We start from the raw sequence: 144179 nt of genomic DNA, 5'->3' as shown, positions 1-144179 counted from the left end.
TTATGCATATGTAAATATACTTCGCATTCATGCATGTAATACAGGTATCGCTTTCCTAAGTCTACAAGATCGGTAGCTTTACTGGTGCACATGCAAGTCTTCTGCATACTTAGAAATTATATCAACAAGATGTATGTGCCAAGATTTTTCAGGAAGGAATCTGAATTGGGTAACAGCTGGAAGACAAGCCAGAAATTGCAATATATGCCCATAAAGTACTGCTACATGCACTGGAGCTGTATGTTGTGTTGCTTCCAGTGCCAGCAGTGGGAGCAGACAGGATGCTCTCTGGTGGCACCCTGGCAGTTCTCCTGCACACCCAAAGTTTTTAAGGAAGGTCTCCTGGGTGTCCCTCTGTACGCTGCTGGTACGATTTGCCTATAATATAATTTAACGTGTTTGGACTGCTTCTGTAGGCTTAGAAAATGTTTAAAACATACATATTTGTAAAAACTCTGGGTTGCCTGTTGTGCTGGAACCTTGTTAGGTGCCTATAATGCGTTTCCTCTAGTCAAACTGAATTCTTTCCCTGTTCATTTCTGCCAGGTTTTCCATAGTCTCAAAGGGGCAAAGTCCTCATCTATCAGTTCCAAATTACTAGGACCGTAAGGTTGAGAATATCACAGTTATCGAAAGCTCAGAAACTATAAATGGAGGGTCTATTTATAATATTTTGTTATGTGGCCTCCTGCTGTGCTGAATCCAGTGTCCCTGCCTTTCAAGCCGTAGGTCCTTTGTTCTGCGCTGATGGAAACAGTTTCATACAATTTCAGATGTCCCACCGGGACAGTTCATTGTGGTTGTTACATTAACCATTCTTTCCTCTGAACTTGCAATGTCCCTAATTCTAGATCTGTGTTTGTAGTCACAGTCCATCTGTAAATTTGTAACTTCATAATTTTCTTCGCCTTTCTTAACAGTCAAACCTTTCCTTCCTCATTTATGATATCCAGAGCAAAAATGAGGAATTAAAGATACGAGTTTAGCTGGACAGGCTCTTATGAAGTCTTTCTGTATATCAGTTAATTTATATTGTTTATAAAAAAATGGAGAAAACTTGATAAAAAAGTGAAATCATTATTAAGTACACTGTTAAAACTAGGTAATAATTTGTTGCTCTTGCTACAGGGAAGCTTGGCACATTTTTCTACCTTGTACGTTTTCCAACCTTAGTTTTCTCCATCACTAACATCCATTGCTGGAGAGCATAGCCTCTCTCTGAATAAAGCTCTACAGACATGCTGAGATTATAGACTGCATTCTGATTTCCCGTATGTTAAAGAAATACAGTATGATGCCAATTACTTCAGGGGGGAATGACTCTGGATTTATACCACTGTATCTGAGATCATAATTTGACTCCTTGTGAGTAATTGAGGTCATGTGTCTTCCTTTTTAACTTCACCACTGTAATGCCTACGCCTCATGCTGGAGGGTGAGTAGCTTGAACCATCCCAGATGACTGAGTCATGAACATTTTTTCTAGATGAATACATGAGAGTTTATATGAGAGCAAGTAATTGCTCTTCATATGTGCCTGGGATATTATTTCATTAAGCAAACTACTCCCTGTTCATGCAGAAGCCCTAAAGATCAAGCAGCTGCTATTGCCAAAATAAGTTTTCCTTGGGGTTAGAGCACAAAGTCAAAACTCTTGGGTCCTTTTTCATTAACTTCCTCAATTTGTGACTTTGGACAAACTCCCTGGGATCTCTGTGCATCAGTTATCCATCTATAAAGTGGAACGAACGCTTACTTTACGAGGGAAAGGAGATGTGGAAGTTAAGCATGTGGGACCAAATTCTGTCCTCTTACTCATACTGAAACAGTCCCTTGCTCTGTGCTCCTTAACTGTCTGGCTCCATGACATCACCGAGGAAAGCCGGACTTGGTGTAAGTTCGTCTGTTTACCCCTGGCTCTCCGGGTTGGTAAAACACTCTGAAATTCTCCAATGAAAGCTGCCCTGTAAATACAAAGTGTTCTTGTGACTCAGGTTCACTCCTTGTTTGGGTACAGATTCAACATCTCACTTCCTCGGCTTATGAGACAGGTTGTTATTACAACGGTCTTTCCTACCTCCTAACACCTACTTAAACAGAAATCATTTCTTCTGCTCTCACATTCAGGGCACAGCAATCTATTTAAACTTTCCTTTTGACATGAAGGAAATCATTAAAATCAACCTCAATCCCTCTGCCCCTGAGGGACTGCTGTCTTGTTACACCAAACCTCTACATGTAAAGCCTACAGCATGCCTTTAACTTTGCTTTTCTTAGGAAGGACTTCAGCTTTTGAGAGCGAACAGACTTCTCTGAAGCCATGAGTAGCATGGGAGAGCAAGGACATGGGGGAAAAGAGAAGTTCTCCTCCCCAAGGAGGAGTTTTAATATGCCTGAAGAAGGGAATTAAGACTTCAGATCGAGGCTTTAGCACCGTGTTATAGAAGTGACACCCTTTAGCATAAAATCACTGTATTGAGGGAAAGCAGGGCATTATCAGCTATGTTTATATAATCAAATCTGAGAACATATGATATCCATTTCATGCATCCGTAAGTGGCTACATAACCTGTAAGGCTCTAGAGGTCTGTTTTGCGAAGTTTTCTCCCTATGGTAGTAACTTTTCCTCCCTATATGTAATATTTAAGCTATAGTTATCCAGGTTAGTGATAGAAAACTGTTATTTTCAAACTCCCACAGCTGTAGAGGTGGCAGGTTGCATTAATACCGGGATGGGGTCAGACAGAATGGCACTGAGCCCAGTAGACACCCACCCAACACCCCCAGCACACACACACACTGGACACTTCTTACCTTGCCTTGCACAAGCCCGAGGGTCCAGAGCCACCAAACCCGGATGTGTTCCAGAGATCTATTAGTGCACACACTAAAGAGCATATTTATGATACCACAAATATTTAAGTGTGGTCTCTGCAAGTGGGAGGAGAAACTGCTCTCTCCAAAAGCTTTTGGCCACAGGATTTCCCTATCTTGCCAACCTCCATGCGTCCCCCTGAAGCTGTGGGTTTGGTGGGAAGGCCTCAGATAATCATCTGGCATCTTTCATAACGCTCATAAAAAGAGTTGGTGAGAACTCCTTCCATATTATCATACATATTTGAGTTTCCACAGGACAAAGCAACACTTCCAGGAAAGGAGGGAGAAAGAATGCAGTTGGTGCTAAGGCATTTGGGGAGTCATCTGCCAGGCGATGGAGTGGGGAAGGAAGGATCCTGCCAATGTGTCTCAGAAAGCTCTGGCCAGCTCCTTCCCTCTTTGCTTTCTTGTTAGGAAAATTCAACTTTACTAGCCTAATATATAGTGTGATTGTGAAACGAAGCTGATGAAAAGGATTTAAATTTGATATTCAATCTCCTGGTTTGGACTGATAAATGGCTTTCCTGCAATACGCTGCTTTACAGAATGGTCACCTTTTCCTCTAGCTTGAGTGAGAGCCAAACTGAGCCTCTGCGAAATCGAAATGATCCTTGCCCTAAAGTTTACATCTTCAGCTGAAAACAAAGAATCGGGTTCCTTCCCTCAGGCTGCGCAGATTCTCACTCTGCAAGTAATCCTACTGAAACCAATGGGACTACTCGTGGAGTTGAAAGATGTACTGGCGTGGTGTAAAGGTCACTGGCTTTGGTTCCAAATATCCATTCACCTTGTTTGTTTATTTCTGTATTAAAAAGCTTTTAACCCTACAGGCATTGCAATGTATTGGGACTGAGGTGCAATGGCTGAGCTTTGCTGCCTGCTTGGCTCTCCCAGGGTTTGTAAAGAAATCCAGGGTCTGGAAGGATGGAGCAATTTTGGCCAAAATGGCATTTTGTTTCTTCTGGTTGTGTTTTTTGTGGTTTTTTTTTTTTTTTTTTTGCTTTTCTTCCTCCCTTCAGCCAAACTCCCAGTCACACTGGCAAAGTGAGCTGTACTTCACTGGATACACTGTCTTAAAATAGAAAGTAGCTTTTCCACTAGCAGAGGAAAAAGAAGGATCCATGTGCATGGTCTTGCTCCTTCTTTTTCTGAGCAAAGTCAGCTGATTAAGTGAAGTACCTGTTCTGTATACCCTCTCTGCTGTTACATGTACTTCTTTCATTTCCCATGACATTAATACAGCTCTGCACATAATGCCATTTCCCCATGGCATTAGTATGGCTCCACATGTAAGGAAATAGGAGGCAAAGAAGAGCTGTGCAGAAGACCTCCTTGGGTTATCCTTTAGCTCTCACTGAAATGGGTTGGAAATTTCAGAGAGGAAATTTTTATGCTGGCAAAATGCCAGACTGATTAAATCAAAATGAACCTCCCAGCAGAAATCAGACGAGTTTCTCAGGTTTCCGATGAGCTCAGTGGGCTGGTAGGCTGCTGCAGAGCCTGGTGACGGGGAGAGCCCCAGCTCAGTCCTGTTAGATCCACAGCTCTGTTAGATAACTGGGTGTTAGTCACCGCTACCTTTATCTGGCTGTGGCACTGTAAGGAATTCATCAAGTTGATGTAATCCACACCAGACCTAGCTCTTGGGTTGGGTGACGAGGCTCTAAGGCCATGTTCTGCTCCTCGAGAACCTGTAATGGAGCTCAGGAACCCCAGAGCTCAGAAAACCTCTGCTTTTGAAAATACCTGAACCACCACAAACTGGTTCACAAGGGGAAGATACCCACTCCAAAAATTACATTCAAAACACTTCAAGGTGGCAAGGAGGAGCTCAAAGGCAGTAATTTTGAGTTGCCTGTAACAACTTAATTCCACCTTGTGTGTAAAATCAACTCTCCATCCCTCTAGCTGTCTGGTCCTGTTCTCCTTTCTCCTCCCAGGCTGTCATCCAGTCTTTAAATGGCTTGGGGACCCCTGCCTGCCTAAAGGGGATAAATCTTGGAAGAATCCAATTATTAATCTGTAGAAGTCTCTACTGAGTATATATGATCTCTCTTTCAATTTTCTTTCTTAAAAGTAGATTAATAGTTTTATCCCCTTGTTTTTCAGCTTGAGGCAGAAAATCTAACAGAAATTTTCAGCTTGAATGATGAAAGTTTAGTGAAGCTATACCGAAGGGGAAACAGGACCTTCTCCTGGGAAATGCTGAGCAACCTTGGCATGAGGTGGGACTCAGGCTGCGCAGGGTGGACTGGCAGAGCGTTCAGCAGAGCACTCCACCGGTCGGCCTGGTGAGTGGTGTCAGACCCTCCAGAGCACTGCATTGAGTGTGTAAATGTATACAAACTGCCCTGAGGTCTCAGGGAAGCAAGGCTGATTCCTGGCTTCATGATGTTTTCTATGTGATTGTTCCAGAATCTCCTTAACTTCCCTTTCCTTGCCATAATACCCCAGTCTCTCATCCAAATCTTGATGTCATCTTCTCAGTTCCCTCCCCAGTGCCCCATTTCATCTGTTCCTATCAGGTTGCCTCCCCTCTTGTCTGTGGGGATGCCAGCAGAGCAGAGCAAAGGTACCACAGAAAAGAATCTTTTTGTCCTCTCATCTCTGCCACCTCCTTCATTGCAAGGCTTCAGAAGCAGACCCACCTCTCACCTGATGTCTATGCAAGTGTCCAACACAGTGGGATGGATCTATAGAGAACTCATCTTTAGTGACCTGGCAGGTGCTTTGTCTCTACTGCTTTTTAAAATTTATAATACATGGGATCAGTCTTTTATCCCCAAGAAAATAAGCAGATCTGCACTGTTTCCATAGAAGAGGCAGGGAAAGAGGTGGTGATGAGCTGGCATTCAGCACCAGCCCCAGGAAAGCATGGAGCAGGGTCCCAGCACCCCCACCTGCCTCCTGGGGTCCTAGCACCCACACCTGCTTGCCTTCTGGAATCCCCCAGCTCACGAGCCCAGACTGCACGGAGGTGCTCCGGCTCCACGCTGGCCTTGAAGTGGTGTCATCACTCTAGAAGCTGCAGTTTCTTCTCCTTGATCCCGAGGTCTCTTCCCTGATGAGAGGAAGCTGTCTGGCAGTGCAAGAAAACAGTCTGCGTGTGCTCCTTTGCAATTACAGACAAGGTGACAGGCGTGCTATGCTGACTTAGGAAAATGAGCTGACAAGTTCTCATAAACAATAAGTAAAATAATATTTCATTTTCTCCAAATTAGGAGGGGTTTTTGTTTTGCTCTCATAAAAACTTGCTGGTCCTCTGGAGTGGATCAGTAGTGACATCCAGTGGCCACAAACTGAGACAGCTATAATAAATTTGGGCTGTAATAGAGTTGTCTGGATTTACCACTAGTTACATGTATCCTAAAAATGTTCTGTATGCAAAAAAATGTATAGTTTTTATAAGTACCACTGTCCAGGGAGTGAAGAAAAACACCGTATCCACCCAGATCATCTTTTCGAGGGCTAGTGTAACAACTTCTTGTCCTTGGAGCTATTGCTCTGCTCTGACCCACATAATGGAGTATGTTCCTCCCATTAGGGCTGGCCTTTGGAAGAAGCTTAATTCACTCAACAAGGTATTTTGAAGTGAGTTAAAGGTAAAGGTCTTATGGAAGAACTTGGGTTGCCTATGCAGGTTGGCAGCTTGTTTTATCAGTTTTTTCAAAGGGCTTTGTGAGTCTCAGATGGTTTCTATCGATCCGCTCAGCTTCTTAGGCTTCTTCTGTCAATGCTGTCTGAGCAAAGGGGCTATCTGCACTGCACAGAGTCATACAGATGTCGTGGTTTGTATATGATGGGGTGAGGGAACTGCTAATCATGCTTTTTTTAAGGGAAATGTGTATGAAATACAGAGTTTCCCAGCACAGACACCGATTAAAACTTGATAGCATTATTTCCAGAGATTTAGAAATGGCCACTAGATCTAGGTAGTCCAAGTCTAACTTGGCAATCCTACATCATGAGTGATTTTTTTCTACATCACGATTTTTTTCTTTTCTTACAATTTTATCATGGTGTTCCAACCCACAATGTGCTAAATACAGCAAAGCGCATACTTCAAGCGTCCAAATAGCTCCCTGACCTTGAGCAAGTTGACACAGGAGCACTGTCTTGGATTGCAGCCACCCTGCTTCACTTCTTGCTGATCCAGGGTTGCAGAGTGACTTAGCTCCTGATGGGGAATACGCACCAGGCCACCGACGAGTGAATCAGCTGGTTTGTACGATTCAGGGAACTTGGAGAAGACCTTGCTTCTCTTTCTCAGTGTGTTAGAAAAACACCGACCAGTCCAGCATGCGGTCAGAACAGCCCAGCATGAGCCAAGCACAGAATATTTCTTACCGACTAAATGGGCACTAGGGAATGCTCAGCTCTCCCTCAGAGACAATAGGCTTTTCTTTAGTAAAGTGCTGACGCTGTGACTCCATAAAGTAAATCCTCAGTAAAATACTGTTTCTCACTTGATCTCACTTGCAATTTAAGAAGTTAAATTTACACCCTCTCTGACAGCCTCGTGCCTCTCGCTCAAATCTAATCGGAAGTGACTGCTGCGGTTCAGTTCAGGGCTGGGAGAGATAATCAAGTTACTGTTGGTTGGAGAGTTACTGTGTGTCCGTTGAGGCTGGGGGTTCAAACACATATATACTTCTAGACCCTCACAAACACATGGCAAAAATGCATTACCTTAAATCTTTTTTTGGGGGGGGACATTTAAATGAACACATTTTTCCTCAAATATGTGACAGGCTGAGAGCATCTGGTTCCACTGATGCTCAGTAAGTAACTCATCACACTGCAGGAGCTCACTCATTTTTGAACCCTGGGCTTTGGTAATGCTTTTGCCTGGTTTGTGGCACTGGTGTGCTTGATTTGCGCTTGAGCCAGGGTATCATATTTAGGCGCTTGAGCAACAAATTTTGCACAGAGATCCAAACCTTTAATTCACAGCTATGGGAATAGCTCATTATCCCCTGCTCATTACTCATTGTTAGCATTTAGAATATGGATGCTTTGAGGAATGACAAAGTGTAGAGTCTAAAAACATATGTATTGAAACTAAAAAGCAGAGGTACATAAGCCAGCCTTTCAGATCCTGCTGACGCTTTATCTGAGATAGCAGCCTGATAAAACATCCTACTTGTCTGTTTAGGATGGTTGCTTAAGGACATTATGATGACTGACATTTCTAGCATGTCACTTTTTGTTTCGTGATTGTCAGGATGGCTGTCATTTCTCTCCTTCTTCCTGCATTTCTTGTCATGCTTGTTTATTTACTTGGTAATGCTTAGTCTTCTTTTGGGATTAAAAGATGCTAAGACTACAAATAGGACACAGATGGCAGCAAGCTCATATTATTAGACGGTAAAGCAACAAATACATGCAGCTATTTATACTCAGCTAGTACTTAACTAACAATCATATGGTAGGTCATTCATATTAATTTCTAGCAGAGGTGGGTATCTTCATAAAATCTGGATTCTGCTCCTTACAGACAATTTTGGGATTACTTCCCAAAAGATACTCAAAGAACTTACTAATACTGCAGCAGTAAAATTACTACCTCTCTCCTAACGTGCTGAACAGACCAGTAAGTTCATCATTATCTAGAAGTCTGATTCCTGCTAAGGACGCAGAAGAGGAAAGTAAGCAGTGCCTATCTCCATAGATGCTCTGAGCTACCACATGTGAGGTACTACCCGGGTACCTCGCTGTCATGGGATGTGAGACATCCTATGAGCCAGGAGAGAGTGAACAGATTACCAATACCAGATGTCAGGATAACATCTGAGAAAAATATCAGGCTGCAAGGGAGGAGTTAAAAATGGAAAGCTTTACATCATCGGTGCTGGTTTGGGTGACAGAGCAGGTTGGTAGAAAGGAAGGAAGAAGGGAGTAAGTGAGAATACCAGTCTCTAGCAGAGTCTTTATGAGGCAGTGTAAGTCTAGCAGGGGTTAATAGAAAGTAATAGGATTAAACTTGGCTGAATTCAGAGCAAATAGTGAGATTTGCTTTCTCAGAGGTTTGAGATTTGGAGGTTTGGCAGTTCACTAAGAAATGAAACCTTAAAAGGGGTGGTTGGAGTATTTTATTATTATTATTATTATTAATCTTTCAAATCCCTGGCAGGGATATGGTCCTTAGATGACCCACCTGCAGAAGAGGCAATATATATGGAGGGTGGCTGCTGGCTGAAAAGAAAAAAGGCTGTGGACTGTTCATATAGTGCTACACTGTCTTGGAGTGCGGCGTATTTCTGCTTGGGTGCCTTGGTCTTTCTCCATGCCTTGAGATTGCTTGCACCGTGGGGAACGATCTACGACAGCTACCTGCTGCTGGAGATACAGAGCATACAGATTTAGTCCTTACTACGTGTGGAAGAGGGAACTGGTTTGTTTGTATACCAGCAACTGTTGGCTGTGTCTCCATTTTTATTTTTTTTTTTAATTCCTGCAGCAAGAAATAAAGGTGGAATCCCTTGAGCTTCCTGGAAATTAAGTTTTGTCAGAGGAAAACAGGGTTTTATTTCTTTCCTGACAACTTCCCCCCCCAAAAGAAAAGTAAATTAATGTTATAGCGTTGCCCAAATCTATTGACAAGGCCAGCTTGTGTTGAGCATGGTTGAAACAATAAAACTCTATTGGTATCTGGCCTCATGTAGGCACTTGGAAGGCAAGTACCAGGGCAAAGTAGGGGTGACTGTTAGTAGTACAATCACCTCAGGAAGGCTGGAGCTCGCCCTTTGCCTCATTCTCCTAACCCTACCACCAAAAAAGAAAATAGTGTCTGTAGAAGGTGAAACAATACCTGACCTGTTGCCTTTTTTTCCCTACAGGATTTCTTCATACCCTGTGCTCTGTCACTTTACACACTGGAAATCCAAACAATGTATAAGGATATACCTTGAGGAGCAAATACTGCACTGACTGTAAGTCTGTGCTGCAGCTCACATAAAGGCACCAACCCAGCTTCCAGTGAAGACATATAAATACAGAGGGACTGATAAGGTACAAAACTCTAACGCTAAAAAAAATTGTGCATCTGTCCAGAAAAGTCTCAGCTATTGAGACAACCAGGAAATAGGTTACTTGCTTGGTGGTGGTGTCACCACAACAAGTGGATCCCTCAAGGGGAGCGGGGGTGACTGGATTCAAAGCTGTTTTTAAGTGGACATCTCCCAGGCTCTTCTGAATGCATACAAGTGTAACGTTTGCTGGCTACCTTTTATTTTCTCTCAGCTGTCCTCTTAGGACCTCTCTAGAAAACAGTTCATTGTAGCTTAACTCATCTACAGGTGAGGAAACTCAACTGAGTGGTGGGAAATGTACTCATGCTCTTCAAAAACTGTTAAGAAATGAGGGTTGTGCTCCCTGGTGATGGTAGCAGTTGCATCATTAGCCATAGATGAAAAAAAGGCATCTGATGCTGCATATTTTTATGCTTGAGGCCAAGTCTCCTCATGCTGATTCTAGCTCTATGGGGGCTCAATCTGGGGGCAAAAAAGGAAGAAGCTGGAAGTCCTCTTCACTGTAATGAGTGCTTGAGTTTGCCTACACAACTACAAAGCTTTCCTGTTAACATCAATAAGTAATACTGAAACCAACCATTTAGACAAGATATAATAGCATATTATTGCCTGTGAAGGAATTGCACTTAGGTTTTCCAGTATTCCTCTGTTGCTAGATTTAGTATCACGTTACAGGAAGCCTGACTGGACAAACCTTGGCAAGATCTAATGATCTGATGTTCTTCGCTGTTCTGTTTTACAGGCTGATGTGCAGATGCTGATCTGTTTTAGAGAAAGTATGGGCTGGTTTTGCATCTTTTACTATTCCAAAAGAACTAAGTTTCAGAGCCCCATGTCCTGGAAGAACTGGGATGAAGTTTTAGACTGTATTTTGTGTCCTCAAGCCAAGATTACTCCTGAATCTCCAGAAGAAGCTGTACAAAGGATCGTGTATTTTTATTGTGCTGGTTAGTCAGTGAGGCTTTTAATGCCACAGGAAACCTGAGGGATGCAGCTATGAGTCTCTATATGGTTAACTCCTGAGGCACTTAAGTAATGTCCTGGAACAATATATTCCACGCTTAGTTTGAAACAAAACAAAAAACCCCCACCACCCCAAACAGCAACAAAAAAGAAAAAAATAATGTCACAAACCCCAGTATCTGTAATATGAGAAGACAGTGCTCCTTCCATTCTTACCTACATGAAAATGTATTTTCTTTGATTATGACCATCCTCTATGTGCTTTTTCATCCACGCGGCTGTGTTAGTCTACTGTATCTCTTTAGCAATAGCCTGTTTGGATCTACGTGTCCAGCAAAATCTTGCAAGTTACTCCTTGGCATCTTTATTGCATTTACAAATAACAGGCTATGTTTTTCAAGTTCTCCACCTGCTACTTCCTCATAGTGCACAAGAACATGCGCACTGTCTGCCAGACCAGTTTCCTTAGATGAGCTAATCAGCAAACAGGTGCCAGCTAAAGCAGAATGAACCAAGGCAATCTCAGAAAAGTCAGTGGAAGTTTTCTTCTCAGACAAAAATAAGAAAAAAGAAATGCATGAGATTTATTGAGCGTGAAATCTTCAGATGCTAAGGACCAGATATTGCAAATTCTCACCATCCATCATGAATTCTGGACTAGAGAAGCACTAAGTACATCAATGGTATTGCTGAAATTATTAACAGTTGGGTCCCGTGTGTAAGCAGTGGGCTATGGAAAGGAGATGTGCTTGCATGAAGATAAGCATTCCTCAGAAAAGCTGTGAAGCCAAACTCTTAATGGCAACCAAGAATCACTTTTATATTATTTACCAAAACCCAGTGCTTCTAAATGCTTCTCTATTAGAAAAGGGTACTTTGTATTGTCGGTAAATGGGATAATAAGGAAATGTGAAAGATGAGTCACGAAGCCACAGGGAAAGAAAATGTAGTGTGAGCAACCACAGCACCCTCACTCATGCTGTGGCCCTTCGATAGAGCATAACGCAGTTTCCTGCAGCCATGGCCTCCAACAAGAGCTATATTCAGCTCCCTAGTGTGGATGGGGGTTAAGGATATTTATTCCAGCTGCCCCACATGTGCCTACATGACCTATCTAAACAGCTTGTAATTTTAGTAAGTACGTTTATCCTGATCTTACAGGTGTGACTTTAAGGCTTGAAGAGCTATGCCCCATCTTCTCATAGGATTCAGGTGACCACATACCTTCTGAAGATATGAAGCGACTCAGCTGAGGTCTGTGGTGAGAGTTAGGGCAGGAATCCTGGCATTGCTGTCTAATGAGGCTGTCCTCTCCATGTTTGGTGTCCAAATTGTTATAATACTGTCCTTGAATGTCAGGATGGGGCAGATTCAAAGCAAAACCACCCTAGAAGCCAGGCAAGTTGAGCTCACACACAGAATAACACAGGAGCAAAATGTTGAGCCAGAATGGTGAGTAGGGAGGGAAGACAGGGCTGTGCTGCTGAATTCTGACCAAAACCTATTTCTGTAGATAACACTTGTGTCAAAAAAACAGAACAACAACAAAATGAAACACAAAATGCAAACCAACCACAGACCATGATATTACTGCTAACGCTACTAAAAGTTAAAAGTGGGGGAAGTAGAAGGGAAAAGTCGATCGTGTGTGGTAGAGTAGCAATAACTTGTTTTTAAATCTTTATTGTACCTGTGACCTCCTCCTTCACCTAAATTTGAACCTGTGCTTGCTCTTAATGGCACCTATCTTGTGTCAAGTGAACAGTCTCCCCCGGTAAATGCATCTTTCCAATAAAAGATGCCAGAAAGAAAGTTACTGTGGGAAGAGTCATGCTAATGAGAGTAACTGTAGGAAGCAAAGAAGAACTTGGCCTTGTGGAAAAGCAGTGTTTTCACTGTGCTAAGAGGGTTTCACAAATAACTTGGCATATACTTTGAAAATGTCCTTGACGGTGCCCTTTTAACCAACGAGAAAGCAGGCAAGCTCATGTTACAGCATCAGATATGCTGAGCAACTGGTGCGGAGGAAGTATTAATGCCCGCAAATCTCCTGTGTAAAATCAAACACAGACAATTACCTTGGTTATGAACCACAGTGGTGTAACAGGCTTCAGCTAGCAGCCTGTCTAGCTGCTCTTTGGCACGGATCCTGAACAGACCTTGCAGTTGGTCCTAGATCTTCAGATACTTTCCTCCTCCCCCACCCGCTTGGCTAGTAGCCCTACTGATTACATTAAGCATTCACATAGCTGCTGATGGCTGCCCTTTTCCTAGAGATATGGGCAGTTCGGCCAAATTGCCATCGACAGGCTCTCTCCCATGCTTTCCCAGTAAAACAGCATAGGGTGTAAGTGAAAGGGGGCTATAGTCCTGAAGAAGAACTTCGTAGACAATTGCCATCCAGAACAGAGCTGTAATTAGCTGAAGAAATCTGTGCTCCCTTCCTAATAGAAGGGAAAGAGAGGAACCCCCAAATATACCAGCTCCCCCCCCTCCCCCAGGCAATTCTGTTGCACAAATGCATCTCTTTGCATATCTCTGTTAAAGACCTCTGGTATCCCTTGAAGGGATTTATCGTGGGACAGAGCTCACTCCTTTTACCTATCCACGGACACCCTGTTCTTGACAAGGCCTGTTGTCAAAACCCCACTCATTTTTTTCCTGCCATCCTTCTCACTATGTAATTTATTCACGTTTACCTGTGATTCTCTCCCCCTGCCTTTGACATCCTTTGTGCCTAAGCTGCTCCAGAGATTGAGCAGAGGCGTGTGTATATTAATAGAGTGGATAATGGATGAGTACACTCTCTTGCAACCTGGATCGTGCTCCCTCCAAAGTAGATAACTTCTGCATGGTACAAACAGTATTGCCAGACTATGTTGTAAGCATTTAAGCTAATGAAACAAAGATTAGCATCTCAGAAGTCTATTAACAAACTTAGGAGGATTGGTTTTTTACCCAGTATGCATATTTATATATTATTAATGAAATCCAACAGTTTTGCAGTATATGCTTCTATTACTCCTATATCACTCCTGTGTATCGCAGTGTATAAATTATTCCTATTATTGGCCCTTGCTAGTTGTCTTTTAAGAAGTTAACAATGAAAAAGAGCTTTCTGCTTCTTCCAGAAATGAAGTCCCACTACCACGCCAAGCAGGGCATTGAGCTTAGCCCACTCCCCACGTGTTTTATCCGCCTGAAATCTGCATTCCCCCTGTGAACTGCTTTGCCTTCTGTAGGGGTGAGAAACCAGGGGAAAGCAACAGGATTACCCTGAGATAACAAAGAAAAATGCTGGGTATGAGGAGGTCTGGGAACCCACACCAGCCTTAACTTGGTCTTTATGCTGGAATCAGCAGCAGATGAAGCTCTGGGGAAACAGGTCTGAAGGAGGGGTATGCAAGAAAAACCACATGCTGCTTCATTTCTCAGAAAAATATTATTGTCCTTCCTGTTCCTCCTCCAGAAGCAGCCATTTCTGATCTCTGAGATAAACCCAGCTGTTTTCTGTCGTTCTTCCTCTCTTAACCAAGCTCTGCTCCCGCAGAGACTCCTCTGCTGCAGCGCCTGCAGCAGTGTTCACAGAGGCTCGGGAAGGAGCTTCCTCCTCCTCCTCCTTTCCACTTTACCTGCTAACTCTGCCTCCCCCAGCCCCGCTCCCGAGCACGATGTGCCTCCCCAACCTCTTGTTTTCTACCCTTTTTCCATTGCTTGTGTGCTACCAGTTTGGGGGATCTTTGGCCACAACCTGCTCAGGCTTTCCTCGTTAGATCCTTTCTACTGCCGTACCCCTTCCTCCTCCTCCCAAGAGGAGAGGGAGCTCTTCCAGGTTCATTTTCCAGACCAGCTGTGTGTTGATAAATAATTAAGCAATATTTAGTGGATATTTACTGACTGCAAAGGAAAGCAACCCTGCAGTGATCTGCGGAAAGACAAGGCAGGGATCATCTTTTCAAGCATCAACAAAGGAGTTTTGTTGGATGACTAGCTCACAGCAGCATGTGCAGTGGAAACAGTTAATAGTTGTACTTAAAAAAACATGAACGTGAGACTAAGGTAGAACATTTAAAAATAACTGTTCTTAATGTTGCTACGGAGACCTTTATTATAGCCATTGTACGTGATGTGCATTGATTATATTCCATGTAGGTAACATTTCTCTCTCAGACTAGTAGAAGCTGACAATACTCCCACTTGTACGAGATGGTATGTAGGAGCATACAGGTTGTGGAACTAAACAACAGTTGAAAGGAGGTTTACTTGGTTTTTCAACTCTTAAAAATTTGTAGATGTGCAGTTTTAGTACTCCATTAAGTTTTTCTCCCTTGCAGATAGCCCTTGTTTAATAATTCTGCCTTTTCTAAAGCAGAAGTGCTTAGGATCGTTGAAATTGGGGTGATAAACGCAGCAATCCTGTAATAAAAATAAGGGCTATCATTCATATGGCTGGCAGTGCATGCATCTGGAGCTCCCTCAGTTAAATGTGAGTAGTTTCAACACATGGCATTCAAACAAAAACTGTATTGACTGCATTAAATATTTTATTTGTCTTTAAGCCTAGTTTATTAGGTCACAGCGCTGAAGGCAGAAAATGTATTGCTGGTGCTCATGTAGTTACATGGGCTGCTTTTTTTTAATGCTTTTGAGAAAACGTTGCTGATCAAAAGCGGTTAAGTCAAAATCTTGGCAAAAAACCTCCAAGTTTTCATTACCATATTCTAAGCTTTACCCATTCCAATAAAAATAACGGTATTTGGAAATGCAGCCCTCACAGAACTTCAGTTTCACTTTTTATATGACAGTTTTCATCTTCCTGGCTTTTTTTTTTAATATTGACTCAGATTAAATAACCTTGTACGGATGACAAATTTTAGCAGAAATTATTCAGGAAGCCAAGCTTCTTTAGGGCTTATTTCAGAGAAGTTTTAAATTTCATATTGAAAATATTTACTTCAGTTTTTCCATTTGTTAGACGGAGAGCTCAGTAAGTAAATTCTATAGGCTGCATTTCAGGCAGCTGTGGTTTTAGAGACACGTTTCTAAAATTATTGGAATAACTGAAAAGTTGTAGGCTGGTAGTGGGAGGAATTCCTAATTTGCTGCGATACTGAGGACAACAGACAAGTTCCTCACTTCTTTCAGCCTGCAGACTAGAATTTCACCTTCTCAATCAATCCAGTATCCTCAGGATCACTGAGTGCCCGGGAAAAAGGAATGGAAATTGAACAGAACCAGAACTGTATGAATATCCATGAGTTTTGCCTTCTGGCTTAATGAAGCTACAAGAGTACAGTTTGTCCAAAACTGGGGAAATTATTCTTCAGTTAAGAGGGATCTGAATTTTTTTCCCTGTCAGTAGTTTGGAAGTGAACACGAAGAACACTGATTTAAATCTCATTTCTGCCAGAGGTTTTTATCTATTTTTACTGATAATCCAAACATTAGAACAACCCCTCACCCCTAATATTTTTCCTAATTATTTTTCTTAACTATTTTTGATACTTTCCTTGCGTAGGCAGTTCACTTAGCCTATTCCCCTGCAGTGTCTTATGCACAAACAAGGTAGAAAGTGTGAAAAAGTTATGGCCCAGACTCAGTGTCAAAGGATAAGGCCAGATCTCTCTGTTACTTCAGAGATAATACAATTTTCCAACATGCAAAATGTTTGTAAAACTACGAGTTGCTTCTGTCCTTTCAAATGTCACTTTTTGAGTGTGAAACGTGAGGTCGTGTTTCTGGGTGAATTTAAATTTGGCTGGTGTTCACCTTGCTCTGAACAGACTCCGAAGAGAAGCAGTGCAGACAGTGTAGTATGAAACCAGACTATTAAATAAACTCTAACGGGAGAAAGAGAGGAATTGTAACGTTATGCTTTCTCAGCTGAAACGTGTTACTAATGGTATTTACAGAGATTTCAGTAATATAGCTGTTTGTCTTACATAGCTGAACAGAGTAACTTATGTTCTTACAAATATGTAGCCCAGATTGATATGCGTATGTATTACAATATGTAGTCCAGATATGTGTGCAATGCTTATTATTTGTCATTAAACATAGTCTTCAGGCCATCTCCTGAAGAAAAGCTACTTGAGTTTGTACAAAAATATGTTGTGAAGGGAATAAAACTGTATGTGTAAAGATTAGCCACAGGAGTCCACATGCATCTTTTCATTCTCTGAATACAGCATCATCAATACAGGCATGGGAAGACTGTTGTGAAAACCTGTCAGTAGGAAGATACAGAAATGAGAGTATGTAAATAAGTGTTTCCGTCTACCTTTCCCGAGCTTCATGCCAATACAAAAGATCATGCAACAAAAAGCCAATCTACTTTTCCATGCTCAAATGGCTTTGAGTTCATACACAGAATGGAGCTGAAATGGCCATCTTCCAGCTTTGCGGTAGGAACTGAGGAAACTGTTTCTTTACTTAGTGCTTGTCAGACTCATCTCTAAAATAGATATTTTTTTTCCCCAGATTTATTTACATCGAAATGCCTGGTCTAGCTTCCACTGCCTGGAACAAGTTATTTTAGTTTAAACTGTTAGGTTGGGAAGAGGGGGGACTGACCAAATGGGAGAGAAAATGGAAGGATCTCTTCAGGCATCTGTGAAAGGCTCGGCTCTGCAAACATGTTTATGTATGCTTAGATGGACAGCTTTTACGTACAGCCCCATGTGGATGCCTATAAGCACCAAGAAGCCCGAGGAGTCCCAGAGTGGCAGTACAAAGGCACGCCTGCCCACTGTATTTACACAGACCACACCTTCTCCACAGAGTAAGTAGATGAGCTGACCAGTATTTTTCTTCCTTTTTAGTGGCTTGATACCACATATGAAACTTAGAGGCAATCAGAGAGGCAAAGGTGAACAACAGAGAAATCCCAAATCTTCCTTTTCCAAGAAACCTCACTAATGAGGATCTGGGCTAAAATTTCAGAGATACTCCTTCTGGCTTGGAGAATTGGGGCAGCTTCCCTCAAATTCACCTCGAATACTGTGTTCAGTTTTGGGCCCCTCATTACAAGAAGGACGTTGAGGTGTTAAGAGCGTGTCCAGAGAAGGGCAACGAGGCTGGTGAGGGGTCTGGAGAACAAGTCTTATGAGGAGCGGCTGAGGGAACTGGGGTTGTTTAGCCTGGAGAAAAGGAGGCTGAGGGGAGACCTCATCGCTCCCTACAGCTACCTGAAAGGAGGTTGTAGCCAGGTGGGTGTCGGTCTCTTCTCCCAAGTAACTAGTGATAGGACAAGAGGAAATGGCCCCAAGTTGTGCCAGGGGAGGTTTAGATTGGATGTAAGGAAAAATTTCTTTACTGAAAGAGTGGTTAAACGTTGGAACAGGCTGCCCAGGGAAGTGGTGGAGTCCCCATCCCTGGAGGTATTTAAAAGACGAGTAGATGAGGCGCTTAGGGACATGGTTTAGGGGGCATGGTGGTGTTGGGTTGATGGTTGGACTCAATGATCTTAGAGGTCTTTTCCAACCTTAATGATTCTATGATTCTATGAAATCCCCTCCTGCCCCCTCATTTAGTTTTTCCTTCCAGCTGAGCCAGCGTCAGGATACACGGGAGCTGCGAGCAGCTACAGAAACCCAAGACCTGCCACCGCATGTCACTGATCCCAGGACTGTAGCTGGTGAAATTGGATTTCCGAGTATTTGCACAAGTAAGCACTCTCCTGAGACCAGGACACGGATCTCAGGCTCGGATTGTTGAAGTGCCAGGCGGTTCTTTCCCACTCGCCCCGTGCAGCCCTTTCACCACCCCCTTCATGGCCATAAAGGCTAACAGAGTCTCAGCTCTGCAGCGAAATGGCTGCAGCATGTGTTCAGCTCTGACCTTACCACAGGGGTGGTAACCTCCAGAAGGGAGGAAGCTTCTCGCCATGGCCTGATTTGGCCGAGCTTGTCTGGAGGCTAACGAGACAGAGCAGATGCTCTGTGACTGGCTGCTGCCGGGACCAGAGGCAGAAACCCCAGCCCAGCTGCTGCAAAAGCCATGAAAGCAACCAACTGCCTGTGGACCAATGCAGGGAATTACACTCTTAATGAAGGGCAAGTGAGGCACAAAGGCTCACAGGGACCCTCATCTCAAAAGTTACATTCATCCCTGAAGTGTGTATTAACTCTTTAGCCATTGAACCCTTACACAAACTCAAAACTGCTTTTTAATGCAGTTTCTTGAAGCCTCTTCATCAGCCAGAGGCTGCTTTGGACTAATCCAGGAAGTGAGCCAAGTATTAAAAAAAAAGTGAGGTTGTGGAACATCTAAACCATATTGATCACAGTGTAATTATACTTGAAATGTATTAGGGGAAGTAGCTAAAACAATCTCCACTCTGAGAAAGATGATTTGGGAGCATGCAAGAGGGCTGCGGGGCGGCTGCCTGCAATTCTTATGAGGGATGGTGAATCTGCTTCAGAGTATGTAAGGAAAAGGTACTTGAGTGAACACTAAACGACAAATGTGATAATAACTATCCCAAACATAGCACTTTCTAAAGCTTAAGTGAGCTAGCATTTACATGAATACCAGAAGTCAGCAAAGCAAACGCAGTAAGAAGCAAAATACGTGTGACAAACCTCACTTGCGTCTGCGAACTAAAGAGCAGTTCCTGGACTTAAACTGTAACAGCAGGCAGGGAATAAAGGAAATCTTCAGTTTTCCTTGGATACTGGTAATATAAAAAGACTGAATTCGTTATATTTACATTTAAAATGTTGGGGTTTTTTTTTTTTTTAATCTTGTAAAAGTTACCTCAGTGTTACAGTTCCTAAGTGGAGGATCCTGTTTCATGATATAATAAAAGCCAGGGTCTGGGTGAGATAGTAACAGAATCCCTAATTAAAAGACAGGATACTTTAAACTTGAACATGAGCCTCTTGAAGTAAGTATCCAAAGCACCTTTAAATCCAAAATATTAAGCTCTTGATTAAACAAGCATAACATACTTTTGATGATAATTAAAGATGAGCTTCAGTCAAAATACGGGATTTGTATTTGGGCCAAACTAAACCTGGGATGCAAACCCTCACTTTTTGTTTTGACATGTTCTGTTCCAAACTGTTTGGGCTCTAAGCCACTATTAGTAACCAACTCAAGTGCTTTACTTGTTGCATGGAAGATTGCAAAACTGTTCATAACAAACCAGAGTATCCCTGTTGTGAGACAGATCATATTACATCGGTAAACTGAGACACAAAGTTAAAAGCCTCTTTTTTCAGAAGTGAATGTCAATTTGGGGCATCTGCATCTTTGGGCAGCCAATAGAATTTTTTTTCTGCCGCTGCACACAGTGAATTCCAAAGTAAACTGCAGTTTCTCATTAGCTCTGAAAATTGAGGTTTAGGAGTCTCAGGTAGGATCCAACCAAAAAGCATGTAAAATGCATTCCAATCCTGAAAACATGGGTCTAGCTTCCTTTTCTGAATTCATATGGTGTCATTTCTAGGATAGCAATAAAACCCCCTAAAATTCTCAATTGCCATCCTTAAAAATATCTAAAAGTTGGAGGGTCAGATTTTTCAGTAGGATAAATGGATGCATTCACCTCAATGGATCCAACAATTCCTGATCCGCTGGTGGTTCTCTATAGCACTAATACAGCCTAAATATGACTGAGTCACGCAAACTGTATTTTTTTCCTCCGCTTCTGAGTGGAGGAACTTAGCTCATGACGGTGAAATGTACTTGAGGGATTTGGAAATGAATAGTGAGCCACAAGAGAAGGACCATCCTCTGTGCAAGGAACGGGCTGAGAAGGGTCGCAACAGAGGAGCTCCTCCAGGAGAGTTGAACAGAAGTCTTCCCAGGGACCAGCTGGAGGTGGGGTGAGCCCTTTCTGCCAGCACTGGGAGGAAACTCATACTGCAACCTGCCTCTTCAAAAGGCAGAATTAAAAAAAAAAGGAGTTTAGATTATTTCAAAGGAAATCTAACCTGCTTCAAAGCCTCAGTGTTTTTAATGAGGTTTACTCCAATAAAATGTAGGCTCATCTGACAAGAAGATGACATGGTGCTTGGCAGAGTTCAGAACTAGAACTGGAAGCAGTCCTGATCACTGCATTTCTTTTTTTTTTTAACCTATCTTCAGAATTGGACCAGATCAGCTGCTCTCTATGCAGTGTATCCTGTCCGAAATTGTAGTTGCCTGAAGACACCCCCCAGCAGTCTGTCACCAGTGTAACTTCCAGCAATCTTCATATTTAATAGCCTTCAATGGATTTTTTTTTTCCTCATGAATTTACCTAATGACTTTCTAAATCCTGTTTCATGCAGCACCATGAGAATGATAATCTAGTTTTGGACTCTAAGACATGTAATACAAAAACAATACGAGGCCCAGGAAAGAATTAAATCATTTTGCTAACAGATATTACAAAAGCAGGCAACGACTCCAGTCCAGTGAGGAAGAATGTTACTAAATGCACTCATTACAAAACAAGCCAGCACTTCCCGCTTTGAAAAAGAATCTATTTAGACCAGTTTGCAGTTTTGGAAAAAAAACCCCACCTGCAATCGCTTTTCTAAGCTTGTGATATGGGTGTTTCTTTCCTCAGCACCATGACGTGTCATAAAATTGCTTCTAAACCCAAAGATCCTTGGATCAGTCCTGAATGAGATCAATCAAGACAAATGTTCCCAGCGTGTCACTACTCTGCTTATAACAGGAGAATCGGCTCAAACGCATGACCTTTCTGTGAATTTATGCTACTTGTTCTCTATTAAATTACCAGGCTCTACATATTTTGCAATCTTTCTACACTAGCACTGTTGCAACCTCCTGCAAAATGTTGAAAATTGGTTTTGAAGTTTTACACTTAGAGGTTTGTCGCTGTCATGTCCTAAATTGATTTGCAAAAGAAAAGAGTATTTTCCTTGTTTAAGTATAGGTGAAATATCCCTTCCAATAAACTCTCCCCTAGCACTTTTTACAAAAATCAAATATGCACATAGGGTCAGTTGTTTATTTTTTTGCAGGTCTTGCATCCCGTTCAGTAACTTCCAGCTGTTCAAAGTGCAAATAGTTGAGTATATTCTAGAGTTTTACAAAGCTCTATGTAACCAGGGTGGAAATTGGTGAGATTGCATACACCTTTCTATTTATCCTGACTTCCAGAAAATGCCATAGTAATTTTAAATTGAAGCCAAAGTAAAATAGGCTCTTAAAGGCCATTTTTAGATGGTATTAAGATGAATCTTTTTTTCTTCTCTACTTGACAAATTTAAATAATTTTCTTTTCTCTTATTTCAATCCTATTTTATGTCATATAACACTTTTTGCACATCCTTTTTGTATTCATGTTAACACATTTGCTGCTACTTCCCTTTATTCTTTAATTCTCATTGAAAATGCTAAAACACGCCCAATTCTTGCTTCATAACATGTCTTTAAGATAACATGGCTCCTGTTGAAAACATTCCTGGGAGAGGAAAAAGCGATTACTGAGCTGAACATTTCAGAGGCTCTTAAGCTGCCATCAGGTGCACAAGATGTGCCAAATTTCCTATTCTGCTTGTTTAACAGAAGAAAATACTCAATTGAGACACTGGCAACATGACTTTTTTTTTCTCCTGCTGTTCCTCCTCACCCAAAACCAAGGCTGCTATTGCCTTTGTGAATATATTAGTCCTTATCTGAAAAGCCATTTAGTTACAAATCCAAAACCTTTCCATTCTTACTGCATATGCCTGTATTAGCCATGGTAAAGGCCCGTAACAGAGCAGTTCAAATGTTATTAATGACCTCTCTGGCATTTCTGTAGAAATGCTCTGTTAAACACCCAGGCATTTCAACTTTCAGTCACAAGACCTATAAAAAATTCCTACTCTCAATCTCTAGTTTCAAACCACACCTCTGCATCATCAAAAGCTTTTCAATCCTCCCACCCCACACACTTTATGAAGGGGTTGGGGGGAAGAGGGCTTTTATCTTCCTGGCATTTAAATCGCATATTTTCTTCTCCTCGTTTGTATTTTAACGTAGTTCTGGAGGTTGGCAAAAAAACCAACCAACAATGTGAGCCTGAGGGGTTTTTTTTATGCTATTAAAATATAACATTATCTAAGAACCTTTTAGCTAGATATTTAACTAAAAATGAAAACAGGTGTAAAAACCAAGCTTTATCATTTAAGTAACTTTTGTCTTGTGTCTGTCTTTCAGAAATTATAAAATTTCTATTTCAAGATTGAAAGAAAATGCTATCCCTGACACAGGGAAGTACCTGGAAAAACAATGTGCAGCTGTCATAGGACATTCTCCAGCAGTAAGTACAGCTTTGATCTGGCCTTTAAATGAGTTTGCTGGATTAGAATAACAGGTTTTTTGGAAATATGTTTATATTTTCCAGTAAAAATACGGTTATTTGACATGACACTTCTGTAAACCAATTTTGAATATAATGGGTCTTCTGGGTTAGTCTCTCAAAACGTTAAAAATGACTCTCTCTGAAGAGTCTCCACACGTTCTTCCCATTCACTGTAGCCCTGCCTCATGTCATGTTTCCTCCTTCTACCCTTGTTCATCGCTTTTAAAGTGATTTTTATAAATGTCCATTCTTCCTGGTCCTCAGTTTGATTGGCTGCCACTTGCCCTGCATCTTGCATGGATTACACCTGTTGTCTCCCCTGAAAGGGTTACGTGCACTCTGGGAGTGCAGTCTGTCCTACAAAGAAACCGCTGTCCTTGACTGTCATCGTAGTTCAGTCCTACATGCTGACAAGAGCGATCTCATGTACGTCACAGACTGAAATATCACAATGTTGTGCGAAGTTCTCAGCTTTCTTTTCTTCATATTCCTTTCCTCCATAGAATCATGGAATGGTTTGGATTGGAAGGGACCTTAAAGATCATCTAGTTCCAACCCCCCTGCCAGGGGCAAGGACACCTTCCACTAGACCAGGTTGCTCAAAGCCCCATCCAACCTGGCCTTGAACACTTCCAGGGATGGGGCATCCACAACATCTGGACAATCTGTTCCAGTGCCTCACCACCCTCATAGTGAAGAATTTCTTCCTTATAGCTATAGCTAAAACTCTTTCAGTTTAAAGCCATTACCCCTTGTCCTATCACTGCACACCCTTGTAAAAAGTCCCTCTCCAGCTTTCTTGCAGGCCCCCTGCAGGTACTGGAAGGCTGCTAGAAGGTCTCCCCGGAGCCTTCTCTCCTCCAGGCTGAACAACGTCAACTCTCTCAGCCTGTCTTCATAGCAGAGGTGCTCCAGCCCTCTGATCATCTTTGTGGCCCTTCTCTGGACTCGCTCCAACAGGTCCATGTCCTTCTCATGTTGGGGGCCCCAGAGCTGAACGCAGTACTCCAGGTGGGGTCTCACGAGAGCGGAGTAGAGGGGGAGAATCACCTCCCTCGACCTGCTGGTCACGCTTCTTTGGATGCAGCCCAGGATACGGTTGGCTTTCTGGGCTGCAAGCGCACATGGCCGGGTCATGTTAAGCTTCCCATCAGCCAACACCCCCAAGTCCTTCTCCTCAGGGCTGCTCTCAACCCATTCTCCGCCCAGCCTGTGTTTGTGCTTGGGATTGCCCCAACCCATGTGCAGGACCTTGCACTTGGCCTTGTTGAACTTCATGAGGTTCGCAGGGGCCCACCTCTCAAGTCTGTCAAGGTCCCTCTGGATGGCATCCCTTCCCCCCAGCGTGTCAGCCGCACCACACAGCTTGGTGTTGGTGGCAAACCTGCTGAGGGTGCGCTCAATCCCACTGTCCATGTCGCCAACAAAGATGCTAAACAGCGCCAGTCTCAGTACCGACCCCTGAGGAACACCACTCATCACTGGTCTCCACTTGGGACATCGAGCTGTTGACCGCAACTCTTTGAGTGTGAACATCCAGCCAATTCCTTATCCACCAAGTGGTCCATCCATCAAATCCATGTCTCTCCAATTTAGAGACAAAGATGTTGTGCAAGACAGCATCAAATGCTTTGCACAAGTCCAGGTAGGTGACATCAGTTGCTCTTCCCTTATCCACCAACACTGTAATCCTGTCGTAGAAGGCCACCAGATTTGTCAGGCGCGATTTGCCCTTAGTGAAGCCATGTTGGCTGTCACCAATCACCTCCTTATTTTCCATGTGCCTTAGCATATTTTCCAGGAGGATCTGCTCCATGATCTTCCCAGGCACAGAGGTGAGGCTGACTGGCCTGTAGTTCCCCAGGTCTTCCTTTTTTCCCCAACAATAGGGGTTGTTTCCCCTTTTCCAGTCAGTGGGAACTTCACTGGACTGCCACGACTTCTCAAATACGACGGAGAGTGGCTTAGCAACTTCATCCGCCAGTTCCCTCAGGACCTGCAGATGGATCTCATCGGGTCCCATGGACTTGTGCACCTTCAGGTTCCTTAGATGGTCTCGAACCTCATCTTCTCCTACAGTGGGCTTCTCCGTATCTTTGGTTGTTTGGGTTTTTTTAATATAATTTATTCAATGAGAGCTTTTAAGCATTAGTAAATAGCTGAAGAGTATGGAAACAGATTTGTATCTTATCACAAATAACAGCAGAGCATGATAAAATATCAGCTATGTAGTATTCTCAAAATTTGCTAAAAGCATCTCTCGTCAGCAGGAAATAGAGAAGAGGTTCTAGGAAGTCAGAGAACTGTCATGAAAAGAGATTTTGTCTCTTTGCCCCTCTCTAGGGCAATTTTACTAAAAAATCACCATCCACCTGCCAATTTTTGAAGACACTAAATGTCCTTTCTCTCTCATCACTCCTCGTACGTTCCTTGGGCAACGAAGTGCCCAACGAAACCGGTCACCTTCCTGCAGGTGGGACGTTTTCTCTCTCCGTCCCCCCGCTCAGCGGTGATGCCTTCACTGCTGCGGGCGACGGCATCCCAGACACCCCCCTCGACTGACACTTAACGGCACTCAGGTCAACTCCCCACCCCAGCCTTATCCTGGCGAAGTAACGAAATAAACCGAGCCGCCGTCACGGCCCTGCTCGTTCACAGGCGGCGGCGGGGCAGGGTCGGCCGCACAGAGCCCCCCTCCCGAGCGACCGTGCCGAGGGACGGGCTTTGGAGGGAGCTCCGGAGGCTCGCACGCTTTGTGCGTGTGTCTCTGCTCTCCCGCGTGCCCCAGCAGCGGGCCGCTGAGGAGGCCCGCCCTCATCCCCCTCAGCCCGCCGGACTGCCCACAGCAGGGGCGGAAACGCTCCCCCCGCGCGCATGCGCCCGCCGCGCTGTGACGCCACACCGCGCGGCGCCGCGACGTACCCAGCGAAGCCTTCCCGTCTCCGCCAATGGGGCCGCGCGGAGGGGAGGGCCGCGCTGCCGTTGGCTGGCTCCGCCCCCGCCCCGCCCCGCCCCCTGCCCGCCGCCGCGGAGAGGGCGGTGGGGGGACCCGGATGAGGCAGCCTCGGGCGGCCGCGGCCGTTAAACGCCGGCCTGCGGGCGCGGCCCCCGCCATGGCGGCGGCGCGGTGAGGGCAGCGCGCTCGGGGCGCGGCGCGGGGCGCGGCGAGGATGCTGCTGGTCTATGTGATCCTGCTCTCGGCGCTGGCCGGCTGCTTCCTCACGCTCTTGCTCCAGCTGCTGCTGCTCTACAGGAAGAAGCCGGAGCTCCCCGGGGCGGCCGTAGCCTCCGACGGCCTCGTCTACGCCCGCGTCGCGGCCGACCACAGCCTCAGGGACTACCTCCAGGGCTCGGAGCCGGCCGGCAGCCAGGCGTCTCCGGAGCTGGCCCCCGGCCCGGCCCCGGCCTCAGCGCCGGCCGCCGCCACGGCTCCTGCCGCCGCCCCAGGCCCGGAGCCTAGCGCCAAGCAGCCGCCGCAGCAGCAGCCAGAGCCCCCTCCGGCCCCCTCCTCCCGCGAGGAGACGTGCCACTTCCTCAATGCTATCTTCCTCTTCCTCTTCAGGGAGCTCAGGGACACGGCCCTGGTCAGGAACTGGGTCACCAAGAAGATCAAGGTGGAGTTCGAGGAGCTGCTCCAGGCCAAGATGACGGGGAAGGTGCTGGAGGGGCTCAGCCTCAGGGACGTCTCTCTCGGCAACGTCCTGCCTGTCTTCAAAGCTGTCAAGCTCATTCGGCCGGTGGTCTGCAATGAAGAGGGCTGCCCCGAGGAGCTGGGCTTTGAGGTAGACCTGGAGTACAACGGTGGCTTCCACTTGGCCATCGATGCTGACCTGGTCTTTGGAAAGTCGGCCTACCTCTTTGTCAAGATCTCCCGGGTGATGGGGAAGCTGAAGCTGGTCTTCACGCGCCTGCCCTTCACGCACTGGTCCTTCTCTTTTATGGATGATCCTGTGATACTGTTTGAAGTGAAGTCTCAGTTTGAAGGGAGGCCTATGCCTCAGCTCACTTCCATCATTGTGAACCAGTTCAAGAAAGTTATTAAGCGCAAGCACACCTTACCCAATTATAAAATCAGGTATGAAGTCCTGCGTCCTCAACGTTACTTTGGGTGGCGTGCGTTAACTTAGTAGATTAAAATGAGATTTCTGTTGGCCCTTCTACAGTAGGGGTACTTGTACATTGCTTGTCTCATATCAAAAGCTTTCCATGAAGGTAAGCATGGTTTTCCATTTATAATAGGTGAAGAAGCCATCGCACAGTGAGATTGTGACATGCCCCAAACTATATGTAACTAAATGGCAGAATTAGTAGGTGTCAAAAATTTTGGGAGCCTGTCAGGTGTCCAACAACAGGACTGTGATACTCCTCTTTGGAGAAGGTAGAAGGATGGCTCTGTGGAACAATGTGTGGTTTTGGGGTGTCCTTCTCCCAAGCCTCTGCCACTGGTGAGCCACCTGGGCAAGACTTGTGGCTTATGCTTACCTATAGAGGCAAGGTGGTTGTTACTTAATGTGAGAAAGGATAAAGTTCACTCTAGGGAATATTTTTGAGATCCCATGGTAGTTGGTGTCCTCTTCCTTTTCAATTTGCTGAATTTCTTCAATAACTTTGGGGAAATCTAAAAGTTAAGAGAAGTATTGCCACTGTTGTGGTCAGTAAAACTTTGGGGGAACTCTTGGGGTTTTTTTGTCTCTTATTGTAAGATAGTATGTTTTCTTTTTATAAATGCACACGCTGCAGCACAGATTGCGCTATATATTGAATATAATGAAATGTTCAGTGATATTTCTGTAGCAGAAGTGGCAAGTGGCATCTTTACTTTGATTCCACCCTCATTTCTGATTAAAAGATAGTGAATATCTTACCACTGTTCAGGTACCATGTTCCCTTTCTGTCATGTGTCTTACAATTCTTGGGATACCATGTTTCATTTCTCTTTTGTTTATTCTTTGTAGTTTGTATTATGTGTTAAGTAAGGATTTTTGTTTTGTTTACCACATTCTTCTGCAATAAGCCTTTTCTCTGAAATTCCTCGGAGATGAGTAACTGAAAATGCCTATTTGAATTTTGAAGTGTAATTAGCTTTGCAGTGATGTAATTTTTAAAGCCTTTTCAGCTGGTTCTTCTGCAATTGAATTTATAAGAGTTCTCATGAAAATGGATGTGTAAAATATCCAAGATTTAGAAAGTCCTAAAAGGGCAGTAAGTAGTTTATTCAAGCAATGTGGTGGCCCTTTCAAATTTTGAGGTACTAAATTGCTCTCCAGAAGGCCCTGGGCAGCAGTGAAGCTGTTAAGGGCAAGTTCAAGTTTGCTTCCATTCTTTTACTGTGTTGGAAAGAGACTGCAGCCCGTTAACTGTGGAGAAGAGCCCAAAGGGGAGGCTGGGATAGCACAGTTGTGCAGAGTGAGCACTCTTGGCATAGCTAAAAAGAGCAAGTAGAGCAAATGATCTTTACGCTCTCTAGACAAGTTTTTAGAGGGCCTGTGGAACCAGTGATGATGTGCTCCTCCCCTTCAGCAGAGGAAGACAGACATTCTTCATTTTTTCCTCTGGGAGATGCACCTGGGCAGTAGGGCACTCTTATCATTTAGTTAGAGGTAATGAATTTTCCACATATTTCTCACACTTTATGCACCAGAAAGAATGGATGAGGCATGTGTGAGCCACTGACATGTTGACGGGACTGGCGGGGAAAATAAGGAAAGAAGCAGAGCGCAGACAGAATGAGTAGAAGTGTGAGGAACTGACACTGAGAACAGTATAGGAAGCATAAATTATTAGAGAACTAAGAAGAATGAACTGTTATTTTTAAAACGCTCTCTTTAAGTTATAAGGAATTGGGAATTTATGAATGCTTGAGAGGGAAATACAGTATCTTAGCTGTTTTTCACACTAGATAGTAGGCTGGTAGCACAGGGTGGCAAATGTTTGGTGAAACAGTGTCCAACCCTGTGTACGGTGCTTTTTACCTTTAAATTTTATGCCATGTTCTGAACATGTCATTCTGACCCACTGTGTTGTGAAGGGGGAAGGGAGGACACTAAGCTTAATGTGAATTAATGAAATTATCTTAAGGAAGGAAGATTGGGTTGTTGGTGTCCTAACTGTCTAGAACTCTGCCTTTAAAGCTTCAAGTGGGAACACAGACCCCTGCATGGGAACCTTTAGCTGTCCACAGTTGCCCAAGGTTTTGTGGCACACAGGCTGCAAACATGTATTCTCCACCAGCACATCTCAGATGAGTTTATGTATGTAAAACCCTAGACAGCAAAACTTGGTAACAGCCAAGTAGTAATGATACACTCTTATGTGGTGGTATAGTTGAGAACTGAGGCATTTTGGTTTAAGTGGTATGGAGAACTGATTTGGAAAATCAAGCCCCCTGCTGATAAGATATGAGATTTGGTAATTTTAATAAAAATTTTAAGAGTACGTTGGCTTGGGATTATGGTATGTTAATATATTCCTTAGCAAAGAATGTATAGGAAGAAGTCAGGAGAGTTTCACAACTGCTTAATAACCTGTTACCTTACTTAAAGCTTAACAATTTATCATCTACAGGGAATGTGCTTATCCTCTCTCCATTTTTTTTTCTTATGGCCTATATGCCTTTTGTTTAAGTACATAGTCAATGTTTGCTTCCATATGTAGTTCAAAACCTTTTTGATGTCTCCCTACGCTTGCTCAAGTAACTTTATAAATAAATCTTTGAATAGCAGTAATTACAACCTTGTAAACAAAAGCACTTGGAGTGCGGGAAGTTCTCTCCTCAGCTGGTTAAAGGGGTGCTTTGTTACCCTGCTAGCTTCCAGATTGAAGTCCACAAAGGAGTTTTATCTTGTTTCAAGATGCTAAGTAGCATTAAAAATTAAAATATGCCATTTTCTTTGCCTTTTTATTGGGTGGCTTCTAGAGGTTCGTAGTTGGTAGTGAATGGCCTAAGAAGAGAACTTTTGCCAGTAGTTGATTTTGAACGTCCTATAACTAAGTTTGTGTAAAGCGCATCCCCCCCTGTTATCTAATTGTAAAATACTGTATTAAAATGTGTTGTGTCTTCACGTGTGTATTGTCTGTTGCTGCAGCCAAATTACTACACACATACTTTTGTATTCTTTCCAGTTACGTACAAAATTTTATGCAGCAAAGCAGTGATTAGTAAGATCATGTTCTTTTGTATCATCCATTGCTAGGAGTGACTTTGTGCGATGTGCATAACTGTAGCTTGGAAGTAGAAGGCAGCATCTTGCATTCCTGATGCGCTCTTAAATGTCTGAGGGGAGGCAACATAGTCTAGTAAGTGCATTTTAAAGTTTGCCTAGCGCTTTATGTACAATTTTCTCCATAAAAGCAATTGTCTACTAATTGTAAAAGGAGGGATGCACTTTATCTAAACAAATAAGTAGTAATTTGTGTTTTTATTCTGATAGTGTGTAATCACTTTTCTTTGGTGCTTTAGGAAATGTGTTTGTGTCTGGCAAAACACCCTATTTTGAAGCTGCTCTGCCATTGAATGGCAATTGCTATCTCATGTAGTAGAATTTGGTTAAATCTCTGGAAGCAAGGCTGCTGGTAAAATTCAGTGGTAGGCTTTTTTTTTCTTTTCTTTTTTTAGTCATCATTGATAAAGGATTTGTGCAATTCAATTGGTAGTAGCAAGAATTGCTGCTGTTTTATAGCTAACTTTAATCTTAATGTATTTGTTGCTGCTTTGTAATAGAAATGCAAACAGGTTTTCTGAAAGCATTGTGGTCTGTCAGAAGTTTCTTGTTCAGATGTGGGGAAGATCTAAAATGACAGTTTTTTTTTTTTCTTCTCCAATATACATGAGTTCTGGTGCACTCTTGAGAAACTAGATAATTGTGAGTCAAGATTTTTTTTATAACTAGCCCTAACATCAGTGAGGTAATGATGAGTTGTAGGTATCATTCATTTGGCTCTACATAATCTGTAACTCTATTTTGACTTGAATTAACTGTTTAAATTATACTTTTTTTAGTTCTAAGACAAGCTGACCAGTGGGTGGAGCTTGAGAATGAGCGTGGAAAGCCTTGACTTCCCCGTTGGTGGTTTGTGATGACAACTATTCGTGTCCTGCAGGGCAGCCACTGACCCACCAGCTGTCTCGCTGTCCTGAAATCTCTGATGCTGGCACTCTCAGGAACCATATTTAGTTGGTCTTGCCCATCAGCATAGCTTGACTTGGCGCTGGATTTTTCATGTAGGTTTCTTTTACTAGAGCAGGATGGTAGATTCCAATTAGCAGCACAAAGTGGAATTCATCTAGCAGCCTGAATCCAACCTTTGGTTTTTCATTGTATACACTAAAACAGCTCTGTAAAAGTAGTACCATAGACATTGTTCATGTTGGTTTTAACTTTCTGTATCATGTCCTTTTAATAGTAGGATAAAGCGGTTAACACTAAGCTGTAGTTACTAGCATTGCCATAGCGTGTTTAGTATTTAGAGATACGTAGTAAGGACTATTTCAGGTGTCTGTCTCCTTGCTTACTTGTTGCAGGTATCACAGGTCCACTTCTGTTAGTTCTCTAATGAGCTGTACCTTGCTCATTAACCTATTATTAAGCTGCTTATTGGTGGCAACCTTGATATTCCCCCCCCCATCATGTCACATATATAGGTACACTAATTATGCTGTATTTTCTAGCCTATTCTTAACAATCAGCTGTACTTTTGTTGTTTTGAACAGGTTCTGATCTTGCTTTGCGTATGTTTTGGAGAGCTTTGGTTTTGGGGCTCTTTCTAGGCAACAAAAATAAACTTCGCCATAATGAAGATACAAAGCCCTTTGTGTGTATGTAAAGGATGAGGAGGAAGTACTTGCAGTCTAGTCTCCCACCAGAATTTAATTTCCTGGTATTTCTTAATCAATGATGTAAAAAAAATCTGACAGCTGCTGGTTTTTTTTCTAAATTTAAGGTCTTGCAAGTTCATCCATTTAGATTCAAAGCAGATTAGGTATTGCCTAATCAGTGAGGCAGTTCTGTATATTATAAGAACACTTGGTTTCTCAGTTTGTTACATTAAAAAAAAGTTAATGTTTTGTATTGATACTAGCCTGTTTGAGAAACTATACTTTGCTTTATTTTAATGCATGCTACCACAGAGTGGAATAACTTTTTCTTTAGAAGTAATCTTGTAAAGGATTACTTCTAACATTTCTGTATCAGGTATTTAGATGATCTTCTGAGGTGCCTTCCAACATGAATTATCCTTGGAACTAATAATTTGCATTATAGTTAGTTATGTTAAATAGTTTTATTTTTATAGCCCCAGCTTCCAGCTGGGGCTGTATTGAATTTCACTGGGAAGAACCATTAGACAAGCCTATTTTAATTTACCATTATAGAATGCAATTTGAGAGTTTTACAGCAGTTTATTTTTGACAAAACTTAAGCTGAGATTTAATGTAAGTAGCTATTGATTTGAAGTGTGTTCTATAATAGAAATGACTTCATAATATGGTAATAGAGGTATTGGAAAAAGTATAAAATTTTAAAAAGTATATATTATTCATATGATGAGGTTATACTCAGAAATACCAGAAATAATCGTAGAGATTGGGATTGTGAGCATGTCTAACTTCAGAAATCAGCAGCCAGTAGCGATACCTGTTTTCTCCACAGCTTCTGGAAATGGAGATTCTTTTCCTGAGCGGATTTCTACTGTAGTTGTGATATGAACCTCTCTTACTAGTTAAATCTGTAAGGCACCCCTGTTGCAAGTTCTCATTCCTGTTGCTGTTGAAAGGAAAGAGGAGGCTGTTTTTTTCTCTTTTTAATGCCATGCCTATTCTAGGTGCAAAAATCTTCTTGTATACAGGATTTGAGTCCTTTTCTGCTCTGCAAAAATTGATGTTAAAGCAGCACTGTGATACTTGCGGGCTTTCAGACTGTTCCAGAGAGGTAATGCTCTGAATGATGCCAGCACAAAGACCTGTTCCGCTAATGGCAAAGCGGCAATAATTGGAATCAGTAGATCTGTCTGTAGACAGTAGTTCCATGTTTGGAAGATTATCTTTGCAGGGCATGGACAAGTAGTTTTTCTTATTCATATGGGAGTTAGATAAATGGATCTGTAGGCAACCTGACATACAGCAAACAAAACCAAAACCTGGAACTTTAAATATTTTCATTTCTTTGAGGGTGCTACGTGTATAGAAGGAAGCTTTTTGTAGTGCAGAGCTTTTTACCGTCTTTATTTTGGGAGTGATCTATCTCAGACATACATTGTTTCTGGAGGGTCACAAAATACATGTTTCTTCAGATTAAATGAAAGTATGTGGTACAAAGTATGTATGTAAATCTCCTTATGTAGATACCAAGTTCAAAATCTATTGGTTCTAGGGGTTTTGAAACCTTTTAGTCTTCTTCCCCAGCTCGAGCACTTCACAGGCTTTCACACTGGAAAGATCTAATTCTGAAAGAATGCCAATTTGAAACTTGTTCATTATAAAGTCAGATTTAATGAATGACCAGCCACATATTGGACATTTCCCAGTATACAGGTGGCATTCTTTACAGGTTAAGAGTGAGCCTGTTCCTCTGACTACTCAACAAATGTTGCATTTTCTTTTCTTACCTGCAAGGGTGAGGAACTAATACAGCACTGACTTGAGCAGGATTAGTGAAGAAACTGGGAGAGCAGAGGTATAGTAGGGGACAAAAAAAAATCTCAGTTGGAGGGAGAGATGCATGAAGACATAAAAGAACAAGTTTTGGTGATTACTGTTTGCATTTGCTGCAGATAGCATTGAGGTTAATTGGTCTGACAGGCAAATAAAACCTCCTTCAACTTCTCTTACTTGAAACAGTATATAAAAGATTCTTTGTGCAATAACAATGAAAAGAAAATTACCTCATTTAACACCTTTTCTGTTTTGTATTTAAAAATTACTTGATCTTAGTCCTGCAGCGAACTTCTTTCATGTGGATAGTGAATGAAGGCTCTGAAAAATCTGGTAAGATTTATTTGGTACTTCATGGCATTTTGCATGTGCCAGCATTGAGACTTTGCATTTCTGTTCATCTGAACTCTGATCTTGAACATTTAAGCTGATCTTGCTGCTCAGTGAGAACAAATACTTTTCTTATTCAGTTGTCATGATTTGTATAGCTTTTAATTATTCTAAATAAAATATGAAATAAGCAGTAGTACTTTTTTGAAAGGTAACTTATTTCAAAGTATAGGGCATATAGGAGTTAATCAGATTACCGAACTGTAGGCATCTAACAAATGTCCGAGCTTCGCTCTGAGCCCGTCTGTTGGAGCAGCTAGGTGTGCTCAAGCACTAGAGTTGGGCTATTCTGAATCACCTTCTGCAGGCTGTATTACTATTTTTAGTTTCTGTGGATAGATAGTGTGATGAATGTTCCCTACGTGTCACACAAAACAGAACACTGGATTTTCCTTAAAGGAGATTACTTCAAGGAACAGAGGCACAGAATTTACCTGCAAAAATGGGTAGCTAATACAGCTCATTTGATGTCAAAATGTGAGAGTCTCTTGTAGAACCTATTTTATATATATTAAGCATGTGAAATAGTTAATCTTTTTATTAGCAAATGATACTTGATCAGAAGGCTCTTAAATAAGCAGCCTGGGTAAGGACAGTAGGTTTTAGTAATCAGTGTGGTGCTCCAGTGACGGTGAAGCTTAGTCTCAGGCTGCCAATTTCACTATTGGAGCTAGTCCTTTCATGTTACTGGGTTTCTATGGGAAACTGCTTATTCTGCATTCCTGCAGAGATTGCCTGAAGTCACCCGATATGCTCCTGTGTTTACAGTTCATGTTCACACTTGTTTGATTTAAAACTATTTCAACATTTGGTTATTCTTGTTATTATTGTTCTTCAGAGAATACTAAAAGACTTAAATTTAAAACTTCTAGGATTAATAAGCTTTATTGTCTAAAATGAGTACGGAGAGAATGTTACATACCTATGTGGTTTGTTAATTTAATAGATAATTTGTGCCACCCCAGCCTGCTAAAATCCATTAATTGCGGAACTACAAAAACCTTTGCCTGATGATCTCAAACTGTGCTTTTGTCCAGAAGAAAGCAATGATCCAATATTATAAATGTTAGCTGGGAACAATTAGCTTTTCGAGCAGGTTCCATTCTGTGTGATACATGAATATCAATATTTTATATAATTAAGAAAAAATGCTCTACTGAAAGTGTTTGTTTTGATGTTCGAGGGTTGAACAGGGCTTGTTCATAACAGTGGATAAATTCTCATTTTGGAAATGAGCGTGGATGCCAGTTTGTGTGAAGGGGATTTGGGAGTCATTATTTTATAAACGTTTGTCAGGTTAATTGTGACGTACTAAGCTGAACACAATTTATGAATAATTTCTTTGAGTTTCTGCTGAGGTCACTGATTTTTCTGGTTAAACTAAAGAATTTACTGCTGGAATGGTGTTCATCTCGGTTGAGAGACACGAGTAAGATCCACATAAGTTTTGGAAGCTTTTCCTATTGTTATTTCCCTTCACTGTTTAACAAATTGAGGTTGTTTCACAAGCCAATCGAATCTAGGCTAGAATTCAGACCGTCAAGATGTTCAATGATCCCAGCCAGCATATCTAGTAAATTAGTGAAAAAAATCTGCAATGAAGACTTCAGTTGACAGTTACATTTGTGTTGCGAAGAACGTTTCTACAGTACAGTTAAAGTGCCCAACCAACAGTGAAATGGTTGTGTATGCGGTGTCGTGGATGCGGGTGCTCCTAAATTGCTCTACCCAGCAAGTTGGGTATATGCTGTGTTGCGCTACTAAACCCAGACTTCTGCATCACATCTGCCCAAAGCCATTTGGGTGCATCTGCTTCCCTAAGCACTCTTCCTTCTGCAAGGACTCTTACTCTTGTGGAGCCCTGCCAGGGTAATAAGCCCTCTCAGGATTTGGGAGTGCATCTGTTTACTGCAGGACCCAGCTGGAGCCTGGCAGCATTTTAGAACTGTCTGTGGCCGTATATAGCTATGAAAACTGCCAAGGAGATGTTAGGTGTAGCAGAGAAGAAAGAGAGGAAAAACTTTATTTTTTGTGAGATGAGAGAAAGGCAGAAATTGTTTTCAACTCTGGGTTGGGCTCTGGAGAGCTGCTTTGTTATTTTTTTCCCACTAGCTGTTGTAATTCATTTTAGCCTTAAAACTACATGGGAACAACATACCTTTATAAATTCTTCATTACCCTGTTCAGCTTGCAGCTATGCTAAGTTCTGCAGAACAGTCTGTGAGGAGCACTGCACCCAGCCCTCTCCATTAAAGCTGTTTTGTGCAATGGAAAATACAGGGATTCTACTACAGCAATACAGTTTTCACATTTTTGAAGACTTGGTAGATGTCATAAAAATCTGTCTGCAATACAGAGTGTATTACAGAGATCAGCTGATGATAGAGTTAATCAGACTGTTACACATACTCAAAGACAGTAATTAATTGCCAGATATGACTAGCGTAAAATTAAATTAGAATAATCATTTGGGAATACTTTTTTTTAGCAACTTTGTGTTGCTTTAACTGTAAAACTTACAGGGACAATTTGAGATGTAAATTTACAAAATTATTTCTTAATTTCTGTCCAATATTTTAATATTATGTGTGGATGTTTAATGGAAATCATAACACTTATACTTTGTTCCTGACTTTCTTAACTTAGTCTTAATGCTCAGCTTCAGTATATTTTCTTGTATCCGTTTTAATGGCAACATAGTTCTGAAAAACACCCATTCAGAAGGAAATGTGTACAAATATTACGGTCTGCTTTTGTAATGGCATTACGTACAAGACTGTGGTGTTTGCCAGTGTCACTGAGATGAAGATACTAATAATTACAATAGCTAATACCACATATGTAAAATGCTTTAAATGATGCTAAAACCTTTGAAAAATATCCTGTCAAATATACTTTTTATATAGTATTTTAAATGTAAGCCATTGTGTAGTAAGAACTAAAATGGACTTTACATGAATGTCAGTTGTGTAGTAAATGACTTAAACCATTATTCCTGTTTGCCTGAGCTAAAATAGGAAGAGTAGAAATTGAAGATCATAGTCTTGCAGTGACGTGGCAGAAGGCTTCATGGTGGTGTTTGAATCACTGCTGTGAATGATCTAGCTTGGTGAATAATTCCTAAGTAATTAAACAGTGGAAATGATGCAGTGTAATTCTGAAAACTTCAACAGTTTGTATTTTTTTTTTTAAGATTAACTCTGCATACTTGCTAACAAAATTTAATGCAATATGGTGGAATGAACAAAACAAATTCTAATGTTGCCAAGCAAAGACCCCAGTGGATTACAAGGGGAGGTGGGGTGGGAACAGCAATGTTAGTCAGTGGTATTGTTTTAAAACAATACTATAAAAACTCAGATTTTTTCTTTTTTTCTTGTTCCTCTGAAAGAAGGGCAAATTAGAGAAAATATCCAAATTCATTATGGGGATGGTGGGAGAAGATTATGGTAATTTGAGCAGCTGCTTCTCTCAAATGTAATCACAAGTCCCAACTGTAACTTGCCATCAGTGATGCAGGATTTGCAAAGTGCAGGAATCCTTCCTGTTAATTAATCTTGCAAGCCCCTCCTGTATTTGATTGTCAACAGTGGTGCCACAGGTCATGTCCAGACTGAGCTTCTGCATTATTCGATCCTGTTTGTTTACAGTATGGGCCCATTAATAAAATGCTGTGACTCACAAATGGTGACACCTTTGCTTGGGGGACAGTTGGCAAGTATGTGCCATCGTGTGTCCCCTGGTCCCCATCAGGGCCCTCCCCACCATTGCAGTCTGAATAGCTGAGCTGTCTGTAAAACAGATCCTTAATTACTGCTGTTTACAATTTTAAGGTGAACTGTCAGTCATCTCAGCTTTGAAAATGGTATTACTAATCCTGAGCTAGACTATCTCCACCACTTTGGAAGACTTCACGGGTGTGAATTGGACCATCTTCTGTCTTGTCAGAAGTGACTAGATAAACGTAGATTGAGGAGAAGCTTCTGTAGTTCAAGAATTTTTAAACCTAACTGGAGGAGTGAGGATAAACCTTGGAAAGCTATCATGTCTAGAGTTCAGAACAGATCAAATATTTTTTCACTTTTGGTTTACAGCGGTCAGACTGTTTTCAGCAGTGAGACAGTCATTTTCTGTCTAAGCGGTCTAAGACGATGTCATTAGTTTTCATATGGACATAGGCTAGCGTTAAGAGCAGAGGATTAAAACTCTTGAGCTCAATGAGTCATGTACAGAGCTTAGACTTCTATTAGAACATCAACATTGTTTTCTTTTGACCAGGATTGCAGAGAGATGATGTTTGTAGAGAGACTTGAGACCTAAGTATGGGAGAATATATTGCTGAAGTTAGAAAAAGCTAGCATTTTGCTAGCATCATTTACTGGAACCAATCTCTAATCCAGCTGGCTAAAGGTAGAGTTTTGGGGTGGGTTGGGTTTATTTGTTTGGTTTCTTGGTGGTTTGGTTTTTTCCTGCTGCTGTTCTACTCAGATACCTAAAAGTTGGTTGCTGAACCACACCTGCCTCTCTTCCAGCTCTATGTAAACAAGAGCATATTCTGCATCTTCTGTCCCATTTGGAGCAGAGCCACAATGATTCAGGCTTTCTGGTTAGACAGGGAAATTTTGTCTTAGTCCTGTCTGAGACTGAAATATAGCAGGATTTTTATCTCTCTCTTAATTTGAACCAACAGTTGGCTTCAGCTAGGTCACATACAATTTAAAAAAAAAAAAAACCAACCACATGAAAACTCAGAGATCAAACAGGCATTGACTGCATTGAGTTAACAAAGCTATTTCAGTATTTATGGAATTTAGAATTTGGAAAACTAGTATTCTTGAAATGCAAAAAAGTCCGTGCATGGTCAAATTGATCTTGTTTGTGCTGATAAGAAAGTAGTTTTGATAAGCCTGATTCAAGATTTCTTTTTTACCCATGGCTATTTCAGTGCAGACAGCAATGGCAAATCTTTAAGTCTCTGCCATATTTACAATGGCTTCTGTCATATAAGCAGGAAAAAAAAATCTGCTGTCTTTTTGGAAGGAGCTACTTGACTATTTACACTTGTGCTTTTATTTGTTCTTGTAGAATGGATCTTAAAGTTTTAAGTGTTTGTCTTGAGTGTCTGATTCGAGATTATACCTCAGAGGTACTGATATCACTGTAAGAAAGATGACTGTAGTTTAAGAATCTGGAAATGTATGAAACATCTTTGAAGAAAAAAAACAATTCATAAAATCCTTGCCTTTTTTTTGAGGTTTTGATCTAAAAAGTGACTGTTCATATATTGAGAATTTTTGTGTATGAGCTTCCCACATGGCTGTTTCAGAATATCCTGTAACACAGTGGGTGGAGTGCTAGAACCGATGTGCAGTTTTCCATAAAATTTCCTAGAAAATAAACCTACTCTCTTATTGCAATGTTTTTCAGGTTGTTTGTAAGCCAGATTTTCATGGGTGTGGGTTTTTCTATAGATTTCTATACTGAATAAGAGCATAGTTTGAATTACTAAAGTCCCCTGAATATGAATACTGACACACTTCTGCAGCTTTGTTCCTTGTGAAATCAGTGGAAGCTGGAGAATTGCTTTTGCAAAATCTGCAGTGGTGGTACTTTTTTGAAGGTTTTTTTTTAACTACTACTACTACTAATTTTTTTTCAAAATAAGGATGAGTTCCATTTTTATATCTTCAATGTGAAGAATGATATAAGCTGTTTGCTTATAATACCTAACCCTAACAAGCTTAAATGTAAGCTGATAAGTGCTTTTGAAATCTTATTAATGTGATCATGCCTTTCTAGGAGTGGGTTGTAATATTTTAGAATTTTTGTAGAAGTAAACATCTTAAATTACACACAATGTAAGAATACAGGATTTTTTAATAACTTCAAATACCTGTTGTCAATCATTTTTTGAAATGTATATACTTTACAAGCGCATGACTTCTATTTCTGTGGATCAGATAAAAAAGGCAATCTAAAAATGATTGAGTTCTGTTCTGTAGTTAGTCAAAGCTTTTGAGTACTCCCAAAACTGAAAATAAATTCAGCAGTTTCAAAAATATTTTAGATACTAGAATCTTCAAATACAGTAGCATTTACAAAAGTAAATTGATGCTTTACTAAACACAGTTTGACTTTAGATTTTGATTTAATTTTATGTAGAGTGGTAAACAAAATTCTAAGACTTGTAATGTATACAAAGTAGCCTTATGCTAAAGATACTTGTGTTTTTAGCTGGTGGCCTCTTCTGAGATTTAAGGTCTCTTTTTGCCTTGTTTATTAAGATTTAAATATTCAGTTAATGTAACTCGATTAAAAAAATTCATAAACCTGATGATGTTTAATCTTATTTTATGGCAGTAGAGTAGAGCTGGAATTCATATAAGTGATTAATGTGGTCTTAAACAGATAACCAGTAATTTTTAGACCACTGTTTTAGATATCAAACTTCCTTTATAAAACCACAGAATAATTTAAAACTTTTCCCAGAACTTATTCTAGAAAAGTATTCTCATTTCTTAGCTAAAGCTCTGCAAAATCCTAGCTGCCTCCTGCATTTACAAATGAAGCTGTAAGTCTTTCTGCTTCTCCAATTAGGAAATGGAGTACTGAGAGCTTCTGAAGTTTGTTCCTGTGTGTTTAGGTCTTAACAATTATATTTATTTTTTTTACTGTGATTCTGGATATTCTTAACAAATGCAATGAACAGAAACACATAAGTGCTTGGTTATCTTTGGTCAGATAAATTAATATTTTTTTTTTTTCCCAGTTCTTAATAGATTTCCTCATGCAAGTAAAATTATTGTAGTTAAGTAGGTACTGGTGGGAGCAGTTAATTTAGGTAATAGGTTAATTAAACTAAGGTATAAAAGACTCCTGTCCTCTTCTCTGCTAAAAGCTGACTTAAGGACCACAAAACAATCATCACAGAATAATGAATACAAATTAATGCAAATATAGGTCAGGCATTTCTAAAAGTAAACCACTGAGTTACAGTCTTGTTCCAGATAGGTGAATTGCGTTGTCCATCCCCCCCCCCCAACTGACAACTGGAAGGAAGAATAGTGTTATTCAGGGGCTGAAAACACCAACAATGAGGGGAACAAACTTGATTTTTTTTTCAGATGCAATTTTGATCTAGACTTTGAGTGAGGTGGTGATGAGATCAGAGCAGATGAGGCACTGAAGTGACTCTGAAATATGACATGAATGAAGTGTAGAAGTTTTTCATATGTAGGAGACATACTGACTGCGTGCAGTGTCTGGAAACGCTTTTGCTGTGCTTTGTATGTGGCAGAGCTCAGCATTGTGGTACTTTAAGTATAACTAATTCTGTATATTAATTGAGTAACTTTATCTTAATTATCTTTCAGTGTAATCATCTGACCTAATTCCTCATGTGAAATGACTTTTTTTTTCTGTTTGTGTCTTGTGCTACTTGTTGAGAAACACTTTTGCTACTCGACAGCTTTTTTAAAATACTGTTTTTATAGGCTTTTTCCACTTGCTAAAATTTCACATGAAGTTGATTGATGGATATTCCTCTTCATAGTCATATTATTAAGTTAAAATGCTTGGTTTTAACTAACGCTTTCTTAATAGTGTGCTATTTGAATTTTAGACTTCTGGAAAAATAAGATGATAAATTTGTGGAGGGAGACTGATAATTTAAAAACAAATTAAAAAGGCACTATAAGCATCTAATATAAGGCACTTATAAAGACTTTTTTTTTTTAGTAGCATCCCATATCCAAGCAGGGTTTTGGGGCAGGGGCATAAGGCGTTGCTTTTTTTTTAATAGTATAGCTACAATGTGCCTATTTTCTTCCTCTGGAGAAGATGAAGAGTTTACAAAGACTTAACAAATATGGTTTAAAGACAGTAAAATCCCCTGCAAAATCTACCTTACTTCTGATAGTTGTTTAGTATCACTTCACAGGTTTGGAATTGAAAAGGAGGCTTTCGGATGTATGGATTGCATTGGTGTAATCCTGTGTTGTAGGTCAAGGATTTGTGACATGAGCATGAATTTTGCCTTTTGACCTTGCTGAATAAGGAGATAGCAGCATTAGACCCCACTTGAAAGCGGTCTAATATAGATGCAATGAAAATCTGCCTTGGAGACCCTGGTAACAGCTCAGCAGTGTTTACAAAGGTACTATATTTCTTGTAAGTACCTTTTGGTAACACTTTCTCAACTGTTGTACTATCAGGAGCAACTCCTAGATTTCCCCACACCATTGTCATCGCTTAAAATCTTTTTCTTGGGCTGCAGCTGTGAATGGGCCAACTGCAGACCATTTGTTATGGGCTTGTTCTCCACTGATGGAGGTCCACCAATTATATGTAACTAACTTTTCTGGCTACTGGTTAAAATTAAGAAAGGGAGCTGAGAATGCTGGATGAGTGTTTAAAGATCTAGACAGCCGAATAGCAACCACTTTTTTTTGCTTGTTCAAAGTTTGCAGAGTGAGAGCCTTGAATTCACAAGAGCAACCTACCAGAACTGACCAGATCCTGGGATGGCTGCTGTGATGAGGGCAGAGACCAGCTGAGATTAACTGTGGCATTTAGTTTGCTGTCAGGTTTCTTTATAGACTTTTTGAATAGAGGCTTACTGGTAGGCTACATAATCTTTTTTCTTTCTTAGTCAGTATGATGAATTTCTCTAAGGCGTTTATTGGTGGACTTCTGCTCTTTAAAGATGGACTAAATATTAGAGGGTAGCAAAATACACTCTTAAAGCTACTATAGAAATTACAGCAAGGTTATTTACACAAGGTATTCAATAAAATAAGTTCTATATTATAATAAACCCAGGATGATAGGAAACTTATCTCTCTTTTACATAGGAAAGCTTGGTATAGGAAGATACTGAATCACCAAAGGTACTGTAGTCTGCAGGGCTTTGGAATAGAGTTCGTATCTCTTGTCTTGTTCACTGAATTGTGTTATTGGCACTATTAGCTAAAAGCCTACTGTTGGTACTTTTAATACAATGAAATACAGCTTTGCTTTCATATTAAAAGTGTGTTTTGTTGTCCCTACTGTAAATGTTTTATGAAACAAACTTTACAATTCATTTTGTGTAGTGCTGTGACTGTTTTCAAGCAGGAGAGTTAGAAAGATGGTAACAGACGTGGGGAATCTGGCTTCTCTGCAGAGGGGAGAACACCCATTGTTCTGCTGCGCTCTTGCTAGACTGAACAGAGAAGCAGCAGTGATGGCACTCCTCAGAGTGCCCTTCGTTACTGGCGATTGTGTTTTTAAAAGGTAGGGTAGCTCAGACTTTTCCTACCATGGGGAAAAAGGTGGGAGAACCTGTGAAGTGTGACGTGGTTACGTGCATGGATTGCGGGTTGCCCATGTATGGTTTTACAACACAAGGGAATGGAATCTTGCCGTGTTACAGACTGTCACTGTCTGGGTCTGTATTCATTCACCAGTTCCCAGTAGGAAAGTCTTTCCAAATAAATTTGGGTTACCTTCTACTTAAATAGTCTGTCAACAGTTCACTTAACTAATATATAATTGAAATCTACTTGAAATAGTAATTTGTCCGATGTTTAATTTTGGAAATGTACAAACTCTCAGTATATTACCTTAAATAGAAAAGTGCTATGTTATAAAATTGGAAGGCTTCAGAGCAGCACTTAAACATTAAAAATGCATTTAATGTGGGATATTTAGCTATTTGTATGTTGCTAATGCCAATGGAAATAGGTACCATGTTAGGGCTTTCTGCTAAGGATTTTGCAGATAGTTTCAGTGGTAAGAATGTGAACATAAGTGCTTGTTGTAAATTAAAAATGCTGTTGAGACTGCTTTTTAATCCCGTATTTGTAGAAGACTTAACTAGTGCTGCACAAAGTCCAGCATACAGTGTTAAGTGTTTTGCATATTATTGTATATAACTGCATTGGCATTTTAGAATTTTTTCCTTTTTAATTAATTGTTGTCTTAATTAAAAGTATTTTGAAAATGGAAATCAAAATTACAGTAAACATTATGTCTTAATCCATCAAAAAAATGGCTTGTTCTGAAGATTATTTCATCATTCCGTGCTGCAGCAAAAGATTGCAGTGTGTGCTGTACTTAACACTTCGTTCTGAAGTTACTTGAGAGATGACATTTTTGGTTTGAATATGTAGGTAGATATGTCTGCATCCTTACTGGAATATTTTAGTCTGTTATTTTGCTCTTTTGTTCTGTTCTTGCTTATTTTTGGTATTGAAAAATAGATTTGTCCAGGTTTATGTTTTTGTTAAATAGCCTGCAGGCTGGTTTATGGTGTGTATATGTAAGGGAAAGACCTTATCAATACCAACACTTTTAAGCCTGGCATTTGCAGAAATTCAGAGAAGTGATGGTAACCTATTGGATCCTCTTTCTTTCTTTCTCTGTTCCTCCCTCCCAGAAATCTTGTTTCAGTAGCTCACTGAGGCTCCTGGTGGTGGTCATTCATTTGAGGTTCCCATGGAAAACTATTTTTTTAGTAGATTTTGGGAGAAGGTATATGGGCAATTGCTGGTACTAATTGAAAAGTTGTTTATTTGTGCTGGGGGAAGAAGAACCCCTACATGTATTTATTCACTCAAAACTTGGCATTATTTCCCAGTGTGGTTGCCTAACTCTTCCTTTTTTGCCTGACAAAATCTGAGCTAAATCTGTATTTTGAGGGGGTAAAAATCATTTCTAAAAGGAACAGGGTACCCTTGCTTGTGCTTAAAGTGAGAAATGTGTGGGGTGGTGTGTGCTGTGGTGGCTTGGGGTGGGTCTGAGCAGGGAGGTGGCCGGGCCCTGAAGTGGCAGTTAGTCTTTGGAGTTTGTAGAGTGAAAATAGTGGGGTTGTCTTGGTGGTATTTTCCCTGCTCTTGTGATGCTTACTATTCCTTTAATACTTCCAGAAATATAAAGGAAGATTATGAGTAAAATATCAAACCAGATAGTATACACACAAGGAATATTTTGGGTTGGTTGTTTATGGTATACTTGTAAGCCTAAACCATGGCCAGTGTGATTTAATTGCTTCATATTTTTCATACATAGACTTAAATACTTTATTCGGTTTGTTTATTTTTTTTTAAATTGATTATTTTGACTTGACCGATTTCAAAACAGTTTTCTTCCTGAAGGAGTTAATGAGGGAGAAACTTAGAACAAAATTAAAGTTAGAAGTTGAATTGAATTTCAGGAAAATAGCTGGAGTGTTGAGTTCTATTTATTCACAGGGAGAACAAAAGAAGTGTCTTTCTCAAGGCTCGCAGAGAAAGGCGAGCACTGCTCGAAACGCAGGGTCTCGAATCAGAGCTCCAGGCTCCCTCCTGAAGAGTGTGCCGACAGTTAAAGCGCGCTTAATTATTTATTTGAATTTCTGAAACTCTTCAGTTCAGATCCATGTGACTGTTTCCTGAACATATTGTGATCTCTGAATGTGACAAGCAGATGCCTCCGATGGTTGAGCAAACAGTACTTATGAAAGACTTCTTTCTCATGAAATGGCAGATACATCCTGCAGGCAGTGGTGCTCCTGTCCTGTTATTTTTAAGTCTTCTCAACAGAAATAATCACTGGGAGGCCGTGTCAGTGAGAGGGGATGGAAAGCAAGGCATGGGGCAGTCCTAGGAAATGGGAGCAATAAATAAAAACAGAAAGAAGGAATACCCTGCAAGTGCTTTTTCAAATACTTTATATAAATGCTAGTGCAGATTCCATTATATCTTTGTATTTGCAAGGTTGTGGCCCTTGCTGTTAGGATTGTATATGTGTGTCTGCCATGTGATGGGGCTGCAGCTGTGCAGCCTTTCTCCCTCCTTCCTTCCCTCAGATAGTGGCTGTGTCCGACACTGAAGCACTATGACTTAAAAATGAAATCAGTATTTATAACTTGTCATATTCTAATCAAACAGAGAGACTTCTGTGGTGAGATAATGCATGTAAAACACTTAGTATCTTGAACATGAACTGCTTTTCCTGTGAATCGCATGCTGTGATGAGGGAAATAAAACTCAAGGGCAAATGTTTAGAATACATGTATCTTTATTTTAATTCAAGAAGACTGGCTGAAAAGAGCAACTGAATGTTTTTCACAAAAGGAGAGAAGTATCAATCTGTGTAACTAAAGTGTACTGTTTATTAGGGTGCACCAGTCCTCTAAGTACAGCAGTGTCATAAAAACTTAAGCTTTAGGGTCTTGGTATATTTTCACCTTTCAATGCTGTAATGTTTTGTGCAGGTGAACTTAAAACTTAAAATAAAGACCTGGTAAGATATTTATTGCAAAAGGACTCGTGTTAAATTATGTTTGTAAAAAATCATGTTTGTAATCATAAGATATTCTGTCATTTGATCAGCTTCCCATTTTCACAAAATTATCTGCACTAGTAAATATAACTCAAATAATCTATTCCAGTGAAGCAATCTTTGTTTATATGTTCTCCAGTCTTCTGCATTCAAACAGCTTTAGTAGCTTCTACTTGTTCCTTTTGACCAATGAATATGTAGGAATGGTAGTATTTCTCTTTAGAAGTATTAAAGATTTGTTGTAATCCTGTTACTTTTTTTTTATTTCTGTATGTTAGTATTGTTTATGTCGTTTGAATTAAGATAAGTCTCTTCGATATTTTTCAGGTTCAAGCCATTTTTCCCGTTTCAAGTATTGCCACCTGATGAATATGAAGATAGAGACCTCTGTATACAGGATTTTCTGTTGACAGAAGGTCGATTAAAAGTCACGTTAATTGAATGTACAAGGTATGTTTTGTGGTCTTTTGCTCACTCTTGACTAAGCAAGTACATGTGTTTCTTAAATTTGTAGTAATTATAGCTGTAGGTCTGTTCTAATTCAAGAAGTAGCCGCTTTGGTGTGGTGATTGAGCTCTAATCAAGAAATACTTTCATTTGTTCATTTTTACTTTAAAAAAAAAAAGTTGCAGTAAGTTTCTGAGGCACTTTTATGTTGTGTGTGGGCGCATGCATTTGCCTTTCATTTGAATTTTGCCTGGTTACAAGCTAATCTGTGCCTCCTGGGTTTTGTTTTTGTTTTGTTTTTGTTTGGCACACCAAGTTATGAATCTCTTTCCAGGACAGTATAAATGTTGTAATTATCCTATTGTATTATGTTGTAAGCAAAGGGAAATAATTGTTTCACTCAGTCTTACTTAGATTAATCCAAATAACTTTTATAAGGCATTATTTGTTGTCTTTGTCTTGAACAAAATAATTGAAAGAAATAAAATCTACTTCCTTCGTTCATTGGAGAGAACATCATTCTCTTTAAAGCTGGAGAAAAGGTGTGTGGACTCTTGGTTTGTTTAGGTTTTTTTGGTCAGACCTCTTAGTTCTTGGTTTATGTTAGATCTTATCTTAGTGGTGCTTAGACTTTGATCTAGTTATGTGCTGTTCTGTCTTTATGAACTGGTTTGAAACTGCAAACTCCGGTTTGCAGCAAGATTTTTTTTATTTTTCTTAACCTGTTCTTTTCATTGCTTGTATTACCATATGAGCTCCTTTTTGCACTTTTCTGTAGCCTTGTACAACTGAACTGTATTTGCTGTACTAATGTGGTTTATCAGTGCTGTGGATTTCCAGAAAATACTCTTCTGCTTCTAAGGATCGCGTGGGACACAGCAGTGATTATTTTTTGTAATAAAATGGCTGCTTACCTGTCTCCCTAGCTTTGTGATATGTTTTCTGTGAGTGATCCAAGAATGCTAAATGACTCTGCGCACTCCTTGGCTGCTAGGAGCATTTCCTCTTTACCCATACTGAGTAAGGGAACTCATGATTTCTCTTTATAAGCAGTCTCCAATTTCGGTTCAGTAGTGTGTTCATTTTTATTAACAGAGGGCCCAAAATAACTAAAGTTGTGTGCAGTTAGGGTTTTTTTTGTTTGGAAAGTAATTTTTTAAATACTATCTTTCCTCATCTGAAACACTGTGTAACATCACCAACATATCACTAGCTTTGTGTTTCTTTCCATGTGTTTCTTTCTGTTACCTTTTTAGAAGCCAGATTGCTCAGTTTGACATCATCATCTGACCTCTCAGTATTTTCAGCTGTCACAGATGCTTATCAGATGGCTGGGAGAGGATGTAGTTGCTGGTTTGTCAGGTCTTTTAAGCTTCAGGTCTGACTTAATCCGACTGGTTTATGCTGCTTGGAATTTCTAGACACACACTCGAAAATGATGTTTGAACAGACCCCTCTCAATCTAGATGCCTGACTCTTGGTCCCATAGTAATTCCTCAGATCTTCCAGGTGTCCCATCCTTTTTTGAACTGAACAACTACAACTGCTGTCCAGAGAGTCCCCCTGTGAGTAAATATTCTTGCTTATTTTGCACCTGAAGATATTGATGAGGTAGAAGCTGAAAGACACATAGAGGATTTTGGTAGTAAAAGAAGAAATATGCAATATTTATGAAAGTAACAATGACAAAATTTCCCTTTTTCATCATCACTGTATGTGAGCTGGTGTGAAGGTTGCCTGGGACCATTCTCAATGGTTCTTTTGCAGTGCAGCACTGCATGCTGAAATACAGAGCTTTTTCACTCTTGTCTGCCATTGGGACCTGAAAATTTTTCTTGGCAATCATTCTCGTTCCAGAAATGAAAGATCACTTTAATTTCTGTGTGTTTTTCAGTTTTGCTCAGTGCCCCAGAAGGTTTTTATATTCTCTCTTGGTACAGTACCTATTCTTTGACTTCCCTACAGAATTGACGTTGCAGACCGCTGATGATGTACTCCATCTAGTCTAGTAACAGAGTTCTACTACTTCTCCTGCTTAAGTCTGAAATACAGTGGTGAAACTATAGTGATAAAACATTTAGCAAACTTTTTGTATAAATATCTAGTTTAATTTCATTATATTCTTCACACGACCAAATACCTGCACTTTTTGCACTTGTTTCTTTTCTAATTGCAGGCTTGATCTTATTAATTTCCTTGCTGTCATGCTATTGAAAAAAAAATCAATTTTGCTCATTTTTAAAATTAAATTAATGAAAGGATGGGAACTTTGGTGTAAATAATAAGGAATGCTTTGCAAATTTTTGTCTGACCTGTTGAAAATGTAAGTTTTCTTGTACAAGTGCAATGCCCTCACAGAATTCAATCATTGCAAAAATGCTGTTATCTGTCATTACCTTAGATTTTTAAGGAAAAGGGAAAAACAAAGCAACATGCTGTTAAATCTTGCTATATTATTTTCTTTTTAAAAGATACACTGTGAAGAAAGTCTTAAAGCCTATAAAATCTGATTATATTAGGTGAGAATACTCTTCCAAAACTATGCCATCAAGTGGGCTTTCTAAATTAGCATTTGTTTCAATAGGTAACCTTTGTGGACAAGGAAATTTTCCTAAGATAGTTATTTAGTAAAATACCACACAGTGTACCCGAGACTGACTTGTCAAATTTGGAGTTTTAGGGGTTCTTTTCATTTTGTCTTCAAGTGGACTTCAGTAGGCAGCAGTGGTGCCTTTAAGTATGTGAATATTGAATCTGCTTTTGACATTCCTAAAGTTTGGGAAATATTCTGCTTGTTTCAGCTCCTAAAATACTTGCAAAGAGAGAGACCACAGTTGAAATTAAAAAATAAGGAAAGGATTGTAAAGGAAATAAATTCAGCTTGCCTTTACGTACCTGGTAATAAGTAACATGTTACTAAAGGTTGGGGTGTACTTTGCCTGCACATACCAGATTCTTGTTAGACTTGCAGATCAGTTCTTTAGCATCATCCTACAAAAAGCAGGAAACTTTATAGCCTTGTTATTCATCCTCTTTTCCGGAAGACTATAAAGACTTGCTGAAGTGCTTGGCTTGGCTCGGCTTAAGAGTTGAGATGACCACAGCCTCCATGCACTTCGGTTGTTCTGTATCAGAGGACAAACACTTCATGTCTTGGAGTCCTTGTAGCTCTCAGACTGGAAAGCAGGACAGCTACAAAAAACTGTTTTCATATCCATAGCTACTCTGTTGAATCACTGTCTTCTACCTCATGCTTGCTTGCTGCAGGGAACCATCCAATTTATAACTGGGGAAGGACTAGAAATTCACTTTCTGTATGCGTATTTTAATTACTCAGGTGGTGATTTAATCACATTTCTTTATTGATTGTTTATAGCTGGGGTTATAAACTTTGTTTCAGGATGTCTTTCATACATCCGTTCATACTGATTTACAAACTTTCCATCTGTAGGATATAGATACCTCCTTAATGTCCGGTTGTTTTGGGTGTGTTGTGACACAATCTTAATGTCAGTCTTTATCTGCAGCCGTGTTACAGAATACAGTACCTCTGTTTGCATGCTAATGGAGGTATTATTCAAACAAAAAATTCCTTAGTGTAGTAGCAGTTAAAATTTCCCCTTTGTCTTTCTGAAACTGGAAATTGAACTCCAAACTCCAGCATGAAGAGCTCTTCAAAATTTAAGCGTGTAGTTTTGCTGTCTTGTGATTATGTTTCTTCAAGTTGAGTGTTGGTAACCTAATGTAAGGTGAAACCTCGTTATGGCTCATTGTTTTCCTTGTGACTTTTATGTTACGGTTCTGGCTCAAAATTATGTTTTATTCCTGTTTTGAGCTACCTCCTGTCCTTGTTCTTCTATCTTAGTTGCCACCAGTACAAGACAGCTAAATATATCAGCTCTGCTGATGTTTTAGAGGGCCAGTAAATACCCCTGGAAAATTCCTGGAGAGTGTGTCTAGGTGAGCAGAAGATGAAATGTATGCAACCAATGATCAGCTGTGGAAAAGCTTTAATGAAGTGTCTGATATCAATGAGACATGGAGGAAAACCTGTGTTACTCAAAAAGCAACTACTGAAAGCAGAACAGAAAAGCCACAGAGGGTTGCTGGGGATGGCTTAAAAATAAGCAAAGGCGGCATGAGTTCGTCAGTTCAAGTAACCTTGAACAAACTTAGTCTTGTCCAGACAGAGTACCTAATCAGTTGGTTCTGAGGTTGGATTTCTGCTTACAGTAATCAAATCAATAGTGTCTAGACACATGAGTGCTGAAGGTCAAGTTGGAAGTGAGGTTGACATGTGCTGTTTGCAGTGTTTCACTAGAGCATGCAAACTTTCCATCTGAAGATGGGGTTACAGGATATAGCCACTAACTCTGAACCAAAAACAACTGACACTTAAAAAAGCAGGTGTGCTGGGTACCAACCCAAATGTTATCTTCCCCTGTCATCTCCCCCATGCATTCATGTACTTGGCTAAAAACCAGTTAAACAAATTCTTCATAGAGACACATAGAAAAGAAATATTTATCTACCTCTCCTTGCTGCAATGCAAGCTAGAGAGCTGTCATAGCCAGAGAGGTGTTTTCCCTTGGGATTGGCTTAATGTTACCAATTCTAATTGTTGGTGAAAGTTGCTTTCAATAGCTTTACTTAATTTTCAAAGTATGTTTACTACATATCTCCACATCTGGAAGGCTAGGCACTTTTTGATCATAAATATTTAACCTAGAAACATTATTTAACAATATCAAGATAAACAGAGAAAATTGATGTGTTTTTCTGACAGCTTTTGTCTATATCATCTAAAGAGTTGTGTAACACATCAAATCACAAGTAAGATACTTTGGATGAAAGCTTAGAAACTGTCCTTGTCAAATGTATATAGAAAGTTGGGGGGGGGTGGGTGGGTTTAAAATCTAATAGCTCTTTTGAAAGAGTAAGATTTGTTTGCATTTTTTATTCCAAAATATTTATCTGCTTCCAGCTACTGTGAGATAAGCTGTGTACAACTTTATTGCTGTTCTATAGCCTAAAGGTTACTGTGGGTTTTTTTTTCTTTTATAGTACTGATATCTACCTAAAAAGCTTTATGGCCTTCTGGAATAGGGTATCATGCATGAAGAACTACTCTTTCATTTGTTATGAATGTTACAAAAAATTACTGATACGAGAGGATCCCAGTTTAGTGAAATAGAAACATAAGCAGTAGTAAACTGTGACTTTAATCTACAGTAACGCTGTAGAAGAGCTGCAGTATATTGTGAAGTTTAGGACTAGAATGGAAGACTCCTGTGGCTATTGTTGCTTTTTAAAAAAACAAAGTTATTCTTTTATGGAAAAATACTAGTCTGGTGATTGAACACTTTATTTAAGAAAAGAAAAAGAGAAACACAATAGCAAAAAAAAAACCCACAAAACCCAATCAAAAAACCCCTAGCTAAAAATTTTAACTTATATTTGATATTTATGGAGCTCTTCCACTAGAGGGTGGCAGTGTCTTTCCTTTGGTGTAAGGCTGTGCCTGTGGAATCTTTTCTGTGTGGACTTCTCTGTGTGTACACATTGATAACAATAATAGAGTGTATAAATGAAGAATGGTGAGTTTAATATGATATCTGGGATATATGTAATAGTATTACAATTCTTACTATAGGCTTTTCTATTTCAGGTTACTTATGTTTGGATCCTATGAAAGAGAAACAAATGTTCATTGCACAATGGAGCTGAGCAGTAATGTTTGGGAAGAAAAATCAAGAAGTTCTATTAAAACGGTAAAAAAGGGTATAACCGTTGCATATTGCAGTATGTCTTAGCTCTTAATACATTGTCTAGAAAGAGTGTATCTTTGGACAATCAAATGGGTGATATAGCAGAAAAAAAAAACACAACCAAAACATAACAGACCTGTTATATTTACTTTTTAATCCAAAGTATTTCACTGTCAAACTGACATGTATGGATAACATCATGTTCAGTTACCACAACTGTGCTTGAAAATGTACCTGGTTTGAATATATTGTCAACTGTCTGTCTGCATTAAAACAAATAGTGTAAAATATGCATTCTTATAGTCCTGTTATGTTTGGTTGGGGCAATGTTTAGAAAACAGTGAGTAAGATTCACCTGTCTTTCACTGGCCAGTAGTGTATTCTCTTCTGATGTGAGTGTTGAAGACGTGTGTGATCAGAGGGAGCTCGTGACTGACTTCCTTTTCCCCTGCATTTTGTGAAAATGTAGGCAATTGCCATAGCTCTCTAACTTTTTTAGAGCATATGAATCCTGCCCTGTCTGCTAAAGAAAAACACTTCTACAAGTGTCTGCAAATACAGAAAGTAGTATTGGTGGTATTGTAAGTTAATATTTTACTGATTATCATACTTGATAACATAAGTTTAGCAGCATACAGCCTACAAATTGCTTTTCTTTTTTTGTGTGTGTGTAAGGATGAGGGTTACCTTTTTTTCCTCAAACAAGAGGTGCAATGTATGAAAGCCTTTCAGTTTCACATCAGAGTGATATTGTGGCAACCGTCAAGTTGAATTGAGCTTATGCTGAGCAATAAGTAATGTGCCTACTGGGGGGGAGGGGGGAACCCACCAAAAGCTAAAAGCTTTAAGAAGACTTTAACAGTTGATTTCATACAAAGAAATCACTGGAACAAAAATCAATGTCCAGCGTTTTACCCTTTGCTATCTGAGTGCAACTAGCTTAAGCCCTGTGCCTTTGTTATATCTGACTGGACTTGTGTTTGGAGACAAGCATCGTTTTTCCACTGGAGCAGCAAGAATCCAGAACTTCAGCATCTCATTCAGTTTCTGCAATAAAATTCCACTTTGCATTGTTTTTAAAACTCCTTGTGACAAATGCTATGATGCCTGTTTTCAGCTTACTGTTTATTATGTTTTGCCAAAAAGGGTGTATGGCTGAGCAACAGACAGAAAGCCTCTTTTTGTTGTCTTAGCTGCTGTATTCTTAGTCAAACGAAAAACTTGAAGGGAGGGTAGAGGTTCACCTATGCTCTCTTAGGAACCTGTAATGCTGCATGGCAATTAGCTTTCTGTGTGTGGCAGAGAAATGACAAGTGGGGAGCCTGCAGCTGGAGTGCAGACCGAGAAACTGCAGGGAACTTTCTCAGAGCGTGGTTTGGCAGCGAGACATCATAGAAACCAATAGCAGCTCAGGACTATGTTCTCCAGAGTTGTCTCTGTCTTGGCCCCCTCTCTACCTGCTCTTAACACAGTCAGTGGTGTTTATGTGATTGCGAGTTAGCCATTTCAACTCCCTGAATTGGCTTGCTGCATGATAGCTCCAGTGTCAGTGGAAAGGAGAAAGAAGGGTGGGATGGCAGCAGCTTCAGCTAGTTTAAGCTGCTGAAGGACGGCACCACCAGAGGTGATGGCATAAAGCGTTCCAGTGGTCCTGAGAGGAATTACTGAGTTTGCTTAATTCTGGAGGTTGCTAGACTTCACTGAAGCACTAGGCAGGAGGTAGATTTGAGTAATTTATTTTCAGACCTTCTTGTTTAATCTGTTTTATGCAGCAGTTTTTAATTTTAACTTTTTCTGTTTTTTTTTTTTAATATAAAGGTTTAAGCCTCTTTGCATGATCACATAAGGATAAGGTAGGAGCAATTCAGCCTTAGTAGTCTGGCCAGTTCATAGTTTTAACCCTTTCCTAATAATAATAAATATTTCAAAATTTTCAAGAAACAAGCAATACAGCCAGGGTTCAAAAAAAACCCCAAAACAAACCACCGCCAAAAAACCCGACCAATTTTGTGATCTGGACCAGATCCTGCTAATACTTACCCATGTGAATGACCCTTTTGTTGCGATAAGCTGCGTATGAAACCATGCACAGGGCTGCAGGGTTGATGCTCTACCGATGAAAGTGTCAGTAAACTGATTTACCATTATGCTTCTCTGGACAAATTAATCTGTGTTTATTTTTGGATAATTTTGAGTAGCAATGTTGGAATATATTCTTTTACACTAACAACAGAAGAGGAAAGAAAAAACACTCTGCAGACAGTGTGGCACTGGTGTGTTTGTGACAGCAGATGGCAGTAGGACTAAACTGATGGAGGGTGGAATAGCTCCTTTTTAAAAAAAAAAACAACCTACAGAAAAGTACTCAGGGTGAGGCTCTCAAGAACTCATCTTCTGTTTGAGCATCTAAAATGAAATGGCAGGTCTTTAAAACTTCTTAAGCTTTTGGAAATCTGGCCTGCAGTGTACAGAAAGGTTTTCTATGCATCTGTGTTGCAGTCCTTCATTAAGCATAGGTCAAACACACCCTGCCAGAGAGCAGAGATTCCTTGATTTGAGCTGCTGCATCTCTAGCTCTGCTGTCAATATGAAGCATTCGCTGTGTGCAACCACCTTGAACTTTAGGCCACTAGATAGGCAGCCTAATTTTAAGATCCTGCTTTTGAAAATCTTGATATGGTAGAATATGGAAACTGAAAATTAGCAACTTGCAAAACTACTTTTTGCTTCCCAACTTATATTCAACAGGTGTAGTGAAATCATGGAAGCGTCTTCCTTAGGAAAGCAGATCTTGCTGATTTCCTCTGACAAGAGTGTTGCCAAAGACCCCTAACAAAATAAGAAGTGTTGCTAACACACTTAACATTGGAGTTTAGTTATTTTTCTGAGAAATGATAACTGTGAATAGTTAAACAGGAAGCCTTAAAGAAAAGACGTTGTGATATTTTCCAAACAAAAGTTTACTTGTATCATTGATCATGGATTTTTAGCTCTAATGCAGTGGTAACCACAAGGCAGCTGATCACAATACTTGATATCTTTCTAATATGAAATCCTTTTAATGCCCATGTGTGCAATAATTATTTAAGATGAAGTTGTTAGACTTAACTTCAGAAACTATGGAGGAGAAATGATAGACCAAGTTGAAGTAAAAAGTAGATAAATTTGTGCTGGTTTAAAAGCATCTAATTTATAAGAGCCTCATACATCCTCTGATCCAGACTATGTTCTACAACGGTCCCGAGGAAATTTCTCATAACTTTCTATACTTCCTGGCATTTTCATTTGTTTTATTATGTTAGTAGTAGTGATAAAAGATTAGACAGGTTTAATACTTCATAATGAATTTTGGTGAGACTTTAATCTGATCCCATTATTTATGGAATATTAGTAAATGTCAAAATTGGTTTTGAAAAAAGATGCTGTGTTATTGAACATATCTGGAGCATTATTGAAGTGTCTGTTACAATACAAAGGTTTCTCAGTCTTCTAAGCTGTTTATCAAATCAATCTGAAACACCAATAAGACTTCAGAGAGGTGATTTGGCACATTCCCATGTGACACATGTAAACACCTAACTATCTTAAATCCAGCAGCATGTACTACTAATTAACATTAATCACTGCATTGCTATGCAAAACTTAATTATGTATGGATAGGATGTAGTAATTAGACAGCATTAGCAGCATTGGATTACTAGACAGGTGTTCTATGACTAAATAATTAGATATGTCTAAATAATTAGATATATGTTTGTAGATATTAAATGGAGGCTGTGTCATAAATGTGAATGGTTATGTCCACTGAACTGCCAGTTAGCAACAGCAGATTGATTTCTACAACCAAAAAGAATTGTTCTATTTTTCCTTGGAGCACATTTGTTTAGAGCAGGCCCCTGGCCTTGTTACACTTGGTGAGAACCTTGCTCCTGACTTTACCTGTGCCAGCACTTCATGTATAGTGTTGTGAAAGAATAATGTAATTTTTCAGCAGAAACTGAAGTTGCTCTATGAATAAAAGGAAAATATAGTCTGCCTACCTTAAAAGTGGTAGAAGAGTGGACATAGAAATGACCTTGAGGTATTAGTAACAGAGAGGTTAGCTTTGCAGCTGTAAGTACCCCTTATGTTGCCTATGCAATGCCTTGACTGCTCTGTGGATGCTCGGCTGTCCAGAGTGTGGTGAGTGCTGGCACTTTCCTCTGGTTCCAGCAGTGCAGAGAAGAACAAATCAAGGGTATAGTTGTATAGGAATGAGAATCTCGGTTCATATGAACTGCTCTACGTATCTTGGTAGTCATGTTGCCTTTCTTAGGTACTGATTCTTTTTGACGGATAAATTAATTTTCTACAATTGTAGAAACTATTGCAAATAGACTGTTATCTTCTGATACTCTTAAACCCAGGAAGCATGTACAAATTGTAAATGTTTTGTGGGTTTTTTTTATTGGTTGTATGAATGTAAAGTAATGGGGGAGAGGTGCTCAACTGCAAAACTAAATGTATCCGTACCAAGTTTTCTTCTAAGTCTGTCTTTTTTTTTTTTAATAGAAGTTCAGAAGCGCAAGAGAATCGTTATTGATCTTGAAATAATCAAGTTAGGTAATCTAAGAAAACACCTTTAAATTCTGGTTGCAACTAATACGTTTTCTGAGGTGGTACTGTAGGAGTAGCCACAGTTTTGTATTCCTAAAGGTAGTAAGTGGTGGTGTTTTTGTTGGCGGGTGGTTTTTTTTGTTTGGGGTTTTGTGTTTGGTTTTTTTTTTTTGAAACCCCTTCTGTAAATACTAACTTTAGCAATACAGAAACTGCATTTCATGTTCTGCAAAGTAAAAATTTCTATCTAAAATGCCACATCTAATAGCCCATAGGACTTTACTTTTGCAGCAGTTGTCTCAGGAGCACACAAATATCCTCTGAAGTAACCTAATAATAGAAGGAAAGAATTAGGATAAGCATCCCACCACTTTTTTAGGCATTCTGCTTGATGTTTTCTCCAGTTCATTCTGAACATTGTGGTCAGTGCTGGAATAACTGAAGGGGAGGACCAGTGACACTGTCTTTCAGTATCGCACTCTGAATTTGTGCATGCGTATGCATACACATATATGGGCCATAACCTCACCAAAAGAAGTGGAGATTATCTTGACAGATATGGCCTTTTATAGGTAAATTTAATGGTAACTTTGAAATTGCTGTAGGCAGGCTGGTTGGTACCTGTTTATAAAAACAAAGCAATACTTCTCAGCCTTTCATAAAACTAAATTTCCTTTATCAGGGATTAAGGGAAACTTAAAGGTATTCCAGTACTGTAAACATATGAATGTAAAATGAGAAATAATGTAAATCAAATCCAGCACCTTCTGAAATTAGTTGCCTGAAGATACTAAACTATAATGTCGAAATTTGAAGCAACTGTGAAATGTTAATTTGTAAATACATGGAGTTAAATGCCTCACAGTTGGCATTTCAGTGTGCTTATTTAACAGCCTGCCATTTCAGTATTTAATCCTATCAAAAGAAAGGAGGAGGATTAGAGCAAGAGAAGCTTTTTGAAAATGTCACTTTTTATGAAAATTCATGAACTTGTAAAATTTGATAATATTTGTAAATACAATAGGGAATAGTTTTGAGATTTGTGCCTTACATAATATTCTGTAATCCATCTTTCAAATAAACTTGAAGGCCATCAGGGTTTTTTCTGTCTCATCTTAAAACATTTGAGCTTTTTGACTTGGGGCTTCAGAAGGCTTTTCTGTGATTTAACGAGACCTTCTGTGAAAATGCACTGTAGTTCTTTACTGCTCAGAGACTATTGAATATGAACATTTAAAAAAAACCCAAAAAAACCCAACTAACGCTTTTTTTTTTTAGTGCATGTATATTCAGGTAGTTGTTTAGAACCAGATGTCATCACTCTAGTCACAGCCTGACCTGATACTTCTTGCCTGCTTGTAAACCGTTCAGAAGCTATCATGTATTGCATCCTTGGACATGCGTACCCTCACCTGGGACAGGTAGAAAGCAGTGCTCACCACACTTTACTGCATTTGGCAGCAGATGATACTAAATGCATCATGTGCATCCAAGTCTGTAACTTCCCTTACATGCACCTTCTTTCTCCTTTTGTCCACGCTTGAAGTCGTGATTGTTCTGAGCCTCCCCTGGAGTGCTGCAGAGGTTGACTGCTTGCAATGAATCCATCTTGCTGAGTTTCAAATTTAAAATACCAGATGAAAAGATTAACAAATAAAATGACTTGAGTAAGAATAATCTGTAATGAGCAGGGCTTAATGCTCCGTGTGTGTGCTTGCGCTTCCCCATGCCCAACTCTTACTATGAGAGCTGCCAACAGAACTCATCAAAACTCAACCCCACATTTGGGAAGAGAAGTTCTGCAGCCAGATTCTTGTCTCGTATAGTGAAATAAGTCTGTTTTGAAGCCACTTAATTCCAGTCTAAATCTCCATTAAATTTTTGTAACCAAGTTGTATTGCAGCTGCCACTGGTAATACTGTCTATTCAGTTGGGGTCTTCTGAGTTGATATTTTGCAGGGTGTTGTACTGCCTGAAAGCGTAGTACTGACCTCCTCCCGATTCATCAGAAAGAGTCATGAAAGAGGCACAAGCCTTTTAGATGGCTGTGTTGGGTGAATTCACCTTTGTAAGACCTCTCTGTATGACTGTTCTAGGACAAAAATTATATAAAACTTCCAAGCTTGATCAGGGATTAGTTCTGTTCTTTTAATGCTTTTTACAGAGCTGTTAAACAACATTCATTTTCGCTGTGTGTTTTTTTTTCCTTGGAGGATACTCATGTAATAATCAACCTGTAGTAGAGTCTGAGTTACCTTTTAGTTCCCTGTCTTCCATATCCTCCTGATAGTACCCAGTTTGAATAGCAATTGTAAGCTTTTCTTGTCATACTTTTTAACTTACAACTTCATATTTAGACTATGAAACTATTAAGTAAACACTAAATGATACCTTTTCCTTAAAAATGCGTGTAAAAGCTAAGACAGGCACACTGTTTTAGTGTGTCACTAGATGTGGTGCTGATGCCTTTTTTTTGTATTCTTGACATCTGTTCTGCTACATGTCCAAATATTGGATGCAGGAAAGAGTTTTTTAAGTAGGTTTTACAGCAGCTGTTTCTCATTTGCAAATAAATTGATTTACAGTGATAGCTGATCTTGCTAAATAAATAGATGGTTGATGCATGAAAGCTAACTTTGTTTGTATAAACAGTATGGCCTATTGTAAGAGAGATAAGTGTTTTATTGACCAGAGTAAACAAAGTAGTTTCTGGGTAATTCAGTATATTTCTGGAATGACTTTCTAAACTATTTTGTTACGTCCTATTGCAAAGTTGTATGGCCACATGAGCCAGCAGCTCAGGTTGGTGACTGCTGCACATGGCTGGACTGGAAGGGGAGGGACTTAAACAGAGATATTTACAACCACCTTTGGAAAAATAAGCTGTTGTCATTCTCATTGGTTTGTAGTTTGTTTTTTCCTCTTTGGTCTTCTAGTTTACTTTTTAAATATATTTTTTTCAGAGCACTTTTATAAAAGTTAACCTCTTATTAATGTACTAGGTTTTTTCTTTTTAGATTGAGAGATTGGGATCTGTTCCTATTAAGGACGTAAGAATTTGACTGAAACTAATTTACACATTTGTATGGATTTTAGTGATGATGTAATGTTTCCTTACCAAATCAGGACCTGACCAAGTAAACTGTCGGGCATGTCGAAAACTGTTGCCTTCTGTTGGTGAATGGTTGTGTCTCCCAAAATTACGAATTATGAGCCTGTGTTCGAATGTTTAATTACTGAACAAAAATGTGTTTTCCAGGTTGTACCAACACAAAGAGAGCCTGGGGGAGCAGGTGGAAAGAGTCTTGGGAAGGGGGCCCGTGGCTGTGAGTAAAAATACTTGTTAAGAAATAGTGAGGTGCTGGCACTTGCTCATATGCTCTCCTAAAACCAGGTAACTTCTAAAAATCAGAGAGACACATGTAGGGGTTTGACACATGATGAAGCTGTAGGGGTGTTTGTTTCCGACTGCAAGTTGCCCAGTGGTAACTTGTCTATGAGTTACTCTCACAAGTAGTTCATTATCTGGAAGTTCATCTTGCAATTAAGGAAGAGAAAATAACATTGTAGTTTCTGCAGATTGTCAAAGGATAGGCAGGTGCTTGTAGTTATTGCAGAACAGCTGATGTTTAACTTCTGACCTGTTAGTGCCTTCAGTAATCTGTTACTGCCCTTGGTTCCAAGTATAAACAACTTGTTTACAGACTCTGAAGTGCAGTAATAACTACTGAGAAGACTCCTCTTCTGAATACCACTTTACTTAGTTGCTTTGTTCACAGTTTTCAAAGTTTGAGCAGTTAAAGCTACTAAGTAGCTTTTTACTAGAAGTTTATCGAGACCCTGCAGTTAGATTTTTGCATTTAATTTTGGGTTTACTCTTTATGGGCTGTCTGACACCTTCCCATGCTCTCTTGCAGTATGTCAAATGCTGCTACTGAGTTTTATCTACCCTTGTTCTCTACGCTGTTTATTGCAGCTGTGGGCTACTAGAGAAAGGAGCAGGGAGAGTTTGTGTGCAAATGAATGTCCAGGAGGAGTTAACTTATTTTTAGCAGGATTTTGCTCAAATTGGTTATGTCGTTCACTTGTTGTTTTGTGGTGTAGTTTGTTTTTTTTAACCCAAATTGGCAGATTGAGTTTGGAGACTTGACAGAATCTTTAACTCCTGCTAAATCACTAAAAATGATGGATAAATTTGGCAGACTTCTTGAAATAAGGTAAACCTGTTACAGGTTGGCCTCCTGGAAAGTTTCTACTTTTCATTTTATAGTCTGAAAAAGGCAAACTAGTCTGGGAGTAATATCGGCTCTTTAGCAGCTTGTTTTGGTAAAATGAAAGAGTAAGAGTGAGACATAGTGGCATACGTTTGGCTGCTGAGCTATGCCATCTGAAATGGAGATGTTTTAGATGACACAAACTGTAATACATGGAGCAGATGGAGACAGTAGAGAGGTAGGAGGATTGGTACTTACTGGTATTCGTCACCAGGTGAGCAGATTCTTCAGCACTAAAAATAGGCTTTAGAGGGATGTATGAAATGAAGGGGTCCCGAACAGGCTGTTTATTACAGGTTGCTATGTAACTGAAAATGTCCTTTTGTTGGTAGGTCATCTGTCATTTCTGTAACAGAAGTTTGCTTGGCTATTGTTGTTGCTCACTTTTAATGCCCATAGATGCATCAAAGTATCCAAAACAACCGCTTGCTTTTAGTTAATGGACACTGAGAGATGATGGAAGTTTGTGGTATTCATGTTTCCATCTCTTCTTTCCCTTAATTCCCCACTCGGAATGCACGCTGTACGTCAGTGAGGAAAGGTATCCAGTTACTCTGCGAGTCTTTAGGGATCCGGAAGAGGTTCGTGAATAGCATGGGCAGCCAGGAGGAATGCACTGTGAAAGGTGTGACCTATCATAGTTTGGACAAGCTTGTATTTTGCTTATCTGCTGATTTCTGTAGGGCCTCTGTTCCTATCCATCCTGAGCTCCTGCTCAGCAAGGGCCGCTCTCACTTGCGGGCGTATGGCATAAGATAGTATTCTTTTTACACATCTGCTTTGGCCTGCAACATGTTACATACCTAGAAGTGTGATTTTACACTTATAGTTGCATAAGTGCAGCTGTTTGCATTGTTTGGTTTTTTTACTAATCAGAAGTTTGAGTCTCTTTTCTGGTTCTCTATAAGATTCAGGCTTCTTACAGATGTGTAGGGCCATCACTAGGTGCTCCTTTCTGGATTTCATCAGTTACCCTTCTGTTCTGATGAGTTTTTAGAAGAGATGGTATTCAACCCTTCTTGAGCATTAAGTGTTCCTGCATACCGGTCCATTGCAATTTAGTGAGAAGTTGATGAAAGTAGTATATTTTCTCTTAGTTCCACTTGATTTATACAGTCTCTCTGCCTGTCTATCTGTTTGAAAGTGACTTTGGTTAACTATGTAAAATATTAGTAGGTACAAATTCAACTACACTTGAAGGAGGGGTATAAGTCTCAAAGAATAAAGATTTTTCCTGAAAACAAAGAGCTAGAGATGGAAAGATACAAAAATAGCATCTCCAAGGCAAACATTGGCAGATCTCTGGTGCTAAGGTGGTGTGGGAAGCTGGTAGCTCCTCTACACAAATGTAGTTTGGTGTGAGCCATGGCTTGTCTTCTCTCATAGAGTATGTGAAGGGGCAAATGGCATAGGATTCCCTAGTTTTGCTTTTCACAAAATGGCTTGTATATAAACATTCTCATTAGTAGAGGAAATGTCAGGTACTTGAATCTGGTTCTCATTACTAATTTAGCTGGTGTAAGTATAGAAATTACATTAGCTTAAACAAAAAGCATCATCAGGCTAAATATCAGGAAGAAATTTGGAATGAAGATTTTTTTAAAGTATCCCTAATATTTAGTAATATATAGTATGAGAATAATAATTATTATTGATGATTTAACTAATGAACTCGTGGTTCTTTAATGTAGGTATTTGATGTCCTTCAATGGGAAGGAAATTAATTTTCATACACCACAAATAGTTGATAACTAGTGGTCTTAAGTTTTGTGGTGCAAGTATCAAAATACAGGCATAAAAACTGAGTGACTGCAAAGAAAGCCTTCAATTTTGTGGGAAGAATTCCTTATTCTGACTACAATGCTATGTAATGTTGCTGTTTTTATGAAGTCAAATGAGTTAAGTCATTCAAATGCTTGGACTCAAGGTAATACAGTGTTGTTACATGTGTCATGTCTTACCTTCCTAGAATGCTGTAATTATTTAACTGAACATTATCTCGAAATGACTGTTCATTTTTTCTTCCTTTCTTCCTCTTCAATCACAAGCTGAAGCAGAAATTAGATGTTTGTCTCTTAGTGTTACAAAAGACACTTATAGGTCTATCAGGGTGGAGCTCAACATCTGGAGGCAACCGTGAATGAGAGTGGTGTTTGGAGTATTTGTATGTTGTCATCATTTTCACTAGTTACTGTGGCTATTCTATGTCTGTAGGACAGCAGGAGTGAAATCTTGCTTTGGGCAAAAGTGCGTGTTAAGATGATTATTAGTGCAGGGTAAGCGATTCTTCTTGCTTTTTTCTTAAGGGTGACCAAGCATTTTAAAAATCCTTTCAGTAATGAAAAAAATGTATAAGCAAGCATTTTGTAATGCAAGTGCGGTGTGTGTTCTCCAAATGCTCTGTAATGATGGCAAATAGAAACGAGAAAGTAATATGAGTGGGCAGCACAGCAGTCGCCCTGGAAAAGCCTTGAGGATCAAAAATGGAATTGCCGATTCCCGTCATACAAATGAAATGACTAAAAGGTCATTCCGGTGTATTAAGGTTAGATGTAGCAGACTGATGTTCTGCAAAGGACACCTACATATCAGAAGTAATCAGTAGTGAGTCATTGCCAGAAAATGGAGCATTTCCCTTAATGCAGTCTGTTAAAAGGCTGCCTCCATTAAAGTTTTGGTAAGATAAATAGAATCTTTGAACTATGAATGTCTTTACAAATATTTTAACCAAAAGTCAATATCTTCAGAGCTTTACTGATGTCACCTGTTTCCATTTTTAGGTGCTTAGTTTGGAACAAGTATCATGTCTGTGCACCCTTAGATCCATTTGATGTTAATTGAAGCTATGTATTTTCCCTAGCTGATGGAAGAAAACAAAACCAAAAAACCCCCTTAGAAATCTGAGGCCAGATATGCAGAAAGGTGTGGGGTTTTTTAATTATAAAAACAGCCATAAAGTTTTTCACATCTAAACAAATATACATACATATATAAAGTGTGTATATATATTTATATAACTTGTGCATATCTATAAATACATGCACTTTATACGCACACAAATTTATATACATTTATATATAAAAAATGGAAAACATCACTTATTCTTCTTCAGTTAAATTTAAATGCAAGTCTCCTGGCTAACAAATTGACCGTGCATTTAAAAAATGTAGATACTTGTAAATACAGTAAATGACCCCTGAGAAATTGGGCTTGGCTTATCTGAAGTTCACCAGTGCTTACAGCTCTGATGATATACAAGAGTCAAGAAATACAAAAGTGATGTTTATCAGAGCAATTGCAGAAATTTGTTTCTAGGTTCCTTGGTAGTTAAATCACACATCTGTGGGAATATAGTAAGAATAGGCTGTACAGCAGCTTGTAAACTAAAAATACAATCACTTTACATAACAATGTGAACTACATGTGAAGTGAGCGTAGGATTACGATGTTCATAACTTCATAACACAAACAAACATGTGGTCCATCCCCACTGTAATCTCTCCCACTTTCAAACAAGTGATTTTAACTGATCTCAAATCAGATGCACATTTGTAATAAGTAGAGATGAAAATACACATAATCTATATGATTTCAGTGAACTAGTTAAGCCTGTAACAAGTAACTTGCTGAAGTTATAAGTTGCTGTTCAGTCACATGGTGTTTCTGTGAATGTGGAGTCAAAATGTATTTGAGCTATATAGCCTGTTCTTAAGGAACATGAAGAACACCATGTGACCAAAGGTGTTGATGGATGTTTACATATTCATGTATAATATGCTTTTACTCATAATTTTTTGATCTAAGACCTATGTATAGACTGTAGATAAAGCTGTCCTCTATGAACATGTATATATAAATAAATGAAAGACAATTTGGAAAATGGATGTGTGTATCTCAAACTATGCGGACGGGCAGGATGCTTAGGCTGCCCCTATGTTAATAAGCGGTACAGCCTTGGGGCTGAGGACATGACTTCCACGCTGTACGCATCGTGGAGGTTTTACTGGGGTCTGCTTCTGGTCTGTCCTCCTGGATTGACCATGGGTTAGCAGTAGGAGCACATTGTTGGGTGTAGCTTCCTCTGGAGGGAATGCACTGTGTGTTCCAGGAGCACTTAGTAATGCAAATCAAAGCACAGCAGGTGGAGACCATGGGAAGTTCTGCCTCAAGAGCACCCATCTGATCTGAACTGAAAAGCAAATGTAGGCGTAGGCTCTGAGCAGCTGTTAGATTGCAAATTCCATCTTTGGTGTTGGCTGGCTTGCTGCTCCTCCCTCTTTTGTCTCTCAACTGAGCTAAACCATAGAATTTATTTTGTCACTGTCTTGCATGTGGCATGGAGATCTAACTGTAAAAAGTCATCAAGCTTTTATTTTTTTCTGTTCATGGGAGGCATAGTAAAGAAGTAACTGAGGGGCTGTTGAAGCCTGGGTTAAACGTTACCTCCTGTGGGGTGGCAGGGAGGTAGGTTGCTTGTCGATGGATTTAGATTATGCAGTGAGGCTGATGCAGAAGTCCTTTTATGTAAAGGGCTAGAGATGTGGAGAGAAAGCATGTCACAGATCAGTATAGGAGAAAAAAACTTGGAGGGCTCTAGCTGCCTGTATTTTAAGTGTTTGGGAGGGGGGAACTGTGGGCACGACAGGATAGATCTGATATATATGACTTCAATCCCATAAAATAGCTCAAAATGGAAAACAAACAGGTAGCTATGATGTGCAGGTGAATATATTCTTCTGTCTAGGTAACTTGATCTCTTGTGATACCTAAAATGAGGCAGCTACATTAGCATTGGTAGTCATTTGTTATGTCTTTGAACTGTTGCTTTACTTCGGAGGGGTGAAGTCCAGTGCTGAGTATTGATGAGATGAGAATTTTGAGGGTGCTCCTGAGTCGTCTTAGTTGTGCTGTCCTGTTAAAGTACAGGGAAGTAAGGGAGAGGTGGGGGTGAGTTTGTTAACTGGTAGGGTTGGTTTTGTTGTTTCAAGACTGATATGAATGTACCTGAATTGCAGGCACGCAGTTTTGACCTGAAGAAGGCTCCCCACTTAGGTGGGGTAAGATGTGTTAGGAGTGAAACACTGCACTCTGTGCTCAACGTGGGAGCTTAGCGCGGCCATGGCGAGAGCCTTGCTAGTTACGCAGCCGTGTCAGCAAGGAAAAATAAAGCGCTTGGGGAAGGAGTTCAGTTAGCTGGAGTTTCTTTGAAAGCCTCCAGTAAGGAAAATACCCTAGGTGCTAGGAAGTGTATTACTTAACCAAACCAGTTCTCTAAGCAGCACTTAGAGGTGTAGTATCTGTTAATTATTAAAGGAGAAAGCAGGCACAGTAGTAAGGAAGAGCAAATAATGACTGTTAGCTTGGTGCAGGAGACCAGGTGCGATGGTGAATAACTGCATCAGTTCAGCTGCATAAACAGAGAGCAGAGGATGTATGAAAAGAATAATACTACTAACAAAGTCATAGGAGTAGTAAGGTCATGGGAGTGGAGTAGCTGTAAATATTTGGCTAGTGTGGAATCTTTGAAGTGCCTGATTAATGTATGTTATCTATAGGATATTGAAACTCCCAGGAAATATGTGGTTGTACTATCAGAAATATTAAACAGCTGGCTTCAGCAGAAAAATTGGCATGATTTCAAGCATTTCTTCATATATATCTACAATTCCAAATAAGATTTAAATGATATCTGGACAAGGTATCTGTTTGGTTATTAGACTAGAGTCAGAGTAATTTAGAATGGAAGGGACCTGTGGAGGTAGTCTGGTCACAACTCCCCCCAGGTGAGGGCTAGCTAAGCTGGCTCAGACTGCTTGGGGCCCTGGCAGCCAGGCAGTGCTAGTTGTTAAAAAAGTCTTTCTTCACTAAATAGTACATGCCAGACTATACTGTTAACAGGGAGGGAGGGCGGGCAGCAGAGCTATCTGAAATCATTTCAACTAGTTAAATAAAAATAACTCATAAAAAGAGTGATTTAGTCTTGAGACCAGTCTAGGACTATTTCTATAGGCATGGCTTTAGATGGAGTAAAATTTCTGTGTTGTAGGCAGTCCAGGCAGGAGGCAGTTTTAGCCTAAAAACTCTGTAACAAAATTGCATCAAGGCTATGCCTGAGCTTACAGACCTGCTGGAGAAAGTAGTAAATATGTAATATTGTTGTTTCATTTATTAAACTTCTGCAGTCTAGCTACAATGGGTATTTAGCCAAAACACGGGAACATCTATAATGGATTTTTATTCCTTGCAAACAATATTTGAGCACAGAATTCTTTTTTTTTACACAAAGTATTTTGCCAGGTTTGATAAATGTTTCTATTTACACTACAGCTCTTGAAGCTTTAGCTATTGGAAGAGAATCTGAAATCACATATATTCTAAAAATGTTTGTAATAACTAGGAACAAACTTTTGGCTGCCGTTGTGAGCAAAGACATTCAGATTCTTGCCAACTGATGTGTAGAAGTGCATTAGGAACCACAGTCTTGGTTACATATGATTGAGGTAACCAAGAATTGTAATTAATTCCTAAGCTTTAAAAATAGCTGCTAGGAGGAAGTAATTTTATGAAAGGTCATTAAAGTAATATTCTCTCATATCTAATAATTGGAATGAAAGTAAACAAGATTTACCAGAAAGTAAAGAATCTGATTCTAGCTAAGAACACACAATTTACTTTTACAGAGATTAGTTTCATTTCTGGATTTGTTTTGACAGCTGGAAGTAGAAACCTACAAAGGCATTAGAAATGTCCTGGACAGAATACACTCTTTTCTGCACATTCAAAAAATAATTTAGTGGAGCAAAGAGATCTTTTTTGATATTGCCAAGCCCCGAAGCCACTGTGTAACTCTTCAAATGCTGAAATAAATATTTTAAAGCTACAGTAGAAGAGAAGCAAGGAATGTTGCTGTGGCTGCAGGAAGAACAGTTTAGGGAAAGATGCTGTATGGGTCTTGACTGATTGTACCCTGGGCCGCCTCCTCAGCAAAGCAGTAGTAGAACAGGAGACGTGCAAGCAAATTCCTTCCTTTTACCGCTTTTCTGTCTATATCAGAAAATAAATCTTTGACATTGAAACTTGGCACTCTTTTTCTTATTTTTTTATTTTTACATTTTACTGGAGAGTAACTTTACCAACTTCTGAAAGGAATTCTTCTTCATCCTTTTGAAAACTAGATTTTTTTTTTTCTTGCTGTGTGCTTCCTGGTGGCTGGCATCTAGCAGTCCTACAGATTACTAGGTAAGTTTCAAGTGTTATGTATTGCTAAATGCGAAGTGCAGGAGTATAAATTCTATTGTCAATAGAATAGATTGATTTTTATATATTTCTTTTAAAGGTGGAATTTCTATTGAGGCAACAGCATAAACCCAAAATAGGAGAGTAATGGTTAACCTATCATTACTGAAGAGAAGATTTTGCAAATAGATCGTGAACTTGAAGTGTATAGTCATCCTTTTATCTATCTATAGGTATCATACATTTCTACGTATCATTTATTAAGGAAAGAATAGCAGTTGAGAATGCTGAATGAGCAGGCAGCTAGTAGGTATCAGTTGGCCAGAAACACTTCAAAGCAATGCCCTCTGTAAGAGAGAGAGTATAGCTGATATGCAAAACTTGAATGAGTGCGCTGCACATGCAGACATGCTTTTTTTGAGTATTTGTCTATCACTTCACTCCTTCCCCCAACATATATTTAGTTCATTCTCTGAGTATTGCTGCCATTTATCTTGAATACTTGGTATAATGTGACTGTTGGCTAGGGGTCTTATCTAGTGTAAGGATTAATTTTTAATTGTTAGTTATTGTTAGTATTGCAATTTTTTGTTATTTAACAATTTCAGAAAATCATATTTAGCCAGGCTGTGTTGAGGTAGTTATGTCAACTGAGTGAGTGTCACTTAAGTCTGGAGGCATAAGTTTGATATCCATTTCAAAGTCTCACCGTTCATTCAAAGGGTCTCATCCTCTTATTTATTTAGATATCTGTCTCCCTCTTTATATTCCTGTGAATATCTATATACCTGTTTAACGCTTTTTTTTTTTAAGAAAGCACAGTGATTTATAAAATCTGTGGATTTGAACTTCTGTTGAAAAAAAGTATTTAACCAGGCAGAGACTTAAATCAAGGAGGCGGTCCAGCTTGGCTCTAGTCCCTCTGTTAGCCTTGTGTCCTCATTAGAGCTTTGCTATTTGTGTTCCCCCAACAACATAAAGCCGCAGCAAGCCCGGGTGAAAAGCTCTGGCTTTCTGTAGGAGTGAATTGGCTCTCAGCCCCCACGCCACAGCGGGGACACCCGCCCCAGCAGGGCAGCCTGGCTGTCGAGAGGGTCCTGCTGCCACGGGAGTGCCAAGGGTGCTGCTGTGGGACCACCCCTGTCCCTCTCCACTCACCTTTGGGCAGGGGTGGATCTGTCCACTTGTTCCCATCAGGGCTGTGTTTATCCCTGTGAACCACAGCAGTCAGCTGCCATGGAGAAGGGTCCTCACAAAACCCCATATATTCTCCATGGAAGCAAGCACGTTCACTCTCTAGGTAATCAAACCATAGCTCTTTCAATAATTACAAGCAACATATTACTTGATTTTTGTCATCGTATACAAGTTATGATCCTTGCATGCTGTTTTTTTAACCTTGGACTGCTTTGTATGCAAAATACTGTTTCCAGTTCAACTCAGAAATGTGTCCTTGTATGAAAATGGCAAAAAAATCAATGGTGCTTCTGCTGAAAATATCTAAATTACAGTTCATTTTGGTATTTATATGACTTAGCAGTGTAGAATTACCTCAGGTTTAATTATCTTGCAATGCGCTTGTTCAAATGGTATTAAAGTATGTAAGTCAAAGGCTATTTTTGTGAACTTCAAGAGTTCATCAAGGGCAAGCTGTGCATGATGAACACACATGTTTATTCAATATGATTTTCTTCTGGCATTGCAGGCTAACAGACTCCTAAGTAAAAAAAATAAAGCAGTGCACTGATAGTTTTGCTTTTTTAGCTCCCCAAATTGTCTTTTTTTTGTCATGCAAAATAGACAATTCTTCATACCTGTCTCTAAATATATTGTAATACACGCATGGCGGTCTCTACCTAAGTGTAACATTGTACACAAATAGGTAGTTGAAAATCTGAGTTTAAGCTATGGGTTTCTTGGTAGTTGATGTAAATTAATAAAGTTTTAATAATCAGAGGTCATGGGAACAGGAAGATTAGGAGTGTTTTGCCATAGTACCACACCCATGGATTTGTAGACTGCAGTTCTCCAATCCAGATCTAATTTTTTTCTATCTCCACCCTCTTTTCCCTCCCCATGTCTACATATGCAGTGTTTTTGCTCCCTCCCCCTGCCAACTCCGACTGAATATAATTTCTCAGGTACTTTTTTCTTAGGCTTTTTAGTGTGTTGAAGAGGTTATAAAAACAAACAATTTTGAGTTAACACATCTCTTGTTCTCATGACCTATGGTTGGAGTTAAGTGACTGTATAACAAATTTGGGAGCAGGTTAATGACTAAGTTTGTAACTTTGTATCCTGAAGCTTTGCTATAAGATATTTCATCTTTTTTACCTTTTTTTTTTTACTGTAAGGTATTTCATCATTCATGACACTGCATGTTTGGTTTTTCCATAGAGCTCTAATCTCTTAAACCTGTAGGTTTTCAAATCAAATCTTTTTAAAAGTATCAATTTAAAAGAGAAACCTCAGACTTTGAATACTTAGTATTGAATGTGCCATTTATGAACAGTGACTTTTTTGGGCTGCTCCACCAACAGCCTTACAGTGATGGTCAAGAAAGTATAGTACTATGGCCTGCTACCAGGTATTCAAATTATATCACACAGAATGTTTTAACCAACTTCTTGGATGCAATTTTTAAATTTTTTTTGTTTGATAAAGCTCGTTCAAATCACTAAGTAAACTGAATTATTCATACTTAAGTCAAGAAATCAAAGAAACAACTCATGGTTTCAGAACTGATACAGATTCTGTCCCTGTAATATGTAGAAAGATATTTACCACCTTACAAATATTTACCACTTTTAAGTAAACAAGTAAGATCTACTTAAGGACAACTTCTGTCATGCATGTGTATTTGACAGTCTTCTCCCCCCGCCCCTTGCTCAGTATGATTTATTTTTTCAAATACACTTTTTTTTCGCAGGCATTCTATGGTATTGACTAATTCCTCGTTCATTTTTAAATTGAGTGAGTTGTAAATTCTTTGGGGAAGGTAATTGGTCGCAGTCCCAAGTAAGCCCTGTTTCTGGTGGCAGAGGAGGGAAGGGGGAAAGGGAAATAGAAATATGTTGCACTATGAAATCTGCTGGGTATTTTTCTTATATATTTCACCAGCTATCAATAAGATCTGTTGCTAATTTAAAAATAGAGCATAAAACCAACATATATGAAGTTATAGTGAGTGCTAAAGCAAAAGAAGTTGTTTTTAAGCTTGACATAATTTCCTATTCATTCTTTCACTTACCTTATGATAGGGAAATGAGGAATTGGTATATATTACTTCCCTGAGCTAGAAGATACTTTAAAAAAACCCAAACAAACCAACAGAAAAACAACACCCACTCCCCCCATCCCCCCCCCCCCCAAAAAAAAACCCCAACCCCACAACAGTCAAAAAGAATGAACTTTTACTTCCATTATGGGTAGTGTCCTGCTCCTCTTGTAAATTTTTTTTTATTGACTCCTAATAAGCTGTTTCTAGAAGAGTATTTCTCTTTTAGCACTTTTGCATGCTTCAGTATTAGTGATTTGGAGTCTAAAATTGGTTTCTGGAGAACTCCTATGTTCTGCTACCTCCAGAAATAGTGGGGGGAGGTAAATTATGGGAGAGATTTCTGCCAGAATCGTGACTAAGCCTTGTGGTAATGTACAATCCCAGCCTCAAATGTTTAACAGAAATATTTGTGGTATAGCTAAGTGGTTTTTGTTTTGTTTTTTGGACTTCCATTGTAATAAAGCTTTTTCATAGCCTAGAAATGGAGGATATTCAGCTCTTTAAGTAGTGTTATACCAATTGTGTTTTATTGTCACTCAATATCCAATTACAGGATTATTATTAATTATAGGACAAAAATCCTACATTTTTGTTAGTCAACTACATGATCACATTGATTATATGGAGAGAAAGCTGCAACATGAAGGTCCCTTCCAAGCCAAACCCTTCTATGATTCTATGAAAGATTAAGACCTTCGGTCTTCACGAAACATTTGTAGAAGTTAGGCTGCAAAGTTGGATAGTGTGTTGATTCCAATTTACAGCTAATGTCCAGTTTCTAAATCATTCTTTGGATATATTGGGAAGTGATCTTTATGCATGTTGGGGGGGGGGGGGGGGAGGGGAATCTAGAGTATTTTTCAAGTGCAAAGCAAATGTATCTAGGTATTGATTTCTTTTGCAAAGTGAATTGCCAGTATTTGACTTTGTTGGTGTGAAGATCTTTTTCAGTTTAATAGTTGTGGCAATTTTTATAAGTGATGACCAGTAACAGTATGAAAATCTGGCTTCTAGGTGTGCTGTTGTCTTGGAGCTACTAATTAGATGTGACATTGAGCTGCTGTTTTGCTGCCTGGCAGTGACTTGTGCCCTATAACCATAAATAAATTGATTTGATGTGATGTGTTCAACAAAATAACCAGAAATAGATGTATGGTCGTGGAAATCTGTACTGGTTATATAGTTGTGTGTTTATACTGCAGTGTTTTGTCCAAACTTAATTGAAAACAACTCAGTGTGGTTTGGCTGCCTTTCTATGTAGAGAAAGATTATTATATACAAAACCTTGGCCTTCTTACAGCAATTATTCAGAATAAGCTAGATATAAATCCTCATCTCTTCTGGCCTTGGTAACGTAGAATTTCAGAAGAAAAGTGATCTTCTGGTTTTACCAGACAAAGGGTGGGGTTAGGGGGTTGTATGGAACAGGAACTTTGCTTTGATACAGACAGATCTTCTATTTAATCTCTGAAGAGCTGTTATGATGACGAATCATTTTACTACATCTGCTTTAGTTCCTTTGGGTTTAACTAGTTCTGTGGGAATGTAGGAGTCTGGAAGATGATCAGGTCATGCAGGATATTATTCAGGCTTGTGCTTTTCTTTAATAGCCATCCAGCCATTAATATTGATGAGAAATGTTAACAGTTGTCAAGAAGTTGGTATGTTTATGCAGTACAAAAATCACAAACTGTGTTCACTTAAATCCTGTGATATTTCAAATTGTATAATTACGTTGGTTCTAGGTACATTTGAGGTCCCTGTTGCTTTGACTATGTTATTGCTAAGGGTGTAATTTGTGTTACCTGAAATTATAATGTTTTGTTTGTTAGAGTATGCTTTTTTAGCATATTTTTTGAACACTATTGTGTAAGTAATTGTTTAGATATGTCAATCTTTAATAAGAAATGACACTACTTGATTCCTCAACTCTGGTACAAAACTTAATCTGATAATCCTGTTAGAGTTGAGGGTAGTGTGAGGGGTCAGCCAGGCTGCAGGGCTGGGGGAGAGCCGGGAAGACCAGTGCTGCGCCTGCTGCTTTGGCCTCTCCTGGGACTGCTGTTACTCCCTGGCCCTGCCACTGCCTCTGGCAGCACCAAGCTCATCCTCAGAGCCGTGATTCTGCTCTCAAATCCCAGTGTTTTGCTGAAGATTCCCAGGCAAGAAGTATTTATGAAGCTCCTGCTCATTTCAGAAGATGCACTGTACTCCAGATGTAACTCTGCAATTAGCATTGCTGTTGCTCTAAAGAAAACACTTCTGCTCCAGAATAAAATCAACCTATAAATAATGCACTTACTCTTTCCATCAACTTTTTTCCTTAAAAAATGTAACTTTTAAGCCCTTTAAAATGTGACTTTTAAGCCCATTAGTGAGATCTAAGGGTTATGATTTGTATGCATTAGAAAGTAGTGTTGTGTATTTTATTTCCATGGAAACTGGCATCTGTGATGCATGTTACTGTAACTACAGTGGATAATAACTTTTCATATTTTTAGTTTTGATGGCGATATCCATGTCAGTAATCAGGTGGTTAATGCTGCTGGGTGCGATAGTCAGAATTGTCAAGCAGTTTCTCTGTGTGGAGAAGATGACTCTTCACCATGAATATTATTTCCATTATAAAGAACTTCTACCTGATAGTCTAATATTTTGAATTTATTACATGAAGATTAACAGTAACTGTTTCATCACTATTAATTAGGTACTTCCAAGATAAATATAAGTAATTGCTAGCTGGTTTAGAGGGTTTGCCTTTAATGGATACACTTGAATGTTTTTCATTTTTTTTTGCTTCCATCTCAGATGAACAAAACCCTGAGTTGACCTTTCTCTCGTATGCACATATGCACAGTGCATAAACTTTTATGTTCTCATTAATCTCCTTTATCTGTAATTTGCATTGCAGACCTTATTTCAGTATTTGCTATTAGAATACCTGAGATTTTTACTGAATACTTACATGATGACTGAGTCATGCTTAAGCAATATTGGAGGAAACCTTTTTTTCTATCAGACATAAATGGTGATACAAGATTTGGGGGGAAAAAAATCTTTTCCATTTTTTCAGGGCCAAAGGAAATCACCACAGTTGGGTTTAATAAAGACTAAAAGGATGTCAGTGAGTAAGAGCACTTAAAGAAGAGCCACAGTGGTGTTTGTACTAAACAGCTCTCCAAAGAAGAGCTCCATGTAAAACTGAAGGTCTGCATTTTACCCGCTTCTGACTCTTTGAAGCTAAATGCAGGTTTTCTGCTGCCTTGTTTGTCTTTAACTCCTCCATTCAACTCCTGTAATTGCTGTTTAGTAAGAATGCCTCAGCAATTCATGATAATTGCTGAACAGTTTACTTTTTGCATGTCACATAACCTGTTTCACCGTACAATTGGAAGGTACACTTTTTAGTAGTAGCTTAGTCAAAGAGTACCTGCAATGTGTCAGAAGAACTGATGAAAATAAGATGTAGTTCCTTATTTTGTTCAGTAACTAGGCTGTTCTGGATTTTGCTGATGTCAAATGTTGTTAGTGCTCATCAGGCAGACATGCAGATGTTTAACTACTACCATGAATTGTCACATTTATTTCAGACAAATAGCGTATGATGGTGGAGTTAAACATGTGCGTAACGTTTGCAGTATTGTGGCCTTAATTATTACTTTAAATATGATCTTGGTCCAATATGTAACTCACTTCAGAATGAAATTACCATCACATTTTGTAACTTGTATTTTTTGTTTTTTATAACATATCATGTAGAACAGAAAATAATGAGACCCACTAGCTTGCTATATAAGATGACTAGTAAAAAAATCTCAAGAAATTTATCCAAAATATGCTTCTTCCTAAAAGTAAAACCAACCAAACATGAAAACTGCAACCTTCATCTGAGATAGTTGTCTCCCCATGCACAGACCACAATTCACATAGACGGAAAAATTAACAGCAAAAGGTCTAACATCCCACTTCTGTTTTTTTCACTGTTTTATTGTCATTAAAAATCTGTTGTTCCTAATATTTAACAAAAAGCAAAGCTGCTGACTATTCCAGACCTTGCTAAAGAAGCAGAGGTAGTGAGTCCATTGCTTATAAGCCTGATTTCTCTTTCTGTGACACACTTGCTGTACAGACTTTTTCATTAATAATGCGATCTGATTGTTTAAATAGGAAGTGTGTGCTGCACTTAATTTTTTAATTTTTTTTATTTTATTAATTGGGGTGGCTGAAATGTGACGTACCCATTAATGGGAAATTCTGCCCCTTAAAAACTGTTTCCAGTATAGCTTGGAGAAAATTCTGTTATGCTTAAAGATACTTGAAACAGACAAGAAGAGATTAAAAACAGTGGAGAACAGTAAAAATCTTAGACACTCTCAAAGCAAGTGAAGGTAGGTCCACACTGCAGTACAGCACTATAGTATTGATATACCTGAAATAACTTGGCAGTACCAACTTATCTGTACTAAGATTTAGTGCTGTCTCAACATCAGACTCAGAGTGGGCTAATTCATCTTGTGCCAGCTACTTTGACATCAGAATACAGACTAACAGGTTTAAAGTCAGCGTGTACATTTCTATGTTTTAGTTGCAGGAGAGCATAAGAACTGATAACTTACTGGCCATTTCCAGATGCCAGTAAATGTCTTTTGAAGGCAAAGGTGTTTCGTGTGTGTGGGTTGTTGGTTGGTTGGTTTTGGTTTTTATTGCTCTTAGCGAAGGGGAGAAGAAATGGAAAAGTGGTGTGTCGGTCATGTGCATCATCTGCTGAGTGGGAGAACAGTAACTACAATTTAAAAAAAAAAAAGTCTCTTTCTGGAGCTGAGTTTTTCACAACGTAAAGGTCTTTAAAAGGTCCAGTGCTATTAGGACTCCAGTGTTTCTTTCTTAACTTCTCTCTGAATGCTTTATTTTCTAGCATTTGAACTTAAACTGTACCTTTTGAAATGACAATGTAATTCCTCTGCTTTAATCAGTGGTTGGAGCTCTCTGAGAAGTCTGTGGCAGTCACACTAAACTTGCAGAGATACTTGTGATGGTGGATGAACACCTGAGTCAGTCCATTGCATTAGAAGTGGGTAACATAAAAATTCCTTTCAAGGAAACATGAAGAGTCCACAAGCTAATGATTTTAGTATCCATTCAGTGACACTCAAAAAGGCACGAAGGTGTAACCAGTCCCATAAAGCTATGTATGGTATGAATGATCAGTAGTGCCATCGGTACCTGATTTGTCAGTTAGTAATTGGTGTTTCAGTTGGTTATGTATACTCCAATCTGCAAGCATTTTCAGCTGATATGATATAGAATGCAAATGTATATCTATTAAAAATGCAGTAATTGCAAAACTGACAATATTGAATAAAACTAAACAAGCTGAAGAACATATTTTCTGATATTGCAGGTATTTGTACTGGAAAAATTGTGTGAACAGTCAGTCTCACGATGATTTTGAGTGTTGGCCGATTCCTTTGTTTTACTGATGAAGACTGTTTTCAAGACAGAATGCATTGTTCAGAGTTTTTTGGTGTGAAAGGTGATCACCGTAAAAGGTTGACTTTTTTTAGTGGACAACAGATTAGGCAAGTGAACAGCTGCCACGTACTCACATAGCTGTCCAAAAAACACCTCTTTAGAGTCATGGGTTTTCAGAGCAGAGTAAGAGCTGCAGTGGAGGAAAGCAGAACACAAAGCAAAGCAAAAAGCAAGTAATTAAAATTGTCTAAAATGTGAAGGATCAGCCTGCTCCAGAAACCCACTGTAAACACTACAGTGAACATTGGGTAGAGGCAAGGGATGGTTTAACTATCAAACTAAGTGGTGTAGGATGGATTAAGAAAATGTGGTTAGGCACCTAAATAAATTGCATAATACCCCTGCGGAGACAGATGTCTGATAAAACTTTCATATTTCTATATTCACTGTAACTCAGTCCTGTTTGCCATGAAGCTTTCTTTTTATTGATGGTATCTACTTATGGTGAAAGCTCATTCTGCAGTTATTAGCTTTTCCAAACTTACCTTGGTTTTGCATGTTAAGTTTTTAATGATTTTTATCAAATTTCTTCTTCCAAGCAAAATGGGCAGAAGAATATCTTTTTGGCAGTTGCTCAGTTGTGGACTGTAAAATGAATTGTGCAAGAACAATGATTTGGATCTTCAGGACTGCTGTTTGACAAATGAATTTTTCATATGCAGCAGATATTTTCCTTTTAATTTCTTATTGAAAGATTTATTCTCATATATATATATTTTAAAATGTTTAAATGTATTTATAAATTAAGTAATTTTGAAAAAACAAAAAACTGCAAACCCTCACCTACCCCCCGTTCTAGTATATCTCGAACAAATACATGTTCATTCAGTGTATTTGTCTAATATGTTTTGGCAAGATACTAAAAAAAAAATTGGGGGGGACGGACAAATCAATTCACGTTTATTGAAATTAACTGAAACAATGTAAAGCTGGGAATGCGGGGAAAAATACATGAAAACTTTCAACCGAGTCTGATATTAAAGGTGTATGTTTCTTTGCTATGGAGGAAGCATCACATAGCAAGAAAAAGTATGTTAATTATTGTCATAGAAGTCTTGATACAGATTTTGGAACAGTAACAACTTTAGATTTTAAGATTTAGCTTCAATTATGGAAACAATAGAAGTCAGATTTTTATTCCAGCAATCTTAGGAAACTCATTTTATGAACGATTTGAAAAAATTAATCCACAAATCAGTAAACTAATCTTGACGTTTGTAAATGTGTTTCCTAGTATATGTTGGTTCCTTAGAATACAGTATTGCTTCTAGCTGTGATGTGTACTGATGTTTTAAGCAGCCAGGATATAATCTTTTGCATTAGATTACCTTCAACCTTTTTCTTAATAGTGGTTTGTGATTAATGCCCGTTTCTAGTGGGGAGGAAAATAAATATTAAAAAGAGTCAATTTTCTATGTAGAGTTTAATTTTATTAGAGACTATTTCCTTTCTTTTCATTGTTTGTCACATTATATAGTCTAGTTACTCTATAAATACTAATGTAGCTTTTGATTTTTTCTTTTTTTTTAATCTTCTGTCAGCATGTTTTCACACATCTGAACCTGCTAAAGGAAATATTAAGATTAAGGAGGTGGAGGCACATGTCCAATTTTAGGTAGCCAATTCCTGGGTTTGTTCTTTTTTGGGTCTGTATCTGTTTTTGCAGTATATTTGAACGCATACTAACCAGGGAGTCGCTTGGGAATCCCAGCCTATTTAACAAGTTTATGAACCGAATTTTTAATGGCTTTCTGTGCAGCTGTGTGAATGTACGTATGTATCAACACACCTACGTACATATAAGACATAATAGTGAACACAGTTTATTATTGATGATCAGTACATACTTTATTGACTGCTGAACTATTTAAGCATCCCAAGAACAAGGCTAGCTCTCAAATGTTCAGAAAACTTTCTTCTCTTTCTGTTGTTGGGAGTTTTCTCTATGCCTGGGAAACTAAAGCGTTTCTGTCATCACGGATTCCTTGGTCAAGGTCTGCATCAGACACTTTCTATGCAAGATTGTTTTCTTGACAGTTTCCTCGGAACACTTCAGGGGTTATCCTGCCACATGGAATGGAGGGCTGGAGAATAGGTCGGAAAAGGCTTGTGCTACTCTGGCCCCGTAGTTTTGGGTTTTGGGGCTGTGTCACAAAGAGAAGAAAAACATTTAGTCCTTCTTTAAAGCATAGATGGAAATCCTCCCAGAACATTAAAAAAAATTCCCTTTTTTCCTTTGAGTCTAGTGTTACTAAGGAGTGTATCTGAGATTGGTGATACCTGTTTCCTTTCACTGTCTCCTCTAGCCCATGTACGTAATCTAGCAATCACTTCACTCTGCAGGCCATATATAACGACTGCATTCAATAATAGGGTTGAAAAAAGCAATAATGTTAAAGTCCATATTTTAAAGATATATGCCAAAAACCTTTTTTTAATAATACAAATATCTGAGTCTTCAGAATAGAAGGAACTGCTTCCTAGTTTTGTACTTTAACTTTTTTTTTTACATGAAATATTCCTTCCTTTCCTCTCAGCATGCAGGGTTGTCTAGAAGAATGTAATACTTTACAGGCATATTCATAGACATTATCTCTTCTTTTTCCCCAAAACACATTAGACCATACCTTGCAAGAATACCTAAGATCCACTGTAGTAACTCTGACGGGTTGGAAAAAAAAATAAGGTTTTTATCTACAGTACAGCACTGACATGCCACTGATAGGGAATAAAAAAAAATTTGTAAAAATATTATTCTTTAGTTGATGTGAAGTCAATGAAATAAGATTTCTTATATATGTTTGGGTGATCAAGCTTTTCTTAGCTTGTATTCAAAAGAATGTGACATGCTTACTAAATTCTAATAAAGCTTTATTATGTTAATGCTTACAAATAGTTAAGCAAATATGGAATATTAGTTACAGAGTAAAATTAAGCTTTCAAAAAACAATTTCCTTTTTCGTTCCTGAAAATAAGTAATTTGGTTTAAAAGCAAAAATCTTATGCTCTAATTACCATGCTGTGGCTTAATTTTTGTGCCTTTTTGTTTTTGTGTGCATCATAGTTTTTAAAGTTTAGCTGAATGATGTTGCACTACTAGTAAGAGGTTGTCATACATACTTTTCCAGATGTTGTAATCTCCATATTTATTGATGGACATTATTCTGTCTTGTCTTAAAAATTCTGAATGGAAGTGCTAATTCTAATGTGAAGTTACATTGTAGTTACGAGACTACAGTATTACTGATGACATCCTTACCTCTGTATTCAAAAATAACCTAACTTCATAGGTACAGGTTTGGAAGCAAATAGTAAATGAGATGGCATTACATTTGTCTATTGCCTATAAGAGGGATGTTTATTTATCATCTCTGTGCATTTGCAAATTTAATGAAGTATTTGAAAATTAAAACTGCATCCTGTATTGACACTCGTGTAAATATTTGGCCATTTAAATGGTATTAGCAAGCTATAAACTTCTGAATGATCACTGTGTAGCTGTGGAGCTCAGTATCAGTATGTTAAAGGTTGGAAAAATTGATTTTCACTGACATCCGACATCTGCTAGGCTTTCAGAACAACAAGGCTGAGGTAAGGAAAGGCTATGAGACACAACATAATTTTCTGCTGCATTATATTTCCAGAGCATACTTCTAATATTGAACTGAAAGTAGTGGTGGGGTTATGCTCTGCAGTGGCTCATCCACTGATGCATATAAATGAACTGAAGCCTGTACTGTGAAATGAGTGCTTATGGACTTTGTCTTGTAAAAGTCAGGCATTCACAGCCCCACATCAAAATGTTTTATTAATTTTAAAGTGAATGGACATCTTGTGTCCTCTTCTTGGGTTTTTTTTCTTGAATAATAAAACACTAAGGAAATTACTTCTTTTCATTTTTTCCCAAGATAGTCATTCCTGTTCAGATTAAGATGCAACAGAACAAGTATTTCATAAATAGTCTGGGGGTTGCTTACCTTTTTTTTTTAAAAAGGTACATTTTCTAAGTTCTATGACAGTTTAGCTCTAACTCTTTCAATATAAATTACTCAATGTATGCCTGTCACTGACAAGCAAGTAGTATTATCTGCTTTGTCTTGCTCCTTATTTAAGTAATTACTAAGGTTTACAGGAACTAGTAAAACAGAGCTATTAGATCAAATTAAAATAAACTTGCTTTAATATGGTATAGCTAGTTAGTTAAAATTTCCCTTTCTGCTAGGCACAGCTGGGTTTTTTTTTCCTCCCTTGCAGCAAGCTTCCTTGATAGTAAATGTCCTTTCATTACCAGCAATTTTCTTCTAACCTCTGTGTCATTTAGCTGATTTCTGTCCTTCTGATGTTTCATGTTCCGGTACATCTTTGGCTCTTCATATTATTATGAAGTTTTAATTTGAGGGAGAGGCAGAAAGGCATGAACTGGCTGTGCTGGGTATACGAAGATGCTTGGTTTTGTGAGCGTGCTTCTGGGGTGTGGGGTGTTTGAGAGCTTGAAACAGTGTTTACCTGCACTGCAGCTAGTGTGGGATACTGGTGGTATTATCATTTGGTGAAACTTGGGAGTTGCCAGAAAGAAAAATCAAGGAAACTATTCATCTGGTTTGGGTTGATAAATAAAACCAGTTTACTTTGTGGGAAAGCTTGTGATTGTGCCAAAGTTAATAAAAAGTTGAGATGAACTTTGCTTGTTATGTTCAAAGGCGCTCTCCTTTCAAAAACAGCTTTACGTCAGATACGGCTAGAATATTGGAAGTCTCCTCACTATCAGTGAGTCATACGTGCTGTAATCTGTGGTCGGTGTCCTTGCATGGGAGCCAAATGTTCAGAGATACCTAAGTGTCTCTGGTCCCAGCTGTCCCTCATTTCTTTTATGTGGTCTTGCTGTGGGGGAGGAGGGAAGGGTGAAATGCTGGGGATCACCTTGGAGGTTTCTAGTCTTTTACAGTAGAGAATATTTTCATTGTTAAGTCATCCACTGTTGAGATCTGCTCAAAGTAGTCCTTGAATTCAAAGGAAGCTCAAAAGGATGAGGGTCTGTACTGACAAACTGTAAGAAAGCTTTTGGTAACATGTTTTTTCCTTTTTACTGTCTAATTATGCCCTTCCCCATATATGCTCATCACGCAGTTTGCCATGAATACAAGTGCTAACAATGGTTAGAGGTCATTGCTGCCTGTCTTCAAAATGCTAGATGTTGCAGTACCAGCTCTTGTTTTCCTTCTGACGTTCTGTTTCAAATAAGGCTTGTTGCTTTCTGAAGAACGGGTCTTTAGAAATCTTACCACTTCTTTGTGCCGCTCTTTGAATGGATCCGACTGTAAAAGAAAGTAGATTTGCAGGAGTTACCTCCTGCAAAAGTGTTAGGATGGCTAGCTTCCTTTAGTAGTTGGATGTTTTTCGGATCTGCTCAAAGACTGCACAAGAGTTATCTCATGTTGTAAACAAACTTACAGCTATGTTTCTTCTACAGTGATGCAAAACTAACAGACTGTGTCTTGGATGAGCCATGACGTTAAAACATTTTGTCTTAATTAATTGACTCCAGTTCTGGGTGTCAAGATCCAGAACTAATGTAACATTTCAGAAGAAACTATATATCATCAAAATAGATGTATCCCTAAAGGAGTGTAATTAAATGGCCAGAACAACATAGTGTTAAGAGGAAAATCATCGTGTTTGGTTTTTTTTCCTCCACCATTCTGTCTAAGCATCCATTTCTTCCCTGAAATTCTCTCACTAAAGAGCTTTATACTTCAGTGGACTAACAAAAGTTAGGGGGAAAAAATAGTTATAGTTTGCTTTTCAGTCCTTTGTAATATTCATGTTTGTCAACGTTCCTTAAGTGGGAGTTTACTTTCTGATCTTCGTTATGATAGTTTTGTTATCTATTCAAACACAAGGATTTGGAAATCTTTTTCCAACCTTAATCATTTAGAGCAAGACTTTCAAAGGAACCATCATAGGAAAATTGAGATTTGAGTACTTAGGCTCTGGCAGCTCTCAGAAATAATGGTCTCCTTGTTGTTTGATGATAATATGCAGAGCTACATAGTGTAGAGGAGTGATTTTTTAGAAGGAGTTTTTGTTGCAGGTTTGTATGCTGCCACAGCAAATTCATGTCACTTGTGGTTTTGACAGTTAAAATATTCAACTAGGGTTGTTTGAAATTGTAGTAATTGTTCATCTTGTTTCCGTACAGCATGTGCAACATTTGTGAATTGCTAACTTAAAGCCACATTATATATAAATAAAGGACTAAAGCAGAAGAGTAATTTTTTTCTTTAAAAAAGTTTCTCTTCCACAGGTATTTTTAATACTTTTCTCTGTTTCTTAACAGTTAAGAGTTTTTCTTTTTAATTTAATTATGTGTCAGAGTTTCTTTGGTGTAAATGGCAATGGCCTTAATTAAAAAAAAAAAAACCACAAAAAAACCCAAAACAAACAAAAAACCCCCCCTTACCACAGTTGTTTCTGTAGGCAACTATTTACTTGTTTGTATTATAGAAGAACCTTGAATCTTGAACTGCAATTAAGCTTGTATTTGGTCTTGTTATTCTTACATACGTTACTGGGTATTCACAATAGATGTTAACAAAGTTTGAGAGAAAATATTATGTTGAAGTGAGTGTGAGAAATGTGGAAAATTAAGAACAAAGCTTATAAAGTTAATGCAAGTCTGCTTCTTCAAACTCAATGCTGTTCTTAAGCAAACTGTTAAGTAGTGTAGCATTTTTATTTCTATAAAGAACCAAACAACAATTAACAAAAAAAACAAGATGTGGTGCTATTAAGATTATAGGAAAGGAGTGAAAGCCATGCAGCCAAGGCGAGTCATGTACTGAAGTAATCCACTTCATCTGTGGAAAGCCATTGTACAAAACTAAGCAAACGAACACATCCTCAAAAGAGGAGGATCAACTCCAGACAGTTCAAACATCGACAGTTGAATAGCAACAAAGTAAATGCAGAAGGATGGAGGAGAAGACTGTCTACCTAAACTCAGTAAATTGAAACCAAATAGAAGATTTCCTATGGAGGTTTTCTACAAACAATGTCTGTCTCTCTGTTCTTGGGACTCAAAAAAGCAAATTAAATTTCTGTCCCTGGAGCTGAAACATAGACTATGAGTTCCCCTTTCAAATAGATAGAATATACTTTGGTGGAATGATAGTAGACAGTCATTTGAAACAGTCCTTTAGGGGAAAAAAAAAGTATATTTTTAAATTCATTAAGGACAGTCTTTAGGAAAAAAGTTGCCAAAGACCTCCAGACACTGAGGTCTGTAAACAATTCACCACTACCTAGATGTATTCTTCAACAGGGACTTCCAAATTATGAGATCTGTGCGTGAGTATGGGATGAAACTCTACTACAGAAATTGCACCTCAGTCATTTTTTTTTTTAAGAATAAGATATTTGAGATTGAGTTAAATTTTATCTTGTATTTATCTTGCAAGATAAATGAAAGGGTTTTGAGTCTTTGAAGAAACTTCTTAGACTGTTGTTAATTTCGATTTGTTCTAAATATGCTTTAGCAATGTATAAGCATATAATAGTTTTCTCACTCCAAACACCTTTTTGTATAGACTACTGAACAGCTACTTGTAGTAATGGATTTTATAACACAAATGTGTTATATTGAAAGTGATACCTAGATTGATGGTACAGTGCTCCTTTTTAACAAAACTTCTTCCCAATAAAATAGATGATGAGGTTGTGTTTAGTTGTAGCTTTGTTAAACTGGGGCTTTTTGCAAAGATGAGCCACATATTGCCTTTCCCGCTGATTTGTATTTGCATAGGTTAGCTCAGTATTGTTATTAATTGTATATAAACTATTGAACAGATGTGTACACTCATATACTTATTTATATATATATATATTTATTTTGCTGACAATTCCTTGCACTGCTCTCTGGTTTTGGCATAATTGGCTCTTCAGAACTGGTGACACTTGGTTCCATCTTTCTCCAAAGGTGTAAACTAGATTGGCAGACAGTTAATCTATTACGTGATAATCTGCTTAATGAAGTCAATGGATGTCCTAATGTAATTTTTTTTAATAATATCAGTTGTATAATTTTATTTAAATGATCATTAGTAACCATGAATCCTTGCAGTCAGCTTAACTGACATACTCTTAACCTCTTTCTCTGTAGGCAGAACTAGTGAAAGGGAATCTGCAAAGTGTTGGGCTCACTCTCCGCCTTGTGCAGTCCAAGGAAGAAGATGCAGGGCATGTTGTCATTGAAACTGTGACTCCAAACTCACCTGCTGCAGCTGCTGATCTACAGAGGGGAGACAGACTTCTAGCAATTGGCAGTGAGTATTATGTCAGCTTTCAGAATAAGTGTGGTCTTGCAAACTGGGAGGACATGTCTGCATACAGTTCAACTAGACTGCCTTTCTCAACTGTCAGTTATGCCTGGCACTCGTAATAAAAACTAACATTTACATATTTACGGCCATTTAAGGTTATCTTTCACTTAACTCGTTTTCTTGAATATTTATTTACTCTTTGCTAGGTAAAAGCCAAAATAAAGTTGAATAAGCATTTGAATGTAAATATATTTTAACTGCTCTAATAGTGATGCTGTGAGGTTCTCTACTTAGTTTCTTCCAGTGATGTTATAAAATGTGCTTTGTTTACAAAGAAGACCATAACACTTTACATCCTAGGCCTGCATACTGAACTTTGAACCTAAAGGTAATAAATAGACTATGGAACAAGTAGTATAAATGTATTTTTGACTAATAGAGTAATTGTCTGAAATGTCAAAATGACCCAAGAAGATCTGCTGAGTATTTGATAGTATTTTTATACTTTCAGTATCAATTTTGTCAGCTCTGACATGTAGGAGCCTAAGTATTATTTAGAAATCTACTCTGAAGGTCTCATATTTGAAGACTTTGGCCAAATTGTAACTGGCAGGTAAGTGCTGTGTTGAGGCAAAAAGTAACCCTTGACTTTTGTGGGGGAGAGCACTGTGGTTTTTTTTATAAGGATTCCATTGAAATCCCTGAGCATTATGAAGTGGATTGTTACTAGTTTATATTAGTTTTTAAATTAGACCATCTCCAGATATAGCTTGAATACTTCTGTTTTATATGGACCCTGTCACCAACGGACAACTAGATCATAATCATAAATCATAATCAGAAACTGATACTGGAAATCTTACTGCTTTAAACTTGAGAATTGGAGGGGACCTATAGAATATGGTAGTGGACAGAAGGACAAATAAAACATTAACAGGAACAGTGGCTAATCAGCATAGTGGAAGAAGCAGATAGGAACCTGTTTATGATCATTAAGAAATAATGCAATGTTTTCTATTCTATTGGATGTTGTGGGACTAAATAAAACATGATGGAGTAGGAATCATAAGTAGCTTAGTTTTAAAGTTGTTGGGGTTTGTATACTGTCCAGGGATTTATAAAGACTAAAAAGGAGTGGGAATATCGCTGTATATTAATAACATTTTAGAAGTAAGTGTAGGTACCACTGATAAAATAGAATGTAAACTGAAATCACTCTAGGGGAAAAATGGTAAAAGAAGTTCTGTTAGGGTCGTATTGTGAATTTGGAGATTACTTCCATCATGTCATCGGTAGAGAAAGAAATGCAGAAAGAGCTGCATAATTGAGCTATATATAGTATCCCAGATATCCCTGCGTATGACAGCACACACATGTCTTCTCCAAACACTAACTATATAAATAAGAGGGTAAAGTGATTTTACATTTGGTTCTGCTAAGTCATTAAGGTACTATAGAAGAGTTAGTGTAGTAAAATACTATGAAGATAGAACTTTATACGCTTATGACATGAACTGCTTAAAGTCCCTGCTAGCACAGTTGCATTAATATTATTTTTTTTAGGTTGTTACCTGAGAGGTTTTAAAGACCAGAGCTTAACGACTACAATGAGTTATTGTGATTAGGTACTGCCTAAATCCCCATTGCATTGCTCCAGTGCTTTTTAAAAGGGTTTTGAGTTGCTTCAAACAGGTAATTGATTGCTCTAGAACAAGGGACAAGTCATTTTTACATGACCCCCTGCATGACTTTATTTGGACTGTGTGCTCATTAAGATACTTAGTTTGCACGTAATTTGTTGAATCTTACCATAGGCTGGAGATACTGTCAAATGGCTCTGAAAGCTCTGATGAGGAAGATGATTCAGTTCACTGTTCAGCCACACTGAGAATGTAGCATTGTGCCTATATTTTCTTAACATATTGGAACTATTTTCTTTGTTAGCCTGCTTCTGTTTTAATTAAAACTGTATTTAAAGATACCCATCTCTTTTGAATCCTTTGTTAAATGCCTGCTGCTGAAAAGTCCAAACTTACAGTAAGACCAAGTTTAAAAATGTTAGCATATAAAATGAACATTACTCTATAAGATTACAGCATTAGTAACAAACAGCAAACTGGAGTATTTGTTAGTATCTTTTCCAGCTCCTGAAGTGATATATTTGTATGAATAAAATGGAAAGGATCCATCTGTTACATTTCAATTAAGCTCTTCTGTCATAATTGACTTCCTCTGTTAGTGAGCAACAGTATTATTACCACTATTAAAGACCTAACCATGTTTGTCGACTATTTTTGGCCATTTAGATTGTTGTTAAAATTTAATAATTTTTGTCTTTTTTTTAATAGGTGTTAAAATCACATCAACTGTCCAAGTGTTGAAGCTTATTAGACAGGCTGGGGACAGAGTTTTAGTCTTTTATGAAAGGCCTGTGGGGTATAATCAGCATGGTTCAGCACTGCAGGATGGATTTGGACAATTGGAAGACGCTGCTTTCTTGACACAGCCAGAAGATGACCAAGCTAGTTTATCAGCTGATGTTGATAACAGAGATTTTGATTCAGAATTTGAGGACTTAGCTTGTGAATCACCTGACCAAAAAGAAGATTTGCCGACAACTCCGAGTCCCAAACGTTCAGTAGTAATACTTGCTGCTAAACCACTTGGAACTATATCTCCGATTCTGAATCGAAAACTACATTTAGGAAGTTATCAGACAACATCAAAAACACAACAAAAAGATGGAGCTAAAGTGGCAACACCCAAAACTATTGAGGGTTCAGATGCATCACAGCAATCAGGTAAACAATCACAAGGATCCAGTACTAAGCCTCCTGTGCCACCTAGGCCACAAAGCAAGCCTATTTTGCCTACTAGTGAAACTCAGAATCTGTTAGAAACTGGAGGTGTATCTTCTGAAAAACCAGAGAGGCCACCTCCACCTACAAATAATGGAGATAAATATACAGAGAAGGTAGTAAAGAATAATGATCAAATAGAAGACCCAACGGTATCAAAAGTAATAACAGCACCAAAACAAGATATATTAAAAGATGGACTTTCAGAAAATGCACGTAGTTACAAAGATAGTGGAGATGATCATCAAACATGGGAATCGCCAGAAATTCCTTATAAAATCCGGCAAGGCCGATGGCCAAGGACAAGAACATCCTCCTGTCTATTTGAAGTGGAAGGATACCATAAGTACCTTAATGTTGCACTGTGGTGCAGAGACCCTTTCAAAGCAGGTGGTTTTATCTGTTTAGGATATGCAAGCATAAAACTTGAAGAAATTGCTTTAGATTGCATAGCTACATCCTCAATGGAATATATTAGAACATTTAAACTGGATGCTCCTACACCTAAAGCAGCAGTCACTAGAACAGCATTGCGGAATTTGACAACCCATAAGGGATTCAATGAAAAATTTTGTTATGGCGATGTAACTTTACACTTCAAATATTTAAAAGAAGGTGAAATAGATGATTCAAACTTTCTTTTGGAGAAAGAAAGGGAATGTCACTTGGAAGAAGAAGCTCGTGCACCTCAGAAAGAGGATCCTTACTTGGGACACGTTGTTCTTACGGAGAACAAGCATAACTTTCAAGATACTCAGTTTCAGAATCCGACTTGGTGTGATTACTGCAAAAAGAAAGTATGGACTAAAGCGGCTTCGCAGTGCATGCTCTGTGCTTATGTTTGCCATAAAAAATGTCAAGAAAAATGTCTAACTGAGACGCCCTTTTGTGTAGGAGCTGAAAAGCGACTTGATCGAACTGTGGGAGGTTGTAGAGCAGAAGGACAGGAAGCTCCCCAAGCTGCATCCTCTCGTGTTGATTCAGAATCTAAATCTGTTAACAGAACTACAGGTTTGACCAGGCATATCATCAATACAAGCACCCGTTTGTTAAACCTTCGTCAAGTCCCCAAAGCTCGCCTTTCTGAGCAAGGAACAGAGGTGGTAGAACCTTCGCCAAAGCACACACCAAACACTTCTGATAATGAAAGTAGCGATACTGAAATCAGTGGGCCAAGCAGTCCTTCAAAACGTGCAGCAGGTACTGGGATAAAGTTGGTCCGAAAGGAGGGTGGTCTAGATGACAGTGTCTTCATTGCCGTTAAAGAAATTGGACGTGATCTCTACAGAAGTTTACCCACAGAGGAGCGTTTTCAGAAATTAGAATTTATGCTGGATAAGCTGCAGAATGAAATAGACCAGGAGCTGGAAAATAATAATTCACTCGTTAAAGAAGAAAAAGAGACAACTGATGCAAGGAAAAAAGCCTTGATTTCTGCTGCGCTGGCTAAGTCAGGTGAAAGACTGCAGGCCCTTACGCTGCTGATGATCCACTACAGAGCAGGCATTGAGGATATAGAGTCTTTGGAGAACATGTCGTTAGAGCGGCAGTCCAAAAGAGTGACTAAAGATTCAGAGGAACCCAATATAGCAGAAGAAATGGATAATGAAGATGTCAGTCTGACGGAGGCGCCAACATTCAACATCATATCGGAAGAACCAGTTGATCCACCTCAATCAGTAGACTGATATTTACATATTTAGCCTTTGAAGGAATGGACTAAAAGAATACTTTGCACTTAATTGCAAACACACACAAACTAAATTAAAACACTGGTATAATGTCCTGCTTCTCCACAGTTACTTGCCTATGTAAGAGTACAGCTAATAATGGTTCTTCTCCAGCTACAGCACCATCATGTTGTTAAACTGGCTGGTTAAAACTCGATTTTGGGGTTTATATTGGAAATTTATTTTTAATAACTTATTTTTATTTTTTTCTAATTATGTAACCTTACCATTTCACATTAACGTGTGTGGTGTCCTTATACTCCCCCCCCCTTCTTTTTTTGAGCTGGTGTTTTCAACAGGAAACTGGCAGGATTTTCAAAATGTTTAGTTTCCATTGTATGGTGAAAAAATTACAAGCTTGTTGCATGCCTAAGCTGATGACTGACAGAGAAGTCACCGAGGGACCAGGCTTTGAAATGTTGATCACAGTTATTGTACGTCTTCTAGGTAGTTGTGTATTTTTCGCCAAACATATCATGAAAGCAAACAAGAGGTCTTTCATTTTGTCTGTTGTTAATATTTACTAAAGTTAACATTGCATATAATTTTTCCCATATTTTTGTTAAATACAAGAACTTTTCATAGTTTGAAATTAACATGAAATATAGTAATGCTATGCTAAAAAAAAAAAAGCCTCCTTAGAACTTTGGGCTATTGTATCCTGATTGAATAATATTAGTTATCAAAGTACATACCGGTATCTCATAATAATTTAATTGGGAATATTTGTGAGATAAGAGGCTGGTTGCCTTCCAGAACAAAATTATATATTTAAGTGTTGTTGTATTATCTGATGACCTGATAAAGGAAAATTGTTCTTCTCAAGAGTTGGAGGTTTCATTACATTCTATGAAAAAGCATGTAATGACAGTTTAAGTACTTTAAAAAAAAAAAAAAAAATTTTGCTGCAGCCTTTATCTTACCGTTTCAGAAAGCTTGAGGTACAAAATACTTTACAAAAAATAGCTAAATGTGTTCTCTCTCAACACTTTTGAGTAATCTTATAGTGGTAAGTTGCATTCAGCTTCTCAGACAGAAGAGACAGTCTGAGCAGAAGGATCACCTTTCCCAGAAAAATGTCCTGTAGTGTATATAACATGTTTTATTTGAGTCAAAATAAGTGAGTCCAGTAGAGATGAGGAAGAATTTCAGCCAGCAGCTTTTGAAAAGAACTATCTGGTCTTGTGCTATGTGTAAACTGTGGATCTTAGCATCACCTGGCTAAGGCCGTTGTTCTTATTTATTTCCTGTAAACATGTCTTTGTTTCATCTTCTGTGTATAGAAATGCCGTATAAAATATCATCTTTATTTTAGGTACTGTCTTAGGTACTGGTGGTATTATCACTGGTAGTAGAAAAAAATGCCTTTGTGGAAATGGAGTTGAATCTAAGATGGTAAAATAACTTACTTAAATTTTCAGGCAGTCTCTGATGGACCTCTCCATTAAATTTGCTTCTCAGTTTATTTTGTGATGGGCAAAATTAAGAAGCAATGGTTTTCACAGATGGAAAAGCATACTTGTACTTCTAAACAAAACGGTTACTTCACTCATGCAACTATTTGCACTTTTTTGTGAGTTCTGGGCAGTTGATACTTACTTACTTAGTTGATGTATGGAAAACACTATCCATGCTAAAATAGGCATGTGACACACTTCTGAAATTAAGCTTCAGTAAATAATCGCACAAAATTAGCTTCCCTTATTGACTAAAAGTTATTTAACTTATACTTGCTTGAGATGCATATAAAGACTTCCCCCACTCCATTTTCTCAGTGGCTTACCATTGGTGGTGATCTGCATTCAATCTCCATCAGTGTTTGCTCTTACAGACTACTATAGAGGTTTTTAAATATATCCGAGTACTTCATTTAAACCCTGGTACACATGAAGGAGCTGTGAAAACAATGCAAATACTGATTTAAAAAAGGCATTTGAGGTTTTAAATTGACTGGTATAATACAGTGGGTAAGAAAAGCTGGATATAGTTGTCCTCATATAGTATTGCTAATGATGACTGTAAGAGAGAAATTAAACATAGTGCAATATTTTTAAATATGCCGAATGGGAAAAGGGCAAAATAGTTGTATTTTAGTGATAAGAAGGAAAACATAAATTCCTGTCTGGCATTAATTACAGTAAGCGGTGAATCTCGAGGGTAAAATTGTAATATTACATTCCTGATGTAATCTTTGCTTCATGCTTAACTGTAAATAGCTGAAAATAAAGAATACCACAGAAAACAAGAATATCTTGACTTAATGATATCTGAATAGGTGGCAGCTACACACATTTGCAGAAGATCTGCCTAATATGATTTTGTTGGCTATTATTTTATCATGAGAATAAGCTTTAATAAAATAGTTTTGCTAAATTATCAACTTCTTCGCATTGTGTTAATATTTTTTTAAACATTTGTATTGCAGTAGTTTATCATCTAGAGGCACTACTTAAAGGAAAGATCTTTGGGAGAAAAACACATGTTTTGCATTAAATAAAACTACTGATTGCTGGACTAATGCTGGGCTTTTATGCATATTTTCTATTTGCATGTGCATTTATTTTTATTCTACACAGTTTAATAGTAGATGTAGATTTCTTTCAAAATGGTGATTCCAGTTGATTCTTCCTGTACCTAGAGAATCATAAAATGCTAAGGATGTTTGTGGGTTGTTTTTAAGACCTCCAAGCACTGCTCCAGTAATATTGCCATTCAGTTATTGGTGATAGCGACTACCACCAGAGTTATGTTAGGGGAACAAATGGTCCAAGAAAAAGTCTTCTGACTTGCCCTGTCCTTCAGAAGATGTTAATGGATAACTAAACAAATCCGTACTGGTTTACTAGCTCATTTTTATCTAATCAGTTTTTCCTTGTAATTCCTTATCCTTGGGTGTTTTCCTCTCAAATTTGAAATAAAACATGCATGGAAGTTTATAACTACAAGGGAGAGCTAAGGTGTGGGAGCAACTGAAATAAGTGACTTTATCACACTTAAAGGGACACAGATAAAAATATACAAAATATGAAAGAACCGAGATTTTTTTGGTTTATTTTCTGTGACTAAAATTACTTCCTTACTGTCAGCAAAAAGGGTTTGTGTTTGATTACTTACTCCTCCACAGCACAGAAAATCCGAAATACAGAACAACTGCTCGAAGTCTTTTTTGGAGGAAAAGGTGGCGTAGAGAGCCCAAACGTGGGTGTCTGCATGGCACTTAACTCTCTCTTCCTCTAACTTCTGGTAGACCAGCAGCAGAGCAAGAGCATGGGGGAGCCAGACTGAGCTCTGTGGGTCTACTGAGCAAACCGTGGTAAGATGCTGCTCTGTAAGGCCCCAGTAGAAACCTGGTTCCACCTGCAGAAGAGGAATGCGATCAATTCATCAGTCCTAATTTGTGTTGCAGATTAATGTGAACTCTTCCTTAATTTTGATCTGCTCAAAAGTACAAAACAAAGCCATGAAGTAAGCTATTCTATGCTTTTTTTTTTTGATGTATAAGTTGCTATGTTTGCATTACTTTTACACCTGTGAATTTAAGCAATACATTGGTTAATCAGCTGGCAAATAAATGGACATGTCATGTGATAATTTAGAAGTCTAACATTGATATATTAGCTTCAAATTTAGTTGGATTAACAATTTGATGTTGACCAAAAGAGTGCAGTGAAGCTAAGTAAAATAACTTCTCTTGGGGCATGATCTACAATATTAAAATCTGAGCCTAATGTAAATAATCATCGATCTGCACAATTGTCACTTATTCAGTGGCAATGAAGTACTCAACGTACTGCAGAATCTTGGTTTATGCTGTATTAATGTCTGTCTCCAAACACCTCTCAGCTTTGAAGGAAGGATTTCCATCTGTTACATACTCAAAAGAATGCAACAGAAAATACACCACTATAAAATCTGTAAGTGGATTTTTCAAATCAGCCACAAGGCGATATTGCTTGGTGTTTCACAGCCTTTAAGCTCCTTACGATGTTTTCTCAGACTCTTCACCCTTCCTTAAACCCCCTGTTCTGGCAGCATCTACAGGGGTGTGCCCTGGTACTGCACATTTTGGCCTTATCTGCTTCCCAAAAGTTAAATCTTAGACCAGCAGCCATATAACGGACTGGTATTGGAAGCATCGCAGTTACCAAAACAAGTTGCCTGTATTTATGACCTGGAGTGAAAATATTTGTCCTCAATTACAAATGGACTAGAAATGAGGAGTGCTTTCCCTCATTAATATTTGTTGGCTTTCCCCACTCCCAGTATACAGTAAACCACAATGCATAAAGCAAATGGTGAGGGGGATTTTTTTATTATTATTATTTTTGCCTTATTACAATAGATCATGAACTTCTTTTAGATAACTTTATTTTAATGCGGTCTGAACGCATAGTTATTGACAAAGCGATACTTGAAGTTTGATCCACTATATTTGTCATATTTTCTGACCATAGTATATACACTTTACAAAACTATATGTAAATATTGTATCTATGCTGTAGTACATAAAACATCTGCAATTACATGAAAGAAGGCACATAAAGATTTTAATTTTACAAATGAAAAGATACACCACGGTTGATACGGACATTGGGATTGTTTTAAAACGCTTTCTTTAAATCTTCTTCTGATTTTTCTCAGTGCAGATAGGGACGGCCTAGCACAGTGCTTTTCCTGTATTAGACTCTGCCCCCAAATGTTGAGAGATATTGGCAACAAACTGGTCTTTTTTTTTCATTATTGTTAGCAAAGTTGATACTTTAACTTCATTTTTTGAAAAATAAATACATATAGAATTTCTAGATGTGTATGCAAAATATGCATGTAAAATAGGTTTTTTTCTTTGAACTGCTTAAGTTACCAGCTTACTTTCAATACATACAAAGACTAAATACTGTGATACTGCTGCTTTTTCTTAACCAGTCACTTAAGATGCATCTAAACTAAAATTGAGGTATGTTAAAAATAAAAGATTCAAAAGGTAGAAATATAAAAACTATCTTCATGCTGTTCTTATTCCCTTTACGGGAAAGGAACAGGGCACATTCATACCTGCTTGTTTACCTGGTGGTGTGTGTTGGTTTGGGGGCTTCATATTGCACAACTGGTTAGCTAATTAAAACTTCATTAAATAGTACTGACTCATAGCAATACACTCATCCATTTAAAATACTGTTTTCCCCAACACTCCATGAGCGGTTCAGGTAGGGCTCATTTTTGAAATTGGCAAAGAAGTTGTGCCTTTTATTTTACTAATGTATGATCTAAAGTTGATCAAAAAAGTCATAGCCATATCTACAGTCTGAATTCCAGCCTTCAGCTCCTCTCAATGTACTGGCAAGGGTACAATTTAAAAGGAGGCAGATTGGATAGGCATTCTTTAAGCTTTGGTGGTTTGTTTTTTTTTTCCTTCCAATTAGATAAGAAAGACCCAAGCTCTTGCCAGTAACTTACAACTCCAAACAAAACATGAAATATTGTGTGTTGATGTATTGACTTTAAAAAACAAAGTTAAAATTCACATGTTTATACAGATTTATACTACACATTTAATAAAAAATATAGTGTAATATTCAATAAAATTAAATACACAAAGATTAACACTATACAAATCCTCTATAAAAGCTTTCCCCCCCCTTATAAGGCGGTTAGCAGTCTGCTTTATAACCATGGGTGATGAATAATGTGTCTTTGGTTTTTTGACCATTTCACTATTAAATGTACAGTACAACTAAAATCTATTTCTGGATGAGATGTTTCACATGAAACACTGCATTTTGTACACCAAAATACGTTATATGGCTTTTCACGTCATTCATCACTTTCATATTCTTCTTCTTCATCACCTATGGGGTAGGACTGAATGTTGTTCTGGGTATACATTTTTGTTTTAACAGGACAGTTGTGATCCATGAGTATTGCCTGAAAGAAAACAAAGTGTGAATATTAGCATTTCTGCTTAGCATCCAGCTGAGGTCTGTGGTTGACTCCACCATACAGCCATCCTGCTGCATCTACCATTCAGGGATTCGCCTCTCCTCCCTGAAAGTAGAACCCAAACTGATTTCAATTAGAGTAAATCAAGTCCATAGGTCTGTGTGAGGTGGGATCTTGGCCATATAGATGTCACCAGCAAATTTCTATCACCTTACTGGAACCAGTATTTCAGCCCATGTATTAAATTGAAATACATCTACCTGCTCTCCAGTTACAGTAACTTACCTCTCCTATATTTAATCTCCATCTATTAAAAGCTGGATGAACGAGCAAAGGGAGTCCTTCTGCCTCAAGCCGAGTCTCCCTTACTAGCTTTGCTTTTCCCACCCCTTTCTGTGGAGCTCCAGAACAGCATAACTGGGCTCTGCTGAGGGTGGTGGTCCAAATACTGCGACTTTACACCCATGCCAAGCTAGAAGTAATTACCATAGTTAGGGCCAGCTACAATATTACATCCTTCGGGATGAATTTTTCCTAGGACAATCAGAATCCGTACTCGGAGCAGTTGTGTAAACTTATTTCATGTTGAGTGTGATAAATTTGTTTTTTTAATTAATTATGCAGAGTACAAAATAGGGCCCCTCCTTTTGACTCTTTTCAAACCCAAAAGAAATGGCACATCGGTTCACTGACACAAGCCACTTTGGGAACAGGAGACACTTGGCATTTAAAGCGATGTTGGGGGAAGCGGGGGGCAGACACTGTGGAAGGTGTTTAGGCCATGGGGAGAGATCCTGTCCTTTCAGCGATTACCTTGTTACACGTGAAACCCTGTCAGTGACCAGGGAAGCACACGATAAACTTCCTATCTCTGGCAAACAACAGCAGCTTTTTTCTTTTTTTCCTTTCTGTTCCTCAGCCTTAGTCAGTGTGTAAAAAGAACCAAGCAAAAACTCAGTGCAGTCTGCAAAGGTCATGACAAGGAATTAACTGGAATCTCTGGGATTCTGCAGTCCAACTATGTGCAAAACAAAAGGTCTTTGGCCTCACATACGCCACTATTTCAGCAAGATTCATTTTTCCACCTTCTGTTCTGCTCATGCCAGTACAAAGCGTGAGCAGCATGCGCAGCAGGTTCCGTCCTCACCTTGCAGAGATGTAGCGCTGCATAGTAAGACCATGGCCATGCAAAACTATATTTTCCTTTCACCCAGGTAAACAAACAGCAACTGCATTTTGTGGCCAAGTCAACCTTGTTCAGTATGAGCAAGGATGACGTGCTGGGTGGGCTAGACCTACAGATGGTGACAGACGTTGCAGCACAGATTGGTACTTGCTTTCCAGGACTTTCCCAGCCCTGGAATCACAACAGGAATTGCACTGCCTTGTAATTCCTTCAGGAGCTTCCCACCTTCTTGCTGAGCAGAGGAAACCTAGTGAGCAAAGCAATGGATCCCCTCCTGCAGTAAGAGGGCTTTTGAACCTGATCTAGCATAAATCTATAGGAACAGCAAGTCTTGAAACAGCAGAGTAGGGGAGCAGATAAAGGACATTATATGAAAGGGCAAATTCAGCTACAGAAATGGGAAAGGAAGGGAGAGAGGAGAACGGTATAGGAGGGGAAATGAAGGAAAAGGACTACCACAACCAAAGCAGGAATCTTTTTTTTTTTTGGGTGACAGGCTAAGCAGACAGTGAGCAACAGGAGTGAAGGAGTGAAACATTCCTGCAGGCACATTCATGGGTGTCCTGGGGCAGAACTCATGGAGTAAGCAGGGGAACTCCTCACTCCAGGTCTTGTGAAAAGTAGACTTTTACATTTACTCAGAGAGCAAATGTGAACATCAATGGGGAAAAAGTCTGTTAAAGGCTGCTAATCACAGTGTTGCTTTTGACTTAGGTCTCTCAGCCCCTAATTTGAGGGATGTATCACAACACGTTCACCTGCTCTGACACTCGTCCCTAGATACCCACTGTGGGCTGCAGGGGACTGGGCAAGACGCTGATTTGGCCAAGCATCATTCTTCTTACACACCATACAGCAGCTGGGGAGCACTGACTGCTCTAGAAAATGAAGTCATTGGCAAGTTATATTAAAAAATAGTCAGGATAAGACCTGTGGTACAGATAGGATAAGAGAAGCCATTAATTTGTAAGGGCAGGTGGTCTGTATGGAGGAAGAAGGAGGAGGAAAAAATATGATGCAAAATATACCGTAGAGGACCATGGAAAAAAAAAACAGGTTGAGGCACACAAAGGAATAAAACAAAATTGGTCAGTACAGTTCTGGCACTTCAAGGAAAACAAAAATGCCTTTTATACTGACTCCACCACAGCATATGCTGTTGCAGATGAATGTCTGCTGGACCCCATTTCGTGATAATCAGATTTGTGACTTTGTAACATGTAACTAATAAAAAGCTTTTCTTTATACATCTTGGACATAAAAAGAAGGGGGAGTTCATTCCAAAGATGACGCATGACGGTGAAATAAACTGTGCTGGTCCCATTTTGAGGAAGTTAGAGGCAAAGATGCAGAACTAAGTTATCATTTGTTTCACTGAAAAAAAACCAAAAACAAAAACAAAAGAAAGAAACCATGCTATGCTTACCATTTTCTCCTCTTTGGCAGGTGGACTTCGAAGGAAAAAGCACAGGGGAGCGAAAAGGATATCCACAATCCCTATAATTGTCATGAGCCATGGAAATCCAATAGCCTTTGCAATGGCACCACCAGCAGAGGGACCTTGTATAAATAAAAACCTTTTTCTGAAGATCACTCAGACACAAAATTTGCAGCAGTCACTTTAAACAACAGTAATTTTATATACAAAACTCCCACTTTACGAATTGATTTGAGGAATGTAAAGACACGTTTGTAATTATAACATAAACCTTTCCTGGCTCCATAGTCCACATTCATTGAAGAAATTAGAGATGCTCCTAGGGGCATCTGTATCACGCAGTCAAGGAGGCAGGGGGTCAGTGGGGAGTTATTCCTGTTGCAGACTATTAGGAGCACAGCTGTGGTGTTAGTTTTAAATGTTCCAAGGCCTCTTTCCTAGGGATATCCTATTTGTGTTCAGTGCCTGACACCTTCAAGCCTCTTAGAGCTAATGAAGGTGAGCACGGCATTGCGGCAGAGGAGGGGAACAGATGCCAAACACAGTTACCCACATCCTTTCCCTCTGCTTCGGATTTCTTGTAGAAAATAACCACCCCAGCTCATAAAGCCTGCGAGTGCCACCGGGATTCACACCTACCATCGTAGCGTATTTCTCTTAACTGTCAGGTGCGTTATAGGCAGGAAAAGGTTGGACTTACTTACCTATGGCAAAGCCCATGCAAAAGGCAACATCAGCTATTGCGTACACGCTGCCATAGACTGACACATGACGCAGATCTACGAGGTAGCCCATAATTGGCATCATGGAGGAGTCCACCATTCCTGGTCGTGAGGGAGGGAAACTTATTTCAGGAAAATACTGCCTTTTTTTTCTTTTTATGTCTTGGCCAACTATGTGCTAAAAAGGGATGCAAAAGCAACTGAAAGGATGCTTATTCTTAAATAAGCAAAAGATTTGTGTTAAAATAGACTGTATTATCTGTGCTTTTTTAAGGTCTTTACTGTGTCTGAGGTCACATATGGACATGTATAGATGTGCACAAGGGACACTTGCCAGAGGACAAGAGAGATGCGAGCTTAGAGTGTATCAACCACTTCCCAGTAACTGTCCGTGCAAAGCCTCCCATCTCACATTACCAGCCAAGTACCTTTCAGTTAGGGGAAAATTATTTTGTATGAACTTACACTTATGGTAGGCCTAAAAGATTGCATTAGCCTCCAGTCAATCAAAATTATTACGGCGAATTTAACAGGTCTTTTGAGCCACACTTTCATGACTAGCAAGAAACAGCACAAGACAGCTGACAAAACTGCTGAGATACTGGGGATTTGTAGTTGTGCCTGTAACTTCTTTCCTAACTACACATCCCTCATGCGTGAAGATGCCCCAGAACATTTGCTGACCGGCCAAGCGCTAAAATCCAAGCCATGGCCCCCACTCCAGCCTGACTGAGTGGTCCAGCATAAGCAAAGTTCACACATATTACTTCAAAAGGAATACACGCACGAGGGCTTGAGAATTCCTATCGATAAACAAAAATTTAAGCCTGGCTGGTTTGGGTTTTTTGCTATGAACAACAGCGAAGACTGGGTTTTGGGCAGTGCATTGCTTTATGCCTGAAAACAAGGTATATATTCATGGACAGTTTGAAAGATCTGTTTAGGTCGATGGAGCAATTCTGGACAAACTTCAGAATCCAGCTTGTCTAACAGCAGCCTGGTTTAAACTGCCTGAGCACCGTCCTTTAATCCTTCTTGCTCTACCTACCAGTTTGGGCCACAGGTCAGGCTTCGCTACTATCAGATCAGGATGGCAACAAAACAAATGTTCCATGTAACTTCATATAAAATCATTTTTACATAACGAACAAACTGTAAGAAGTCATTGGAATTTTTCTTACCAATGGCAAATCCGACTCCAAAATTTGGTGCTATGAGCCCATAAATGTTTTTAGCAAACGGTACCTATAAATGAAATTTCAGGCAATTAAGTCACACTGCATTTGCTAATGAGGTTAGTTTTCTTTTTCTAAGATAAATTCTCAGAGTAGTTATGGCACACTTGGTACAGATGTGCAAGTTAGAGTTTGATCCTTGTTCTGGGCTACTGTTTAAGACAACTGTGACATTAAACCACTGACACACTTACTATTATGAGCAAGAATAAACTGTTGAGTGACAGCTCAAAAAAAGGATCATCCTCCTCCTTTTAGAGCCAGTCTTCCTTCAAAATAATTGAAGCATTGAAATTTGAAAGCACTCAAAACTCTGATCTGGAACCTATTAACTACACATTATTTAATAACATATAAAGCAGAAGCTTCAGCAAAATCTCATGGGGAAAGCACATATTTGAAAATGAACACATGGACATTTAGACGGTTTGAAAGATACATGACCTTCTACTTACACATAAAATACTTATTCCCACGATTAGCATCCCGAGTAAAGCACAAAGCCACCTATCAAAGAAGAAACATCACTCAGAGATTGGTGATACTAAGATGTTAGAGCTGATCTCGAATGTTTCAAAGTCATGTCTGAAGTGCCGAGTTACACAACCAAAGTAGTAACATGTTCAAAAAAACAAACACCCCCTCCCCCCCCCAACAAACAAATAATAATTTCCACCATCCATAAACTGCCCTGGGAAACACTGGAAATGGTACATGAACAGCTTGGAAGATTATTAGTATTTTTAAATTAAGCATACCTTCCCATTTTGTGCGCAAGTATCCCAAAAAGATTAGTCCCAATGAGGTAAGAGATACTAGCTGGAAGAAAAGCAACACCTGAAAAATACGAATGAGATGTTTTATCAGCAATGCTTTTAGTGAAGTGTTAGAAGAAACTAATAAATTCCAGACACTGCAGTTTTGATTTGAACGCATCTAATATAGAGTCTTTGTGCATAGCCCAAAGAATCAAATATCCGGTTTGTTGCAGCCTTTTCATGAAATCTAAGGACATCATCTATGAAACGCAGGAGCGATGTGATGCCTTTGAAAAGAGTTTTTCAACATCAGCTGCAAGAAGTGGTATAGAAGAGGGGACAGAACAACAAAGAGCAGAAAGTTTATACTACAATAAGCTTTGGGATAGGTCAAGGAAAGCAACTCTTTCTTGGTTGCATGGCTTATGGAGCATATGCTCAGCATATGCAGCAAGCCCAGAACGGTCAGAGTCCCCCTCCACGCCTGTGAATGCCGTGAGGCCTCGCATTTGTAATGCCGCAATATGGTCCTTGGTCAAGCAGCTACTGAAGCCAAGCACATATCAATAACGTAAAGGTGAAGAAACCTTAAAATCATGGTTTTGAAATCACTTAGCCAATATATTTACAGTAAAAGTTAATTTTTAAAAAAAATCAGTTATTAGTTTAAGTTAAAAAAACTAATTATCTGTAATGACTCGCGGAGGAGGGCACCCGAGTAAATCCCTTCTGACCCTGACGGGCGGGTACCTGGACCCTCCCATCTCCCCCACATCCACTCGGAAAAATGTACTGTTGGGACCAGCAATTTTTTTTAGTCCTGAGGTTTCCACAGCAGCAGCTGTATCTGGAGCAGATGCTGGCTGCATGGTAGCCAGAAATATCTCTGGTTTAAAAGGCAATTACAGTCTGTACTTGAGGATTCATCCTCTTCCTACACGTAAGTCGCGGGGGCAGGACCCAGCTGGAGGGGAAATGTCAAAGGAGGAAATACTAACGAAGAGCGTGGTGTGCCATTGCCTCGGCTGCCTGCAGAGCACCAGGGAGGACGATGCAGGTGTGTGTGAGAGCAGGGACTGCCCTTGAGGAGAAGACATTGTATGAAAAATATCCCAGAGGCAGAGGAATGGGGTGGCTGTGCTTAGTGCCGGATCCTTGTGGAATGGAGCTGAATGGGTCTTGGAAGAAATAAGACACAGTATTTTTCTGTTGTTCCTGTTATATTTTGCATCTTCTTAAGAAAAAAACAAAAACAAAACCAACTGGAAAACCTGACAAAACTGGGAAAGTCTGACAAATTAGCGCATGCCACGACAAGCCTTCCATTTGGTCATTGTTAAATCAGCTAATTCAGATTTAGAAACCAGCGTGACGTTATGGTACACAATCAAACCATTTCCTTTAAGTGTATATGCTCCTCATCTTTCACCAAGGCAACACAGATTTTCTCATTTCCTGCCTATCCATCTTCCTTCCTATCTCTCCGATATTCATAAGAAAAAAAACCTGAGAAGTAATTTTTAGCCCAGCAATATCCTGTGATTAAAATCTTTGTGGGTTACAATGGTGATGCTCCGGAAATATTTTCACCTGTGTAACTGCAGCTACTTTGGTACTGCTTGGAGTTATCTTTTTATACCAAATGGTCACATATAGCAGACCTTGACAACTGTAAAAAAAACACCGCAAAGGCTTTTTAAATAAGACTTGTAGGTTGCTGTGTAAGCTGTGGTATACTAAAGCAGAACCATAATATTCTAAATAAACTTTATGCACAGTAACATTAATTGATCAAATCAAGGGGTTTTATACCTTCTTCAGATCATGCTTAAAAAAGCCGGATCTCCAAATTGCATAAGAAAATAATTTGCTTAAAACCCTGCAGTTCAAGATATAATTTAAGAGGCTTAAAAACTTTAATTAATGCTGTCAAATCAGACAAAGCGTTATGGAGTCAATTACTTATACCATTAAGGGGTAAAATTAGTCTTAATTTAAAATGGATGTTTTCCTTCTAGGAACCTCTATTCAACTAAAACATTTGTAAATCTCATATCCGTTGCACCAGTAATATGAAACTCCAGTGAGGGAGGTAGATAAGCAATCTTTGTTTTTCTTCCTGAGGTTTAAAATATCTAAGTTTGTGCATTAATTTTGCTATATTACAGGCTAGCAGTCATTACCATGTTCAACCGTACAGCAGCACATTAAGGACTGCTAGCTATGGCCACCCGAGATCTGGGTTTGCATGAATAACAACTAAGGTTTGTGCTTTCTCTATGGCACAGGGACACCTACATTAAGATAGAGTAGGGATATTAGTTGCATGCTAGCCGAACATAATTTTCATGAAGAATTTTTCTTTTTCTTTCAAGCGCCATACATTGATACTAAAAAATACCCTAATGAATACAGATCACTTGTTAACATTATCAAATATATGTTGCATTTGTAACAGTAACTCTTTCCTGCAAACTATTAAAACGGTAAACATCAGTCAGATCGATACAGCGGATCAGCACTATGTGTAGTGGTACATGATGGATAGGCACCCCCCACCCAAGATGATTCACATCAACCTCCCGCACACAGTTCGACACTCACTGGAAGTTAGTCCATTTTTCTTTTCTTTTTTTTTTTTTTTCCTTGTTCATCTCAAAGAGAAAGTAACTGCCCCAATTTTACTCTCTAGTCTAACCTGATACATGGGACAAATTTCCAGTTTGCCTGTGGACACTGGTTTCCTGAGACTGAGTTACAGGTTATAAGGTGGTCCAAGCTGGGGCTCTCCCATTGCTTTCTGTTGAATGGGATGACTAAGTAACCACTGAAAGAGTGTCAAATCTGTCAGGTTCAAGGGAAAATGCTCCTCATGCCCTTGGTGACTACATTTTGAGAAAAGTCCATCCTTCTTCCACATGTTGCCAGGACCAGTCCTGGAAGGAACATGTGTTGGCATGGGCACGCTCTGCACCAAACATACTGCACCTGCTGCAGACTTCTGTGGCTGCCTGCTCCTGGCAATTCAAACTAGGAACTGAGGAAGGATTCCTTCTGGGAAAAACCCAGAACAAAGTGTTTTGCCCCGCTGGGCTGGCTCTGCGGCTCACAGGGCATCTTGCAGCTGTCCCAGCCAACACTCACTGCCAGATGCGCTGCTGGCATTCCCAAAGGAGCCGGGACAAGTACAGTGCCGTGGCTGCCTGCATCTATTTCTCCTTGCAATGTGAGTGTTGCCCCTTACTGAAGCCTCTATTGCGATAACATCAGCCCACTACCTATTTTTCTTACAGACCAATGTTTGCAATTGTGCAGGTGTAACACTGACAATTTAAAGATAGTAAAAAAAATTACTACCCTGAAGCATGTAAGGACACCATCATTAACAGGACCGGAACTGAGACAGTCACTAGACAAAATATAGAGATGCAAATAATATACTGTACTTTACCAAGCTGCCATTTTTTTGAACACATGGTCTCCATCATCCAGATGGGTAAAGCTGGTTCAAGCATAGCAATAGCCATGTTTGCAAAGCAGATTGATCCTTAGAGAAAGAAGGGGAGGAGAAAAAAAAAGTAGTAGTAATTATTTCTTTTGACTATGAACAAAAAGCCATGCAAAGAATGGATACTTTTACATAAAACATTGCGCTTTTTACAGTCCTCCTTGTCATGCATCAGTCGTTGATTAATATTAAATAGAACAGAAGGTAAAATCACTGAAAACTGACTTTCTATATATTTCTATTCTCCTAGAAGTTCTACAATAAAGGTTAAGCCATTTTCATAATGTGAAAGTTTGCAGTGAGCTTGATGACATTTAGAAAGTTCATGAGGTCTGACTGTTGTACAAATGATTAGCTAAAACTACAATCTTTTGGTCTTTATCTAGTCTCCTGGGGCAAAACTGGAGCCCTGTTGTGTAAGAGGCACAGGCTCTGACCCTATGCCTTTGTCATCTGAGAATGACTATGACGAGACGTAGAGGTCTTGATCCTCAAAATACCAAGAGACAACCACAGAGATGTCTATTCCCTACAAAAGGGAATTTTGTGTCAAGATCCTTTAGCTAGCAGCCAGTAAGTCCATGCAGCAAAGCATGGGTCTGGCTGAGCTTGCCCAGCCCTATGAATTTCAAATGCTTCCAGATCTCTTTTGAATTTCTGGACCTTTAGTCACCCAGACACAAAGGGTAACAAGCAGTGGAAGTGCTGATTCAGTCTTGCCTGTCGGCTGAGCTCTGCCCTGCACCACCACCTGCTGATCCAGACTCCAGCGGGTTTGTGTCAAGTTTGTCTACCCTCAGTAGTGCACTTCAGCTTTAGTGCAGGGATTATTAAACCCCATGGTATTTCTTTGGATTCAAGATGCCTTTTCCACTCACTCAAAAGAACCCGAGGCAGTCAAAGCCTAATGCAGGGCAACAGGACATGGCCCCTCTGCTAATCCCTTACAAAATTACTTTCAAGGGAGTTTGGAAGTCACTAGAAGTGACAACCTCAAACTTGTGTTTCCACTTTTTTTTCTAGTATTTACAATCTCTGAAGTTTAGAAAAATATTCTAGACTCTTACAGTCTTTTACCATCCAAATTTATTTTTTTAAAAAAAGCTTAATTTGTCTGAGGTCAGAGAAACATTATTTCTCCTGGAACAAGTTCCTTATCATACAGTTCAAAACAAAATGAGCACTGATGTCATTCTTTGCTCAAACCTGTCAGAATATATTAGACTGTGTATCCACGATTCCTAAAAGGAACTTGCAGGCTAGCTGGCTCACTCCTTTCCCGGGGCAAGGAGCAACAGTTCAGCACTACTTTACCCTAAAGACAAAAGGTTAGATCTAAAGCTAACCTTTCCACTCTGCTGCAAGCTCCCACTAGCGTAGCATCTGTAAGGAGCCCCAGTTAAACACCTCGGGGCTGCCCTCTTCCAAGCCAAAGTCAGCCACGCTCAAGCAGCTTCCTTGATGCTGGAAAAACATTTCAGGCCACACAAAGCGCAGTCAGAGGAAGCAGGGCCATTCTAACAGAGATGGCTTAAATAGCAAAGGTCTTATTCTACTCTTAACAAACTTCATGAAGAAATGAGAAACAGGTGTGCATGCACACGTGTGTGGCATCTACTTCTCATTAGGTCAGGAAGTGTCACCACAGCTTACCAAAGTACTCAGGTACGTGGTGACAAAGGTACTTCAGATCTTTAGGATGTACCCCAAGAGAAAAGCGAGAGCCTGAGCTGGTACTCTGCAAACTCAGAGCAAAGACCAAAAAAGACGATGCTACCTTAGCAAAGCTTCCCCAAAAGAAGATAATTTTTTTTCCCCTCTGTCTTGCATGGACCTGACCTCTCTTTAAAGGGCCATGTCTCAAGGGCATAAATCTACATTGTTTCTTCTTTAAATTAGATTAAACATCCTGCGTTGGCCAGAAGGTGTGAAATTGCAACCTTCCAGCTGGATCCCATCTCCGCAGCTGAGAACCCACTCAGCTTTTGGCAGAGCGTCATAGACATCACTGGTATTTTTCTGTGAAAAAGCAGGTACCCAGTGAAAGGCTGTCGCACACCTTCTCAAGAACCCATGTGCTCATGATGATACCTGTCTCAACTCTGGGTTTTGGATCCGATAATTTAAACTAACTTGTCTGTCCATGCAACTTTGTCAGCCAGTAGCACCTAACGTTTCTTTAATCCCTGTCAGTGAGATCTGGCTGCGAGAATGCCATTGACCTCATTCACTGAGCTCCTACCAGCAGTGACAAAATATGTCAGTAATGTTTCTTTTGCCTGGGTCAGCGAGTACTGATGGCACTGACTTCGAAGCATCACCTCTGACACAGTTCACGTAGGAGGCAGAGTCTATATTTGCTCGCATTTCCTTTCTCCTGCAGAGGTTTTCATCTGAGCTTGCCATATTGTCTGGTCCTGTCCCTCTGACGCCCACATCTTTGTGACCTCCCCACCCGGACTGGTGAGTGCATGTTCAACAGGAATGGCCACAGTGCATCCTGCAATAGCTATTGCTGGCACCGAGGGTGACCAGACAGTAGGACTGGCCATAGGGACTGCAATATACACTGAGTGAATGAGAGCACTGGCCTCTTGTCTGTTGTGACAGTCAACATTATTAATTCACAGGCAACATGGGTTTATCAAGGGAAAAAGTTACGCTTTCAGAAAGGAGAGAGAGGAACTCCATGCTTGAGTTCAAGACACCTTGTGTTAAAGAGTAATATTGTGCTACAGATAAGCCAAATTGGTCAGAAAGTGTTTGTACTTTGAGAATGCAAACAATTATGACTCAAGTGTATGATGCACGCTCAGGAGATTGAATTTATACCATGAAATTAGTGTACCCAGATCAAGAGTGCAAGAAACACTGAAACTGTTAGCCCGTCTGCAGCACGCCTAAAATGTCCCTGGCTTTTACTTGTAGTTAACAAGTCAGCCCACTAGAGATGTAGTCAGTTTTTTAATGAGGTAGTTAACTGCCTTAAAAGTCATTCAAAACCTCTAATCTCCCTGAGCAGTGCAAACCCAATGGGACTTTTAACCTTCTCCTCTCTAATCATTGTATCTGAAGATCGTACACAGTGTGGGACATCTACATTCACAGCATCCTTGTGAAGCAGAAGACATATTATCCTGTCTTAGATATGGAGAAATGTGGCATGGTGCCTTGACTGATTGCCCCAAGGTGTCAGAGCACGGAGCTAACTGCCATCCCGACCAACTGCTTACCTAACCTTCCCTGTTAGTATCAGGATCAAAAGTTCCCATCTTCGAAAATAAAGCAAGGAAAATAATCCAACCCCTTGGGGTAAGGGAGAGCAAATGAAACCTTCAGACCCTTTTCACTGTAAAAAAGCAACAGCTTCAGAACTGAAGCAATTAACATTTAAGCAGTGTATTCCTGGTGCATCAAGAAATCTGCATTTGGACTGATGTGCACTCATAGGCCAGATAAAAGGCTGGATTTATAGTTGGTATTTGGCATTCAGCTCTGACAAAACTAAATTTGGTCTGCAGGGGAAATAAAGCAGGAGGAGAAGAGGCTGAGGTTAGAGAACATCAGCATCATCCGTACTGTCAAAGCGCTAGGCAGTCTCTGCCCCGGAAGGCAGAGACCCTGGGTGCTGTACCTAACTCTACCGCTAACCCACGGGAGGGACTTTCTCATATCCTGGGTGCTGACGCCCAGTGGGAGCAGGACAGGTCACCCAGAGCAGCTGGCGAGAGCAGGAGGGATCGGAACAGAGAGGGTCTTTCTGTTTCTACCCCTCTGTACATCCTTCCTTTCCCTGCCTCCTGTTGCGTCCAGTTGCACTGGATCAAAGATGGGAAGGGGAAGCAGGAGGCACTGGCAGTGCCTCCAGGCACATGCAGGGAAGCAAGAGGCAAAAAAACCCCAGGGCACTAAAGGTAAGGTCTCTTTGACACACAGCCGTGATTCCAGGCTACCCATCCCTGAGTCTTCTTCACCACTTTGGGGCTCTGAGACCGCGCAGCCCTGCTTTACAGAGCCCCGAAACATCAGCTGAAACAGCTCCAGAGAACAGAAAAGCTGCAGTAATTGAATGCCATGCAAATATGTTAGAAAATGGGAACAAACTCCATCCCTGCTCTTCGCAGACATGGGAGATGGTCAAAATAGTGGGATCTATGGTCTTTGGTACCTTTTCTCTTCCTTGGCTAAGACTAGCTTGGCATGAGTGGCTAAGTCTTAGTCAAGCAAAGTACTCCTTGAAATCAGTCCCCTGGTCGTATTTTGTGGTTTAAACCAAGTCCTGTCACAGATTAGACCTTGGGAGGGATTACATTATTCTCCAGAAATCTACTTTATACGCTGAATGAACCTCACCTTGCAGCACCTGCTTTAAGCACTGTTAGACACAAGGTACTGAATTAGATGAATGATAGATCTGATCTCTTATGACAGGTACTGTCTTTGCTACTCTTTTCCCTCAAATTCTTTTATTCTATGAAAAGGTCTTTTAACGCTCCAAGAATTTCTCAAGCAAAAGCATTTGTATAACTTTAGTCACAGCTTGACCAAGTGTCTAGTCAAAGAGTTAGGGTAATGGTCATTCCCTAAGACCACCAAGAAACAGCAAACACAAAAAATGCCTGGAAGAATTGTTTTCTTGGACAGGCAGATTAGGATTAAGGAACGAAACTGTAAAAATTACGATCTCTTTTCAGGTATTTTATGAACATGAAAAAGGGCCAGGCTTAATTACAGACTTCAGAATAAACATTCAACAAAATGCAACGCGAAAAGGCAAACTTCCCTTGAGACAGAAAGACTCACTAGACAAACGATACATGTAATACCAAACGCCATTCACCATTCACCCCAGACCTTTTCTGAAATACAATCCATGCTCGAGAAACCAAACTCACTCTCTCCTCAAATGGAAACAAAGTTCAGTGTTATTCCCTACACCTGCCTGCGACACGCTGGCAATCCCTCCCTCGGAAAGCCTTGGCTCTATCCACTTGCCTCATAGAAAGTTTCATGGCCACATCTCATTGCCTTAGCAAGCAACTGCAAGTCATTAGTGTCCTCTCAGCTGGAAAGACGCCTATATTTCAAACTTTCTGCCTGTTATGTTTCTACTGGTATATTCATCCTGTATTACCAACAGATTATCTTTTTCTTTGAGCTTTATGTAAATGAAACCAGCAAACGACAATACTGTTAAACCAGCTCAGCCTGAGGCATTCCAGGATGCCAGGTATAACACCAGCGGTTGGTTTAAAGAAAAAAAAAAAGGGATCTGGTACCTGCTGCAATAATGATATACGGGTCCTTCAAAAGTGTCAGTAACGGTGTCCCCTTCTGACTCTATGAAACAAAAGCTTGGGATTAGGAAAGGCAAAGCATCATCCATCGCCTAGAGTGTTTTACCTTAATACTTACTTCTGCTTGTGCTCTTGATGGCTGCAGAACAAATAATTGAACAGCTGCAAAAAGAAATCAATACTGTAACATTTCTTCAAGAAGGGGGTTAGATGGTGGTAATATGAAAGGGATGTGCTACATGGTGCTATTGACTTTTCGTATTTACTGACCTCCATCTAACAGAGCTAGTGCTGCCAGCACCAGGAAAGGAGAACTCTTCCCCACAAACTCATACATGACGCTCCCAAAAGGTGGGCCCACTGCCAGGGAGAAAGAAAGGACACAGTTGTGAAGCCGCATCTCTGACTCTGAACAAACGCCCTCTGCAAGCGGTTGGGCATCCTGCTATTGGCATTCAGTGACCAAAAAGCTCGATTTAAAAATCCTCATAAAGCTCATTGATCATGACAATAACCATATTCTTCACTCCCCAAAATACTCTTCCATGTAAACAAAACCCAAACATCTCAGAGATTATTGCCTGACATATGTATCCGCATAAGAAATGTGCTACTGTGGGAAAAACTATTCTTAACATGCACCATGAATCTAATCTGGAGACGGCATGATAACATTACGCTCGATGAGACTCTTCCGATGCTTTCATAGATCACAAGTACATGCTTTGGGAAGGCTGGGGGTGGTTTCTCTTGCCAGCAGAGCCTCCAACTCACTGACCTAATACTCCCATAGCAAGGCCTCCTAGTGCAATTCCCATTGCGTTGCCTCTCTCTTCATCATCTGTATATACACTGGCGAGCATACCCATCCCTAAATTAAAAAAAAAAAAAAGAAAAAAGCACAACACAAAATTAGGCATCTGTGTACCACAGTTTATGGTCATCATTTGCCAGCCCTACTAAACATTTTACAGAGACGACAGCAGGTATCTGTATGTACATAAATATATAAAAAAATATAAATATGTATATTCCCTCCCCATAGAACTCACTTTGAAGCAAAAGGGGATTTGGCAATTTAAATGGTCTCCAAGACCATGTTTTATTGTACAGTATTACTCAGGTAATTTAATGATGCCCTGATTTGCTAGATTCTTTGTCCCTGTCTTTGTCTCAGAGTTTTTAGATGATGCTTTTCAACTAGCAGAAACAAAGCTTTTGACAAGTATTCACTATCTGTTATTTATACTCCGGGTGCTTGACACAAAGGTCTGGTGACCACTCCCAGCTGTAACCGTGGTCAGTGCTAACTGTGCTCTGGGCATGAGGTATTATGCAGAGCTGATTACTTTGAAAATGAGTATTTCAAGTTCAACATCCAAAATTAAACGATTCTTTTGACCTTTATCTTCACGTGCCTCGCTTCTGCATTTGATGATGAACCTTCATTTCACAAAAGGAAACACGAAGCCTAATTCGTGTTTTTGTGAAGCACTCGGACACAGTAGATATAAACGCTGCAGAAGAGTCCTCATAGAAATTAATAATTCTGTTTTCAAATCAAGGTTTAAGTAGGACTCAGTAAATAAGGCCCACAGCTACACAGAAAAAGAAAACAAAATATTGCATGATTGATCATTTTAAGTGAATACCATCCATCACGTGCATCAAAAGAGCAGAGGTCCTGTGTGGATTAACATGCTTATTGAAAACTGTGGATGACATCAAATTGTTTGCATGAACAGCTGAAGAGCAAGTTAGAGAACGATATCAGAATTCACAATGAATTTGTGAGATTTGGGGAAATACTCTGGAAAAAAATAGGAGGCAATACAAAGATAACACAAAGTTTTACATTTAGGTAGGAATGATTACATGCACAAATGCAGGGGTGGTAAACGACTGATTGGCAGCAATACTACAGAAAAATTCCTTTGCCTGTGAGATACGTGAAGTGATTTTCATTGCCGTTGGCCCTTGTAAGGAGTCCGAGCTTCTGTGTGCTGGGTCTGGTTTTGGTGCAGCACAGGAAGAAAGGTGGGGGTGACTAGACACTATCCAGAAAAGAGCAATAAGGATGAGCAAAGGCTTATAAAAATAACTGTGAGGGACAACTGCAGGACTTTCAATTTAAAACCAGAGAGGAGGAAACCGAAGTGAGATGTGATAAGAGTCTTGCAACATGAAAAAGAGCCACAAAGATAAAGAAAAGAAACTTTTCTTCATGTTCTCTCAAGTATGGGAAGCAGAAATAGGTTTACATGACAGTAAGGAGGCTTTAGATGAGACATCAGAAAAAACCTTCCTGACAGTAAAGGTACTTAAGCACAAAGCTAGATGCTGAGGGCGTTTCTGAAGGCTTCTGAGAACATGCCTGTCAAGTATGCATGAGGAATGACAGATACAAAGCTGATCCTGCCTTCAGGAAGGGGGTGGACTAGATGGTCTCTTGGCCTTTTCTGCTCTACTTTGCAGGTTGTCTGTGAAAAAAAGAGTCATACACTCATCTAAGAACTGTATCTCAAAGTACATATGTGCACAGGGACTGAGTTAAAGCTGAACAATCATTTTGATTCTGGCACTACTTCCCTTTGGAAAGCTTGACTTGTAACCATAACTTGTACAAAGAAAAAAGATGGATTTTCTCGTCTCTACCCCTCCTGCTTGTCTTTGCCTTCCCCATCCCTGGCTCCTCATCCCAGCCCCTGCCTGCTCCCTTAACCGCATCCCCACTTTTCCCACTACTCATCCAGGCTTAAATCTCTCTGCTTAACTAGTGCTTGTTGCACAGCTTCAAACCCATCTTAAGCATAAGGTGCTTCTTGCTCTCAGTTCGAAAGCTCAGTCTGAGGCATTGTATCTCCCCAGCCGCCCCAAGCAGCGCTGCCCAAATGTGGGCTGGAACAAAATCCCTGCAAAAGGAACCTAGAAAGAATCCAGCTGCCAAATTCTTGTTAATTTTCTATGGAACGTATGTGAACCCTGCTTATAGACCAGTCCAACTTGGAAGGGAGAATTTTCCTGAGGAAGCCAAAAGACACATTCTTGACAAAAAAGCTCTTTTCACCTCCCCTCCCAAGCCAAATTCATATTCCTGCTGCCATCATGGGAAATTTTTCAAAGGAAAGAGTGTGAAACATTCTAACATTAACAAATGATATTTTCTCCAGTCTCAGTAATGGTTGAACAATTTGGGCTGAAAACCCATACTCCATTTCACCTACTCATTTAAAACTTACAACCTTGTATTGGAAATCTGGTACAGGTAACCCGAGTCCAAACTGGCAGACAGCATGGTAAATCCTTGAAAACGACATTTTATAACAGAAATTTCAGTAACAGTCAGAGCTGCTATCCCTACTATAATAAGTACCAACATAAGTTCCTGATGACCTTTAAAATGGCTAAAAAGGAATGTACAATGTTGAAGACGCACATGCAGAAATCCCAGGGAGAGCACAGTTCATTTAGTGCTCTACCTTACTGCAACCCAAACACCAAGAAAGTCTGAAAAGACATTTGCTTTTGAGTACTTTATATGAAAGGGAGAGGAAAAAAGTGAAACTGATTTAATACTTTTGTATTAATTATTGAAACTGCAGACAAAATACAATTTAGAAAATTACTAAAAATTACAGAATCAGTGACCTGTATTTTACTCTCTCATCTCTTCTCTTACCTGCCACAGAAGAACAAGAGGAACCCACTCCTTGAAGGGACCTGGCAATAAACAGTAAAGTGTAGCTTCCTGAGAAGGCAAACACTACAGAAAAAACAGAGGTAAATTTTTAAAATTAGGTTAACTCTAACTAGGTTAAAAAGTTAGATTTCTTGAAACGATCACAAAAACTTCATGCAATTTAGTCAAGTGTTTACAGTGACTTGTGCCACTTTCAATGCTAACTGCATTATTTTCCCTTATTGCATTTAGATGTGTCAGTGTTGAATTGCTCTCAGGTGTCTAAGCCTCCTGGTAACACCGAATGCAAGTGCACAAGCAGTTTTAACTAATTACTTAGGATTTGATTACATCCTGCTCTGATTCAGCTGCACACAGAAGGAGTAATAAGACCTTTCTTTCCAGCTTTGCCTCTTCACGCTGCTTCATTTAAGGCTGCCTAGTCTGAAGCTTCAGGCATTCAGGGAAAGCAGGATTTAACACAGACGTACCTGCATGCATGCACGTGCTGTTTCCTCCAATAAGCAAATGGGTGGAGAGAGGTTTTACCCTGGTATTGCCAGCTCTGCAATAGATGCTGTGCAGCACAGCTGGCTGAAGGTGCAGGGAAGCCAGCTCCACTCATTTAAGGGCTGTAGGAAGTTCCTAATCTTCCCAACAGCAGACCACCAGAGAAATTGCACCAGTGGAGGTGCCTCTCTATCTCTCCCCAAGAGATTTTATCCTGGGCTCCACTCTGCCTTTTGGGACAGAGCCCCTGGATGCTGCACTCATCAGTCCAGCTAAATTCCCCATCCACAACACTGGAAAGTAGGAGTGTCCCAGAAACCCAAGCACATCTCTGCTTGTAGAGCCTGTGTCATGGTCAGTGTCATTAAATCTACAGTGAGTTTTTAAAAGCTTTTTTCAGCTCTTATCTGTTGGCCACCTAAGGAATTTTGCCAGATAGGTTATAGCTGGGGGAAGCTGTTATGCACTAACTAAACACAAGATCCACATGCAGTTCTCCCACCTGCTCTGTGGCATTGTGCCTCTCAGGCTTTTCACCAGGTCTTACAAAAATCCCGACCCACGTGGACAGAGAAAAACCAAGAAAAATGAAAGAAGGAAGGATGTCAGCAGATCAACAGTACTCCCCTATGCTATGAATTAGGCTCATTACTCTTATCTCCATCCCGACCAAAATTTGTGTTACATGTTCCTAAAATGCAGAGTTGTCAGTGACTCTAAGACCAGGTAATCTTCTCAAGCACCCCAGTCCCCTTGATGATACAGTTTTAAGCTGTTATTCCTTCTCTTACGTACAGCGGACATGGAAAACTGTTTGTTCCCTTCCTTTTTGTCATAGACTCTGATATGTTTTACATCTGCCTTCTGAAGGAAACCAGGTTCTTTCACCATTCCTCACAGGCTTCTAATGATCCTTGACGTTCTTCCCTGTACTCTTTCCATCTGGGCCACAACTTCAAGGGCCACACCAAAACCGAACATAAAATACCAGCTGAGGCCTTATCAGTGCCATTTAGAGCAGACAAATTATCTCAGCTGACTTGCAGGCTGTGCTCCTGTTTGCACATCCCACAGCGATGTTTAGCGACGCTATGACACTGTTGACTCATATTCTACTCATGAGCCACTGCAGCCTCATGATCTTTTGATAAGTCCCTACGATAGCTAGTTGTTAAGGACCCTGCAAAATAGCCCTCTCATGGCTGATAGCCCTCCCATGCTATCTGTTTAAAACTGTCTGAGCACTGCTCCAGATTACAAGAATCTGGGAGAAAGATTCAGCTAAGGAAGAGACCCACCGAGGTGGGATGGAAGGTGGTGAATTCCTTAGAGCACGTTCATAAAAGCATACTTGACAAATCTCATCAGCACCACCATCCACATGGAGCAGCCACCCTTAAATTTTCCTTGGAAATCAGTCCCTCTACATCAACAAGAATAATTCCTAGTGATAATTATTATAGATCATTTATTTAGAAGTTGCATCTGGGCCAGACCAAATAAGATGTGGACACTTACTGATTGTTGACACAAACATGATGCAGAAGCCAGCAAACAGTGGAATCTGGTAGCCTATTCTGGAAAACAAAATGAACATTCACATTTCTGGGATTGCCTCACTGACATTTTGAATTAGACTTACTCACATGAGTGCACACACCGCAAAAACCCAACCTGTAGTTCCTTGGTAGGCTTTGAACTATTTATTGTGGACCACATGATCAAATTTGTCCATGTTACAAATGGCTTTTCATCTGGCACAGCAGACTTTGTATCTGAAATCCCTGGAACAGATCCTCCTCTCATTAGAATCTGATTGCCCTGTTCTCGTTCCATCGTAATTGTTCCCAATAAAGCCCCTTTGGGCCTCCATGAGGTTGCCAAGGATATGAAAAGGGAAGATTTGTCTGAGCTTGCTGAACTTTGAAATATCCCAGTAGTGATTCAATGCTTATCTGTTTCCATCCTCATTGAGACAATGAGTATAATGAGACACAGTCAAACCAATGGCTTTTTTACTGGAAAAATTTGTCATCAGCTTTGTTGGAAGTTCTGCCTCAGCCAGGAGCACTGGAAGAGTCCCAAAGAGCCTGAAAATAATATTTTTGCTTTCCATGGGTTTAGGAGTAAAAATGGAGCTGATCAAAGCTTCCTTCATCAGCCCGCTTCTTCATTAGGACTCTAAACAGCCTGTAGAAATGCCTGGTTGCTATAAGTATTTTCAAGTTTCCAGGAAATAAAGGATTTTCTGTCTGGAAAACAAATACATTTTTTGAGCAGCTAAAACTGAAGTTTCAACAAAACATTCACAATATACTATTTTTCACGCCATTAAAAATCTACCCTAGAATCAAAAACACTACCCAGGTAGCTCTGAAGACAGTCTGTGTATTCTGTTCAGCACACTTTATTCACGGCTTCTTTTTTTGTAGGATTGCGCATCTCAAATGCATTTGCAAAGACATCCTTCAAAAATGGATGATGCTTTTCAAAAGAGTACTGATTGACTTCAGCTTCCAATGATTTGACAGCATTGAGCATTTATAGTGGCAGTTTTGGCTGAAGTCGGTCAATCAAATAATGGAAGAGTCTATAATGGTCCTTTTAATTTTAATAATAGCAGTCGTGACATAGGTAAACCAAAATAATTATTCTGAGCTTTGCTTTTTTGTTAATACAGTTTTTATACAATTAAGGACCCTGGAAAATGGAAAACTCTCTGAAGTGCAGGGCGCGATGCTCATTATATGTCTCATTGTAACATTTGTTTGAGTTTTGTGAATGAAAGAAATCTAGCATGCACATTTCTACACACCACAGAAATCTCTAATAAAGAACAATTTTGCCTTAAACATCATCACTACGTTAAAATATGACAAAAACGTAGTGCGCAGATTCTTCTAGTTGAAATTTGTAAGTGGGTGTTACAAATATCCAGAAAAGACTAGTTACTCCTGTGGTACTTAACCGGACTGGTATCTCCAAAGCAAGTTAAATCCCTGGCACTATCACAGACGTCCTCTGTGGCCTTATGATAATCATTTTAATCTCTCAGCACCTGGATACCTGGCCTGTAAGAGAGTAATATTACCTTTTTTTGTCTGCCTTATTTAAAGTGGATGATTTTTCTAAGCCTGTCTCTTCTCTTGCTGTGTGTATAGTAGGTATTATACAATGGGATGCTAATCGCCACTGGTGTTTCTATGTACATGAGGAAATAAAAGATTACCTGTTACCAACTTCTTGCCTGCCTCAGAACTGAAGTGGGCACTTCCCTTCCCAGTGGGCTCAGGTAGAACAGGCCACAGAGAGTTTGACCATAAGTGCTTTGATTTTGAATTTTTCAATTAAAGAAAGCACTGATAGAAGTACAGATAAAAAAAAACCTTGCAGGTATGGCTACTGCTGTTGGTGAGCTCTATCATCTTTCTCTGTGGTATGAAAGCAAAAGTTGAATGTCCTTACGCCTTCTTCCGTTGCAAAGTAAAGTAGGGTTGTGTCTGTCAAGGCCATCCCAGAGATATCTAGGATGGACACTGTGGGGAAGAAGTCTCATTTCAGTACAGAAATCAAGCAATTCTTAGACTGACACAGGGGCCATGAGACAGCAATTTGCTTCTGCTACAAGTGCACTGAATTAAAATTCAGTTATTTGCATGAAGACAAATGCCATCCAGATTGGCTCCCACATTCACGTTTCCATCGCTAGATCATAGACATGAGCTGTGAGATCTTCCATAAACATTAATGAGTTAAACAAAGAGAAGGGATATCAAACTAGTTCTAAATGATACTCTGTCAAGCTAAAGCAGATTTCAATTCTTCCAATAGGCTTCCTACACTTGGAAAGTTTCTGGTGCTTGAAGGCTGTAAGAAAACAAGTATTTTGGAAGTCACTTTTAATGCTCAATGAAACACTGTTCAAGCATTTTTCTTAATTTTTGCAGTCACAGATATTATTCTTCCTTTATGTTGGACAAACAGGGTCACAGCAACGTGTGAAGCAATACATAGCAGAGGGTGACGAGGGCAGAACTAGAGCAGAACTCAGTCCTACTCTTGCTACCCAGCAGACCACGATGCTTTATCACACATACTGAGGTCTAACACATACCTTTTCCTCCACACAGAAATTAATCATTTCAGAACTAGACTCTGTGTGGGCACAGCTAGTCATTTCAGCCGAAGTCTGCATTGCCAGTGATCCATCATACAAGATGATGCAAAGCTATACAGGTCAGCACAGGCCATGCATTTGTGCTGAATTAAACAAGTCATTATAATCCTCTGAAAAGCTAAAAATTGCCTGGAGCTTCTCCCACAATTTGGAGATGCATGATTCTGGTGTGCTGCCCCTGCATGAGACTGCTGAACTTCTAGAAGTCATGGTTGCTCTTGCTCAGGGGACAGTCTTACCCACATCCAGCTGACATTTAGTTAGATATGCAGATTGTCCTTTCCTGAATAATCTTAGCAAACCCTGCCTCCTCCTGAAATAGCAGCACTAATTAGTTGGCAGTTGTGCTACCACAAATGTCTAATCTGCAGCTGCATTCCCTGATCTGTCCAACAGATATTAGAGAGCACAGACTGGGAATTTTTGCTGAACAATTACACTATATAACACAAATAATCACAAAAAGGAGAGGCGCTACCTGTAACAGCCAACTATTCAGTGATTCTGTCCCTTGGTCCTGGGCCATTCATGTTCTTGCCACGTGAAACCTGCGAATATGCAGTTTCTACTTCTTGGCCATGACATGGCATACTCCTTCACAGTTATCTCTACATTTTGTTCCTCTGCATGTGTGCAACACAAAAGAATATTACAGCCTGTCTTCTCTTCTTTTTTCTCATTACCACGCTCAAGCATGTGACTTTCTTGGGCACTCCTTTCAAAACCCTCCAAGAGAATCTGAAGCAGAGTCCAGCATGTTTCACTAAGGCTACCTGCAGCTAAAAGTGCTTCCTACAAGTATTTCTGACCTCTGAAAAAGCCGGAGTTTTTAGTTGAAGGAGGGAGAGGAAAGGCTGCCACTGATGGAGAACGCTTAAATTGCTCCGTTTCAGTCCCACGTTGGCCCCAGATAGCAGGACTGTTTGGAAGTGGATTATACCCATTAACAAGGTTACCCTACAATAAGACAACCAACTGATGGGTCCTGTGCAGCAGTAGAATAAAGGTTACACTGACCAGGTTAGGAGCTGTGGATTAGAGCCTAATTATCCATTCATTACAGTGCTGCAAATCCACTGATTTCAACCTTGTTATACAGCTACACCGGTACGACTGTGAGCACCCCTTGTTAAGTCTGTCCTGGTTGGCAGTCTGGCTATCTTCTTCACTGCCAGTGAAGACTGGGGAGGACGTATGGCAAGAAGAATATTTTCCTTGAGGTTATGAACCAATGAACCGCTGAATGTGTGTGAAGGTAAGGAAGAACGTGCAGGGTCAGCAGGGACAGGGAGTGTGGTCCGTGCACTCTCCACCTCCATGCTCCGTGCTGTAGCACAGGGTAGGCAGAGGGGCTTTGTCCAACCTGCAGAACTGGTCATTTCAATCACCTGCCAAAACCTAAAAGGAAAGCTTACATAGGAACTGAACTGTAACTAAGTAGTTACAAATGCTATTTATTTCTCTGCCTCATTCTTTGCATGTATCTTGGTCATGAAGTTACCATGGTCCTAGCCACTCTGTCTCTCATGCAAAGAAGTTCAAAGCTGTAGTCAGGCTGCTGTAACAATGATGACGAAAATATCTGTTCATTTTTAAATTATTTTTGAGGACAATATGGATAAGCACAAGGTTAAAACGACATGTTTTTTCAGACTGATAAATAAAGGGAGAGAGAGACATGGCAGGGAAGACATTCATTGGCTCTAGTGGATTGTGGGCTAGCACAGCTGGGCTCACAGCCTCATTCATAGAGCTTGGTAAGAGTTTGAAAAAAATAATGGAGCAAATCAGTTAGTTATAGAGGGCACAGCAGCCTTTTGCCCACTCTCTTCACTGGAAAGGATTAGGCTGAGCCTTCAATTTCCCCTTGCCAGTGCACGCTCCTCACAAAGTGCCCTGTATCAAGTGCTGTGCTATCTGTATAGTTTCTTACCAATTTCACTACAAGGAAAAACATAATGTGCATCTGAGCCACAGCATCTTATCAGCTCTGCCCTGAAACTGTGCCATGGTGGGAAGTGTGTTGTTGACATCCTGTGGCAAAGCCATCACCTGGCGTTTCCTTTGCTAGGACTTTGTTAGACCAAGGGTAAATTGTGTTGTTTCATGAATTGCAAACCAGTTCACTAAGCCAGGTGCATGTTTTGTCTGGTACTCCACGGAAAGAGCTGGGCTTTAAATAAGAAATATTTTTAGCAGAACTTACTTCTTGAATGACACCAATTTTGAAATTTATTTTAAAAAATCTACACCTCCAGTAGTTATAGAAAAAGGGAAAAGCAGCCTACAAAACTTCCAGAAAACCTAAAATAAAGTCATAATTGGCACAGACTCATATGAATAGAACATCCTGTTGCATCCTGTACAAACTCAAGCACTCAAAGCCAGTGCATACTGAAAGCCAGTAACTCCATACTCGATTAAAAATCTAAACCACTCCTGAAAAACTGTATTTGATTGAAAAATAAAAAAAACACGAACACAGTGTGCTACCTATTTGAAAAAGAAACTTACTGGGCATCTTAACAAACTGCACACTAATCTTGAACTAAGCAACCAATTCTCCTTAAGCTGTGATATTTTGCTGAAATTTTGCAAAAGTAATAACAGCAGTAACAATTATTGCTGAACAGCTTATCAGTGGTAAGGAAGAGTCTTTATAATGATAACTCAGATATTTTCTGTTTCATTTATAATAATCACAGTTTTCACACTGCTTTTTAACTGATCATATACATTGCTATTAGGAAATGTCAACTTTAGGGGGATGTTGCCAATGACTTCTACAGTTAATTGATAAATGTGTTAACTGATATTTCCCACTAAACATTTCTCAGAAGAAAGGCAGATACTGGTACCAAGATACAAATAACGCATGAAAGAAAATCAGTAATCCTTAAATCTAATTGAGGGCCACTTTGCCACTAAGGCACTCATTTCTGCTGTACGAGAGAAGAGTTTGTCGCACAGGATGCTGAGATGATGGGCTCCTTGATTTTTCTTCTCGCACTTGGGCAACTGAGCTTGCAAACCTGCCCCTGTGACTGCAGTCACACACTCGGCCCCGTGCAAAAAAAACTGTAGGATGTTTCCAGGAGGAAATCTCAGCTCACAGCACTAATGTTCACACTGGTGTGTTGCCACCCTGCTCCTAACAGCAGCAAAGGGAAATGCTACAAGAACATCTACTGCCCCATTGCCAAACCTAAGAATGTATCACGCATGTCCTGGCAGCCAGCTCCAGGGGAGAGGTGTTACCCCGTGCCTTGGCACAGGCAGCACCAGACTCCGGTCCTGAGATGTGCAGACACATGGAGAGGCATCGGCAGGGACATGCACCCTCTTACGTAGGCAGATGTCTACCAAAGAAAGAGTGGAGATCATATCTACAGTATGACGTAACTGCGCTATTGAAAAAGTCGCCGACAACATGGAGCGTATTATTGCCTTTCTCCTGGTTTGGCAGGTTGTGGAAATGATGATACTAACAGAGAAAAGTAAATATCAATAGGGCAATAATTCAGACATTTAGGAAAATCTAGAAGAATACCTAAAGAACTATTATGAAAATATTATTTGACGTTATGTTACTTTGCCTGTGGATGAGCTATCATATCTTCACAAAACGATACAGAAAATCCAGGTAACAAAATCTGTTTTCCTCCTCAACTTGCAGCAATATTTGTGGAAAAGTAATTTTGCAATGGCGTACTTATATCTGTGTAGGTGGTATGCAGTAGGAGATAAGGTGAAATGAGAGAGAAACGAAACCGTCTATCTCATTTAAAGCTTTTGTGTTTAGATCAGTTCCACAGGTTGAATACAGGTTTTGAATTCATAACACGGTGAGTCAAACCGCCGCTTAGCCCTCAGTTGGATACTCTTCTATCAGACTGAAATTAAACACTCAGACAATATATATATATATATAAGCTGTAAAACTAAGAAAGGTGGTTCTGGCTTCAAAACCTGAAATATCTAGCATTAAAGTGCGTTGGTTGTTTTGGGTGTTGTCACATATGCAAGGCATTGACTGCTTAAACAAAAGTGTTTTACAAGGACAATTTCTGCTGCGTATTATTTTCTGAAAGGAAAAATTTTTCTTTATAAAAACAGCTTGAGTAAGAAATATGAAAATTAGTGACCTGACTAAATACAATTTGGAGTTTATTTCCTGCAGAGACTGATCTCCTATTCTGTTTAGGAGGACTGCAGCTGCTTCTGTGGGGAACAGTTACACAAAATGCTAACAGTAAAATCAAATTAATTATTAACATAAAACATTTAAATGATATTATAAATACTTTTTAATCTCCATGTAAACATCATTAGTGCTTGGATTTTGGGTGGGGGGGTGTAAGTCATTGATATCGGTGCTTATACCCTTGATCCTGGCTCAGATTTTCTATACCATTTAAAAATATTTCATTCAAGACATCATATATATGCAAGAATTTAGAGAGGACAGTTTGAAGGCTGGGCTAGATCATCTACTGATGGAAATCTGTGATCCACTGAACTCGGTGATGAACATGACATTAGCAAAGTTTGACACTTGCTCATTTTTCACTGAAGTCCACGCGAATTTCCCACTGATTCTTACCTCACACCACCCCAAATCACTGAATACTAAATCACACCAAGAGCTGCGCATCTCCATGACAGCAAGGGAGGGATCCGAACCCTGCCTACAGTTTCAATATCATGTTTGCCTAATGTAGGTGTAACAGATGTATCACCAATTCACAGTGCTTCGTAAATACTACATTGTAATGTCTTTTGGCCCCATACAACTGAATTGAAGATGTTTCAACACCATTTCAGCAAAAGTTTCTATAAAAACCTGAGGTCTCAGGAGCTGGAGAAAAAGTGTACGATATTGAACGTAGCAGATGGCTCATGTGCAGCTTACCAATTTATTTTGGAAAGGATGTAGGTGTTTAGAAGTGTTCACCAAATGTATTTCACTAAAATATTCCTCCAGGTAAAGTGAGAAGGCCAGTAAGCCAGGGCCACAACAGAATTAAAAATACTTTGTTTGAAATGCTAGTCCGGACTAAAGCATGAGTATAAAATCCTAACTGAGTAACGTAGCAGAAATAACGTACCTGTTCGTCAGCGGTCCTATGAAGGGGTTAGTGATTAGCTGCACTGTTGCTTTTGAAGCAAACAAGAGACCGACTTGAACATTTTCATTCAGCAGGTCCTTATCTTCCTTAGGGCAGTCAGATGGGGAAGGAGTCACATTTACTATCATTTGTTCTGTCTGAGTATGATGTAACTCTCTGGGTTGTGTCTTATCAGATTCGTTTCCAGTAACCATCGTTGAGTTGTCATAGTAGGAGAAGATGCTCTGAAAATTGTCCATCGTTGTTAAGACTACATTAGGCTTAGCAGTCTGGATTTCTGTGGCATTTTTCTCATGTTTGATGCTGTAAAGGTAACTGGGAATTATTGGCACTGGAAAAACAAATAGAATATATTGGCATCTTACTATCAGGTTATTTGTAAATGGAATCACCAAGTTTTCTTGTTTGCTTTGCCATTGATCAGGAAATAGAAGCCTTTCCTACAGAGCACATAAGTAAGGATTTTGAACGGTGGAAACACAGAACTGAAATAGAAGTTTGCTCCTGGGAAAAAACACACCCGTAACTCAGAAGGGCAGCTTAAAACAAAAAGTTCTTTTAGATTAGTCTTTATTTTGTGCCAGTTTTCATAAATATAAGGTTTTCTATACAGACATCATTCAGAAAGCAAAATATAAGAAGTATCAAAACCCGTGTCTGCAGAGTCTCTTTGTTGCACGTGACTGCACAAATCTATTTATTAGATTGTGAAAACATGAAAGATGAGAAAAGCATTGAATTAAATTATTTAATTATATTTAATAATAATTTTAATCACTATTAACCCAAAATATAAAAAATGTAATAAAACACATTTCTAAAATAAACGACAAAAATATTGATAAGTAACAGCCATAAGAGGGAAAAAAACATAACACTCCTATATTAAGTAATCAGAACTAATGTGTTGGTCTTTACATCTCATTATTTTTTAAACATTTACATTGAAAAGATCATCCAGAAAGGACCTTCTTTATATGCTTTAGGATCTTAGCTGCAATTTAATTGCATTAATATGTATCTCAGAAATTAGCATTTCAGAATTTGTGAAAACAGATGTCGGGTTCATTCAATTTAACACTAGTGACAGAATGACCCTTCTGGTCTTGCATCTCTTCTTTAAAAAGCCCACTCTTTCAAGAAGTCTGCAAACTGTAATAATTTCTAGGGCTTCTAGCATACATATTACTGAATAAGTAATTAAATGTTAATAACTTTGTAAGAAAGTACATTCATGTAAAAAAAATCCAAAATCGACCTGCTAAAAATATATATGTTTTTAGCTAAGGTCTACATTGTGGCATCAGCTTTTAAGCTGAGGTCCCCAAGAAATTCAGGAGTCCAATTCAGAAGCTGACACTGCAGCATCGTCTGAGAGACGTCTCTGCACAGCCCGATTCATTTCCGAGAGAAGCATGTGCATTCATGCGGGTGTGCGTGCATCCATGAACCACTAGTTTCTCTGAACCCTTTTCTTTAAATTCATGTAAACATTTGAATATGAGGACTTCTAAAAATACCAGTGAAAAATGTTCAAGCGTTTTATTTGAGCAGATTCCTAAATCCTGACACTATGCCACTGAAGCCAGTAAAAGTTGCATCAAAACTTGGATTATTTTATTAAACTGACTCATAGAAGTGCTTTTCTTAAAACCCAGTTAGACAGTTTTCTTATTAACCTATCATTTTAAGACCAATGCGGGGGAAAGAGGAACTATCGCAAGGAAACAGGCATCTCCAATGTTATCTAGCCTGTTGTTTCAGTTGCGTGACCACAGGAGAAAAAACGACGATGAGCTAAAAATACTGTTATCTGTCGTTCCGTGAAGTATTAGTGGCGTTCAGCAGAAAAAAAAGAATTACGAAGACCTTTTTATACCATTCTTTATACAGCAATGACCATAGAAATAAAGTGAAACCTTAATGTATATGGCAGTGTGTTTGCAACGCCCGGAATATCATTCGCGTTCAGGGAAAAAAAAAAAAAAAAAAATCAGTGCTTGAAAATGTTTGGTCTGAGAGCATTAATCATGCGCTCAGGGAGTACATCTGCCACTGGAGATTGTTTCTGGCATAAACCGGGAGGGGAAAAAAACCCGAACCCCATTCTACCTACCGACTACCGTAAGCAGCATGTTGTCCAGGAGCAAGGCGATGAACACAATCAGCAGGATTAGTTTCCTGGACTGCCGGCTCTCCCGGAGCCAGCGGAGGAGGCTGAGCTCGCCCCAAGCCATGGTCCCCGTCCCTGCGCCGCTGCCTCTCGCTGCGGAGAGACAAAGGCCATTAGGGGCCGCCGGGACAAGGCGGGGAGCCCGGGCGGCAGCTCCGCGGCGTGCCGGCGGCTCGGCGGGCGCAGGAGCCCCGCAGCCCCGCTCCGCGCCCCCCGCCCCCCGCCGCGCTCCCCGCCGCGCCGCACCCGGCCGCCGACAGCCCGGCCCGGCTCCCAGCTCCCGGCGCAGGTCCCCGTCCAGCCGCACGCTGCGAGCCGGCAGGGCAGGAGCGGGGAGGAGGAGGAGGGGGAGGAGGAGGAGGGGGAGGAGGAGGAGGGGGAGGAGGAGGAGGAGGCGGCACCGCTGGACCGTGTGAGCCCAGAGAGCGCTGGAAGCGGCGCAGGGGGGGACTCCCCTCCTCTCCCCTCGCCGGGCGGCGATGCTGCGGGGCACGCAGCGAGCGTGCCGGGCTGCGGGTAGAGCTGCCTGCCTGCGGCTCTGGGCCACGCCAAGACCTCTGGGCGCCCACTAAGATGTGTCGAAACTGATACAGAGGGGAAAAAAGTCACCGCTCATACGCTTAAACGCGCGAGCAGTGTGCCCTGTTGGCGAGCCAAGTCGAAATAGCGCCACTGATTGATTCTTGTCCTAAAATCAGGAATTTGCACCAGCTGGCATTTAAATTGCTCATTTTTCTTGTCTGCTCTGCACAGAATTCCAAGTGTTGTACCCAGCCGGTGGCATTTGGCCGTCAACATTATGAATTTCTTTTCTTCTCCGTCTATGTTAGAAAAGAGATTAACTGCGTTGAACTGATCATGAAACGCGTTTTAACAAAGATTTGCATTTTTTAAAAACACTGTCTTTCATATCACATAATACACTGCTTTCTTTTGGTCACCCAGTACCGAACTTTGTGAACTGTTCTTTGCTTCGCTGTCTTCACTGAGCTTCGCTTTTGGTAAAGCCCACTGAATGTGAAGGAAGTCTCTTAATGAGTTCAGTGGCCCCAGAACCAAACGTCAGACTGAAGCTGATGACATCATCACTATGCAAATCGTTTATTTCTTTAACTACATTGCCTGCTGGGTGTGTTAACCAGTTTAGTGGTGTCCATTTTCGATGCGATGCGATTTCATTACTAATGCAGGTTTCTTAGGAAGCGGTGCTCAAGCTTATGCTGGTGCTTCTGTGGCAGCAGGCATTTCAGGCTGTAAACACCCAGTTTCAGGAATAACAAAAGACATTTACACTGTGGAATTTTGCCAATGTGAGTAACAGTAGAAGATAAATATTTATGGTCTAAATTGCTCTCTTAGGTCCTAATCCATCTCTGGATGAAGTTTAACAGGCCTTGGGAATGGGAGTAAATTTTCAGTACAGTAAGTTATTGGCTATACACAGATTTTTCTAAAAATAATGAAAAGTGGGAGAGGATATGCTGATAGCGCATCTCTCTCTTGTTTGCATGCAGGTAGCTTTGATTTTATTTGACATGTCCACCATGTATTATTTTTGTATGGGACCTATTATGCGGTACATGACAAATAATCACCCAAGGCTATTAATACGCTATTGATTCTTGAATGATGGCTTATAAATGGTTTGTCTTTTCCAAACTTCTTTAACCAGCAACTTCAGGAGTTGGGCACATTCATGTTTGAAGCTGAATTTCCAAAACAGAGCTTCTGCTTCTGTACTCAGAGGAAATAGAAAAGTATGATCTACTGGACTGGACTGGGGAGAAATGTTTCATCTTCCAAGTGTCAGATCCTGAAGGCACTTGGACAGCAAATGACATCGTTTAGTTGAGAACTTGTGTGGAGTGCAGTAGGAGAAGGGGAACACCGGCTCTGGTTAGCAGCAGAAAAAGCATTAATATGGGACACATGTCAGTGCAATGTCAATAGCAATATTCTACCAGGAAAACATGGGTTCGGGTATTTTGTATTCCCAGCAGTTCACAGGAGAGTTAACTGGCAGCAGTGCTGCTGTTTCTGTCACCTGTCAGAAAGCAGATGTGGAGAGAAATAAGATGCTTTTCCAGCCATTTCTGATGAGGCACATGATTGTAGAAGCAACTTGCTTCTCTCTCTGTATCATCTACGTGGCAAGGTAGACCTCCCCTTCCCCCTGCCTCCCCTCCCAGCCCTTTCTTCTAGAATATTTCTCCTCTTCATCCGTCTCTCACTGCGGTGCTGACGCTCACACTGACAGCATCTGGCCACTTTGCTGGACTTTACATCAATCCTCTTTTCTACTGTCCTAGTTTCTCTTGTCTTCAGCCAATTGATTGTTTGACAAATAATGCTAAAATATATATGCTAAATCATGCCTGCACTATTAGCATGGATAAGCATGAGAGCGTTTGAATAAATTTATTTGCATGTAAAGATGCCTACTCGTGCACGGATACTATTGCTTTACTAATCTAGCCGATGAAATTGTGGTTACCTCTAGGAAGTGAGCAGGTCAGGAACCTGCTAGGTTTGCTGCTCTGCAGGTGTAAACTGTATTCAGGCAAATATTGATTCCTTCACTATATTTATTTATCTTTAATCAGTGATCTTTGTGTCTACTGAAGAACAAACAAAAAAGGAATAGGACCACAGCCAAATCAGCAATTACTTTTGGGAAGCTGTTGACGATTTGGTTTTCCTATTGAACTTTTTACTATTATATAATTGTTAATTAAGATTGGTCAAAAAGGAGGGAAGAAAAGCAGTGGGATTTTTTCCAGTTGTTATCTGAGCTTTCAACAGAACAGTTGAGCAAAATTTCATGCTTTGAAAAATGCTGGTCAGCTCCACCTCTTTTGTTAAGTCTCTACCTTTTATTTGCTTTAACCATCCTCTAAAGTATACACGTGCTTATTATACCCAGATTTAATAATATTATCACTTTATTAATTTTTAATAAGAAATAGTTATAAACTCTGAAATTAGTTCCAAAAGGATATATTTATTTAGGAATCAAAATTTTGAGGACTTACCAATACTTCCCTCTGAGCGAAACACCCCTAAGCCATTAGGGCATAGGCTAAAGGCACAGAGCATCACAAAGCTGGTGATGAAAAAAAATGTTTTAATGTGGTATCTGACTCTCAGGCTTTGGCAGACTGAATGGTAGCCTCTCCTGAATCACCTCTGCGGTACCGTAGAGACTGCGTAGCCAAGTGAGCTATGCAGACAAATAAAATAGCCATAAACACACAGGCAATGATACTGCAAATGATCACCAGACTGGAAACGATGTTGGAGAACAGTACTTATTAGCAGTCAAAATTCTGACTGCAGCTGAAAATTCCTCTGTGGCAAGATGTCCTGGATGCTGTCATGGGAAGCAGCATGGTATCGTTACAAGCACTGGGGAGAAGTGACATTTTGCTGGTTTGCCTACAGGTTCCTTAAACACTGAAATTTAGAAAAAAACACTTCTGGTTCTCACCATCCAGGCTGAGAAATGCACTACCTTTCTGGCTTCTTTGGGAAAAGTAATCCTTTTTAAAGCTGTCTCTTTTTAAGATTTACATTTATTTTTAGTGCTTGGAGTTTAATTTGCAATAATTCATAATTATCTTAGCTTTCTGTATGAATTAATCATTTGCAGTTATTGCTACTGGGGAAAAATTCTGCTATAAATAATTCTTACAGTTTAAGTTGAAAGACATACCTGGCAGCTTATGTTTTACTAATAACAAGTAATATACTTAGTCAGCTTTTTCAACCTTTGTAGCTCTTTCAAGACTTTTTTCTTTGTGCCCGACAGTCATGCTACTAATGACTGTGTGGTAGTTAGTTCCACTGAATAATGCATCTCCTCTTCCCCAGGCATTGAGGATATGCATTGTATTTTAATCTTCTGCCATATAGCCTACAGTAAGTGTATGTGTGAATGTGTATATTTATATATATGATTGTTCACTGTGGCATGTAATGTTCAGAGGAGAGAGAAAAAAAGCAGAAATTTTGCTTTTAAGAGGGTATCTATAATGCCAAACATTTATTTAGTTGAACAACTGTGTGTGTGATAACCAGGTCTGAGACTATGAGGGGTTCATCTTTAAAGCTAGAAAGTCTCAGGGTGGAGAAAGGGTGTGCGGGGGAAGAAGAGATACTACTGTGTCTCTGCTAAAAAGAAGTAAAACACCACTTGTTCCCCTTTGCACAGAAGCAACAATCCTAACTTTAATGTAGGAACATAGGGCAGCCATTTCCCCATGCACCAAGAAACTGTGGCAGGAGGTGCCGACGTTTTTTAGAGATGTAGGAAGGCTGTAGTGGAAGAGCAGTAGGAGGAGAGATGAAGATAAATAGGTGATGCTTTGTTGTGATGTTCATAGGAAGTGATAGACGTCAGGAGACTTATAGATGTGTTATGGAGAAAACCCTGGACCACAATAGATAATGGCATAGGCTATCTCTATGCAGTAAATAATTTAACCTGCTAAAAAGTAAAGTTTTTCAAGTTAGGGCACTTATTCTAAAAAATTGTTCACACATAGTCTTGACCCAAAGTAGCAGCAGCAGTCTGAGGTGCAGTCCCTTCAGGTTTTCTCCATACCATTCACACTGAAAAAACAAACAAACGAACAAAAGCTGATACAGTTGGGAAACAGTATTGTAAGAGTTTCAATGAGGATTTGAAATTTTCAGTGTGTTTCAGAACTAGGAAATTTTATTCTACAGCACAACATCCCTCCTCTAAAATTCACTTTTTAAACTATTTTGCTATTCACAGTAGAAAAAACATTCAGCTATTCTGGAGTTGGGGAAGTGGTTGAGTAGAAAATCACCACTTACCCTGCTCCCTATCTAAACCCCTGAAGAAAACACATAGCCTGTAATACTTAAGCTAGCACATTACAGCATGAAAACAGAATTTAGCTATATATGGGAAAATATTTAGCTACATATGGGTACAGTAGCTAAAGTAATGGCAGAATAAACGCCAGTAATGCTTGATCAGTGCAATGGTTTCCTGGTATGCCTCAGGTGTATATCCTCGCCTTTTAGACTTGCTTGAAAATTTAACCTAAAGAAATCCAAACTGATGAAGGAGGGGTCAAATATCAGCACTGGCCCTGATTTCTCCTCCTATCTCCCAGTGCTATGTTACTATTGCCTGTCTGCGACACGAGAGGAGGGAAGGGCAGTCCCCTTCAGTCCCTCACCCCAGAACATCATCGTTTCTCTGCTGGCTTTTTGCACGCAGAATATTTTTCCTTCCTGAGACTGAACATTAGGAAGAGCCGCGTGATGCTGAGGATTTAATGTGACTCTTCCTGGGACCTGTCCAGAGAGCCATGATGGCCAGGGAAGCTATTTTTAGTGTTTTCCATGGCAGGCTTTGTCTAACCACGCTGGTATTACTGACCACAGGTTAGTGATGGTGAGGTCTAGCTCTGACACGTTTCATCGCTCTAACAAGAAAAGGGGGTCTGCCAAGCACATTAAAAGCTGGAAAATAACTAGGCTAAATGACACCTTGTTTTATCTGTTCTCTCCAAGCTGGTATTCTGTTTGCAGTGAACACAACCCTGAGGGCAACCCACTGTTAGCTCCATGATCAATGGGAAGACATGCTGGCCTCAGTTTTACAAACCTAATTATTTTCTTCAGAAAGCTGTCTGAAACTAAAAGGCATCTGACCAAAAATCTTTCCTATCCCTGGAGCTTAGAGGAATTCAGTCATTGCATATAAATTGTGTTTATATTGACCACTTACATGTCTTTTGAAACTGGTGCCTTTTAGGTGGCTTTACAAGAAAACACGGTCCCCTCCAGGCATAAACTGTGAACTCCATATATTAAGAAATATGGTTAGTAATAAGAATGTAGTTCGTGTTTGTATTTATACACACACAGACATATGTACATAAAAGCTTGCATGTGTGTGTGTGCCTGCTTATATCTGTGTGTGCGTGTAAGATGCCACTGTGCATCAATTACTCAGGTAATGGTACACAAGTCACACGCCCCGGGAAGTCTGAAGGCAAAGCAGAGGGTGAGCAGTTGTGGGGGAAGGAAGCAATAGCTTTTCCTTCAGTGGCTGCGCTTCAGAGACAAATACCTTCCTGCTTTTTTAGCCCAAGCATCAGCCTGTGCAGTAACTCAGTGTACAGGAAGCTTTAAGGTCAATTTGGTTTAAGTAGTTGTTCACCTTTAACATTTGTCGACTGGTTAAAAGATTAGCCAGCTTTCATGCACATGGTAAACCCTTTGCCACGACACGGCTCTACATCAGAAAGTGGATTCAGCCTCTTCTTTCTGCTGGCATATAACACATTGCCTGCATTAGCACCGATAATTTTTGCAGAACTGGCCAAGGCTGAGTGCCTGAATGCAGGGGTCTCTTGAGCAAAAGAGATCCCAAAAGTGAGGTAAGGCAAGTTGGAAGTACAACATGCATTCACCATCAGTTGTGGTGTTGGTAGAAGAAAGGAAATACTCAGAGACAGAGACAGTCGCGAAGCCAAAAAAGTTCACGAAGCGGAACTACAAAGGTGGAAACTTATAAAGCAGGACTGCTGGGCAGGGAAATACTTTTGCCAGGTCTTGAATCAGTTATGGGCAATATCCTGCTTGAACTCAACCCACGTATCTCTATACATTCAAGACATAACTCAAAAGTTAGTGAAGGGGGTTATGTGAAATGTTTGCCTCCAATAGGAGGAAATAGCTGACGGCCAGGGCAGGCTCTCCTCTTTCCGCATACCTTTGAAACTGCCAGGAGCGAAGAGATGGCTCCATACCTCCCATAGATCTGTACACCTTCATTTAGCACAAAGAAAGATGTGCAAACAAACAGAGAAAGATGGGTAAAACATATGAAGAAGCACTTCTACCTCCTGGTTGCATTTCAGTTCAGTCGCTGGGCCGTCATGATAAAGCACAATGTGTTGCAAGACCCTGAAAGCCATACCAGGGGTCCTGGCTTAGTAAAACTCTTGGCCAGGTGGTTGTTGGGGTTCTCCTGTCTGGGATTTTCATACTTGCTTTTTCCCTGACAGACTGTTCACTGCAAAATCCTCCAGCGTGACCAAGATGAACTGCTTCAGGACCTGCTGGCTGGCTCAGCCATATTCGTGGACCGTTGTAAAGGGATGTCCAGTTCCCATATGGTGGGTGGGTGTTGTTGGCACCTGATGGCACACCACATCACAAGGGCTGTGACAGCAGGGCTGCCACACCGAGCGATGGGATGCCTGGGACTTCTTGTGGAGTCATTCCTTGTTCTTTAACACAGTTTTAGCGCAGCTGGCTTCTGCTTGTGTAAAAAGGTTAAACCAAGCTGTAACTTTGTCTTTCAAAAGGATGAGTTGAGCGTCAATAAAATAAAACAATGTTTCGTCTGTGATGTTTAAGAATTATGGTATTATAGTAGAATCCCCCAAATACACAATCATCATTAGTGGAAGTGGCTCCAAAAAGTTGGCCTAATTCATTAACGTTTAAGAGCAAATCCCATCCATTGTGGAAAGTGAATCCACTCTAAAATCCTTGAAATGCCTGCCAGACCTACATCTAAATATATTATCCTGGATTAAACCCTGTGGAAAATTCGTAATGAAAAACAAGCCAATCACACAGAGCAGACGTGACCTGCAGGCTGCTGAATACTGTGATTGCTTCCCATAGATTATAATTTTAGCAACACCTGGGCTGAATGTGCTGTGCTGATGCAACAGCCTTATGGATCCTAATGAAATAATTACGGGATAAGAGCACAAAGAAACATTCAGAGCTTGCGAGAAAACAACCGTAATGCAGGAACAAAGATACTAGATTAGGTGGGAGATGAAAAGCTTTTGTGTGGCCTTATTTATATTGCTGGCATAAATAAAATCTCTTCAGACCTGTATATAATACGTTATATACAAATGCAGTCAGTGAAAAATGTTAACTGCCTGGTCTGGAGGGAATCGCTATAGTTTTGCAGAAGGACAAGGCCTTAAATAAAGTATCCTGGTTATATGAGAAAGGTGAGATGGCAGAAGAAAAGGAGAGGTTTGTGCCACCTACCCCTTTCCCTTCTGGGCTCCCTGAGAGCTCAGGGAAGGGCGACGGGCACTTTCAGAGGGCGGCTGACCTTGCTGCAGTCTGAACTGCCCACTGCATCTGCCTCTCTCTATGCTAACCCATATGACTTGTGACAAGTCACAAAACCACAACATAATCACTTGCTGCCTCAGTTTAATGTGTGTAACGCTCTTTACCTAGTCTGCAGTAGCCTCACACAGCCTTTTTAGTTAATGTATGTAAGTTATGTTTGAAAGTCTTCCATGAAGGATGTCATCGAATAACCAGCTTGCTTTCTTTTACTTAAAACTATCTGGCCACAAACACAACAAAAGTTTTCTAATGAACATCAGAAAAAAACAAGGGAGGTGCAACTCTGCAAGTAGGAGCAATGTGGCTCTCCCAGACAAACGTACGAAGTTAATGGGTTTCCCTTTTGAAAGGTGATAGAGGTCAGGTTGAAGGATAGATTGGTCAAAGGTACCAAGAAATAAATACATTCAAAGTAAATACACACGACTGTCTCTGAAAGATCTGAAGGTTAAAAATTGACATTGGACAGCTCTGAATTCTTGCAAAATTTGGTTCTGAGTTTGTTCTGAATATTGCAGTAAGATACCAGTGAAATGTGGGGTGCATAAGCTCTACATCTCAGCTACATGTATGACTCACTCAGGATCTCCTTAGACACCTGGAACAAAAACTTGGCTGTTGTAGGGCGTCTAAAGTAGCTTAAAACCATCCATGGACTTATTCCCTCACCCATTGCTAATGGATGAAATTCAAGGAAGATTTCTACTCTAATACTTCAACAGCCCTAACAGTTACTCACACATATAATTCCTGACTTCAAGATATGACTTTGCAGGACTGGATCCTAAAACGTGCTAGCAATAATAATAAGTATTAAAAAAAAAAAATGCCCTCTAAAGAGTGCTCTTTTGTGTAACCTTTTAATAGAAATTATATTTCTCTGGAATAGTTGTTCTGGAGTCAAGTAAATAGACACAAACTAAGTTTATATCTTACATAAGCTTGTTGAATTATAATTCTTAGCACAGAGAAACATGATTTGTGATCTAGAATGACTGAAATCCTTTGCTTCATCAAATCTGTCATAATCTCTTAGATGCCTGCATACACTACTGGAAATGCTGTGGTAAATTTCTTCAGCCAAATTCCTTTCTAAAAATCTTGTTCGATTTTCTTCCACCAAGAGTGCTTGTGTTTTTGCATTTATTTTCAACAGGAGATTTTTTTTGTCCCTTGGATTATACAATCTTCATAGGAGTCTAAACACACTTGGAAAAATAGGAAGCCTGCCTAGGAATATAAATTGCACTGTTGTGCTTAGTCACAAATGGCTGAGCGCAATGAGATTTTACAATAAACCAGAAATGTCTGTGTTTTGTTGTGTCAATAAATGTTCCAGTGATGCTCTTAAAGACAATAAATTACTGGTAATGGAACACTATCCTCAGCATGTAGAAGTCATTTTCCACTTCCAGACATTCTCAGATTAGGTTTAAATTGCTATTAGAAAATCCTAAATGTGTTTGTTTGAAGAAAATCTTTTTAATGCCTAGAAATAATCCAACAGTGGCTGGTTAGAGCAGGGTTAGCTAGAGTATTCCTGGGGAGCACAGTTTACACATTTGGAAGGGAGCTCAACTCCAGCAGATCCTTACCACTAGCAGAGGGAACAATACAGAGAGATTTCACAGCCTGTAATTTTTTGCAGCTGCTTGATGGTACTGCTCAGCTGAAGAGAAAACATGTTGTCAGTCTGCTAAGAAAATAATTGTGAGAGTCTGAGTTTGTAACATAGGTGTAAGATTTAATCCTGAGACAGCGCGTTTGGGCTGCAGTTGGCAGAGGGTATCTTCATAATGGTTGTTCACAGAAAGCTTCTGAGGTAGCAGAAGTAAACGATGGACATTGCAAGCAGGGCAGGATAGGAGGTGAACGGGGGAAAGGAAGAAGCGATAAGTAAAGGAAACAGCAGAAAATAGGACTCTGGTGTACAACCATTAGCTGTTTTGTAAGTAGAGCTGTTGGTTTCCCTGAAGATCCACTGAAATCCACGGTGTTTTCATTGCTAATGTTCATGTGCTTGGTAGTGTTTACAGCCTGGACCTGAAGGTACAAATGCTGGAGTTCTTACACATCCTCTTTTCTTCAGCATTGACTTTAGCAATAGGAAATCAAAGCAGGACAAATCCTTTACTTTTTTTCTTATTAATGGCAGCAATATGGAAGATCAGAATAGCGTGCGTGTTTACAAGTGTAACGAGCTGTGAATAATCTTCAAGACTGTGATACTCTTCTGGGTCCTACACTGAAAAATAGAGAGTGAACTGGAGACGTAAAGCATTAAAAGGAATTTTTATATTGACTTTCTGAGGTTTTTCGGAAAGAAATCCACAGGGAATCGAGCAGGAATTTCAGAGGGGCTAATTAGCTCCATGCTCTATGAGAACCATCACTGTCAAACTTAGACTGTGCTGGATTGCACTGCGCTATCTTACAGACTAATGACCCCCAAAACACTGAGCAAATGATTCTTTCCTGATCAGTGCCCAAAACTGATTCCATGCATTCAAATTCAGAATTGCATTTCCCTTAGCATAAAGCCTGCTTTGCTTCTTATTTTATTTTGCTTTATAGAACTGAAAAATGAAGAGGGAATAAATTGGTGCTGCTAAGGGATATATTTCCATGAGCTATAGCAGGGTTCGCCCATACGCATGATGCCTGGCCTGTGCTGACATAACTGAAAAACAAAGGTTACCATTTCATGTTGGAAGCCATCAAAATTGGCTGTGCTACTTCCTGTTTTCTGTCGGAGTTTGGAGCTTTTGTAAGCCTTGTGCAGTCTTAATGTGATAGGTAATTTTGCATAGTACGTGCAGGGGTCCATGAGCATGGACATATAATGTCACATTTATATATAAACATATGTATATGTATGTGTGGATACATTATACATACAAAGTGTGCTCTGTAGTATTATTTTCAACCCTACTTAACAAAGAGATGTGAAACCTCGTATAATTTATGCATTGCAACTGCACATTTATGTTGCAGCATATTTGACCGAGCTTTCCCTGATGTCTTTATTGATATTCTCCATGGGGACACAAAGAGCAAAAGTATTAATGAACTCTGATACTGACTGAGCAGAAGCTACGTTAAATGCATTCAGTGAAAGAGGAAGCAAATTTGAGCCAGAAGGCTCCAAGCAGCGAAGAAAGTTCTGGCCGTTGGAAAGCTTGCTGCACATTTTCATGTGAGATTCCTCATTTAAGGACCAAATATTTCCCAGGGTGTTAGATCTGCTGTCAGTGATAGCTTCTCAGGGCCACAGGAGCCCTAAGATGAGCTCTCAATGGTACATGGGCTAAAGGATTTCCATGGATCTTCCAGGGGAAAGCAGTTGATTAAAATGCTTTCTTACACTTGTACTTTCTTATATGCCATTCTTTTTGCCATTGTATTCAAATACTGATACTAACGTAACAGAGGAGTGAAGTTGGCATGGTGTCAGATGGTTAACAAAGCAGTAATTAATGGATATAATGGCAAGAAATCTTGACTAGTTGTGTCTGGCATGTAGGAAAGGGGGGTGCATAGGTGCGAAGCAGGGGGTATCAGCGAGCAAAACGCTATCAGCCTTAATGCAGGTGGGAAAAGAGTTGAGCAAGGGCCCTCGTGGAGAAGGGAGTTTGCAGCGTCTCTCAGATGAGACTCCACTCGGTCATTGGGAGCCAACGAGCGGTACCAAGCTTCTTCACAGAGTCAGGGAAGGGAGCGATTCAGCCCTTTTATGTTGAAAATTTAACTATAAATAATGAAGCTACTGCTGAGTCAAAAGATGCATTTGTTCGAGCTGAGAAGCCATGAACTGTAAAAACTGAGCTGAGCCCAGAACTTTCCCTGAAAGCCTTAAAAAGGCTTAGTTTGGCAACCGGAGGTTTTTTTCTTTAATATAGCAGAATGCAACATGATGGATAAGACCATAGAAGCCATGAAATGGAAAAATGTGATTTGCTGAATGCTGCATTTAAAAACCTGCAGTACATCCATCTTTATCCAGGGACGAGCCTGTGAGTAGGAGAGAGTTTCTACAAAGGGAGGGAAGGGATTCCTCTGTGCATGACATCAAGGGTATTAAACTTTTACTATATAGCATTTCTACCTTTCTGAAAAGGGAAGAGAGAAGTTATGTGAAATCAGGATTCTGTGACATGGAATATCTTTGTCATACAATCCTGGCTTTATATAACTTTATATAATGTGCCCTTCAGTTTTTCTGGGTGAACAAAGCCAATCACATATGAAATATTTGGGACCAGCTCTTCCATGGTCATAAATCACTCTATTTCCTCTGCTTTCCATGGCAGCTCACCACAATTGAAGTTTTGATCCAATGCAGGTTAGTTAATCACTGAAAAGTTAAAATGCTTTAGGGGAGGGAAGTTCCACAGTTAGATATTCAGATCTGACAAATGTTTAGCATCGTGATACATGAGATGTGAGTGCAGATGACATACCTTCCCGCCTCTGAGCACCATTGGGGGTCCCACCTGCTTAAGTGCCTGCCAGCAGCACATTACTAGAGGCACAGGGCAGCATCGCTGTCCCTCTTCTGCTCCAGGATCTCATGTGCCAGGTACGGCAGGTCAACCTGCAAACCATCTATGGCTGACATAAGGGTGCTGGAGCACGAGCCAGGCGGCAGCAGCTTTCTGCAGATGCGTGGGACGCAGGCACCACGGCTGAGCGGTGTGGCGTGGGGCCAAGAGGCTCGATCTCACACCCGGCGTGTGACGCTGGCCGGGCTGTGTATTAGATTAAGCATCCACATTTTCCAGTCACCAGATTTTCCCTGCAGGAAGAGTCAGTCATTGTCAATATTTATAAAGCCTGATGAGACCTTCTCACTGAAGGGCAGAAGGAGCGAAAAGTCTCTCATCATTATGAGTTTCCAGCTCTTCAGTGACATTTGATGAAATCATATTAAGCATAATTACATTTGAGGGGAGCACGTCTAAGTTCTAATGAGCCTTTATAGTTATTCATTATCTGATTTCCTCATTTTCATTTTGCAAACTTTTGTTTGCTTCATTCAGTTAAATTAAGGGAGAGCCATTTTCATAACCCCTTCCCTTCAGCTTTCAGGTCCTTTACTGAGCTTTATGACTACACCAGCAAATATTTGCACACACTTGCTTGATTTTTAGCTTCTAGGGGGTCCCATCATATATGTGAAGTTATGGACAAGAATAGCTTTATGGATAAGCACTTGCAGGTTTACAGGCTGCATTTGTTTGTTTTTTATCAAAAGAAATTGTTACATAAAGAAAGCAGGCTTTGCATTTTCAGAAATGGCTACAGTTAGTGGGATGAAATCCAGGCACTACAGGTGCTTCACACAAGATTTATACACAGATTTAAAACATAAAGCCCATTTTGTCCATTTTGAGGGCATACTCTGGATTTAAATGGAAATGGACAGAACAGCACACTGACTTGTACTAAAGATGAGTATCTTTTCTGTCAGTCTGGTCTAATTCATTATTTAAGTCCCTGACGTGGGGAAAAAAGGTTCTGGATTTTAGCAGCAGTGCATATCTTCGTTCATTTTTTCCTTCTCTTTCTGTACCTTTTTCAATCTGAGGAATCCAGGTTAGATATATCCACTGAAAGCTGCAAATTACATCTGTAAATGTAATTATAATTATAATTAACTATCTAGATCGCCTACGGTAAGGAAGGTGAAGAACTGATGAAGGTGCTAATTGGCTTCTGTGTAGTAATGTTTTTTGCAATAACTTTTCCTGGTAGTCTCATTAAAAATCCTTTTTTGGGAAATGAAGGATGTTTGAAATCGTACATTGTGAACAATCACCATAAGAAAAAGCTTCTGATAAAAAATATGAAGCACCAAAATATTAACAGAACATAGTTTTTCAACATTGCATATCTGTAACTGATAAATTTCCAACATTAAATACTGATTTTTAAGCTGTAGCCTACATTTTGCCCACATCTTTGTTTAGATCTCCAAACTTCCCCTATCCACTTTTCTATCTACTGGACACCACTGATCATCTACTACAGATCTACAGCAGACAAAACCTGAAGTAGCATCATCTCTGAAGAGGCTTTCCTCTTTTTCTAGAGAACCATAGATCAGGCCCGGGGTGAACACTGAAATTTCCTTCCCTCTTTGTAACTGCAAAAGCCCTCACATCCTTCTGCTATATTTTGTGTTAAATATTAAACAACACACTGTCAGATAAAAAAATAATATTTTGTTTGGATTGCAGTCATTCAAATGCAGGCCTGGTAGTTCAATGCCGTTTTCAGATGCAAAGTTATCTCATGGAGTACTGCATCTTCTCTTCCATTAACCTGACAAGTACACCTCTGTTATTCTAGAAACTTTATTTTCTTTCTGTATCTTCTTAGATTGTCATATAAGTATACTGTAGCAGACCCCACGTACTTTCAGAGAAAGAAGACCCAAGCCAAGGTTCTGCGAATCGAGCTCCTGTAAACTTCAGGAGTTCTGAAAATTCGAAACTCACATCTAGGTATTTGTAAATAGCCCTTGTTTATGTTACGAGCTGAACATCTTCTGACTTCTAGACTGTTCCCAGCCTCACTCTGAGTCCAAACGTAGCTTGAACATCTCTCTAGTTTCGCCTATCGTGAAAGACTATATGTTTTGCTTCCCCTGTGCTTTCTCTTTGTCAAAAATAATCAGGTACTCCAACTTCCACTTTTTGCAAAAAATGACCTCTAATTTAGCTCTGCTAGAGCCTGCATCTACATGAAAGGAGCTTTCAATAGGCTGCCTCCATCGCGTATATTTTCAAATCACAATATTTGCATAGACTCTCTCTTCACAAGAATAGATAAAAGTGAGAAAGCAAAGTAATAAAGGGAAAAATCAAAGATAAAAGAAATAATTTGCAATCATAGTTAAGGCAAAGCATCATGCTACATCTTTGTTTTTCAGATAACCCAAAGCAACTTCAAAGTTAGACTCTAAAGGCAGGATCGATATTCATAGCAACCAACTGCATTTACTGCACCTGCTGGAAAGTGCAGTGGCCGTGTCCATGAATACCAAAGTAAACCACGCTGCTACAAATAAACATAGAGCCTGGCTGAAGGTGTGTCCTTAGGCGCTTCTATGCTACCAGGATGCTTCCACTCTGCTGCTGATGCTCAGACTTTGTTATGTTTTTAAGAAATACCTTGTGCTTTCTCTCCTGTTGTTCTTGACGCCAAAGGCATTCTCCAAAGAATTAAAGAAATGGTGTTGTCCTCCTTCAGCCCATGATGAGTACAAAAATCTTGGCAAGTAGATAGACTGCTGCCTGCTTGATTGTTAGACGATGCCATTTTTCCCCCTGTGCACCTTAATGCAGCTCTCTCTGCCTCTCTTCTGCTTGATGTAGATTATATGCTACTCGGGGCAGGCATTACCTTTACATTATTTAGTTATGCAGTGCATAGCATAAAGGGCTTCTAGTCCTGGACTGGAACTGCAAGCCACCTCCATACAGATACTAATACATCAATAGGGATTTATCATTACTATTAGCAACACTTCTCTATTAGACAGCACCAAGCTGAGCAATTTGCTCCATTGCAGACTGAACATGACTACCTAAGTCCAAACAGCACTGCTATTAGCCATTTAGCAGTGCTGTGTTTAAAATGTTTACAAAAGCAGAAGCAATATTCTGTAGTTGGAACTTCTCCTTGTGGATATTGCACAAGCAGAGCACACCTTCTTGGTATTTATCAAATATTGTAATTAATTTGAATTTCTTTATGAGACAACAAGTCATTCAGTGTAAATGGCTGATAATATTAGAAACCCTTTTCTATGTGATTTAGTTCTATTTGATTACACAGATAACATGCTTCTGTTTCTATTTGTCAGTTCTGTATAGAGAGCCACAAAGAACTTGTAGAACCACAAAGGGAACTGGTTCTGAAGTGTATAGAGGAGATGATAGATCAATAAACAGAAACAAAGACATCTTTTAAATGTTAAACATTTCCTTTCTGGGTCACGTAAGCCTTGCCAGGAATTGTCTATGGATATATGATACTATTTAAAGCACAATGCTTCGATGACAGGTGTTCAAATGGTACCTTTAGGGAACAGATCTTGCTCTTTTAAAAATTTGTGTTTGTCCAAAACAAATTAATTGACAAATGTTAATGAATACTCTCCAAAATCATTTGCTTGCTTGGTATAATTCTTGAGCATTTTGTTAGTGATTTCCAGTCATTCCTTTCTAATAAAAGAAGCAACATTCATTGGGCAGATAGAAAAATTAATACTTGGAGTTATTTTCTGTACACGTACACTCACCATCTCCCTCTGTGTATGAACTGCACTTCTGTTTTCTCTTACTCTTATCTGACAATAACCACCGCTTGGGAAAATATGGCCTGTTGCAGCTCCAAGTCACGGAGTCACAGATATGGCTTGTGCAAACGTAAATGAGAATGGTGGCAAAGCCCAGAGTGATAAATCTGTCAGGGAGGTGAATTTGGGTCAGTTTTTGCCCTTCCGTGCACCCCTGTGCAGGCCTGGATCTACACAGCAGCACAATTGGCACAGCGCTCACGCTGCCCTGGTCTCCATTGCTCTCTTTCTCTCTCTGAAGCCTTCGTTGCCAAGTTCATGCTGCTCTAAGCAACATTAATTTCTGCCCGGATTTCTGTCTGAACCAATGCGAGATTTGCTTGGGGGGAGGCAGGGGGGGAGAGGGGAGAAGGCAGGCAGGGAGGACGGGCGCAGGGCGAGGGCACGGTGGCTGCTGTGTTTGCTCTGCACACTCAGCACCTACCCTGTCCCCCGCTTCAAAAGCAAATACAGAGAAACCCCTGCAAACGTGCAGTGCCAGCAGGCTGCAGGGAAGATGAAAGAGGCAGCACGGGGCCGTCAGCAGGGATCTGCGCCCGTTTCCCCCCCTCCTCGCAGAAAGGTACCCCAAGGTTGCACACTGTACTCCATGGCCAGGGAATGACACTTAGGAGCACGTCGCCGCTGGTTAACATCTCCTTTTCCTTCCCAATTTCAACGGATTCATCCACAATGTATTTATTGCCATTGCTGGCAGCCATTATATTTCCCCATGCGTTGTATTCCTCCCGCATTCAGGGCAGGGAAAGTTCAGCAGCCGGAGCAGCATTTAAAGGGGTGGTAAGGTCGGTGTTACTCTGGGATGGGGCTGCGGTGCAGGAGCTGACATTTTATGTATTTACATCAGATCTGCCTCATGCAGTTATAATCATCCATGCTATCAAGACTATAAGCTAGAATGATTCAGGCCCCATGGCCTCTACCATTGCAACTTAAATTCCACTCAAAATAGTAATAATAAGAGAAACTGTCGACATTTAAGCAGAAGTCTGGGCCGAGTATGAGCCACGTTGGAAAAGAACAAACAGAAGATTATCTGTCCTTTGAAACACCCACCTTCTTGCCAATTCAAATATTGACCAGCTACAGAATAGGAAAATCACTGCCTGCAGTGGGATGGAAATGGCTGAGTTTGCTTCAGAGATAACCCGTAAAGCAAAAATGATGTTTGGAGGCTTCCAACAAAGGCCAGGACTCCAAAGCAGAAAAAAGGCCTTGTGTGCATTGAGGGGGCTATCTCAGGGATGCTATTTCAGTGGAGTGGAGACATAGATTTCACCCCCAGGCTGTTATGTGACATTTAGAAGCGCTCAGTGGTGACACCAGCTTAAGGGGTCATTGTGAGAACATCCT

At 39.8% G+C, this 144179-nt stretch overlaps 2 protein-coding genes across 3 annotated transcripts; one reads left to right on the top strand and one right to left on the bottom strand.

The window, feature by feature from the left end:
* Window positions 1-23101: 23101 nt before the first annotated feature.
* On the top strand, window positions 23102-92934 carry PDZD8 (PDZ domain containing 8). Of its 2 annotated transcripts, XM_076339100.1 has the most exons (6): window positions 23102-23136; window positions 26741-27253; window positions 46847-46969; window positions 52635-52737; window positions 85811-85973; window positions 88319-92934. In XM_076339100.1, the coding sequence occupies exons 2-6, from the start codon at window positions 26823-26825 to the stop codon at window positions 90514-90516; spliced, it is 3018 nt and encodes a 1005-aa protein (XP_076195215.1). In that variant the 5' UTR covers window positions 23102-23136; window positions 26741-26822; the 3' UTR covers window positions 90517-92934. The 2 variants fall into 2 exon arrangements, with proteins under 2 accessions (XP_076195215.1, XP_076195214.1); XM_076339099.1 differs by lacking the exon at window positions 23102-23136 and having other exon boundaries at window positions 26349-27253.
* Window positions 92935-96254: 3320 nt separating this feature from the next.
* Window positions 96255-126371, bottom strand: SLC18A2 (solute carrier family 18 member A2). Its single transcript, XM_076338133.1, has 15 exons — window positions 126251-126371; window positions 124114-124465; window positions 116347-116405; window positions 114319-114402; window positions 111418-111510; window positions 110910-110999; window positions 110758-110801; window positions 110622-110682; window positions 105286-105381; window positions 101835-101913; window positions 101532-101583; window positions 101023-101086; window positions 99824-99943; window positions 99108-99241; window positions 96255-96480 (listed from the first exon to the last, which is right to left on the bottom strand). The coding sequence occupies exons 1-15, from the start codon at window positions 126369-126371 to the stop codon at window positions 96370-96372; spliced, it is 1560 nt and encodes a 519-aa protein (XP_076194248.1). The 3' UTR covers window positions 96255-96369.
* Window positions 126372-144179: the final 17808 nt, after the last annotated feature.

The sequence above is a fragment of the Aptenodytes patagonicus genome, chromosome 5 (genome assembly GCF_965638725.1).
Source record: "Aptenodytes patagonicus chromosome 5, bAptPat1.pri.cur, whole genome shotgun sequence".
Lineage (NCBI taxonomy): Eukaryota > Metazoa > Chordata > Aves > Sphenisciformes > Spheniscidae > Aptenodytes > Aptenodytes patagonicus.
Note: the sequence above shows the minus strand (reverse complement) of the source record. Positions and strands in the feature narration are given on the sequence as shown.

What these genes read in the sequence shown, in the direction of transcription:
- PDZD8 (XM_076339099.1), top strand. Translation starts at nt 26,349, where the DNA reads ATGCTGCTGGTCTATGTGATCCTGCTCTCGGCGCTGGCCGGCTGCTTC. An exon ending in ACGTTAATTGAATGTACAAG is followed by an intron (nt 46,970 to 52,634) that starts GTATGTTTTGTG and finishes TTTCTATTTCAG; the next exon opens with GTTACTTATGTTTGGATCCT. An exon ending in CAGACTTCTAGCAATTGGCA is followed by an intron (nt 85,974 to 88,318) that starts GTGAGTATTATG and finishes TTTTTTTAATAG; the next exon opens with GTGTTAAAATCACATCAACT.
- SLC18A2 (XM_076338133.1), bottom strand. Translation starts at nt 126,371, where the DNA reads ATGGCTTGGGGCGAGCTCAGCCTCCTCCGCTGGCTCCGGGAGAGCCGG. An exon ending in CCTTGCTATGGGAGTATTAG is followed by an intron (nt 111,000 to 111,417) that starts GTCAGTGAGTTG and finishes TCTCCCTGGCAG; the next exon opens with TGGGCCCACCTTTTGGGAGC. An exon ending in TTGCATGGGCTTTGCCATAG is followed by an intron (nt 99,242 to 99,823) that starts GTAAGTAAGTCC and finishes TATTTATACAAG; the next exon opens with GTCCCTCTGCTGGTGGTGCC.